Below are 140,896 nucleotides of genomic sequence, written 5' to 3'. Positions count from 1 at the left end.
CCCCTTTCCCAGCATCCCTCCCTAACCCTTCCTCCCATCAGCCCACTCTGACCCCCCCTCCTCCCTTCCTTACAGTGTCAGTAATGTTATTAGCCTGTTTCTACACCCATTACCCTGATCTAACCAAACCCCTGGCCTGCAGCTGCATAGGGAGCAGGGTACTGGGTGTACTGATAAAGTGGTTTTGGTGGAAAAGACGGGTAGAGAAAGAGCGAGAGAGAGAGGCTCCCTGGCAATCAATAAATGTAAACAATGAACTGTCTATCTCTCCATCCCCCCCAACCGATTCCTAGCTATCTAAACACAAACAGCCAGTGTAACACCAGAGCACGCATCAAACATCACACAAAGGCTCTTAGAGGCAGCAGCATGCGTACCGCATCACAGTACACAGCATCAGCACAAGTACATACGGATCTGCTGTTGTTGCTGCACAGTCATGTTGTAACAGACTGCAATGGACCACTGGCCAATTACGAGAGCGATAAAAGGCAGGGCAGGGGGGAATGAAGAGCCATAGTGAGTGAAGAGGATGTTGAGACAAGCCAGACGCACCGACGGACAGAGACCAAATCCAATTGCATGGGCTGGTTCCAAGAAGTGGGAACAGAGAGTGGAATTGAAACTGCGAAGCGAGGAAGAGGAGGAGCAGGGAAGGATAGTTTTGTGTAGCAGGCGGAGCTACAGTCAAGAGCCCAGCAGCCCTTAGAGACAGTGTCACTGTTCTGTCCCACACCACCCTGGAGGGCATGATGCTGCACTCACTTCACCCCACTCACTGTCTGTGTGATAGAAACACAACAGTTTTACAGTTAACATATTGACCCACCCATGGATGAGAATGAGCAGTAGCTGGAAGTAATGTGTGGATTCATCCTCCTCACATTTCCCCAGTGTCTCTGGAAGTTGGCTTAAAGGCTTGAGTCACTCTCAGCCAGTGAGGCACTCTGCTGTCCCTACCTCCCACTCCTCCATCTCTCCCTCCTCTATCCCAGCCAGCGCCGCTGACACCCAACCCCACAACAGACGCCCTGCTGATCTATACCATGACATCATCAGCGTGAGCCACCATCAGAGCCTGTGGGAGAGACGGTGACCTGAGGGAATGAGATGCCTCTCTCTGCCTGCTGTTAATCTAACTGATGGCAGGATCGGGACCTCATCACTTACACACACACACACACACACACACACACACACACACACACACACACACACACACACACACACACACACACACACACACACACACACACACACACACACAGAGAGAAAGACAGAGGGAGAGGGAGAGGGAGAACACAGTATGGGCTCGTTGCCCATGAGCACATGCTGTCAGAGGAATCTTCTTGGTGTGATTAGTTATGTCCTAAAACTGAACATGCATCCACTAAGGACTAGAGATTGTTAAGGTGAAAGCCCACTACATTGGTACTATCAATACAATACTCTTACAGAACAGGAAAGAGAAAAGGGTACAGGGTACTGCCTTAGTCTTATGTATTTGGTGAAAAGCAAAAGTGTTTGATGGGATGACAGGTGGGAACAAAGGTGCTCTTGTGACTCTGCACACTGACGACAAACAGTGTCTGTTGTCTGAACTCTGAATGCAGGAGGAAACATCGGAAGCATCAACCAACCAACCACAGACCCAGCTGGGGCTCTGCATAGGAACGTCCCTTGTCAGGCTACCAGCCAGTCAGGAAGTGAACTCAGGACAGAGGCCTGAGTTCCTTCCCTCCCTTTCTCTCTTCCTTGAAGTCATCTCGGATCCAATGCAGTTGGACCGGTGTAAACATGGATTGGTTGATATTTCCATGTCAAGAGACAGCAGGTAAATTGCAATGTGAGTCCATACCTCATGCAGTACCTCTAGCCGATCACGGACCAGACAGACTGTCAGGGTCTCTGCGGGATCCACTTCCCATCTAGAGTCTGGGCATCTGGAACCAAGTAGTGGTGCTGGAAGCCTGGCCTACAGTGGGCGCGGAGTGGGTCTGTCTCCCCAGGGGCTGGAGCTCAAGTCTGGCTGGGAGTAGTGGGGAGGCTCCTGTGGGAAGAAGGCTCCACAGTTGTAGGCAGAGCCAATGAGTGGAAGAGAGGAGGAGGTGAGCAGCAGCAAGCATCACACCTCATTCTCAACTGAACATTACACGTCTTTGCCCCTGTGTGTGTGCATGTCTTTCAATACAATTTCCTCTGTCATTTCAGCTGGGGGTAAATGTCAAGAAATACTCCAAGTAAGATGTTCCTGTAGGGGCCCTCTGAAGACATTTCAGGGGAATGGTAGACAGCCAATAGGCTGCCTTATCCCTCTTCAATCTAACCATCCTACATTTGACTATGTGATAGAGCAAACTGAAGTGTTGCTTTGAGTTCAGTCCTCTCTGCTGATTGTGTTCAGAGTGAATGGGCTTGACTTTGAGTTCCCCCCAGAGCAGGTGGCGCCACTGGCAATGAGGCAAAAGGGGCTTTGATTTCTAAGCCAGTGGCTCAGTGCATATTCAAACTAGCCCTTTTGTTTGTGTTGCTCCCAGCCCTGAGTCAGACAGACATGCAAGGAATACAAATCAGACCTTTGTCAGGAGCAGTTAACCTGGCTCTAAATATAGCTGCCCTGGCCGGTTCTGGGAGAGACAGAGCACAGGGAAGAGAGGAGGAGAGGAGTGGAGAGGAGGAGACAGAGAGCAGCGTGGAGCTCTCTGTGGGGCTGCTGCTCGTTGCTCTCTTTCTCTTTCTCTATATCTCTCTTTCTCTCTCTTCTCTCCCTGAACTAGAATATGGAGGAAAGTGTAAGAGCAGAAACTACATGGAGCAATGACTGATGTGCTGTACTGATGTATCCAGCTCTGTGTGTGTGAAGGGACGTGCGCGTGCGTGAGTGAAAGAGAAAAATAGAGTGAAGGAGAGAGGAGGGAATGGAAAGCAGATTGACAAATGAAAGATAGGGAGAGTCTGTTTAATAAAGTAGCAATCTGGAGGGAGCGAGGGAGCGGGAGAGAAGGATAGAAGGAATGAGAAATGTGCTCATTCCAACAGGGATCTGAGGAGACTGCAAAAGAGGAAAGAGAGGGGAGAGGGGGAGAGTCAGACAGAACAGAACACAACAGGACGGGCGGGCGGTTAGAGGCATACAGGACTCCTGTTCAGTACTCAGCTGTCCTCGCCCGGCCATTTGGAACTGCACACACCACAATGCCATTGCCTATGCATATTTAGTCTCTTGGGTAGCAGATAAGAAAAGTGGAAATTCTCTTCACAAAAAAGGTAAAATATATGTTTTTAGGCATAGATTTGAAATAAAACGTTTACTTTTTGCCTTCCATTGTGTAGTCAGATTTATTTGAGCCTCTGACAGTTTCACTTCAGAAATATTCATTTGTATCTCTAATAAATTGTGACAAAATACACAATATCAACTGATTGACAGACAAAATCCATTGCTATATTTTTTAATGGCAGATCTACAGGCCAATGGGGAGCTGTGTAATAGCCAGATGCATAGAGAGCAGGCTATCCATGGTGCAGGCCTGTGTTATCCCCCAGAGGATGAGGATGGTTTGGGGAGATTTGGTAAGCAGAGATCATAGAATTGAAGCTGTCTGTGTATAAATGCCACACCTGGAAATCCCGTGAGATTAAATTAGAGTGGATACAACCCATCTCTGAGATGTCACTGTCACTCACCACATAGCCTACTGTGTTCCTCAGGCAACATGGAGTGACCACTGCATAGGACTCTGCATGCACTAGCAAGACATATGCACTCATTGCAATGATATATCCATCATAGCCTCATATGTTCTGTATGTTATCCTTTATTTAAAAGTGATTGGGAGTCCCATAGGGCAGTGCACAATTGGCCCAGCGTCTTCTGGGTTTGGCCGGGGTAGGCTGTCATTGTAAATGAGAATTTGTTCCTAACGGGCTTGCCTAGTTAAATAAAGGTTAAATACACATTTAAAAAATTAGGTCTTTATTAAGATATATTTAAATATTCTTTATTAGTCCTATAATTTATGTATATGTTTTAAAGTATAGTATACCCAGCATCTAGGTAACAATTTTCTGGCAGCCTTCATTTTATTTGGCCCCCATCTTTTCTCAGCAAAAAGACAATCTTTATTTAAATTTTTTACATAGACTGTAAAATCACCAGGAAATCAGATCAAAGTGATTTTAATTTAGGAAGTCTGTTCCCAAGTACTCCCACGTATCCCACGCATTTGTGATCGTATCCCACCCAAGGTAATCAAGTTTTGAAATAAATAAAAAATTGGTCAAATACTGTTTTATCTGTTTTGGGTTCTTGCGGTCAATTTCCAGTGTATAAATGATGTATAACTATGTTCAGGCACCCCGACCATACGCTCAAGGAAAAATTGATGATCCCTGTTTTATAACCATGTTGTAGCGCAAGGGCGAGGTGGTGCATGAAATTATAACAGAAATCTCGATCAGTCTGCCCTGAGTCTAAATTCAGGACCAGCTGTAATTTTAAGTTACAGGTAATTAACGCATACCACGGTCATGTTTAGGGCAAAACGGCTCAAAGAGGGAGGTCTCTTAGCAACATGGCACTGGTGTAATTAGTGTCCCTGATGTGCAGTTTTATAATTCGACCACTTTTCTGAAGGTTACATTTGAATAATTGTCCTGCATTTTTAGCACCATTGTTTAATGTGGTTATTAATACAATGAAGGCAGTTGATTGATTACAATAAAATGGTAGGCATTAGACTTCACTGGATTATTATTATTATTAGGCTATTATGACACAATCACAGTCATCACCAGCTCTTTTTGGCACTTATAACTCTCATTATCTTGATCCGTACGCTATGCATCATGATGATGTGTGAGCATGAATGTATTTCTCTCCCTCCGCCTCGCCCCTTTGACCACGTTTGAATCTCAACAATGGGAGGTTAGAAGCGAGATAGAATCAGAGAGAGAGCGAGACAGGCATAGAGAGGGAGAGACAGGGATAGAGAAAGAGAGACAGGCATAGAGAAAGAGAGACAGAGTGAGCGAGAGAGAAATACAAGAGATAACGAAGGAAAAAGGGTGTAAGCGTGTGGCTTCTGCCTTTCGGATCTTTCTTCTTTTTTTTCTAAAAGGGAGAGGCATTGGGATGGAGTATCTAGAGAGCGGGAGAGAGAGAGTTGGAGGGGGCGTTTCTCCTGGCTATGATTATCAGATATTTCCAATACATTGTCAACATCGTGTCGTCTACTTGAGTGGGGGAAACTGACAGGACTAAAAACAATTGGTGAGTATATGACATCTGAATGTAATATTTGGTAATGCTTTATATTTTCTCCTCTTGCCGACAAAATACCCCAGTGGTTTACAATTACGAAACCCACGAGTATTTAGATTGGTTGAAATTATCATATTTTTAACCAAACATTTGTGATAAATTGATCTTCATTGATACAGTAAGGAATGGTACTCTTAACTGGTTGCTATGTAGGCTACACGTGATGGCAAATAGTTGTTTGGCCATGGTAAAGGATAGCCCTCCATCATCAAGTGGAAAAAGCGCTGAGTGTTTGAAACGCATCACAAAGCCAACAGTGATAGCACTGACTTCTCAAGCTATGTTATTCCATTTTACTTATCTGAAATGTAATTGTTTGATCTCAAATTCTCTTATGACAGGACCGACTGTTTTTGTAAAGGCTAGTCTATGCATTCAGAGATAGACCACGTGACTTGGTAGACTACCTTGTACTAAATTCGTATTCCTCAATAGACAGCTCGAGCTGTCACGAGCGACTTTATGAATGCATGTTGAGAGTGAGGCCTAGTGTATTGCCAATGATTTACTTTTACCATGTCTGTTTGTTTTTACAGTAGATTCAAGTTATTGTTTGTGAATAGATAGATATAGATACAACACTCAATAACCTAAACCTTTGGAAAAGTTAGCCAACTAAAATTAGATATGAAACTATTTTGATCAATAGGCCTACAGTTTAAAGTGTTGCTTGTTTGTGATTTTTGGGCTCTATTGGGCCCTTTGTTTTTTAAAGGCTTGTCATTTGGTTTAAAATAATGCCACAAATGAAACAGGACTATCCATATTGAATATGTGTAGCAGGTGGCAATCCAATGCACAATGCAATACACAGTTGAATGATATTCATTCACCTAAAACTTAACACTATATTTAGTCTTAAAGCTAGAATCCTTAATTGCTACATCATTTGTTTTTATTTTAAATTAATGATATATACCCATTGCACAGGAGGTTGCTGAGGGGAGGATGGCTCATAATAATGGCCGGAACAGAGCGAATGGAATGGCATCAGACACATGGAAAACACTTATTCTGCTTCAGCCATTACCAAAAGTCTGTGCTCCCCAATTAAGGTGCCACCAACCTCCTGTGACCCATTGATTCTCTAAGAATGTAACTCATAAATGCCTCATGAGCTTCAACTGTAGTAGTGCCTACCCCATCAGAAACCAAAATATAAGCTTGTTTTACTCCATGTAAACAAACACCGTATAGCAACAAAAACACAAAACATGGTTAAAACTATCATTTTGATATCATGGCTGGTCAGCCCTTGCATCCATAGCTCTGACTATGAATTTGAGAGTGGTAACATTTCCCAAAGCCCATCCCTCAACTTTTTACCAAAACTGAGGTGGGGTGACTGCTTTGTTATTGTTTCAATTAGGTATTCAAGCTTTTAAAGAAATACTTTTTTTTTTGTCGCTACACGGTTAACGAAATTTCTTTAAAAAGAAAGGGATTGATGTGTCAGTTGTATTCTTCCACAATCTTATTTAGAGTTGAATGATCATCTTTATAAACACTGTAACTATTTGCATTTGTCCTGCATACATTTTTTGGGTTGTGAATTGTCTATATCGCTTGATCACTATTTGTAAGTATCTCAGTCTCTATGTTGTATATTTAAATGAACTTCTTTGAGGCAGGCAAGGTATTTTGTTTCTGTCAATCAATCAATTTTAGCCCATCAATAAAACGTCCAAGGTTTATCCTATAGGTTTACCCGCTAGTGAGATACATAATTCAATAATGTGTGAATTATTACTCGAATGTCAGTCATATGAGCTTGGGACACATACTGCCTATAGACTAAATTGGATTGAATTAGTAGCATTTGCAGGGAACATTGTGAGTGTGTGTGTGTTTGCGCATGTGTGTATATGCATATGCATGTGGACTGTGTGAGCGTGAGTGTGTGTGTCAGTCTCAGTGTGCAGTCAGTTTGCCCATAGGCACACCGGCCAGCATGAACTCCCTGAACTCAACCCTTGTCCATTAAATTCATATTGATCAAGGAGCAGAGAGAGACATAGAGTTCCGTCACATCTGTTTTTGGACTGGGCTTGAAACTGTGAGTGTACCTCCTCTAAGGAAGGAGATGAGAACAGAGAGGAATAAAAGAAACCAAGGGAAAATAGAAAAGGAGAGGGAAATTGACAAGTGTGTGTGTTTCTCTAAAAGCCAAACAAGCGGGACATCCATTTAGTAAACCAGCACAGATCTCTCCACTGGGAGCTGTCCTTGGTTCTGATCTGTGCTCCATCCTTCCTCCATCCCTTCCACCTTCCCCAACCTCCCCCAACAGCTCCCATTCCCCCTCCCCCACCCTGCTAATTGACAATCTCAGCCTCTCCATTTGGCAAGCAGTGCGTGTGGGGTGGAGGGGGGGGGGGGGGGGGGGGGGGGCTAGGGATATCCTCAGAGGGCCCTGAACATACCATGTTGGGAAAAGGCGAGAGAGGGGAGGATCAAAGCAAAATCATATCAAATTTTATTGGTTGCATACACAGATTTGCAGATGTTATTGCAGGTGCAGCGAAATGCTTGTGTTTCTAGCTCCAACAATGCAGTAATACCTAGCAATAAATAAATAAAAACAATAATCCAGAAAAAATTATTAAGAAATATCAGAACGAGCAATGTCAGAGACATGAATATATGCATATTGTGTGTGTATGTATGTATGTATATATATATAACTGAACAAAAATGTAACGTAACATTTAACAATTTCAAAGGTTTTACTGAGTTAGAGTTCATATAAGGAAATCAGTCAATTGAAATACATTCATTAGGCCCTAATCTATGGATTTCACATGACTGGGCAGGGGTGCAGCCATGGGTGGACCTGGGAGGGCATAGTCTCACCCACTTGGGAGTTAGGCCCACCCACAGGGGAGTCAGGCCCAGCCAATCAGAATGGGGTTTTCCCCACAAAAGGGCTTTATTACAGACAGAAATACTCCTCAGTTCCATCAGCTGTCCGGGTGGCAGGTCTCAGATGATCCCACAGGGGAAGAAGCCGGATGTGGAGGTCGTGGGCTGGCGTGGTTATACGTGGTCTGCGGTTTTGAGGCCGGTTGGACGTACTGCCAAATTCTCAAAAAGGACGTTGGAAGCGGTTTAGGGTAGAGGAATTAACATTACATTCTCTGGCAACAGCTCTGTTGGACATTCCTGCAGTAAACATTATTAAAGTCAGATATACAGATACCACTAGCATCGAATAGTCCCCGCGATATGCAACTTTTCAGGGAAGTCAGGAACCAATACGCACAGTCAGTTAGGAAAGCAAAGGCTAGCTATTTCAAACAAAAATTTGCATTCTGTAGCTCTAACTCCAAAAAGTTCTGGGACACTGTAAAATCCATGGAGAATAAGAGCACTTCCTCCCAGCTGCCCACTGCACTGAGGCTAGGAAACACTGTCACCACCGATAAATCCACGATAATCGAGAATTTCAATAAGCATTTCTCTACGGTTGGCCATGCTTTCCTTCTGGCTACCCCAACCCCGGCCAACAGCTCCGCACCCCCCGCAGCTACTTGCCCAAGCCTCTCCAGCTTCTCCTTCACCCAAATCCAGATAGCAGATGTTCTGAAAGAGCTGCAAAACCTGGACCCGTACAAATCAGCTGGGTTAGACAATCTGGACCCTCTCTTTCTAAAATTATTCGCCACCATTGTTGCATCCCCTATTACCGGTCTGTTCAACCTCTCTTTCGTATCGTCCGAGATCCCTAAAGATTGGAAATCTGCCGCGGTCATCCCCCTCTTCAAAGGGGGTGACACTCTAGACCCAAACTGTTATAGACCTATATCCATCCTGCCCTGCCTTTCTAAAGTCTTCGAAAGCCAAGTTAACAAACAGATCACGACCATTTCGAATCCCACCGTACCTTCTCCGCTGTGCAATCCGATTTCCCGAGCTGGTCACGGGTGCACCTCAGCCACGCTCAAGGTACTAAATGATATCATATAACCGCCATCGATAAAAGACAGTACTGTGCAGCCGTCTTCATCAACCTGGCCAAGGCTTTCGACTCTGTCAATCACCTTATTCTTATCGGCAGACTCAACAGCCTTGGCTTCTCAAATGACTACCTCGCCTGGTTCACCAACTACTTCTCAGATAGAGTTCAGTGTGTCAAATCAAAGGCCCTGTTGTCCGGACCTCTGGCAGTCTCTATGGGCAGCTCTTGCTGCTGGTGATTCCTTGATCCACCTCTATGCAGACGACACCATTCTGTATACATCTGGCCCTTCTTTGGACACTGTGTTAACAAACCTCCAAACGAGCTTCAATGCCATACAACACTCCTTCCATGGCCTCCAACTGCTCTTAAACGCTAGTAAAACTAAATGCATGCTCTTCAACAGATCGTTGCCCGCACCCGCCCGCCCGACTAGCATCACTACTCTGGACGGTTCTGACTTAGAATATGTGGACAACTACAAATACCTAGCTGTCTGGCTAGACTGTAAACTCTCCTTCCAGACTCATATTAAGCATCTCCACTCCAAAATTAAATCTAGAATCGGCTTCCTATTTCGCAACAAAGCTTCCTTCACTCACGCTGCCAAACATACCCTCGTAAAACTGACTATCCTGCCGATCCTTGACTTCGGTGATGTCATTTACAAAATAGCCTCCAACACTCTACTCAGTAAACTGGATGCAGTCTATCACAGTGCCATCCGTTTTGTCACCGAAGCCCCATATACCACCCACCACTGCGACATGTATGCTCTCGTCGGCTGGCCCTCGCTACATATTCGTCGCCAGACCCATTTGTCTCCAGCTCATCTATAAGTATTTGCTAGGTAAAGCTCCACCTTATCTCAGCTCACTGGTCACCATAACAACACCCACCCGTAGCACGCGCTCCAGCAGGTATATCTCACTGGTCATCCCCAAAGCTAACACCTCCTTTGGCCGCCTTTCCTTCCAGTTCTCTGCTGCCAATGACTGGAACAAATTGCAAAAATTGCTGAAGTTGGAGACTTTTATCTCCCTCACTAACTTTAAGCATCAGCAATCTGAGCAGCTTACCGATCGCTGCAGCTGAACATAGCCCATCTATAAATAGCCTATCCAAGTACCTACCTCATCCCCATATTGTTTAGATTTTCTTTTTTGCTCTTTTGCACACCAGTATTTCTACTTGCACATCATCATCTGCACATCTATCACGCCAGTGTTAATTTGCTAAATTGTAATTACTTCGCTACTATGGCCTATTTATTGCTCCTTACTCCATTTGCACACACTGTACATAGATTTTTCTATTGCGTTATTGACTGTACTTTTGTTTATCCCATGTGTAACTCTGTGTTGTTGTTTTTTGTCACACTGCTTTGCTTTATCTTGGCCAGGTCGCAGTTGTAAATGAGAACTTGTTCTTAGCTGGCCTACCTGGTTAAATAAAGGTGAAATAAAAAAAGTGACCAGTGTTCAACGATTATGTAAAACAGTATGTAAACATTATTAAAGTGACCAGTGTTCAATGACTATGAACATAGGGCAGAAGTCTCTAAGGTGCAATGTAGAACAGTGACTAAGGTTAGTGGTGACTATTTAACAGTCTGATGGCCTGGAGATAGAAACAGTTTTTCTGTCTCTTGGTCACAGGATCGAACCCGGATCTGTAGTGATGTCTCTCGCACTGTGATGCAGTGCCTTAGACCGCTGCGCCACTTCGGAGGCCATCTTGGTCCCAGCTTTGATGCACCTGTACTGTCTCAGTCTTCCAGATAGTAGCGGGGTAAACAAGCCGTGGCTCGGGTGGCTGAGGTCCTTGATGATCTTCTTGGCCTTACTGTGACACCGGGTGCTGTAGATGTCCTGGAGGGCAGGCAGCGTGCCCCCGGTGATGCATTGCGCTGACTGCACCACCCTCTGGAGAGCCTGTGGTTACGGACGGTGCAATTGCCATACCAGGCAGTGATATAGCCCGACAGGATGCTCTCAATGGTGCATCTGTAGAAGTTTGTGAGGGTCTTAGGGGCCGAATTTCTTCAGCCTCCTGAGGTTCAAGAGGCGCTGTTGCGCCTTCTTCACCACGCTGTCTGTGTGAAGGGAACAATTCAGGTTGTCTGATTTGCACGCAGATGAACTTGAAGCTTTTAACCCTCTCAACTGTGGCCCTTTCGATGTGGATGGGGGTGTGCTCTGTGCTGTCTCCTGTAGTCCATGATCAGCTCCTTCGTTTTGTTGAAGTTGAGGGAGAGATTATTTTCCTGGCACTACTCCGCCAGGGCTCTCACCTTCTCCCTGTAGGCTGTCTCATCGTTTTGGCCACTCAGTCATGGTTGAACAGGGAGCATAGGAGGGAGCTGAGCACGCAACCTTGTTGGACCCCCGTGTTGAGTGTCAGTGTGGTGGGGGTGTTGTTGCCTACCTTCACCACTTCGCGTAGGCCCGTCGGGAAGTCCAGGACCCAGTGCCCTCCAAGCTTAGTGATGAGCTTGGAGGGCACTATGGTGTTGAAGGCTGAGCTGTAGTCGATGAACAGCATTCTTGCATAGGTATTTATCTTGTCCAGTTGGGATAGGGCAGTGTGCAGTGCAATGGCGGTTGGATCTGTTGGAGCGATATGCTAATTGTAGTGGGTCTAGGGTGTCAGGTAAGGTAGAGGTGATTCTTACCTTAACTAGCCTCTCAAAGCACATCATGATGACAGAACTGAGTGCTACAGGGTGATAGTCATTTAGTTCAGTTACCTTCACTTTCAAGGGTACAGAAACAATGGTGGACATCTTGAAGAGAGTGGGGACAACAGACTGGGATATGGAGAGATTTAATGTCCGTAAACACTTCAGCCACTTCTGCACATGCTCTGAGGATGCGGCTTGGGATGTCGTCTGAGCTGGCAGCCTTGCGATGGTTAACATGCTTAAATTGCTTACGTTGTCAACTGAGAACGAGAGCACACAGTCCTCGCAAGCGCCAGGGGCCCGTGTCGGCGACTCTATTTTGTTTGCCTTGAAGTGGGCAAAGAATTTGTCTGCGATGTGGCTGGGTTTCCCTTTATAATCTGTGATTGTCTGGAGTCATTGCCACGAGCCATTGAATTGCGACTCCACATTGTCCCTGTACTGCCATTTTGCCTCTTTGATTGCCTTACGGAGGTCGTAGCTGGTCTGCGTTCCCAGTCAGCTTGCCATGGTTAAATGCAGTGGTTTGCGCTTTAAGTTTTGCGTAAATGCTGCCATCTATCCACGGTTTTTGGTCAGGATAAGTTCTAATCGTCAGTGGGAATAACATCCTCTATGCACTTCCTGAAGAACCCCGTCAGCGAGTCAGTGTACACGTCGATACTGTTCTCAGAGGCGACCCGGAACATTTCCCAGTCCACGTGATAAAACAGCATAGAATCCGATCGGTCTGACCAACGTTGAACAGTCCTTACCACAGGAGCTTCCTGTTTAAGTTTCTGCCTATAGGTGGGGAGGAGCAGAATGGAGGCGTGATCTGATTTGCCGAAGCGAGGGCGGGGGAAGGGCCTTGCTGCCGTCCTGAAAGGGATAATAACAATGATCCAGGGTCTGTGTGTGTAATCTAAATGCGCCCTCAGGATATATGGTTTGCACATTCCAGTGTAGTTCGTTGAGAGCCGTCTCTGTGTTGGCTTGGGGGGGTATACACGGCAGTGACGATGACCAAAACATTTCGGGAGGTAATGCGGTCCTCATTTGATGGTTAGGTATTCCAGATCAGGAGAACGAATCCCTGATGTCTCTCTGGAAGGAGATCCTCGCCCTGAGCTTGTCTACCTTTTATTGTCCAGTTTATTGTCCAACAAGTAATATACTCGGAAGCAGTGGATGGTATGCACGCCGTCTGAGTCCGACTAGGGCCCCACTCCTGACTAGAGCCCCATTCTTCTTTGGCCTCAACATTTTGGTGCAGCCCCCAGGATGAATTGCGCCTGTCTCGGGAAGTTCAAACAAAGGATCCAGGTTTCTGCTCAAATTTCTGGTGAGTGACTGCCGATCTAATATCCAAAAGTTATTTCCGGCTGTAGGTAATAATAAAATAAACGGTCTGAGCAAATAATCTAAGAAAAAATTGCAAAGTTGGCTAGGAGCTAGAAACAGGGCTACTGTATCTGTCGACACCATCTTGTCATGTGAAAATAAAACATCTGTGTGGTATTTGGGCTCCCCTTAGTATTGTAAAACATACATTGACATCTGTTTGATAATTGGCTTCCCTGGCTCCTCGGCTTGGGTCATGCTAAATGCCGGTTTGGTGGAGAGGAAAACAAAGGTGTGTTATTGTGCGTTTAAACTGATGGGGGAAGGGGCGCTATGTGGACAAATCATTTTTGTGTTGGTAAAGGCTCCACAGGTTTCATATTTGCATACATACAGCACTACACTATTCATTGGTCGCATTGGTCAACAGTTATTCCACTTCTTTACAAAGAAAAATCACTGTTGGTAGTCATATAAGAGACTACCCACTGGGCACACACTGGTTGAATCAATGTTGTTTCCACATCATTTCAATGTAATTATGTTGAACCGACGTGGAATAGATGTTAAATTGACGTCTGTGCCCAATGGGTATTGAATACTATCATACTGCCAAGCTAGTTTGTTACAGCCTTTCCACCATAGCCTCTGAGCATTCTGTATGTTGTGTGGTGATTTGAGACAGAGACCCAGAAGCCATATTAGCAGCTTCCGCAATTTGTTAGGCGCTTTAGAGGGGAGCGGCCGTTAAATTGCATAGATAAATATGGTGAATAATTGATGTGATGCGTAGTGGGGAGCTGATTTGGAGTGGCACTGATGCTCCTAGAATCCCACAGACTGTCAGTGGTAGATAGGTGTATAGCTGTAGGTATGTATCCCCTCTTCTACTTTAGGTGTCCATACCCAGGATGTAGTCCTGTTAGACAGCTCTGACCAGCTAGACAGCCCTGTCATGTTCACAGTATAGACATTATATTGTGTATATACCTCTGTACAGTATAGATATATAGGCATCAATAGAAATCATATAAACAGTAGCCTAGACTATATGTCATAAAGGCCCATATGTATACCTCATGCAGTATGTGCCATGATCATGTACATTTTATAGATGACATCTTTGGTTCAGGGCTACAGTACTAGCTAGATCCCATTGGGGTTTGGGATATGGGAGACTGCATCTCTCCATCCTTCCCTTTAATTCACTCTCCTTTGTGAGAGCTTAAGGCAATGTTAAAGAGGGAGTGGAGCTAAAAAGACAGCTTTGAATTTCAGGCCTTGAACCACAAGGATGCTATCAGACTCCTACCAAAATCCTCCCATTTAAACCATTTCAGGGCTTTCTGTCTTCCTTCTTTCACTCCTCCTCCAAACGTGTGGTATGTCACATGCAGAGGTGTTTAGAATAATAGAGCTGGATTCATTCCTTTCATGTGCTCGCCTTTTAGCAGAGACGTGCAGAGCAGTGTTTTCTGGGTTTGATTCCAACCCCTTGAGGAAGCAAGGGCATGAGGATGTGAAGTCTCCTTATCTCCACTGACAGCCAATCACAGCTCATAATGCCAGTCCAAAGCCAGGCGATAGCAGGTCCTTTAAGTTTACAGTCTGCCTGTCCCAATAAACATATCTCTCACTCACTCCCTGCTCCCTACTTTACGCTCTTTCTCTCTCTCCGTTTCTCTCATGTGTTCAGCGTGGGGGCCTGGGCTCCCGGCGCTGCGGGGGAAGCACACTCCTTCAGAAGTGTGTGTGACTGTGGCTCTCACTGATAAACGCAGGGACAGGGATTGCAAGCCTCACAGTTTACACTCAGTCAGGGGCCGGGAATTCGAAAACTGCCAACTTTATTGTACACTGGTGTGGTGTGACAAGGTGACAGCACACGTGAGCTTGCAGTTACATCACGTTCAGCTGGCCTTTCAGTCACCCCACACTGTGGGATATGGACTAGATGTCAGATATGGACTAGATATGGGAGACTTACTGTATTTTAATACTATTACAGGCATAGATACAGGAGATATAGACATATAGAAGACATAGATACAGGTGATATAGACATATAGAAGACATAGATACAGGTGATATAGACATATAGAAGACATAGATACAGGTGATATAGACATATAGAAGACATAGATACAGGTGATATAGACATATAGAAGACATAGATACAGGTGATATAGACATATAGAAGATGTAGATACAGGAGATATAGACATATAGAAGACATAGATACAGGTGATATAGACATATAGAAGACATAGATACAGGTGATTTAGACATATAGAAGACATAGATACAGGTGATATAGACATATAGAAGACATAGATACAGGTGATATAGACACATAGAAGACATAGATACAGGTGATATAGACATAGAAGACGTAGATACAGGAGATATAGACATATAGAAGACATAGATACAGGTGATATAGACATATAGAAGACGTAGATACAGGTGATATAGACATATAGAAGATGTAGATACAGGTGATATAGACATATAGAAGACATAGATACAGGTGATATAGACATATAGAAGATGTAGATACAGGAGATATAGACATATAGAAGATGTAGATACAGGTGATATAGACATATAGAAGACATAGATACAGGTGATATAGACATATAGAAGACATAGATACAGGTGATATAGACATATAGAAGATGTAGATACAGGAGATATAGACATATAGAAGATGTAGATACAGGTGATATAGACATATAGAAGACATAGATACAGGTGATATAGACATATAGAAGACATAGATACAGGTGATATAGACATATAGAAGACATAGATACAGGTGATATAGACATATAGAAGACGTAGATACAGGAGATATAGACATATAGAAGACATAGATACAGGTGGTATAGACATATAGAAGACATAGATACAGGAGACGTATTCATTCATTGACTGTTAATTCCATATTACTACTCCAAACTGAAAGACGATTCTTCCTTTGCAAGTTGTTTTTCTTTTTTTCTCTAGGACCTGGACAATGTTAGCGGTAAATGAACCCCCGCCCACCCTCCATCTCTCTTCCACTGTAATGAAGCATGGATGGGGAGAGGAAAGAGAGGAGAGAAGATGGAGGAGAGGAAGTGGCCGGAACGTTTGCTCCTGTCTCGACCACGGGTATTCTTGGGTTGATAATACAGATGTCGATGTTATTGCTTGAGAATACGCGTAGCTGAGTGGAAGCCATTTTCCTCAACCAACCTTTCCTTCTGGAGTCATATAGACATACAGGAGCAACATCCTCCTCCAAAGATCAATCTTCACTTTTGTACTATCATTTGTTTAAATGTTCTACATTATATGGACCCTCTGTGTTGATCCAAGCAGGCTCAACGCTGCCCAACACTCTCTCTCTCTGAGCTGTGTTGTGACCGGTACCTTGAGCCCCAACCAGATATCCTCTTCAGAAGGTAAGCGCCTCCCAGCCATATATCACATCCCTTTTTTGCTCTGATTATTCCTCCGCTTGACAGATGCCCTTATCAGAGGCAGTGCGTGGTGGATGGGGAATCCAATAAGAGTTTGTGAGGAAGTGGGCCTGGGCGACACCACACCACACATCAGAGGTCCAGCAGCAGCTCCTGTGACTCATGGCGAATAAGGTCACAGCCAAAGAGCAAATTCAATATCCAGACTGGCAGCTAGGAGCATGGACTGAATGCATTAGAGCACAAAGATAAATCTCAGCCTGGATGCTGTTTTCCAGGCTGGCTGGAGGTGGTACAGGGACAGTCAGACGGGCAGGTTGAGGCAGGGCAACAGGGAAGGACAGTCTAGGCTGAATGGTGTGGGAGATTTAACAAGCATTCCAACCAAAGATGTTTGTGTGAACTGGTCTATTTGTGATACAGTGATCTTGGTTAAACTACCTTTTTGTAACGCACATCCAAATGTAGACATTTGACAAAACAGTATCATTGCCTTGCAAAAGTATTTGATTTTTTCACATTTGATTGTGTTGCAAAGTGGGATTAAATGGACTAAATTGTCATTTTTTTGTCAACAATCTACACAAAGTATTCTGTCATGTCAAAGTGGAAGAACATTTATTTTTTATACAAAAAATTATAACTAAAGTGTAGTCGTTGCATAAGTTTTCAGCCCATTTGTTTAGGAAAGGCTTAGTTAAATCACATAAAAAGTTACATGGACTCACTCTGTGTGAAATAATAGGGGTTGACATGATTTTTAAATGACTGACCTTTCCTCTGTCCCCCATACTGTACATACAACATCTGTAAGGTCAAGTATTGAATTTCAAGCACTTATTGAACTACAAAGACCAGGGAGCTTTTCACATTTTTATAAAAAACAAATTAGACATTGAATGTCTTTTAAGTATGGTCAAGTTAATAATCATGCTCTGGATGATGTATTAAACCACCCAGACACCTCAAAGAACCAGTCATCCTTCTGAACTGAGCTGCAGGATGTTGCTCAGGGATGTTACCATGAGGCCATTGGTGATTTTAAAACAGCTACAGAGTTCAATGGCTGTAATGGGAGAGAACTGAGGATGGATCAACAACATTGTAGTGACTCCACAATAATGGCCTAAATGACAGAATAAAAAGTTAAACACAAATATACAATATATTCCAAAATGTGCATCTTTTATGAAACAAGGCACAAAAGTAATACTGCAACAAAAAAACATAGCAAAGAAATACACTTTTTGGCCTTAATGCAAAGCCCTATGTTTGGGGCAAATCCAACACAACACCTCACTAAGTAACTGCCTCCTTATTTTCAAGCATCGTACTGGGGAGTTTTTAAGGATAAAAGGAAATGGGATAGGGCTAAGCACAGGCAAAATCCTAGAGCATAACCCGCTTCAGGAATTCACTTTTCAGCAGGGCAATAACCTAGAACATAAGTCCAAATCTACACTGGAGTTGCTTGTCAAGAAGACAGTGAATGTTTTTAAGTGGCCAAGATACAGTTTTGACTTAAATCTGCTTGAAATACTATTGCAAGACTTGAAAATTGTTGTCAAGCTATGATCCCCAACATCTCAACAGCTTGAATAATTTTCAATAGAATAATAGGGAAATATTGCACAATCCAGGTATACAGAACTCTTAGACTTACCCAAGAAGACTCACAGCTGTTATTGCTGCCAAAGGTGTTTCTAACATGTATGGGCTCAGGGAGCTGAATACTTATGTAACGACTATATTTAATTTATAACATTTGTATTCATCTTACATTTTTATATATTTTTTCAATCTTCCACTTTGACAGTATTTTGTGTAGATTGTTGACACACAAAAAAAGACAATTAAATCAATTTTAATCCCACTTTGTAACACAATAAAATGTGAAGATATCGAAGGGGTTTGGACACTTTTGCAAGGCACTGTACATGTACATTCATTTTCTGTTCCATTTTTTTATTAATACTTCCACTTGTTTTAACTGCACATCTACGTGGAAAAGCAGAAGAAAACTAGTGGGGTTGTGTAGGGTGGTCAAATTAATAACTTCCCACCGTGGTGATTTTTATTTGAGTGTTTTTTAATAGGGTCTAATAAGATTATGTAAATACCTTGATTTCACAGTGGGAGGAGTCTGGGTCTCATCCATTTAAAGGGTCTTTGACAGCGTCTCTGTACTAAACACTGGAGACACTCAGCCAAGAGGATTCTCCACAGCAGCCCCTAGAGACAGCACTGACATGAGCTCCTCTCTCTCAGGGAGGTGTGTGTGTGTGGGGGGGGGGGGGGGGGGGGAGGGGGGGGGTTCACATGCACGTGTGATAGACAGCTGGCCTAAGGTTAGCACAAGCCTCCAGACTCTTTATTCCAGTCTCTTCCCCATTCTTTAATTAATGATAGAACTTGATCTCTAAGCCCCCGCTCATTATTCATTTTAATAACTTAATTTGTCCCTAATAAACCAAATTCCATGTTGACCCCATGTAATGGAAAGCTAGAAAGTAAACTACGGACTTGGTGGGTAAGATGCCCAAGATTTGGGTTTGTTTACTTAATTACATAGAGTACTGTATGTATTCAGGTTATAAATAAATGCTAAAGAGATTTCTCACACTGTTATTCCCTCCACTCCTATGGTCTTGCACTCAACAATGTTACATTAATGTCATATTTACAATTTTTTATATTTTGGCTATATCAACTGACCATGTTAATTTTTGTGCATCTTGCATGCTCTTGACACTAGCATATCACTAATGAGATCTACTGTGTCTACATCTGTGATGAAGCTGGTATGCTACTGTATATTGTTCACAATGAGCAACTAAAACAACACCGGACAAGTCTCACTGCAGGTTGTCTCTCTGTACACTTCTACTAATAACCATCCCAGTGAGCAAACAGAACAGAGACTTCAGACTGGGAATAAATAAGGAGGTCTTGGATTTGCTGGGTGGGGATAGCTGTAATTTTCCCTGGATGGGTCACTCCATTACAATTACTCTGTAATATTTATCTAGACAAACAAAAGGCTGTGCGGGAGCAGCCGGCCGCAGGGAGGAAATCACTGTGCAATAAGAGCCCTCTCATTAGGACCCTGTCTTTATCATGGAGGAGCTCTTATGAGATGCGGCAGATTAGAGGAGGGAACAGAAGGCCAGGAGAGAGCCATGGAGATGATGACCGCTATTGCAATGATCATCACTATTTGTCATCCAACGACACGCACGTTTGCACCTGTGGTAAATGTAAACTAACCGTGAGAGAGTGTGTGTGTGTGTGTGTGTGTGTGTGTGTGTGTGTGTGTGTGTGTGTGTGTGTGTGTGTGTGTGTGTGTATGAGAGAAAGAGTGGAAGAGAAAAGAGTTTGCATCCTTTCATGTATGTGTGTGAGAGTGATTGGATGCATTTAGAATTAACAAATAGATAAAGATAGAATTAAATAAATAAGATGCAAGCACATGCATTGCACTTGGTGCCTGGCAACCGGATCTCTTGGTTGCCGTGGCAACAGTTGCTACCGAATGTGAGGTGATTGGCAACCATGCCAACGAGGAGGGAATAACATTTGACCCCTCCTGCTGACGAGGAGAGGTGGGGGGCAGAGGGGAGCTGAGCGAGAGAGAGAGGAAAAGAGTAGGCCAAATAAAAATTTAGATATTCATCTTCTGAAACCTCTTCTTTCACACTCCTCCTTCTCAACCTCTCCCCTCTAGCACCAGCACACTACACTACCACAGATACTAACACACACACACGCTCCTGCTGCTCGCTTGCACACACACACACACACACTCACACAAGCCCAAACTCACACTCTCTCACTCAGTCACTCTATCACACCCCCACCTACAGACACACAAACACGTACAGTATCTACTCAACACAATCTCTCACACATGCAAAAAACACACACACTCATACTCAGCACACCTGTATTCATCAGCAAGGCATTGTTTTGCTCCTGAAGCTATGTGAAACAGAAGGCATTGTGAAATCATTATGTGAGCTGCTCTGCCAAGAGGAGGGTGTCTCTCTTCCCTCTCCATCTCTATCTCTATCCTTGTTCTTCACTCTATCTCTCTTTCTCTTTATCTCTCCCCTCTTTCCTCTGTCTGCATGGATAAACTAATAAGTGAGTGATTAATGGTCTGCTAATTGCTGTGTAATCTCCGTTAATTAGCGTTGAGATTTTGTAGTGGCTGAGTGCAGTGAGAGAGAGACAGATCTAGAGTTACTGACAGTTGGACCCACAGACAGACACACAGAAACACAGAGAGAGAGAGAGAGAGAGAGAGAGAGACAGCGCGCAGGGGGAGGCAGACCAGGGGACAGATGAGTGAGTCATTTGATAAAGAGGTGAACATTACTATACATGTATACAGTATTTGCTTGTTGGTCAGGAACCCTCATGAATATGTTCTTTATTCCTGGATAGAGTTTCCTCTTTGTTCACTGGTTATTCAACCAAGAAGGGCAGAATATAGCACAGCAGTGTGTCAGTCAGGTCAAACCTGCACATTCACCAGATACAGATAAAACAAATTAAAGTGCATAAACAGTACACAATGTCTGTTCACGATTCTCATTTAGAATGTAAACCAAACACTGGCAGTGCTTTTGAACTCTACACCTGACCCACATGCACCACAGTGTCTGGACTGGAGTATCTGCAGGTGTTTTGCACCAGTGTTTAGACTAGTAGATGTAGCTAGAGCCCCAGGGATGTAAAGTAGCCTCTGGGAGTTGGGCTCCAGGTAAGCAAGGTGACAGGTGTGTGGGTGTCTTCAGGATGGAGAGCAGCCATCTCAGGCCAGATGTGCTGCTCCACAGATGTGTCAGTGAGAGTCATAACAGACCAGAGCCCAGCTGCTTAGAGAACACATTGCACCTCGTCTGATGGCTGCCCTTAAACTGGGCATGGCAGGCCTTGTGATAGACGGTAAACAGGGTTAAGTTCTGCTTGACATTCATCAGGGCAAATGTATGGGCTGATTTGTGGTCATTGTGTATGTGTCTGTGTCTATGTGACTTGTGTGCAATATTTGTGCTTTATGCTTTATATGAATGTGTGCTCTGCTTGGTTGTGTGTATGTGCATGTTTCTGTTAGTTAGTTGTGTGTGTGTGTGTGTAGGTGTGTAGGTGTCGTATGGAATAGATTGTGCATGGCACAGTACAATTTATGGCACCTTCTACTGCCCTCCCTTTCAGACGCCTCCACACACGCCCCCACACACAGAGACCTGGCAAAATCTGTACTGCTACACATCTCATTCCAACTGTTTTACATTAATAGCAGAATATTACATAATGTTGCATAAACTAAATATACACACAGAATGTATTCCTTTGGGATGAGGGCAAAGAGAGCAAAGGAGTTTGGTAAACATGGTTTATAATTTGTTTCTTTGCAATATTCACTTTTTACATCCTGAAGTATTGGTGCTCATAATGCCGAATTTCACAACCACAGGAGTCATTGACGACAACAGACACCAAACACCTCGACTCCCTTCAGAGCTGCTGCCTGTTACTATAAGATAGCAATAATGCCATCTTGTGTTCCTCACCGGTACGACAAGGCCTTCACATATTTTGAAGGCTTTGTCTCATTTTGGCCTTTGACCTTTCTTTTTTAATATAAATTACAATAATAATACAGTAATTTAGCATACAATTAGCATACATGTTCCTTATATACAGGTTTTGTGGACATTTTACTCACAATCTTGGGCTTGTCAGCACTAAGCCCCAGGTCCAAACAACTGGGCCACTTTACTAAAACTGCTAATCTAATGTCATTATGGATGAAGTCAGCATGTTCCAGGTTAGTTTGTCCTCATTAAAATTCTATAATTGTTTCCATTTTTCTTTTACAAGTTAATTGGAACTTGCAATAAACTAAGGCTACTGATTAGTACCCCGATGAGCTAATTAAACATACATAAGCTACTAACAGAACCTTTTTATATTCAGACAGTAGGCTAACGCAATTGAACATGGAGTTTGGTGTTGCATTGCTCACAAGTGACCCTTCCATTGTCTTTTCTGAACCACACACAAATCAGCTTCTTGACAAAAATGGCCATAAGAGAAAGCAGTGTTTACCCATCATTCTCTTATTTTGTCACGGTTGTTTCGTAAGTCCGTTTTTTCAGAGCTATTATTATTAATATGTATTGTTATCTGAGTTTGTTGGAAATGGGCATGTAATAATGTGTGCATGCGTGTGTGTTTGAACTCTCCCGCTTCCTTCACACCTGCATAACCTGCATTTATTGTCACACATCCAGACACAATTGACACAGTTGCCTTCCAAAGGCATCATTATGCACTAACAAAGCTTTTCAAAATTCCCTCATGTTACCTAATTATGCCCATTAAGTGACCACTGACATTATGTGATTATTTTCCATCAGCCACTATACCGACTTATTTTACTCCTTTCATCCCATCTCCTTTCATTCAGCCACATTGAATACCCACTTACTTTCTCTGACATAATTGAGTACTGTCTTCTCGCAAGATTGTGTCTATTGCAGAGGGATCTCATGGATCATCAATTCTGTCCCTACTGGGCAAAATAACCTGTCTCTTAGTCTCTACAGTACATGTGATGCTCGTTGCACTATAATTTAATGATATAAAGTACTCTAGCTGGGAGGGGCCTTTTCTTTCTCAGCTGCTGACCTCCTCCTCTAGATGATCTTCCGAAAATCCAATCAAGTCCCAAACAGCTGTTTCCTCAGGCCACGGCCAAGACTATGTATGTCTGTGTTTCTGTCATAGTTTGACTCTTATCTCCTTTCTTCTTTTTCCTCAGAAAAATGTTCTCCTCAGCCTGCCGATCGACGACCTCCTCCTGGGCTGGATGACAACTATCCAGGTCCTCTTTGCCAGTGACATCACACAATCCACTATCTATTCCCTATTCTTCCCCTGAACTTGACAGTGGTTCACTGTTCCTGTTGGCACACGCCCAAAGATTCAGATAGTATCTTGAAATCTACTCTGCCCTCCAGCTAGTAGTGCTTAAGATTCATTGCTTATCATTACTGAGGAGGACACCCACAATTGGCACAGCAGTAAGGTGACACATTCACTGGAGAATTTTGCTAGCATGAGCCTAGAATAGCTTCCTTAAAATAGCTACTCTCATACACATATCATTATCATGATCTAATGGATTTAATTACGTTAAAGAAATATATGTTGCGAAAATAAGAGTGACAATGTGTGTAAAGAATGTGTTACTGACAATTTGAGTATGATTTTGTCAGAAATTACATCTGTTTGACAGCCTTGATTGTGGTAGACACAGCAACCTCCCATCATGCACCAGAAGAAAATGATGAGAATGGTTTTGACTAGATGATATACAGCTACGAAAGATGGTGACTTTTTTGTAGTAGGTTAGTAGAATTTAAGCTGCAGGTTAAGATAACTTAGAAGGTTAGGATAATTAGATTATGAAAAAGGTTAGGGTTAGCTAAAATACCCTCCTAAACTGTTACGAAAAGTCACTTACGTCCATAACTGTAGCCTATCTAGTCACAACTGATAAGAATCGACCTGTTAATACCACTGCTTAGTGCTGATAGAAACATGTTAAGACAACCAGGCAGCACTTTGGTGTCAATTATCTGCCAGTTATTCTACAGGCTATGTGCACAGAGCAGGAATTCTGCATTTTAAATATAATTATAAAAACACATTCCCAGTAGAGACATCTGTGGTATGACCAAAGGTCAATGCGGCAATCTGAGGAATTCACATAGTTTAGCAGAAAGCAGATGTTATGGAATAAGCAATGCACTTTACCACTCTACTGTACCATAATGGACTGTATAGCATACTGTTTTCCTCATTTAGCTAAAAGCAGCCTTTATGGAATAAGTGGCTACATGTTAGAGGCCTGCCATAAGGATTTCCTTTATCTTTCTCTAGGCATACCAATAACAGTGGGCATGGCGAAGCACTACCCTCACACAGTTTTTGTAGGGCAAGTTTTGAATGTTGCCTGCACTCATGACCATGAAACCTCAGGAAGGGAAACAGTATTTCCCTTAAATTTTAAACTGAATGTCAATAAAACACGTGCTACTGTGTGCAATATTTCACGATCAATAAAGTGTTATATACTTTTTACAAATGCTATTTTTGTTATCTAACTGTTTTTACAATCCTGAAGTAGTTTTCATTTCATATTTCCATTGCATGTGATTGCATTATGTCTCCCAAAGATGTGATTGTTTGGAAGAATGAGTGGTGTTTAATCTGCTCTGATTAGCAGTTCATGTTTGGTTAATCTTTGAAGCCCTTGATTGTTAGCGATAGGATTACTTTCACCGGTGTCATCTGTCTCCATCCACTCTTTCAGCACTTCACTCTCTTTGTCACTGGATCTCTAGCCCAGGGCCTTCTATTTACAAGAAGGCTCTGATCTACAATCAATGCCAAATACCTACGTGTCAACATGGGAAGTGCAAGGAACACAGGATGTTGGTGGCACCTTAATTGGGGAGGACGAGCTCATGGTAATGGCTGGAGAGGAATGATTGGAATGATATCAAATACATCAATCACATGGTTCCCAGGTGTTTGATATCATTCCATTTGCGACATTCCTGGCATTATTATGAGCCGTCCTCCCCTTAGTAGCCTCCTGTGCTGGGGAAACCAGACAGACAACCTTGACTCAGGAGGATGACTCAGTAGGTGACAGCACAGAGCCATACAATGACAGAAATAACCACTCCTTTCAAAATACATTGGATTCATAATATCTCTGTCTGTAAAACCCTTTCAGTTTCCAATTATAAGTAAAATACACATATGGAAATGTGCTCATATAAAAAATTTAGCCTTGATTTAATTGGCCTATTGCGAGTGTAAAAATATGACCTGACTATTTGCGGTGTTATTCAATAGCTTGTCAAGCTGCCTGCAGTTCTTCGTGTTTTAGTTGTGGACATCATACAAATGCAGGTTTCGTCATAGCAACACTGCTAACTAAGCCTTTGCATGTTATTGGTAGTGGTATCAGCTGTTCCATGTCTTTGTCATTTAAGAATATAACGCTGTAATGAATGTGGCCTTTGTTTATTGTGGGTGTGGCCAAACCGAGGGGTGTGAGCTAGAGGGTGGGTGGTATCTGCGTGTTCGCGTCACAGGTTAGTGCTAGCTGTCAATTGCATAACAAAACGTCTACAACTTTATATTTTAGGCAAAACTTGGAACGCATGGTGGCAGGGAAATTAGCAATTATCTAGCTACTGTAATAGTTATGCATGAATGCCGCTGCTTTCGTCATATAGCCTTTTTCACGAGGACTTACACTAGAGAGCTAGCTAGTGGGCTACTGCTAGCTAGCTGACTTGCTAAGTTAGCTACCTAAGAAAGTGAAAGAAGACGGCAGCTGAACAGAAGCTATACCAACTTACTCAGACCTATGCGACTGATATCAGGTAGTTATTTATCTAGCTAGCCTTTCACTTATTATTTTGTTCACAACACAGCGATACATTGAGCTAATGCACTGCAATTGGTATGTATTAAACATCTAGCTAGTGACCGCAATACGACCAATGAATACGACCCTGGTTGTGGCAATATAGCACTGCTTTCTAGTCAGTAGCTGTGCTCTCATAATTCGTGTAGCTAGCTTGGTTAGTCTCTACTTGTGGCTAAACTGGAAAGTGTGCTACTGGCGACAATGTTGCCGAAAATCTAAGGATTGTACACGTTTCTTGTCGTGCACACGTTTGCTGTGTCACGCGCCGCAGAGAACAAGGGACTGTGCTGACAAGTTATGCATGAGCTATCTGCCTCCGCAAGAAAGCACTACACCAGACGGGAGAAGCTGTCCATTTACCAGTTATGTTTTAATATCCTCATTATTTTTAACTCTAGGCCAGGGCAAGTAATTGTACTCATTAGCACAAGCGTTGGGGTTGGGGGGGGGGGGGGGGGGGGGGGGTGTTTGTCTGCATCCCAAGATTTGCGTTATTAAAGTGTAAGGAAATCTCATCACTTGTCAGTTGGCCTAGAATGCCAGTCGTAATTTTACGGTCATGTGAGCTGCATTTAGACTAAAACATATTACATTCATTGTATTTTTGCACATTCTGTCTTCTAAAAACCTCAATGGCATATGCATTGCATGAGAGAGGACGTTTTATATTCCCACTGGAACATGGGAAATTGAACCGCTATTTGTGTTGGTCGATATACCAAAGGGTCATCGTGCTGACAACAGCATATAGTGCAGGAGAACAAGGTCAAAAGTGGATGGTGGTTGTCGGATATATGCGCCTTTGCCCTCCTAGGCAGTCAGAACCAGCTTGCCAGGTGAAGAATGCTAATGAATAATTGAAGCATATGATCAGCATGTTCTGGAACAATGAGGCTTCTCTCAAACACTTATTTTATTGGTCAATGCTATCTGGATAATACTTGCTTACAGAGTTAGGCCTATTCCAGGGAGAGCTGGGGTTATTGTATGGGCCACTGCAGTAGCTAAACTACGGGTTTCCTGTGATGGTGTTGATCAGCTTGTCCCAATGGCCTGTCCTCACATCCATAGATCTGGAGATTGAAAAATGATTTTGCTCAGAGCACATGGAACTGTGGTTTGTAGTAGCCTATGTTAAACAGTACATGTGTTTGTATCAGACTGAAGTGGCATTAGGCTGTACTGTACCAATACTTGTACTGGAAACATGTGTTGATTTTGACACTGTAGACCCTGAGTGAACATGAGGTGTTCCCTATTGACCGGCTGTCGCTCTGTGGGTCCAGTCCTATTTTCTGTTAATTTAGGCCAGGGGTACTAACGTACCCTATGAGGTCCGGAGCCTGCTGGTTTTCTGTGCTACCTGATGATTAATTGTACACACCTGGTGTAACAGGTCTAAATTAGTCCCTGACTAGAGGGGAACAATTAAAAAATGCGGTGGAACTGTCTTCGAGGTCCAGAGTTGAGTTTGAGGGATGTAAGCCTATAGGGAGAGAGAACAGTTTGTAGTCATGCCATGGTATCATGACATTGGATTTTTTGAGTATTAGAACCTACTGTACAAGTTTAAAGTGCCAGTTGGGGCAGAGGTTAAAGCCTATTGGGCTTAGGTCTAGTGATATTGGAGAAAGGATACTTTCTCCAGTATCAATAGAATCTCCCTGTTGGTCAGTCATCTAATCAGTTGCCTTACCCAATTGTAATCGGCAGCACATTGTTTGTACTTGGATAAGCAGTTAGAACCTTAGAGACTATTGTTGTTGCTTCATCCAAATAGCCATTTTCTCTGGATTTCAGATTCTTGTGGATTTAATGGTCCCAGATGCAGGTTTTTTGGAATGTTAGTATTGTAGTTCCTTGAGTACTCTGAGGGCTGAGGTGAGGACACATGACCAGTCATGGACTTCAGTCAAAGAGCCAGTAGCTCTGAGGACCTTTTTGAGTTTACTGAAAATCCAATTCTTCATGAAACGTAATCCCTCTTCTGGGAAATGAGGTCAAGGGAATGAGTGGCTGTTTCTTAGTACAGTGTAAACAGGGAGCATGGACCCCAAGCTTTGTTGATACTATGTAATAGTGCTGCAGTTGATCCATGCCTGTCCTCAAGCTACTCAACTATAGTCTCCAACGCTGGACACTGCAGGGCGATGACCCCTACATACAGATGCACATACACTGCTAGTTTCTAGACTTAGTCAGCCTTTCTACTTGTGTTTTTGCATCTCTCATCACAAATGTTCTTCCTCCTCTCAATAGCGTGCGTTCACCAACAGGAACCTCTAGCTCCATCTTTACAATTCTCTTTTCTTTCAATTCTTAGCCACAATTGCACATTTAATCCCCGCGCAAAATATTTGTCCAATAATGAATTATTTATTTTCTCTCGTTTCTGCTCTTTTACCACCATCTCCTTTTCAATGGCTCTCTCCCTTGCCCTCCTGTCCCTCCTGTGCCCGCCTGTTTTCCTCCCTTCCATCCTCCACTTCTTCTCTTATTCCTTCCGGCCCCCCTCTACATTCCCCCCTGCCAGTCTAGGGGTATTGTGTCTTCTGTACAGTAACAGTACATGCCTCTCACCTCGTCTCTCTCCTGGTGTGGTATACTGTAGGTGAGTGATGGAGACGAGAGAGTTGACCGTGGTGGCTGGCAGCTTCGTGGGGTTTCAGCTGCTCTTCTCCGTGGCCAGCCCGCTGTTCTCCTCAACCTTCACCCCTGGCTACGGCCGCCTGCCCTCCAACAAGCTCACTGAGTGGAACTCCAGGTACAATACCCTTCCAACAAGCCTCTTAACAGGTTTCACATTATAGACTAGTACTGTACTGACTCTGCTGTAACACACCTCTATCAGACATTAACCAAGGCACACTGATCTGAGGTCAGAAATGATAACTAGTTGAAAGGTAGGCTACCAAGTTAATGATTATGTAGATATTTATTCTCTACGTTGCTCTTGGACTGGCTTTGCATTCAAATAGTTTTATTGTGCTGATACTTCAGCTCTAATCAGACAAATCTTAATTATCTATTTACAATATCGTCATTTAGGTTGTCATGGGTCATCTTATCAACTTTCCATAGTACACGTCAGGGGCTGGGCTTTGAGTTCAAAGACCAGAAATGTGTAATTAGTTTGGGGTTAAGTTCAAAATGTGCCAATTGGTGTTTGGAATGAGTTACTCCATGTACTGAATGGTATCTCTTCTCTGGTATCAGTTTGTCTTGAGCTGGTGGGCTGTACTCACTATTACCACTGTTCCCTCCAAAAAATGTTGGCACTGAGCAAATTTCAGGTCTGCTGAGTGGTAACTTGAACATTGTGAAAATTCTGTGCAACCTCCAGCGCGTTTCTGTGAACACTGAGGCTGTACCCACTTTAAGTTAAAGTTTTAACAATGGCCAAGTAGTCTACTGTGGCTATTTGATTGTAATGTAGAGCTACCAGAGTGGCCACCATCAAAAACAATGGAGAAAATGCATCCCATAACATTTTAACATGGAAATGGCTGTTCTATCATTCAGCCTACATTAGCAGCCAATGTGTGGTGTTCAATGTAGGCCCACATTCCATGATACTTTTGAAAAAAAACTTGCAGGGCTTGACATTAACCTGTTTATCCACTTGTCCTTTGGACAAGGAGATTACTGAAAATGTTGTGGTGTTTGATGCAAGAAACCATTTTACAAAATAAAATGCTTTTCCATATCATTATGACAGAAAATCTGACAAATTATGCTACTCTCTGTCTATTGGCTAATTAACTTATTCAAGCCTGTCTCAAAATACAACACTGTCCCTTTTAAGACAAAAAAGCTCTTTACCTGACTCGCTTTTCAAAGATGTCTAGAAATGTACACGTTTTGTGCTCTTGTAGGAAGCAATCACTTCCCCCATTACTGACTACAAATTCTCTATAACTGGGCTAATAACTAATTAACTAGCAAAGGATATGAACAAAATGTGCACACGTGGCTAGATGCTGCTCTCGCTTTGATCTCAAAACAAGCGCATCTACTCACGAACGCTCATGCTGTAAACACAGTCCAGTTCAAAGTAAATACATGGCAATGGTCTATTTGCATATAGGCCTACTGCAGCTCTGATTGTTTATGCCGCACCGGTATTTGTAGAGTACGGGCTGAGTAATGCGTGTCAATGTAATAAAATCCTACTCCGATGTGTTCTGCCTACAACAAAATCTCTTACGTAGTTTGTTTTGTTTCGGTATGTTGCATTGACAGTGGCTAATGTTGATTTGATTACAATTGCACAGTAAAGGGAAACTTTGATCATGTTAACAGGGAAAACTAGAACAGTGGTCACCAACATTTTCTGAGTTAAGATCACATTCTGAGTCAAAATGCAAGCCGAGATCTACTGCTCAGGTTTTTTTTTAAACATTACAAAAAAACGTCCGTCCCATGCAACATTGACCAATTAAAAACAGTACTGTAGCACTGAGGTTTGTGCAGTAACCTATAGGCACAATACATTATCACCTCATATTGGCTTTGCTTGAATTGCCCATGCGTTGTTTGGGCCATTTAAAAAATATATATATTTCAAAATTTGAGGAAGGCTATATGATCACACCGGTAATAGATCCATTGTTGCATTACTTGTGAGGCACAGCTGAGTGAGCATACATTTAAATCATTTGTCTTTTATTTTTATTTTACTGGGCTGATGGTGCCCGCATCTAATGGTCAGTCTCAGCGGAGGGAGAGAACAGCAGACTGAGGGTCCACCTCTCAACATCCCTCCGCTCTCCCTTTCCTCCACTGACACTGACCAAAAAGGGACACCATCTTCCAGCTGATGGCAACTCGGGTCGCACCGTTATTTCTGCCTCATGCACAAATTCATGTTGTTACTCCTATGAACAGAGAAAGTGAAATATTAGAAAGACCCAAGCTGCTAATAATAACAACAATGCAAGCCTATAGATACACTTTCCTACTCATTCATTACTGCTGCAGTGCTTGTTGTAGCGCTGGGTGGAAATGGGAAGAACACACGTTTTATGGCTTATAAAAGTGTTGAATACGAAGTGTTGACAGTGCTGAGTAAGAACTTTAACGTGATCTCACTCATAAAACAGCAGCTCTTTGACGTATTTGTTGACAGTCTTTCTAGTCATGGTTTTAAACATTTTGAAATCTCACAGTATCAATTTTGCTGTAGCTTTCTTTTATGCCTACTACATTACTGTCAACACAGTAATCTGAGCCATCCGATTGGCCAGCGGTAGGCCTATAGTGCACTTGATTTGATCTCCGGCCCCGCCGGGAAGGCAGTTTGTACTTTCAGACACATGAAATGGTTCAAAATGGCAACAGTTCACCTACTTGGCACACAGGCAGCTGAATCGGGTGCACCTACCACCAACAGCCCGAGACAAATAAAATAGGAACACAAGGCTTTATCGTTGTTTTTGTTTTTTACAGAAAGGTTTGTTGATCGACTAGGAATGCCTTGGAGATCGACCAGTGGATCGCAATTCACCTGTTGGTAACCACTGCTCTAGAAAGTTGAAAGAAGTTCAATCTCGTGCCTCCCCCTGTGGGCTGATATTTCTTCTGCGCGGCAGTCCTGGGGGGAGCTGCGCGGCAGTCCTGGGGGGAGCTGCGCGGCAGTCCTGGGCCTCTGTTCATACAGGGGTCATGCACACTGAACACTGCTACAGGATGTGTGTAGTGTACCATGGCATAACAAGCCAAAGGTGACGCACTGATCATGGTTGAAGTTTGATTCAAAGTTACCCTTCATTGCATAACAGCTCCCAGTGTGTCAGTGTGTTATTATTTATTCAAGCTTTGCTTGTAAAGAGACGCAGAGAATATCTACAGAAAGATGCACAGCATAGATGTAAGCCTGAGGCGTAGGCTAAGGAACGTGTCACTAGCTAGATGGAGGGGCTAGAGGGAAAGCAAATGCACTTGCCCCTTCTGCTTCATAAAAGACTGTCTCAAATTCCACTCTCCTCCTTGGTCATGGCAGTTATACGCTCTCAGATAGTCATGTTATAATGGTGACACTAAAAATAACAATGTTCATTGTACAGTGGCTGGTCTATGGAGCCAGCATTGCTAGGCCTGTGGTGCTGCTGGTGTGCCCAGGGTCTGAGGACTGTGTGTGCGGATGAGGGGAGATAAGAGGCGTGGTAGCACTGGAGTTCTCTTCACTAGCCCAGATAAAGAGTCCCAGAGGTCAACGAAACCTGAGTAGTTTTACACACACACGATTCTCCTTCAAATTAGTTCCATTGCCAAGGTTCCACACGGCCCAAATGAGGTTTCTTCATCGTGTTCTCAGTGCTATAAAGGATGTTATTGTTATGTTACTTGAACTGTTTATTAGTTTTACTGCTGCCGTGGTGCTAGTCTTGCATCATTCTCTGCCATGGCGCTAACTGTCCCTGTTTCTGTGTGCTTGCCCAGATTGGTGTCCACTGTCCATGCTCTGATCGTGGGCCTCTTCTGTCTCTACATCCTGTGGTTTGATGATGCTGTCAACACAGACCCCGTCTGGTAAGATGAACTGCATTACTGTCTGCTGTCTGTCATTCTAGCAGCCATGGCTACTAGCCTACCCCAAGAGGGTGGGAAGGATGACGCTGCCATTCCCCACTGTCTCCAGAGAGGTGTAGATTCAGTGGATTTGTTCTTTCATTGTCTTTTCTATGTTCTCTCTCCTACTGCTGACTGTGTGATTACATCATTGTATCCTGAAAGAGAGGAATGGTAATTTCCCCCTCTCCCTTCTGTTTCTGTCTTCTACTCTCTCTCCTCTTTCTCTGTCTTCTACTCTCGTGTTTCTCTCCTTCTGTTTCTCTTCCTCTCTTGTTCTGATCAGACAGACCAGAGTCCTGCCAACAAGGCTCCTTTTCATAGCAAACAGCAGCCCAGTCTTCAGCCCCCCCTCTTCCTCCTCCCTCCCCTTCTGGTGACCCTCTCCCCTGAGTCCCCCCCCACCACCAGCACCCTGCATCTCTGGCTGTCTGATCAATACAGCACTTCCCTCGCTCTCTTTGTCTGTCTGTCGCTGATGTAGCGGAGAAAAGGGGTTGTGAAGGGCCAATGGGGAGGAGTCCTGCCACCCCCTTCATCTGCTCTGTGTCCAAATGTCTCACATTTAGACTACTCTCTTTTTCCTTCTTTCTTTGTTGTTCCTTTACTCTCATAGGGTTTGTTTAATAGGGGTGTAATTGTTGTACCCTCCCAGCCCAAGCCATGTTGTCTTGTTTTTTTCCTTTGTTTTGGTCTTTGTCTGTGTAGTATTGGCACTGTCCTTTTGTCTCTTATGTATTTGCTTTCCTGCCCATCTCTTTTAGTTTCTTACTTTTCCTCTATTTAGACTGGTAGCCATGTTATTTTGCTAGAGCAGTAGCTAGTTCCTCTTATTGCAACACTGAATGGCGTAAGCATTAAATCCTCAGACAATCTGATTGCATTACAGCATCAGTTAGACATGCCACAGACTGGCATTGTGCTGGGCTTCACAGAACTAACCACCCACAAAACCTGCATTGTGACAGATTCAGCTTCTCACAACGTCTCTCTGGCGGTTCTGCCTGGGTTTTGTCATTGTAATCCAATCAATCCAAAGCGTTTTCCAAATCCGCCTACCTCACATCGCCTGATTGGTTTATCTGAGCTTTAAAAGTGCGATGTAACCAGTGTGAGCAGAATAGACTCAATTGGTTTAAAACAATAGTGCTCAGTTGGTTGATCAGAGTTCAGTGATGTAACCCCAGGTGTGGCTTACTGTAACATTAAGATCCCTTTATTGGTCAAATACACACAAGGTCCAACTGAACTGTGACTTCTGCTTTTTAACCCAACACCTCCAAAAGACTCATACATACACATGAATATAGAGGTTTTGGAGAGGTGCAGGGGACTACCACACTGGGCGCCCGGGGAGCTGTTGCTGGGGGGGGTTAAGTGCCTCACTTACGGACACAACGGCAGGCAATGGAATCTAGGATTTGATACCAGCAACCCTCCGGTTGCCAGCTCACTTCCCGACAGATTTTTCCCGGCAGACCCGGGATTCAAACTGGCAACCGTCCGGTTGCTGGCTCGCCTCTAACCACTAGGCTACCTGCTGCCCTGCCATACCTGGATCAGTGATGGAATCTGAGAACCTTTGGATCGATCTCATCCTGACCCCTCCAGTTGATCTATCTGAAGTTCATCTCTTAGCTTTAACAGATTCACAAGTTTATCTACGAATGGCTTTGATTCTCTATATGGGTTAATAGATTATTAGGCTTATGGGTGGGCTCCAGGATGTACAGTAAACATGAGGAAGTGAAGAAACGATTGGCTGCATATGACGTTGATCGTGGCTACATGAGTGGGGTTCAGAGAGGATGTTGCACTCAGACATACCCTGAACGGGTACGTTGGGGTGGGGGTCGGTAGATCCAGAGAGCACGTCGTGGTGTGCTGTCACAGAGAGCCATGACCCCGCACTCAGCAACAGGATACCTGTGATGGAGAGAGGCCAAAATCAGATCCAGTGTCACTTTACTGAGACGGACACACATTATTATGACCACAGTCACTTAGCAGATGCTCTTGTCAAGAGCCTCTTGCACTACAGTCCACTCACAGGCCTAGGCAGTAAATGTGGCCCATGTGATACAGTGATCTGATAACCATGGCGTTGCCAAAACCTTGTCCGAGCAACTGAGTCGTACAATCCACTCCTACAGTCGAGAACAGTGCTACTCATTCTTTCAGTATGTACTATATGCAGGCTACTGCTAACATGTACACACATCCTGACACGTATTTGAGCACACAATCACATAAGGATACAGCAGGCAAACAGAAACACAACGCATTTGTCAACACAGTGCTGTTTAAACTGGACCTTCCCTGGACACGGGTATCTCAGTAGTAGCAAGACTATGACTCATGACATGGCCATGAGAAGAATGTGCCTATTTGAATGCTAGAAAAAAGATTGTAGTTAAAGTTTCATTTTTTTGAAACTCATCTCTCATTGGAGACCCCTGCAGTAGACTTCACTAATATAGTATGTAGAATGTTTTGTGGACTTTTGTTTCTGTTTTACAGTAGTTTTAGCATTAATCTGTAATGTGGCAACTGTTATTCTGAAAGAACACTTTGTTTTGTTTTTGTTGTACAGGGGGGAGCCTGGACTAGTGAAACTTAATGTGGCCATAACATGTGGTTATTTGCTCTATGGTGAGTGTCTCTCTCTCTCTCTCCTCATGTTTATCCTCTTGTATAACAATAAGCCATCCACATTTCTCTGTGAACAGTAGATGAAAATAATAAACTGTGTGCTAACTACCCACTTGTTGTTCTGTGTAGACCTTGTGCTTCTGGCCACTAACTGGAGCACAATGGGGGACAGCTTTTTTGTCTGTCACCACTTGGCGGCGCTCTATGCATATGGATATGTCTTGGTGAGTCTGGGGGGGAAACCATGAGCACAATGGCTAATATTAGATGGTTATTTGGTGCCTTTGGGTTTTGGTATTGAAATACTCAAGTCTTCTTTCTAAAGATGTGTTGCACATTTAGTCTGTTTTTAGTTTATTTCTGCCCATGTCTATTTGTGGTAATACGTCTTTACACTCTCTGCAGTCTCGTGGCGTGCTTCCCTATTTCGCCAACTTCCGTCTCATTTCAGAGTTATCCACACCTTTTGTGAACCAAAGGTAAGCTAGCTCCACTTTTACTATATATTAATGAATACTCCTGTTTATCAGCCCCTACCTCTGTCAGTGTTGACATTATTCCGTTCTCCTCCACGTATAGATGGTTCTACGAGGTGCTGAAGTACCCTCGCTCGGACCGCTTGGTTGTGGCCAACGGCATGGCCATGGCAGTGGTCTTCTTCATGGTGCGCATCTTCGTCATGCCACCCTACTGGGCCCGGGTGTTTGCCACCTTCGGAACGGAGGCCTTCGAGCGCTTGGGCATCGGTGCTCAGGTGGCCTGGATCACATCCTGTATCGCCCTGGACATCCTCAACACCATCTGGATGTACAAGATCGCCCGCGGCTGCTACAAGGTCATGAAGGGCGCCAGTGGCAGGAAGGCCAAAGAGGTATCCCCGCTCAAGCAGAACCATGTGAATAACCACACAGACTAAGAGATACTGGCCTGAGGGGGGGAGATAGACAGACTCTGTGGAAGGGAGACAGGAAGGACTTCAAGGGCTCTTATAGCCCCTGCTAGCTCCAGCCTTGCTATTATCTCCATACCTGGAAATCATGCAGCCGAATGGGGTCAGGTCCTCATCCGATTCAGCCTCACAGAATGAGACTGGTCCCACACTAGCTTCTGTACCTCAGTGTTTCACCAATGGTATGGTACCCTGGCTGGGTTTGGTTGGAGATGACAGAGTAGCTCTTAAGGACACTCATTCTTGTTCACTTTCAACTTCAACCCAAGCTCAGTCATCTGAAGTACCTGTGATGGACAGGTAGAAAGCAATAAAAGAAGAAACCGTGCTCTGTCAAACTCCCTCGGCCATCATCCTTTACCCTTTTCAGTTCCCTGACCCGTCCAACCAGAGGAGAGCCTCCTTCTTTGCCCTCAGAATAAGGACCTCTTAGTGTGCTAGTTTGACAGACCGAGACACCACAATGCCTCTTACTGCATTTGCTGATGGCCTCCTTTTTATGAACACCACCTACATCTCCAGCAGACTGGTCCCCCGCTCACAGCAACAGTTCAGATTGAATCACCACTGGATTTCCCATCCACAGCCTGGATGCACATCCAGGGGAAATGGAGACAGGGATGTGGGGATTGGATCCTACCGCTGCCGCCAACTCTCCGGAATCATGTTTTTCATTGGATGCTTTTGCCTCATCTCGTCCAGGGTCTGGCTGTGCTGTGTTTGGGTCTCAGTTATCCCATTTGTTCCTCCTGTTACTCAACATCAAAACCAGGAATTGACATCAATGCGTCTTAACTTCACTACACTATCATAACCCTCTGTCACAGCGGAGCGGTTAAATCCATCCAGTTTGATGCTTCTGTTCTACCTCTCCCCTGCCTCCCCTGCCTTTATAAAGACTTGTCAGTCATATGAGAATAATCACAGAGTTGTTTTCTCCTTCTGTCAACATGTTTTAGCCTTTGAAAAGATCTCATCCATTATCTCTAGTTCAGTTGACTGGAAAGGATGTTTTCTCTGGAGATTCTCCCAGCCACTGCAGTGTAACACTACTGTTAAACACAACACTTGTTCTAGTGTCTATTTAAGGTACCTCTGGGGATTTTAACTTCCATTTTTCTCCTCTATTTTCTGTGTTATTGTGAGAACTGAATTTGGAACAATAGCGGGTCCCTTTTGGGGGGAAGCATTCTCCTGTCTTAGGTGCTGTTCCGCCTACAGAGTGGCAGCCATAGGAATGCTGGAAATGTGATGTTCAAAATTGTTTCTTTAGATATTCATGTAAGATCAATTATGAATTACCTATCTGACAAGAACAGGCATACGCTGGCAATGTTGTACTATATGTGTAGCCATGTAAAGTCCTACTGTATTACTCAGTTGGAAATCTTCCTTTCAAATCAATTTGATTTGATTGATTCAAATCACTGAGAGCTTGTTAAGAAAACGTTGGATTATGATGATTTATACTCTAGTTTGGATCACTAAACAGGATAAATATGAATTGCATTAATCTATGGGTTCCTCTGCACTTAATTTTAATCAGTGCATTTTATGTTTTTCACCCAGCTGTATTGAGTGCATGTTAAGTGTTTTTGTTTTCTGTCCTCCTCCTGTCCCTAAAGCGTTGACGTCGTTTGGGACGGGGGGTCTGAAATGTTTGACTGTTCACTGTGGAATGAAAGCACACTCCCCATGATAGAGCAATAACCTTTTGAGCCCCTCCATGTACCATCGAGGAGGGTTGTTTTGTCGTGCCTTTACGCAACAGGAAATCTAATGCGGTCCGGTAGAGATTAGCATGACATTTTAATGTGAAACTGCTGTTTGTTTTCCTTTTTTCTCACTATTGTAATCTCTTCTCTCTATGGATACTGTTATGTATATATTTTTGTACCCTGCACAATAATGAATCCAGACAAGTATTCTCCAAAGTTGACCCCTCTGTAGGGCCTGCTTGGTTTTCTTCTGAATACGGGAGCGGGCCTCGATATAAATGTTGTGGTGGTTCTAGTGGCATTAGGAGGAGTGGTTATGACCAGAATGAAGATGAGATTGGAAATGTAATTATTGTCATGTAGTTATTCAGCTACATCAGCTCGGTTGAGAAGCTAGTGCGATTCAGCTCACTCTTCTCACCCAGTCCTCCAATACTTCAAGCTGTGAATAGAGCAACATGTTTGTATCATTCATCAGTCAAGAAAACAATATTTTCAACTGAGTACATGTGTAGCCTGATGAGGAGATTTCTGGTTCACCAGTAGGCTGTGGTGCGCATTTAAGTCTGCTTCGGATGCCTGTGAGAGAGGTTGTACTTCTGCACAATGTCCGTACAAACTATTCATTGGATGTGTAGTGTTTGTCACTGACTTCAGTGTGTCTGTGGTGTGTTGAATTGCAATGTAGACCTCTGGGTGATTTTTAAAATAGTTAACGTTTTGGTTTTTGGAAATGAGGAAGTGACACGGCGGTTTCTGTAACATCATGCCCGAGTGCACTTGTATCTGCAAGAAATAACCGTGTGACCTTTTATCCCTTTGAAAGGCTAACATTGTGTATTAAGAGAAGGTACAGATGGTCTCAGGCCCTGGTGAGAAACGAGGACATGTTGTAGCTCCTGGAAGAACTGGTAGAACTGTTGCATGCATTTCATCTCTTTTGTAAGGTTGAACTTAGCAGTGTCACAAGACTTTTAGCCATTTGATACTAAATGTCATGGATTAGCCAGAAAATAACCTTTGACTGAATCAATGAATTCTTGCCCCAGCTTTTTGTGGCCTCTCTCGGATAGTCCTGCTTCACCTGTGGAGCATATCTGTAGACCGCAGCAGTCGCATCCTTTAAGTCACAAAGAGGTGCGGAGATCGAACAAATGAAGTCAAGAAAATAACTAATATTCATGATGGTGATGAAACAAGTGAACATGAACTAATGAGGAAAAAAAGCATAGATCAAATGTTGCCAGTGGGTTTTTGGTTGTTTTTAAAATTTATTTTAATGCAATGACATTTATTGTTTCATTATTATTTTCTGAATATTTTAATGTGAAAATAACAATACACGGGCCTTAGGGTCCCTGTCTCAACACCATGTGATTTAGATTGTCTACAATGACCACTACTAATGATGTCATTGTAGCACTGAAAGTTGAGACTTACTTGAAAGTTTTGCTCTTCAATAAATTTGAAGACAGAAAAAAGATTTGTCTCAATCATTGCTTTTTGGCTTCAGAGTATCAATTCAAACACCACTGACTTTCATGTATTTTGTTTACACTGGTGCACACAAACTGTGACAATTTTATGAAAATACTGCATGTTGGATGCATTGTAGTCAGAATGCGTACAGCAGTGTTGGATGGTTCTAAGCCTTCTAAGGTTTGTCTGGTGCAGTCCAGTCTAGCTAGTCCATCACATTTTAATTGTCACATGCTTCATAAACAACATGTGTAGACTAACAGTGAAACGCTTACTTACGGCCCCTTCCCAACGATGCAGAATAAAAGTAACACAAGAAATAAATACACAATGACCAATGATAGTTTGGCTGTATACAGGGGGTAGCAGTACAGTCGATGTGTGAGGAAATTTAAGTAGATATGTACATATAGGTAGGGCTCCTGAGTGGCGCAGCGGTCTAAGGCACTGCATCTCAGTACTAGAGGCGTCACTACAGACACCCTGGTTTGAATCCAGGCTGTATCACAACCGGCCATGATTGGGAGTCCCATAGGGCGGTGCACAATTGGCCCAGCATCGTACGGGTTTGGCTGTCATTGTAAATAAGAATTTGTTCTTAACTGACTTGCCTAGTTAAATAAATGTTACATTAAAAAAAGGGATAGTGACTAGGCAACAGGATAGATAACAGTTACCTGTGTGAGAGGGTGCCAGCTACCGCTCCTCTTCTGCCCATTCTACAGGAGTTAGAGAGAAAGAAGCATCTGAACCACTGTTTGGCTCTGATTGAATCCAGCTCTGCCGTGTGCGCCGGTCAAGGGGCTGGGTCACAGACTGGGCCTGAAGAGCGTTACCAAACATGGTCACATGAGAGTCAATGAAAATCTCTTCTGCTACACACTCAAACACACACACACACTATGTCACCTACACTAGTACACAACATAAATGCACAGACGTCAGTGCTTGTAATGTTTTTGTAGTCTGGCTGAATCTGCAAATCTGTTGGTGCTCCTTGGATCACAAATCTGTCTGTTTATTATAAGTGGATAGTGTATTTGAAAACACGGATTCAAGTATTAGTGAAATCTCCTTTTCCATTTTTACATAGCATCTTTACAGCTTTCAGCAGTTCCATTCAGCAATCAAGCTCCCCATGTCTTTAACCAGCACCATTGAGCAGCATAGTGTTACATTAAAGTAACAAATGCAGTATTGGGATGTTTGAGGAGGTATTTGTGCAGTAAGCTTTCCCAGACTTAAAAAAACTACTCTGAAATCAACATTCCAGACTTCTGAGAGGCTATAAAGATAACAGATTTTTTACAAGGTACTTGAAACCCTTGACAATTCAGTGGGGATTTAACATGACTTTTAACCAGTTTATCAAATAGCACTTTGCTATCAGCTACTATACACAAACACTTTATAAATGCACACAGACACTTGGGTATTAATTCACCAGAAAATGTATTAGTCAAGCCCAGATTTTGTTTCAACTTTCAGTCCTACTGTACATAGACAGCCCAAATTATGATGCTAAGAACCCAGCCTCCTGAATTCTTCTCAGCCTAGGTTGAGGAGGCCTTCTACCATAAATAGCCAGACAGAGTTGATGAGGGTGTGGAGAGGGGGGAGCTGGAACTTTGGAAATGCCCCTCTAGCATCCAGAACAGCAGTTTTCTGTCTCTCGCTGCTTCTCCATGTTTCTCAACAGTTCCAGCTACACACGTGCACATTATTTCTTTGCTTTGTCAAATATTATGACTTGCACAATTTGTTTGCCTCTTGGATCTCGTAGCTCTCCCAAACCTCAGTCTTCTCATCTCCCTTTGCCTGAGCTCTGTTTGTATCCTAGGTGTCCTTCCTACCAAGGTGTACCCTCTCTAATGCCTATTTTCTTGTGTTTCTAATTCAGTTTGAATTTAAAGTTGTAAAGTTATCCAAACCTTGTCATGTCCTCAAGACTCCATGCAACACAGTATTTCCAGTATGTTAGCGTTCAAATAAACAGACCATCATAAGAGGTTTCCAATCTGGAGGTGTGGTATGTTCCCTATGCTTCCTCTCACTGTAAATGACCCACAACAGACCCACTGCACAGCGAACATGTAACAGTAGTTCGTTATCAGTTTGAGGGATTCCACTTTCACATCACATTACATCTGGGCTGCTCCAGCCAGTTATGGCCCTTCCTTCTCCCATCATGCCCAAATAAAGTGTCCAAATTCCTCCTGTGTGCCTCTTCTCTCCTTGAGATGTTTATAAGACCCTTGCTTGGTCCCACACTCAGCTACTCTCTCTCTGTGCTTGTGCGCTTCTGTATTTAACTGACAGTCTGTTTATGGCCATGTTACATAAGGCTCCACTATAATTTTAGTTTGTCATCACAGTCGCAGCCTCATACCTAAAGTAAGACTTTAAGATGAGCTTTAAAGGGGCAATCAGCAGTTATTACATCCATTTTTAGACATAAATTAATGTTTCCATTGATTCTTGAAGAATGTAACTTAAATGCTTCATGAGCTTAGTTTTAATGTCTTACCCCCATCAGAACCCAAAATATAAGCCTGTTTTACTCCAATGTTTGTAAACACATTCAATGTTAACAAACACTGTATAGCCTCAAAACATGGTTAAAACTATAATGTTGATATCATGGATGGTCAGTCCTTGCATCCATAGGTCTGTCTATGAATTTGAGAGTGATTACATTTCTCCAGCCCCATCCCTCAGCTTTTTACCAAAACAGTGGTTATTGTTTTAACTGCTGATTGGCCCTTTATGGTTTATAAGTCCTATCTTCACAAACCAGCTCTATCTAAGCTTGCTTAGTGTACCTTTTTCTGGTCATTGTTTGTTAAAGTGTGCACTCTCAGATTCACAGTGTTCCTCAAACTCTTCATGACTATGTCCTGATATTAAACGTCAACTATTGGGTTATAACATAGTTGTTAACATTGTTAATGGTGCTCAGTAGTTAGATCAGTAGCTCAGTAAGAGTCTAAGCTTCATAACCTCTTGGTTTATACACTATAGACTATTGTGTGTAAAGATGTCTGCCAAACTCAAACTTCTACTACCACTACAGCTAGCCTATCAGGCTGAAACTCATTTATTGTCAAACATGTGTGACCTTTTCCACACAAGTGCAATTGCAATCGTCTGAGCTGAGGCATTATGACTCTTCTCAACCCAAATAATTTACTTTTATAATGTTGGCAGGTCTGTGATCTTCTAGAAACCATTATAAAACAGGTATTTCTCCACTGGTGTACTGGTGGAAATAGTTAATTTGTCTTTGTCGCAGGCAGAGAAAGTCCACCTGACTTCCACTCTTCTTCATTTGAGAAGCCCTGCAAAAAAACACATTGGTGTCCCAACGATATGCTCCAACGTGTAATTACACTGTAACTGGAATTAGTCATTAATTGTCCATCATTATCTAGGAACCTCCATATTAAAAACCACTTGGAATCATGTGAGCTTTGCAGACAGTTTCACTGTTGCTCTACCATACTACTCTTGGCATGTTATCATCAACTTAATTGATTTACAGTAATCCTGCATGTATTGTTACTGGGTCAGGGTGTTTGAACTCCACTATTCCAGCACTCCCACAGCCCTCCACCATAACCCTTTTCCCCATCCTCCATCCCCTCATAGTGCTCTTTCCAGAACCTTCTCTTCATGCCCTGTCTGGTAACGCATTACCACCATATGTGTGCGAGAGTGAAAGTGGGACAGGACAAACAGCAGTAGGGTGAATCAGCACTGCTCCCCAGAGAGCAGCATGATGCCTGTTCCCCTTTGACACTCCACAGCCCGCTGGCTTTGCATTCCATTCCCTTGTCATCTGCCTGTGGACGAGCAGAGCAGTGGAGTGAAACACTGGGGTATAAGAGGAAAACCAGCTCATTGTTCCAAGTGACATCAGGCCCCCAAGCCATATAGGTCAGAGCAACGATCTCAAATGAAACTCTATGGAACACACTATACTATATGTGTGGGTATAGGGGGTGTATGGGGGTGTTGTATAGGTATGACAAGATGGTAGAAAAACACTTGCCAACAAGGGTGTTTAGCACTTTTCTTGGCTTCTTTTCAAAGAGATATCAATGTATTTTTTAAAAGTAGATTGTAGTATTTAGTTCCAAGTTTGTTATGGAAAAACCAATACAGGAATTGTAAAGCATCAGGGTTGAAAATGGTAAAGGAAGAATACATATAAAATGTGAATCACTACGTAAATACATTTGGGATACATTTAATGTATTATTATCAGGATGAATCATATTGCTATTCATACTGAAATCATTTTACATAAGAAAGTGATCAATTAAATATGATCAAGTGAGAAAGTATCCATTTAGCATTTTCAATATCTGCTTTCTTAACCATCCTTGACTATGACCGTAATTAGGGTTACACTGGTCTTGAACCTCTTTGCCAAACAATATAAACCAAGCTTCTTCAGGTTTATGATGGAGGGTGAATACTTTCAGGCCTGACAAATAATTATGTCATATAGGATCTACATCCACAGTAATGAAACACCTTGCAGCATGTATAAATATTACTTTATAATACTTTGTATAAATATAAAGTTAAATGTGTAATTCAAAACTCTAAAGGTCTGCCTTGACCTGTGATTGTGAGGTAGACCCTCAACTATTTAATAATAGCTATAGGTCTATGAATTTGTGATGTGCTTGATATTTATTTCATTTGGTAATGAAAGTGAAATTGGATGCAGTAAAATTAGGCAATTGAAAAGGATCATCCATCCAACATCCAATTCCCCTTAAGGTGGAAAAAGTGACACTGAGTGAGTCTAATGCCATACTGGTGACATCACCCAGAGGAAGAGGCAACGTCGGGATTGGATGGTGGCCCTAGCCAATCGCGCCGTACTCCAGAAATCCACAGATGGGAAGAGTTTAAAAAAGATTGAGAAAAGTGTTGCAAAGTGGTCCACAGCCTCACCAGAGTGAGCAAGAACGTTACAGAATCTGAATCCGCGGGTCTGTCATATCCATTGGAGTCCAGGGAGAAAGAGGACTTCGCTGTGGGTTTTCTCGTGCCAGGATAGAGGGGTGTATTTCACCATTTTAAAATCTCCTCTGTGAATAATCAAAGATAACTATGTCAAAGAATTTCAAAGGTGGACCATCCTTCGGACTTTCTGCTGAGGTCAAAAGTAAGGTATGTATCTCGCATGTCATGTAGCTTTCCTTTTAATTGAAATGAAAATAATGGGGTCTTTGCGTAATTGACATCAGTGGGCCAAGAGAATGCTCGCGCTCAGGAAGGTGCGCACTTGACGCTCGCATATCTTGTCACTACGTGCATCTTCTCAGATGTATTAGTTGTAGGGGAACCAATGGTATATCGAGGGCCAATAATATATTTTTGCTTTCTGTTAGGAGATTTTGTCGAATAGGCTTTTTGGACTGTCAAATTGGACTGTCAATGGTGATCATGGATTAATCATTAGGTCTAGGGCCTAGGCCTATACTGATAAATGGCAGCCTACCATTCTGACAGTTTACTTTATCGTTTAATATGTGAGGGCATCCAAACCAATTGTCTCTGATTCATAACTTCGAACTGGGTCGTTTAGATTACAGGTGATATCACCTAATCTGTCTGTCACAGAACACAATGACATAATTACTCCCAGATGAGCCCACAAGGCCTGATTTCAAGGTGTCTCTAGAAGGCTACCAGTATGTATATATTTTTTAAAGGGTCAATCTGTGATCGCTACATTCATTTTGGACTTTTAAATTCATGATACCCATTGATTCTTGAAGAATATGACTTATAAATCCTTCATTAGCTTAGTTCCTTGTTCTTACCCCATCATCAGAACCAATCAGTGGTTACATTTCTACAGACCCATCCCTAAGCTATTTTACCAAATCAGTGGCGGTTTGTCTGCTTTGTTATTGTTTGAACTGCAGATTGCCCCTTTAAAGTCTAAGCGAGAACTAAATGAGTCATCAACACCAACCAAGAGTCTATGGACCAGCTACTGTAGGCCTACCATGTAGGCGACTGTGCTATCAACATCCACTAATGTTTGGGAGAGATTGTATTTTCAGTGACAGTGCAATAACAGTGATGCACAATATGTGTGTGTGTGTGTGTCAAAACTGCTGATAACCCATGTTCAGCTTGGACACAGCATGACTCTGCCAATGGGGTCAATAACTATCCCAGGATATTCTAGAACTCCCAACTCCATGTCTGTCAATGACAACTGAATTTGCTATCCCTATCATCAACCTTATCGTGTTGGAAGAGCCCTGGTTCCTGCATACATAGTGGTTTCCTGTCCATACTTTCATAGGGGCACTCTTCAAACAAACATTTCCTTATACTTGGCCACCATGGTCATTAGTGCTGTAGTATAGAAATAGGTCATATTCAATAGTGTATCAGTCAGTATATATATATATATGGTATGACATCCGATGACAGTGGATATGCTCCAGAGACTGATAGACAAGTACGTCAGCAACCTAAACCTCCTTTTAAGGTGTCCCTGAGCTCTGTCTTACAACCTGAGCAGGTGTCTCTCTGTAAACAATTTACACTCCAGTGGGGAATGACAAAACCCTGTTGAGGCAGAGGAGAGGCAGACAGAACAAAGCCTTGTGGATTCACTGGAATGTCAACCTTCAACATGATTGTTTGTATCCAGGGGTGAAAGTAAATGTAATGTATTCCCGGTACAGGGACCTCCTGGGTGTGTACACACTTAAAGAAAATCATAGAATTACATATAGAATCCCTATTAATTTAATAGAATCTCTACAGGCCTAATAGTAAAGATTTGTCCTTTAACTTTTAAAATGTATTAGCCTATTTTTTAATGTGGTATAAACATGACCTGTCATGTGTTTTCATCTGAGTGTCAATCAATTACTTCAAAACGCTAATGTAGGCTACCTGCGCAAGTTACTCATGGACGTCTGAACAACAGGGGGTGCGGGAATAGTTTTTAAGATATATTTAGATATTTTTCTGCTTTTTATTTTGTTACATTTGTTAGTCAACTTGTCTATAATTAGATCCTTACAGCTCCTCTTCTGTCATTACTTGATGCTCATCTAGAATACTAGATAAAGCCTTGCTAATGATGGCATAAATCGATAGAATTATCAGTGCATCAACTACAATCTATACTGAACAAAAATATAAACGCGACATGTAAAGTGTTGGTCCCATTTTCCATGAGCTGAAATAAAAGATCCCAGAAATGTTCCATATCCACTAAAAGCTTATTTCTCTAAAATGTTGTGCACAAATCTGTTTGCATCCCTGTTCGTGAGCATTTCCCCTTTGCCAGATGTGGCATATCAAGAAGCTGATTAAACCACATAATCATTACACAGGTGCACCTTGTGCTGGGGACAATAAAATGCCACTAGCAGTTTTGTCATACAACACAATGTCACAGATGTCTTGAGGGAGCATGCAATTGGCATGCCGACTGCAGGAATGTCTAACAGAGCAGTTGCCAGACAATTTAATGTACATTTCTTGACTATAAGCCGCCTACAACGTTGTTTTAGAGAATTTGGCAGTATGTCCAACTGGCCTCACAACCGCAGACCACATGTAACCATGCCAGCCCAGGACCTCCACATCCACCTTCTTCACCTGCATGATCGTCTGAGGAGGGGGAGTGGGAGTGCTGAGGAGTATTTCTGTCTGTAATAAAGCCCTTTTGCGGGGAAAAACTCATTCTGATTGGCTGGGCCTGACTCACCAGTGGGTGGACCTGGCTCCCGAGTTGGTGGGCCTATGCCATCCCCAGCGCCCCTACCTAGTCAGGTGAATGAATTTATTTCAATTGACTGATTTCTTTCTATGAACTGTAACTCAGTAAAATCTTTGATATTGTTGCATGTTGCGTTTAAATCTTTGTTCTGTATAGGTGACATAGTTAAAGTTACTCTTTCATTTCTGCTTCTCTCACGGAGCGAGGACGTTTAGGGACCAGGGAGAATGCATCTGTTTGACCGGTTTAAAGGAAATGAAAAGCTGTGAAAACGATCCAACATGTTTCTGATAGTATTTCAGTTCGTCTTGGATGCATATTTAATGTGGCTGAAAATGAAATACTGTCAGCTTTTATGTAGCTGAAGAAAATTGCACTTTAAGGCTACACAACAGGTCCCTAAAAGCCTCAATCTCATTCTCTCAAAATGCTGAAATAAATCAATCGTATTTCTCCACTCCTGTTCCGGAGACAAAATTAGCATTTGGTCTATCATTTTACTGAGAGGAACACTTAATTCTGCAGGAGTTAACATTATAATAGGTGACATGTGAGGCCTACAGTCAGTGTCCAGACTTTAGTTACTATTCCAACTATTACGCTATTCCACACTAAAGTAATTCCGGAATCCATACAGCAGTGCCTTTTGATAAATGCAAAGATACATCACTTACAAAACACCAAAAAGTGATCCGAATGACATTCGGTGGTTGTCCTTCATTAGGCCTACACAAGTCTTGTAACCTGAATTGATGTGTATACTGCTGTCCGCGTGCATCTCGGTCTTGGCCACTCATCTCTGCCTTATCAGAATGTCAGTGTTGTTGTTGAATCACACTGCATTTTGGAGCGTATTGCACAAGTTTTCAAAAATTCACAAATTTTTCATGCGAATGACATGCGGTATGATAAATAGTGTGATAGCCAACAGTTTTCTTGAAATCTGTTTTAATTATTGTGATAGGTTCATGTTTTACCGGTATGACGTAAACCCACTCTTTATTTTGCCAGTACTCCATACTGGACCGTTCCGTCCTACTTTCACCCCAGTTTGTATCAACTTAAACCATTTTATTCCTTATGCCATGGCCTACGCTGATTTAATTTATATTTTCTCCACTGAGTTCATACATGAAAAACACTGATAGAATCAATGGATAGGTGCCAATTTTGGCATCAAAGACGTATACATTTTTAAATAAATGAACCAGTTCTGATTACATTCCTGACCTCCTGACACAGTTAAATGAAACTCTGACCCAAATACCTTGGCTGGATGCAAGTGCTGTCTGCAGGTCTTGGCATCTCATTATCAGATGTGGTTTGCCTGAGTAGATCGCCTCACTGTAAAAGGACAGATTCCGGAAAACCCAGAGGGAGAGAAGGAGCACAGGGAGGAGTAATAGGGAGAGCTGTTTCTCCCAAGTTTGGTGTGATGGACTGGAAGCTACGCAAACCCTGCTGCTTTGAAATACCTGTTTGTGTTGGCTCCTGGTCTCACAAGCCCTCTCCCAGACTGTGAGTGAGCAGAACATTCAGAAAAGGAGAGAGCGCAGAGCGAGAGGGGGGCTACAGACCCACCATAGAATTTCTGGTATTAGGGGGATGCGTTTGTGCCAATAGGGAAATACAAGGAAGCGGAGAATCAGTGTTTCTCCATGCAGGAATGTCCCATGGCCATTTTTCATTTTCTTCCTGTTGTTTTTGAACTCTAATCTTCATCTTTAGGTTTTATTACAATGGGTAGGCTTTCAAAGGAAAGTGGAGAGGAATGTTATCCCTCTGTTACAAGATGAGAAAGGAAAAGGGAGGAGGGATAATAGCTCTGATGAATATCATACTTCAATGGCTCTTTTACTATAGTTACAGTTTGTTGTAAGATCATTTGTATTTTTCAGGTAGCCAAGCACCTGTCACAAGATCATTCATCAGCATTCGTCAGCAGAACTGACAGTTACAAGACATTAACCTGAGTGTTTGCAGATGTTAGGATGCAGTCAAATCCAACACATTTACAATGCATTTGGGAAGTATTAAGACCCCTTCACTGCGTTGTTTTCGCTTTGTCATTATGGGGTATTGTGTGTAGAGGAAAAATAATAACTTCATCCATTTTAGAATAAGGCTGAAATGTAACAAAATGTGGGAAAAGTGAAGGGGTCTGAAAACTTTCCGAATGCCTCTTCAGTTGGCCCAGAAGTATGACCCCCAGAAGGAGGAGGAGCTGAGGCTGTGGATCCAGGACGTAACAGGCAAGAAGATCGCTGATCCTTTCATGGAGAACCTAAAGGATGGGGTCATCTTGTGCGAGTGAGTGAGCGATACTCTCCTCAGTACTGTGGCCGTACAGAATGTCATGTAGAATGGCAGAGCATATTGTGTGTCATATCACCATATGACTTTCTTTTGCTTCCAATATCGTTCAGTCTCATTCATTTCCCCACTGTTAATGATGACTGGGCCACTCAAAGTCAGAACAGTATTTTGACTGTTGTTCTGTGCTTTCTCTTTCCTTGTGTGTAGACTTATCAACACACTTCAGCCAGGATCTGTGAGAAAGATTAACACTTCCCCTCAAAACTGGCATCAGGTAAGCTTGTTCTGAGACAGAATAATTGTTTTTGTATTATTATATAACATCATGTCCATCATGTCCATCATGACGTGCAGTAGGCTATAGTTATTATAGATACTTTGCATAGTATTGAGCAGCATAAGCATGCCAAGAGTCAGTAGTTTTTTCCACTCCATACCTTTCATCACTGAACTCGCTAAAATATGTAACCAGATAGGTAGTCTTTTGCTTGGCATAGTGTTTATTTATTTACATTCCAAGCTGCAGCTACGTCGTTTAATGAGGCACATCTCAGCGTGCGTCTTCAGATCTCTTTATATGAGACTCAAAAAGAAAACAGCACTTTTAAGTGTTTGTTGAGGCACTTCCAAAGAATCATCCATGACATACAATGTTACTAAGAATCAATGCACTCACATGTGGTGGTCCCTTTGTCAGGAATAAAAGAGAAAAAGGTTATCCAACTGGTGAGTAGGGCTTTGAAGAAAACCCCAGAAAGCTGATCATTTTGAAGTCCTGAGTCTCAAATAGAATGACTATTTAAAGAAACATGACAATATCAAAATAACAAATAACTCAGTAACTGGTGTCCTCTTTGTTTGTACTCTTGCTTTTACCCCAGTGGACCATTTGCTCTTGGCTAATTCTTCTTCCTTTTCATTGCCCAGCTGGAAAACATTGGCAATTTTGTCCGAGCCATCACAGTTTATGGTATGAAGCCATACGATTTGTTTGAGGCCAACGACCTGTTTGAGAATACCAACTACACCCAGGTCCAGAGCACACTCATCACCCTGGCTGGAATTGTGAGTGGAAACCCATAGAGGAATCTCAGTACATTGTACAGTACTGTATGTAGAAAGTATTGTCAGTGGCTTGTAAGAAACCTACTTCACGTGAGGATCCATAATCTGTTTTTCTAACCTTCCCCTCTTTCACCAGGCCCAGTCCAAAGGTTTCCACTCCAAGCATGACATGGGAGTGAAGTATGCAACAGCACACCAGCGCCGTTTTGCCCCAGACATGCTGAAGGAAGGGCGCAATGTCATTGGCCTGCAGGTCAGAACAGTCTTTGTATCATATACACCTTATACACGAAGATATCACTGTTATTACATGTGTAATATAAGTAGTAGTAGCAGCATGTTATAACATACCTTCATTTGTTTTTAGTTTGGCCGATAGGATTGTTTTAATGGTATTATAGTTCAGGCATAACCAGTGCACTACCTTTGCCTGCCTGTCCAGATGGGTACCAACAAACTTGCCAGCCAGAAGGGCATGACATCTTATGGCACGCGGCGTCACCTGTACGACCCGAGGGGGGGAATGGAGAACCCTCTGGACCAATCCACCATCAGCCTCCAGATGGGCACCAATAAGGGTGCCAACCAGGTGGGGCGCCATTTGATGTTACAAATAGATATTCTCTGGTAGAGATAGAATTGACTAACATTCTGTACATCTTGGGAGTTTTCCCCCTCTCTGCCTATCATGAAAGCAATTAATATGATATAAAATATTACACTTTGTAGCCTATATCTAATCCTCCCCTGCTTTTCTTCCTCTCTCAGTCTGGCATGACGGCCCCTGGCACCAGGAGACACATCTATGACAAGAGTCTGGGCTTGGAGGAATGCGACACCTCCACCGTCTCACTGCAGATGGGCACCAACAAGATGGCGTCCCAACAGGGCATGACCACATATGGCCTCCCTCGGCAGGTCTACGACAACAAGTACTGCTCCAACCCTGATGAATTCATCAACAACGGGGAGAGGGCTGAGTTTGACGGTACTATGTACTATGACTAAAGAGAACAGGATAACCCCAGTCCCCTCCTCTCAATAACCCCTCTCCACCAGCAAGACCACCCAAACTGTTATTTACTGTTTTCATTATCCTCATCCCTTGCTGTTTTTTTTTTGTGATCAACCATTCAAATCATTTTTGTCCTTTGAGGGGATTTATGCCTGGTTCAATCTCTTTGATATTGTTTTTTAAAATCAATTTAATGTAGTTGCCCACACACCTCTCTCCCTTTGCAATGGAGATTTTTCTATTCAAATACGATGAAAATAAATACTAAAAATACTAATGTCAAGAGACCCAATTCCTTAATTAATCATTTTTTATCTATAGATCTTTTATAGTTTATACAATTTTTGATTTTCAGTTGTAGAGCCCCCATCAAGCTTAAACATTGAGAATACAGGAAAAAGTTAATTGAATGGAAAGAAGTGACCGACATGTTGCTGTTAACCTTTAACCCCTGAGGAACAGGAGTCAGCTCTGGGATTCAATCCCTCTGGATGACTCGGGGCCCACAGAATCAGACTGAGTCTTCCAGGACACAGGGACATGGACTAGAAGCTTTGATCAGATGTATTCCTTATGACTTTGCCTGTGTATGCACCTCTGCGCTGTGCTAAAATCCCTGCTCTAGCTCACAGGACTGCCAACCAGACATTTTATACCACAGATGGAATTTTTTTTCTAGTATTCTTTAAATCATTAGAAGATCAGTAGTAGGGTTCTCAAACCTGATACTTGAATTAATGTGAGCCCCTGTAGGCATCGTGAAAAGCCAATAGATTTGAATATTTTTAGTATTATTAGCAGTATTCAACACGTCTCGCATACTTCATTAGTGGTAAACAATGCAGATTAAATGTTTGCCATTGTGTCAGCTATGTTAATGTGGATGTCATATAGGCCAGTTTGCATGAGACAAGTTATAATCCCCCTATAGTCTCCATGGCACACAGCTTTAATATATTGCTGCGCTATTTGCACTTTGCATCACCTTGTTGAATATGCACATGGATAGAATAGTTTATGACTAGAAGAAAGGCGGATAAATCAGGTCATTGAGAGCCATAACATCTGCACGCTGTTATACACGAGCTAACGGTCTAATTAACGTCCACTTAGTCATAGCTCAATACAGCAGACCCTGTATCACTAACTACTACATGATATGGTGTACCCACCGCAGATCTTGAATGTAATGTGATTTTGAGCACTGCAAGATGTGACAGTCATTCTGTGGATTCATTAAGTAATCACCTTGTACCAGCAGTCGCAAATGAATAGCATAAGTCTGCAACATATTTATGCTCGGGATAATGTAGCCTAACACAGCTGCTAATGGTTTAAACATTAAACTGTGCATGCTTGACCAAACCTTTGAAAAGCAGGCTAGTTTGCTTGCTAAGAGGTTTGTTCAAGATCAGACACTTCCTTTGTTGCACCTGCAACATTCCACAGAACACATCTCTATGCCTTGCATGCTCATGTACAAAGCATGGATTGGTTATACCTTGTCCATAGATTGCTTACAGGAAGGAAAACAACATTCTTTTTTAATTTGGGTGAACTATCCCTTTAAGATAAAATTGAACGGTCTTGATATCGGTTACTGGGTGGTATTGTGATGTTTTTAAATAGGAAGTATTGGAGATAAAGCTACATAAAATAGAGTCCCTCCTGAGGTTCTGACCTCTGGAATTTATAGTGATGATTTGTCAAACTTTTGAAGGCTTAATACTTTAAAGGGAACGTTGTTTGATGCTGAGCTCATAATCTGAATGCCATGTGTCATTTTCCCCCCTACATTAGTGTGCCATCTAGTGTTTTGAAATCCCTTTAACATTTGAAAAAAATAAACTACATTCCACAGATTTAAGGTAAAAGTAATTTGCGCCACAAGAGGTGTCTTTTATTAAAGCACCTAACTTATTCTGTATTGTCACATGTCCAATAGATATATATGAAGTCAGTTGTGCATTAAGAAAATATTTTTAGTTTAGAATGAGAGCCAACAGTGCCTAGCCAAAATACAATTGGCAATATTACCCTCTGGTCTAAAATGTGTGTCAATGTTGTTCAGACTATCAATTGTTCAGTATTCTGAAAATCTTGTATTTATTTGGCTTTCACTTACAATGAAATTAGCTGCAATACAATAAATCACATCAGAATTACAATAATTTAATTTGGGTTGTGAGTGCAAAACTTGCCACCAGGCCATATCGGATTATTTTTCATTCATATTTGTTCCTAGATATTTTAACCATTTCAGCGGTATGTGACAGATGCAGTTAGGTGTGAATTACATTGATGTGTTTATTGTTCAAGTCATTCCCATACAAAAAAAACATTGAAATAAAAATCATGACATCAAACAAAAAAACTACAGAATCACCCCTTTTAAATTTTTACTAATGAAATCTACTTGCTCCATTAAAAGGGGGACATGGCAGCTTGGGAAAGTCTAAAGACATATCCACCAACAGGCTTGCCTGTAAAACATAACAAATGATGAGGTGGTTTGAAACTTAGTGGTATTCTCAAAGATCAGGACCATTGGGACATTTCATTGCCCTACCCCCATCCCACCCTGCCACAGAGGGAGAACAGGAAGTATATCTTTCTTCATATCAAATCCATTAGTGTGTAGACACTGAAGATTTCACAGATGTGTTATCTGTCTTTGTTTGTTCTCCACATTCACTACTTGACAAAGCCCTGGCCCAGCCAGAGATATGTGACCCATCGTAGGGAATGAGGGGTGAGGTCAGACAGGAATAGAGTCAGGGGGACCACTGCTACTGATTGGCTGCTTCGCAAGCATCTATCCAATCACTGTAAACGTCCACTGGTTCTGAAAGATCTGGGGACAAATGTCAAGGAAAAGTTCATTTGGGAGGTACAGTTGTAAAGACTTGGCTTTTAAATTGTATTTATTTACAAATGCACAAGCCAATCTGGGAGCTATATGGTGTGTAGATATGTGAATATAGTGATCCAATCAAAGAATCGAAAGGATACAAGTAATGGGGGTCTGGAATTCTTCCAAGCAGACGGTGCACGATATTATTCCTGTGTTTCGAGTGCGTTCCCTGAAAAGAGAAAAGAAAATGTGCATTTGGATAGGGTGTTAGGATATGTATCAACATGTAATCAGTGATCATATTTTACAGCCAGACCATATGCTGTTCAACACAACCAAGCGAACTTACATTTTGACATCACAGGACTTCTCGTGGTTACAAAAGGGACAGGTGAATTGGGTGTCCAAGTTACCCGTCAGTTTCTTTTTGGGAGGTGGCTTCCTCTTTGACTTTCGGCGTCCCATTCTCGATGTATAATCTGTAAAATACAATAGCTACATTTTTCTGAGTTTACAAAACAAGTTCTGTTGACAGTCAAATTCAATAAATAATTAGGTCAATCGTGTTAGCTAGCATATATTATATCTAGTGTATGGTGATGATATTCATTTGATTTTGGGCAAAGTCATATGCTGCGTTCATCGCGTAATTTCGGAAAATACTACTTGTAAACTGGGAACAACGAATGTGCGGGTTCATGTGCTTTGAACTCGTTGAGAATGCCGATTGCTGGTTAATGGCAAACAAGCTGTGTCAACCATGAACGAAAAAGTACAGCTTTCATGCTCAGACATATTAGTGTTAAAATAACACTTTTATAAATCATGTTTTGTTGTTGAATTTAACTGCTGAAATTGCTGTTATCGAGGTATTGGCCTTAGTAGTTGATGTCAGACAGAGTTCATCATATGGGCAGTAGAGCAAATTGGAGCACAGGGATGACAGACAAGTTTCCCATTAGTAATTACGAGTTGGAGGTGCGTTAATTTATTTTCCCCAGTCCTATGCCCCTATTTGCAAATTTACGAGATGTTATAAATGCATCAATATTCTGCCGCTATAGACCATCTGCTAGTACGCATGTGCGAGCTAATACATCACGATTGTGTAAACAAACACATTTTTAACCGTATTTTCCACATAAATTCAAATGATATTTTATTTTCGATCATTTAAAAAAGTCAGATGTCGATGATTAACGTTACTATTCTCTTGTTGGAGCCATGTTCACACTACACAAGTGTGTAGTAGATAAATTCCCCGCCATCGCGCATGGACTTTTCTATAAAATAGGAGCTCAACAATAATGCCTTTTATACAAAACGTCCTGCAAATTCTATAAGTCCATTTCCAACAATATTGTTAATTGCATGAACCGTTTATTTTTGGGATGATTTCTGAAGAGGCAGCTAGATAGTATTAGCTAGTAACGTTAGAGCGCGAGGAAAACAAAGTTAGCTTGTGTTAGCTAACTAACGCTGGATTTGTAATATGCTAGCTATGCACAAAAAAAATAAATAGGAGAATCACACATGTAATTTAAAATCGAGCTGGATATATAATTTAGTTGTTTGCATGTTAGCCATATAGTAAAGCACGCTGGATTAAGCATTTTCTTACCAGATAAATGACCCAAGTAATGACGCTAACAAATAGAAATTGTATCCGGAAATTATTCTGAACTCTTTCATCTGATTGGAAGATTAAGGCGCATTTTAGGGTTGTCATTGGTCAAACAAATTATCAACCCGCCTCTCAGAATTTATATACCTCTTTGATACAATCCCTAAATAATTCAAATATATACATTGATTATGTAGTCTACCACAGGAGGCTGCTGAGGGGAGGACGGCTCATAATAATGGCTGGAATGGAATAAATTCAATGGTATCAAACACATGGAAATAATGTATTAATGAGTTTGATTACCATTTCATTTATTCTGTTCCAGCCATTACTATGAGCCTGTCCTCCCCAATGAAGGTGCCACCAACCTCCTGTGTTTAATAGTCTACAGTACATAATTATTGATTAAAAAAAACAGCCTTTTACCTGAATTATTGATAAAGAAATGTGTTGAATGTACAAAGCTCAAACAGAAAATTATTGTCAGTGTAGACCAAATGTTATTTTATTTGGCTGTCATAAAGAAGACAGTGTGAGACAAGGTAGGGCAAAAGGTAGATTGAGGATTCCAGCTATGAACTTTATAACCTTCTGCAACAGAGACAAAATGAAGAATTCACTTCTAATGTGTTTACCCTTATAACATATACATCAATTTAAGTGTGCTTATTAATTAGATGATAACATGAATTACTGTTGTCAGTAATAGATGAGAAACAGCAAAGAATGTTATTTGTGTGCTTTCATTTACCTGGCAGACACATTGATTTCCACTTTAATCTTTGGTGTCATTCCTTTGGCACATGTTCCACTTTGCCTGAATCTGAATCTGAAGTGGCTGGCATAACCCTCTGTCCTATTCGTTCAGTTCGGCCTAGTGTGCGATGCAAGAGACCATGCACACAGCAATAAAAACTGATCTATCAATAAAAACTGATCTCAGCAAACAGAAAAATACACTTTGTATTTCAATGCAAATGCTGTATCTTTTGTGGATCAACAGAAAGTTAATTACCAGATATCTTACCCGTTTTATTGGGAGCCTTGCCTTTCGATATTGTTATAGTCTGAATCTTAGTCTGTAACTCAGAAACATCTGACCTAGGGGAGAACACTTGTTATAAGGATGCATCATCATAATTCCTTTAGTAATAGCAGTCTGTCAGATTGCTTGCCATGCTCGTCTACTCTAACCTCACCCCAGAGCTTTCAACTTAAATTTGACCTGAGCATGTCCTGAGGCCTCTGCAGTTTGAGTGTGTCGTCCTTCATCTGATAGCTGTCAATCCTGCTCTCCAAGCACTGAAAATGGAGACAGATAGATACATATTCCAGAACATTACATTTTTACATTTTAGTCATTTAGCAGACGCTCTTATCCAGAGCGACTTACAGTAGAGTGCATACATTTTATTACAGAACATGTCACATGACATGAGATAAGCTTCAGCAGTCCAAATCATTTTAGCTCAAGTATAGTTCAGAAGATTGTTTCAATTGTAAAGTTTGTATAATTTGTTTGATGAGTGAAATCATTCAGGTCAAAGTGATTTGGGGGAGAGAAATGTTGAGCTCTGAAATACCATATCTTTGCAGTATTTCTCTGTCAATCTGCGCATTGTTTCATCTCTTAGTTTTTCTAAAAAGGAAAGGAAAACTTGAGCAAGGTTTATAAAAAGCCTCCATTAGAACAACATCATGGAAGGGGGTCTTGTTCTGAAAAACATAAAATCAAACTTGCTAAGCAGGCCATGAAAGTTGTGGACTTCCTCCCTTAGCTCAGCAATCTGCTCCCACAGGACTCTTCGACTGAAGAAACAGACAACATACACAGAAAAATATGGAGAGGGAATTACATGTTATTACTGCATTATCCCACTGAGCTAAAGTCTACTTATCATCATGCAAGTGTAGTTCGCCAAAGTATCCCCACCACACCACACTTGAGACTGCCTTATCCAGATCAACCTGTGGTAGAGTTCCTGAGAGATGTGGTTGATGGCAGCCTGCCTCTGGATGTCTGAGGGGTGAGTGCTGGAGCAGGAGGCTTGGAGAGTAGGACAGGAGCAGGGAGAGTGGGACATGAGACTGCGCAGGTAGTGGAGCTCAGTGGAGACCTCACAGCCTAGGCCCTCAAAACGCTCCTCAAAGTGCTGGGCGGCAACATGTGCAGCCAAATGGCGCACCTCGGCTGGAGGAACAAGGACAGGAGGACAGTTTATGTAATCTTTAAGTCATTGTTATGACAGTGCTATTTAGCCCTTATGACAGAGGGTTCAACTCAAGTAAAGAGTAACCCATGCATTCAAAAAATAATAATAATCAGGGAATCAAGAGTCAGGTGTGTTTCAGGCGTGATTGTGTTGTGTCCTTCCTTACATTGAAGGACTGCCATGGTATTGAGATTCTGGGTTCTCTCTGCCTCGTGCATGAATAGAGTTTTGCACAGGGAATCAATAGTCTACAAAACAACAAATATTAATTGAAACAATATCCCCTGAATAAAACAGTAACCAATACAAGCCATCAAATAAAACAGTAGACAATCGTGAATATGGGAAAAATACTACATTCTACAGGAAGCAGTTAGTCACATTGGCTTGTGTTTTAACCTCTGACCTAATTCTTTCCACATCTCGGAGAGACTCCTGAGATTCACCTCCTGCTACTAGAAGACAACTCAAGAAAGTCGGTGAACAATGACCATGGAGTATTACACCAGGCATTGTCAAGTTATGTTACTTTCTGATGATCACATTGACACAATAACACTTACACACCTTCAGCAAGAAGGGGCGGTGGTTCACACTGAAACAACAATCGACATTGTATTGAAAATCCTTCTAACAAACTATTTTGGTACTGTATGACATTGAGTGCCAACTCACCAAGGCCCTCTTGTCGTCCATGCCAACTGTAAATTGTAAGTGGGTGGATAAAAACGGTGTCACAATGACAAGGCGGGGATACATTCTATCTCATTGATGATTGGTTTGTGGGTAATAATTGAACGTAATATTCATTTTGTGATAATGTGATTTGTAGATATTGCTTGGGGGGCGTGGTTAATGGAAATTGACGTTTGAGAGAGGAAGTGTTGTTCTAGTGTTCGATCAACGGGAGTTGCGAAAAGAGAGTTTCCCTTCAGTCAACATACCACATCCAGGTAGTTATTTTTCAGTTGAGTATTTTTTTAAGGAAAAAAGAAAGACAAACAAGTAAGAAGCTACTTTCTTCTCTTTGGAATGCACTGCAACACTACTTCCGCGCAGTTGTGTAACTCACCTAGCTAGCGAGTTACTATGGGTTGTGCTAGCGACATTTGTAGTTTCTGACAAATGCCATTCCACTCATGGTTTCCAATTCCCAAAATGTGATATTGAATTAAGTATTTAATCCTCAACAGTATCGTTTTTAGATTTTTTGTTAGCTAGATAGCTAGCTATCCAACTTAAGTATTAGTCTTAGTAAACAGGTCAGAACTCTTATCTCTCGAAGCCACTATCACTTGCATGCTAATCAAGCTTGCACGTGTAGACGGACCACTTTCCAGTCATCAAATTATGCTGTTTTAAGGGGTTTCAAAAGGTCTTTGTTGAATTAGTGATTTTGGGTGGGCATGTGTTTTTTGGTTTTATGTCCCCAATGTTGTAAATTAATACGTTTCATTATCTGGTTTGCTTGCTAACATTTATCTGGGACTTTTCCTATTTTTGTCCCCCAGATTAATACCATGGTCACAGAAGGGGAGCCTACAGATTTGGTGAAAGTGCTGCACCTGCTGGTGCTGTCCTTCGCATGGGGAATGCAGTTGTGGGTCTCCTTTATAGCAGGTGATGATAGGGGATGAGCAGAGGAAATATGTTAGATTGTAGGGTTTTGCTAACACTTGAAGTGGCATATCAAAAGAAGCCAAGATTAAGAATGAGGCACAGTATTTGTCTCCCCATTTCTCTCACTTACATTATCTCTTTTCCCACCCACAGGTTTTGCACTGGTGAAGCAGGTAACACTGCACACCTTTGGGCTGGTGCAAAGCAAGCTGTTCCCTGTCTATTTCTATTGCCTACTGGGCAGCAACTTTGTCAGCCTTGCTGTGTATGCAGTCTACCACCCCAGAGAGCTGCTGGATTGGCACGAAAGCCTGCAGGTCATATCACATTCTATTTTGTAATTTAGGGCAGGATTCAATCTGTACCGGTGAAGCGTTACAGATTGCGCAATCAAAATGTTAAGATTATTTCCGATTTAGATAATGGTCGTATCTACATGTCATCGACAATTCTGAATAAAAATTGTTCTTCCCCTATAGTTGGCCCTGTACTTTTTGGCAGTCATCATGGCAGGTCTAAACGCACAGTGGTTCGGCCCGTCTGCCACAGAGGTCATGTTCAAGCTGCGGGAGGTGGAGCAGGAGCATGGCCTGGGGAACCAAATAGGGATAGGGAGCCAGAGGGAAGCCTACGCCAAACTCAGGGAGCAGGACCCCAAGTACAAGGCCTACAAGAGCACCTTTGGCCACTATCATGGCCTGTCCAACCTATGCAACCTGATTGGGTTTATCTGCACAACCACCAACATAGTGTACACAGCTCTCAATTTACACACCATTTAGAGATTGTGTATATGTGGTGTTTGGTGACAAGTTTTCATATTGTCTGGCAATGAGGGGATGTATGTATCAAGTGTCTCAGAGTAGGAGTGCTAATGTAGGATTTTTGCCTTTAAATCACAGTAAATAATATTACATAGCTCTGGAAAAAAATTGAAAAGATGTGATTGGTCAAAAGACTAATTAGTGGGGGGAAAATATCAGAATTGGCTTCCTGTGTAAATGCAGCTTTAGGCATATTACATATGGATCTTAGTTCAGCACTCCTAATGAGACGCTTGATGCATACGGCCCCCAAACATAATGCTTAACCATATTTTTTTTAAATGTGCCTTTTTAATATAATTGTTTCACCTGTCAATAGAATACATAGCACACAATGTCAAAGGACTTCTGGTCTTTCCCTTGTCAAACCGGGAAAGGATGAATGTAATAAAGATCGATTTATATTTTTCAAAGTACATGATAAAAAAAAAAAGTGTTAATGTTAGTGATCCTGTTTTTGATTTCCCTACAGTTATTGTTCATTTTACATTGCTGTTGAAACAAGAAAAAATAAAGTTCAGTTTGAGTTGTTACACTTGATGGAATCAGGAAAAGCACTCTCCTACAGTTTGAGCATTTTCTTTGGAAAATCAGGTGCAATACAGTGTCAATAACATGCAACATATTGAGACCAGACCACACAGTTAGTGCCCACCTCTTGGAACAGACTGGTTCTAACTTCATTATTGTGATGGACATCACGTTAAAAAAAACACAGCTTTGAATAAATGGACCGACCAGTGCTTTGCTGGCAAGCCTGGGAGGAGAGGGATGTATTAATAAAGTTAAAATATCACTAATGGATAACTGGACAGAAGCCAAAACTGTAATGGTGTTTCAGAGTGAGTGAAAAGGCTTCTACAATCTACATATTGTGATGTATTAGTCTGGTTGTTTTAGCTGTATGCATGTATGTATCTTTATTAATGTTAATGTCAAACTACAATGTTGAGATTTTGACTCAGAATAGTTAGTTTACAGTGGTAGATCATCATGATGAAACTGTTTGGTATGGAAAGTACAGAGAGTGACAGTGTCATAGGAAATCTTGTTTAGATTCCTTATCATGCCTATACTGTATGTCTCTCAGCAGTCTGGGCCACTCCTCTTGGATCAGAAGGAAAGACTTCCTCTTGAGATGAGCCTTGTCAGTGGCACCAGGAAATAGCATTCTTTGAACTCCAGCAGCACAAATTCACCTACTCTCTGATTAGGTGAGATTTCAAGAGAAATCTCTCCCTATGTAATTAGAGGTAAACCAGGCCACCAATTCTGGAGTTTCTCTTGGAGTGAACTAACACTTTGTTTACTTTTCAAAAAAAGGAAAACACCAAATTATCTACAGATATACAGTTACACCACAACCAAACTCATTCACTCCCCATGTTACATTACCCAGATACCACAGCAGGTCAATGAGCCACAAAGTGGTGGTGTTGGTATGGTGGATATGGTGCTGCTGGAAGTAAGCCGTGTGAACTAGAAAACAAAGTACCCTTCATGTGCAGTAGTAGAAAAAACATTTCTCACACTGCTGATTTCTGGAATTCCCAAGTAGTGACTATGTGCAAGTGTCAAACAGGATTTCCAAAACTCAGTGCACGTTTTATTTTTTGCCCTAGCACTAACCACAGGAGGTTGGTGGCTTTGATTATTTGAATCAGCCCTGTAGTGCTTGGGCAAAAACCAAAACGTGCACCCAAAGGGGGCCCTAGGACCGAGTTTGGGAAACCCTGGTCTAAAACACCAGGAAGTGTCAAGGATGTGCACTTATTCACTCATGGAAATAATTCTGATTTATTAACTGGTGGATGCTTTTCCAAAGTTGGCTTACCATATCTGCACGAAAATATTAATTTACAACATTTTAGAATCTAAGCCCAGTGATCTCATTAGTGTATTTCTAATGATCTGCAACTCTGCATTATTAAATGTTGAGTTATACTTAATACATTATGAGGTTGGCAGACTGCAGAGCATCTCCGAAGTTCAGATCAGAAGACTGACCCACCTGAGAATATTCCCTATTTTATTCAACAATTTAATACACATTAACATCAGTCAAACACAAACATACTGTATATGCTGCCTTGATTTGTGAAAGCTCTTATTTCGAAACAGGCTAGAGCTGAGTGAGGGATCATAAAGTACAGGAAATTTGCTCTCTGGAAGTGTGTGAGAGATTATAGCTGTGTGAATACTGTCGTGTGAGGTGGCCACTACACTGACTGCTGCGCTCTGGAAGGGTGCTCCTTTGTACACAAACGAGATCCGGGAGCTGCCTGTTCTATTCCGCAAACGCTCAGAGGAAAACGGTGAGGCAGAAAGCCGTGGGCGGAAAGATAATTCAGGTTGTTGAAGACCCTAGGGAACTTTCACTCTTCACTTGAAAGGAAATAACATTGAAAGTTAAAGTCAAAGAATTTCCTTTTCCATAGATTAGGTAAGTGGTTGGGAAAAGTTTGGTCAATATTTTCTGCGCCTTTGTCCAGCTTCCTTCATGTACAATGAAAATAATTTGCTGGGCATTGTATTCTCGTTTACTTAACTCAATTTAATGTACACTGGACTTAGTTTTACATGTTTCTATAATGTGACAACAGGTTTTCGAGCCATCGCCAATTAATCCTCGAGTCTCGAGCACCTGGTGCGATTTGAAGTACCGATGGATTTTCTTCACCCCCATTCTCTGTATAGGGTCTACTTTGGCAGTTCTATATCATATAGAGATATAGCTGTCACACTCTAGGCGGCATGTGCCTTCTCCCTACAGTTTTCAGTCATTAGCTTCATCAACGACTACCTCATGTGAACTAAAATCCCGACGCTGTGTTTCAATGTTTTGAAACGTCAAATCATCGCTTGCTATGTGGCCTTTACATTAGCGAGAAAGAATCCTTCAAATAAAAAAAATGCACAGATCTATACAGCTATGGGTGCCTCCATCTGACAAAACTATACCTCCCGAGTTACGCTTACACACAGGTGTTCAGAACACGCTCCATAGCTAATTAGCACAGGTCTCTCCCTAGCACAGGCCGCTTATCTTCAGTAAACAAGCTCTGTAACGTGGAGATATGGCCTTGTGGGAACACTAACCACATGAGGTTGGTGGCACCTTAATTGGGGAGGACAGGCTCGTGCTAATGGCTGGAGTGGAATGGTTCAAATACATCAAACACATAGGTTCCATGTGTTTGATGCCATTCACTCCTTTCCAGCCATTATTATGAGTCGTCCTCCACTGACACTAACCCTATCAAGGGGTATCAATTCAACCTTTTTAAATGATTTCTCACTGATATGAAAGATAAGGTCCTTATGCTTCCAAAACAGACGCTTGTTAATGTTCAGATTAAGCATCGGGGCTCTTAACAAAACTCCCCCATACAGAAGATGCCTTTGTCCAATAACTTATGTGTAATGTAATGAAACTGAGAGTCATGATCAAGGGCTTATAGAGATGGAGAATGGACACTTGACAACTTTCAATATGATGGGTAGAGTGAGTGAGTGGACACAAAAGTATAGGCCTACTTATTGTGCTATTCATTTGAGTTTGTCCAGGTATACTGAAACCACTACATTTTACTAACCCACTTCCTTCACCTGTGTTTACGACCATTCTTTTATAGGGAACAGACAGCTGTCAACCAAGAGTTAATTTCCTATAACAGCCAGGGACCTTACTCGGCAAACAGTGCCAGCTGAGAGACCACACTAGGCCTATTCACCATAATGGCCTCTATTTGTTTTACAGAACTAATGCTTCTCCAATGCATAAAAAATGACTCCCATTTCAACTCTACTAAGTGGAGGCCTGTTCTGTGATGACAGTGATGTAAAATCTGTCCCGTCAGAGATGTACCCGATTATTGTGGCAGATGGTGTGGCATGCCAGTATTAAATTCATCACCCACTGGTCAAAGTAATCTAATGCTACTTGTCCACAAAGAGTTTTGGCCATGTGTTTCTCAACACTTCATCATTCAGTAACTTTGGTCTCTAATATCTTAGAATAATTTGGACGGTATGACTGCAGCATTGGGATGGATTATATAATATTGTATTGAGTGATATTGGATATTGTAGGCTACTCATTGCGTCAGCAGTACAACAGTTGTCACAGATTTAGGGTAGAAAAACAGTTTCCCCAAATATTATTTTGCCTTAAAGACTGTGTCTTGAGCCACAGTGTAAATGTGCATGATGTGACCAGAATTTAGCAGGCTTACATTCTGAGAGGAAAACAACACTTGATCCAATGGGTTTCCTGCATATTCTTTGTACACAGTGTGGGACCTATGATCCAATGACTTCAGACCCACAAAGCAATGGTCAGATGAAAGTTTGATTGGTGCCATGTGATAGGGGATTATAGTACAGACCTGCCTTTTGCACAGAATCTTTACAAAATTGTTTTGGCCCGTAAATCATGCATTTGCCTTATTTAACACATTTACCGCACAGCTCATCCCCCATGTTAAAAGTAAGGGGCAGTGACTCACTCACACCCCTATAATCTCTGTGGGCACAAACATGGAATCATAGCGATACAGCTTCAACAACAGATTTTCTTTGCCCCACAATAGTGTCTGTGGACCATCCTCTACATTCCCCTTTGTTGTTAAATATCACTACATCTTAAGATGGACATGCTGAGCTAGCTGGCCTGGCCCATTAATGGGCCTGGCGGTTATGTTCTGGACCGGTCTCCAAGGAGACAGTCCTCATCAGAGGGAAGCTGTGGTGTGCAGCCCTGATTGATCAGCTGAGGGCGAGGGGGGAGACCATGGACTCTCCTTTCACGCCCATTCCTTGCAGTCATTACACCCACTTTTAGGAACGAGTGACAGACACTAAAAGGTCTTTATGGTGTGCAACTTGATACCCAGTGGCAGATGCTGCAGCCTGCAAGTGACTGACATAATAGCTATGACGAGCAGGTTTTGAAAACTCCCCGCAACCTTTCATTACTGGATCATAACAATTTAGGGGACTGGACCTGGCCTGTTGCTTTTACCTACCAACTGTTGGTATGAAATTCAAAGACTCTCATCAAATGTTATGTCACATGCGCCGACTACAACAGGTGTAGACCTTACAGTGAAATGCTTACTTACGAGCCTCTAACCTGATGATTTGGTGTTTAATTCACCCTGAGCTATAGTATCACCTCTCACACCTCTGCCTTCCCCTCTAGATGGCGTCAGTGAATGACTCTCGCCTTCAGCAGCAGCCTGCCCAGAAGGATGCGGCTGACCAGAACTTTGACTACATGTTCAAGCTGCTGATCATTGGCAACAGCAGTGTGGGGAAGACCAGCTTCCTGTTCCGCTATGCTGATGACTCCTTCACCTCAGCCTTTGTCTCCACCGTGGGCATAGACTTCAAGGTCAAGACCGTCTTCCGCAATGAGAAAAGGATAAAGCTACAGATATGGGTGAGTTAGCCTTATGCATTTTGTCCCACATGCCAGCTATGGTCTCTAAAACATGATTGCCACCTTTGACACATTTTTGCCATCATAGTGGACTCGCATACACATCCCATCAAGAGGAAAGTTGTCTTCTGTATTAAACCAGAATATAAATCCATAGGCCAAATCCTTTGCTATTGAATTGAGTTTTTCAGACAGATGGCTGATAATTCTATAGTGGGTCAATGACCAACTTTCATTTGCAAGGCCCTTGCATTTTACACAGTGGTGTAAAAATACTTTGAAGTACTACTTAAGTCGTTGTTTGGGGGTACCTTACTTTACAATTAATATTTGACAAATTTTACTCAATTTTATTCCTAAAGAAAACATGTACTTTTTACTCCCATACACTTTCCTTGACACCAAAAAGTATACATTACATTTCAAATGCTCAGTCAGGACAACAATATGGTCCAATTCACAAGCCTGTCAATATAACGCCTCTGGTGGACTCACTAAACACAAATACTATATTTTTAAAAGATGTCTGAGTGTTGGAGTGTGCCCCTGGCTTTCCGTAAATCATGCCATCGGGTTTGCTTAATATAAGGAATTAGATTTATAGCATGTCATTTTTTACCTTTACTAAGCATGACAATTTAGTAATTTTTCCACCACTGTAATTAAGTACATTTAAAACCAGACGCTTTAAGACTTAAGTAGTATTTTACTGGGTGACTTTCAGTTCAGTCATTTTCTATTAAGGTATCTTTGCTTTTACTCAAGTATGACAATTGAGTATTTTTTCCACCAATGATTTTACCCTCCGTCTCTCTTGTATGTTTTGCTGAAAACTTGGTTTCTCATCTCAAGCTACTGCAATGTGTTGCTGCTGCTTGCACCACATGCTCTAGAGACTTATGCTGTGTTTGGACAGGCAGACCAATTCTGATCCATTTTCTACTTATTGGTCTTTTGACCAACCATATCAGATCTTTTCACATCAGATCTTTTTTAGAGCTGAACTGATTGGTCAAAAGACCAATTAGTGGAAAAAAATATCAGGTTCTGTGGAAATACTTGAATTACAGGGCTACCAGATTTTCACAATGTATTTCTATGTAACCTAGTCCCCTGATGTCTGAAAGTGTTTCAAAGCAAACTATTTCCACGTAGTGAATGCTGTTTAAACAAGACAAACATCCTATATGGTATTGTATTCAATCAAGATGAATCAGCAGCAACCGTGTCCACACCAATGTACACACCGAAACCAAGCTGACTGACGCACTGACCCTGTTTCCACCTAGGACACGTGATTTGGCTTAATGTCGTCAGTGGTGGCTGGGATCACTGAATGCCATCCGATGAGCATCCAGTGGGTTTCAAATCAGAGAAGAATAAAACCCTCCTCAGTTTGCCTCATACATTGGAGGTGTGGAAGTAGCAACCATGTCCAATAAATGAGTCCTGGCTTCGAGAGCAAGTGTACAGTTAATGAACAACCCTATGTGGATGGCCAGGGGCGTTTAATCCACAGTGTCCTGTTTTCACTCAAACCCTCTGAGCCTCGCCACTCTATGAAGAGTGTACAGGTGGTGCCCTGTCCACACTGCTGCAAGCCTTCCTCCACGTGTGTGGCATGAAAGGCTTGAAAATATATTTTTTTATCATGGTTTTAAAAGTGAGTTTAATTTGAAGCCTTCTATATTACCATTATGGTTCTACTTTCTCAACCTGAACCATACTGCTTATTCTAGGAGGATACACCACATGGCAATATGTTAACTGCACAATGACACACCTGGTGTCGGAACCACAAAGCCCAGGGCTTAGAGTGTGTCCCTGCTTTGTGTGGGCGGCAGGACCAGGTGACGCATGCTGAGAAGGGTCCTAGTGACATCAATGGCTCTGACCCCCAACCATTTTACACTCATTGTCATCATGCATATGCTTTTGGACAGTATTTTCTTTACTTGGTGTATAGATAGTTGTGGAGACAGTGTGAGCCATGGGGACAGTATTTGGTTAGTGCTACTGTAAGATCCATTACCCTGTCAAATATTTGATCATGTCTGCACATATCAGATAAGATATGCATCTGGTATCTTTCATTCATAAATGAAACAAAAATGACCCTGAGATGACACACTCTCCTTCTGGGTAAGGTCATTTAACAGAAGTACACCGCTGCGGATACACCGACTCACACACTTACAGAGCACTTGTCTCTCTAGCCCGGCACCTGTTCTAAGATAAGAACAGCTCTATTTCTTGCAATCTCTAAATCGGTGGCAGTTTGTTCGGGCTGACTACCCTGCACACTATTAGCCCTAATGAAACATTCATAAAACACCCACCCCACTATTCAGTGATGTAAAGTCCTCCAATGCAAATGAGGGACCCAGGCCAGGTTACCAAGCGACGGCCAAGGATCGTTGCCGTGACAATTTAATCCCCTCACCTGCTTGACTATTTTTTTCACGTTAACCTTTTCTAGGGAAGCAACTCTGACATCACACTCAACCTCTACTTAATTGAAAGATGTTTCTGATAAACAGGTCTCTACAGCTCTGTGGCACCAGAGAGCTGTTATCGACATCTGACGCTCTCCGTGTTCTTTTTGTTCTTACTGGGTTTTTGTTAGTGGGCCAGGGTTTGTTGTTTGACAAGAAGTTATGTTGATGGACATGACAAATGTAGATGTTACATGATTAAACAAAGAGTATCTGACACTTTAATTTCTAATAGTCTGAAGTTGACAGTGGCTTTGGGTGGAAAGGTTTAGGCTGATAGGACAATTTAAAGGACAAGGCACTATCACAGAAGTATGTGTATTTATGTCAAATATCAATTTTGTATGTTAAAAAAAAAAGAAGAAGATTAATTGTAGTCTTTTCTAGAGCTGCTGAATATTTACAAGCGTATACACACACACATTCACCTCTAGCATCTCAAGTCTGTAGTTCTTAATCAATATTGCCCCCTTCTGGTCTCAAAATACCACACAATTTAACATGTTCCCAAACCCAACCTGTAAAGAATGACCAGCCATCATGTTCCCCACAGGACACAGCGGGGCAGGAGCGCTACCGTACCATCACCACAGCCTACTACAGAGGAGCCATGGGCTTCCTGCTCATGTATGACATCACCAACCAGGACTCCTTCAACGCAGTTCAGGACTGGTGAGTGAAAGGTGGAAGGTTCCATAATTTCCATATTGACCCTGCTGCCTTCTCAGACTGTGCATTCGTCTACTCTCACCTCGGTCATACAGGGCAACTCAGATTAAGACATACTCTTGGGACAACGCACAGGTGATCCTGGTGGGAAACAAGTGTGAACTGGAGGATGAGAGGCTAGTCCCCACAGAGGAAGGCCAGAGACTGGCCGAAGATCTTGGTGAGTACTGTCCACGACATGGCCGAAGATCTTGGTGAGTACTGTCCACGACAGCATGCAGTCTTTGCAAAAACTATACACTAAGAGGTCACACTACCACAGCATATTGGCCTCATGAGAACACACTTACACACAGATATAACAGGGGACACTGAACACTTAAGCCTAAATATCTCATCTGCTTTTCTTGAAATCTCTCCACAGTAAGTAATTACTCTACTCAATTTCCCCGTCTCTGTCTGACAGGGTTCCAGTTCTTCGAGGCCAGTGCCAAGGACAACATCAACGTGAAGCAGGTGTTTGAGCGGCTGGTAGACGTCATCTGTGAGAAGATGAACGAGAGCATGGGTGGAGATGCCAACCTGTTGTCCAATCACAGGAGCACCAGTCTACAGGACTCACCTCCAGAGAACCATGGGGGCTGTGGCTGCTAAATCCTGCCTCACAGCCCCACAACAAACCCCATCACAGTGCGTGAAGTATAGAGGGTACACCTCTCAAACTACACCCCAATCTCACACCCCCTAACACAGCCACTACAGTGAAAACCATAAAGCAGCCAGCTGAGAACCATCGATCCCCTCCCCTCGGTCCATCCAGCGTTATCCCACATATCCCCTGCTCTAGTTTCTGTATTCCATGAAAAGGCCCCATCTCTCTTGTGTATTGTGGCCTTCACCCCTGGTCATTATTTTAGGTCATTGTTGTGTTCAGAGTTTAATTAATGAAAATATAATAGTTTAAGACTCAAACAGAGCAGAAGGTGCTTTTGTTTTGGATGCCCCCTGGCTGGTGCTCTGCTTCGAATATATTCATTGGACTAGACTTCTCAGAATCCAAAACCGGACAGAAAACAGCACAGCAAAACCTGAAAAAAAATCCACATTTTTGCATATCCTTGATCAAAATCTAGATGTAACTGTTATTAATGAAATCAAATGACATCATCCAGACAATCACAAAACTGAGTTATTCTGCTGCTTTGGCCTTTTGCTTCCTTATTTACCTGACCTCCATGCTTTACTCTGTGACACTGAAGATGCCATTTTGCCATGTCCTCAGAATAATTGTGCACTACTATTCTTGAGACTTTCTTAACCACTACTGCTTATGGGAAAGAGAAGGTGAAAAGTATGAGATTCTGTTCCAAACAATGTTAGCGCAATGTTGTGCTCTAGGATGTTTGTCTGGGAGGAAGTCGTATAACACTAGTGACACTGATGCGCATCACGTGACCTGCTCTGGCATATCCCCGCTCACCCCTCCGTGCCTCCCTTCCTACTCATTGTTTTTACACTTTCCAACCCGATTGCACAAGGCTTCAACAGTGTCCTGTAATCTGGATGTGCCAGTGTAAACTGCCTGCATTACTTGCATGATGTTACTGTACTGTTCTTACATCTAAGCTACTGTCTATGAAGTAGCCTAATTAAAGCGTGGTGATTGGCCAAGCATGACACCCATGCTAATTCATTTTCCAAATCATATGCTTAAACAGAAAGACAAATGGTGCACCTAAAGCATGTACAGTGCATTCCATTGTACTGCTTGGATGGCTTCAGTAGAAAAAAATATGCATTTCTCCAACTGGACTGGAGAGACATGCATCTCCCCGTTCTCCGGCCCTCTGTTACTCACAGACACTGCAATTTACCTATCACTAGCCCCACACTGTTCACTGGCCATCAGTTAGGGTCAGGCACGGCAAAGCACTGCTAAAGCTGAGGGGTTGGGTCAAAGCCCGCCAAAAGTATTCATGAGCGCCTACTCTCTCCCATTGCTTATCACAAAGACACTTATCCACCTGGATGCACAGCTGATGCTGACTCGCTGTTTGATATTAGCTGGCTGATTTGTATCAAGTGATTTCCCCTGTTCATCTCCTACCACGAGCAAGTTGTCTTGTTGTGGTGTGAAACACTTTACTGGAGACTTAACCGTTAACCTTTTATAGCTGTGTAAAAACACTATACCCCACATTACATCTGCATTATGCCCAAGTTGTAAAGCTTTCTCCTGGGTGGTGTTTGTCAGTGTATTTAAATAGTGTTTTTCTTTCTGCTGCTGAAGGTAACTGGATTGAAAGTGGTGAGGTTTTACTGAAAGTCCTGAGGAGGACTTCTCTAAATGCACTGATACCCAAGTTTATTTAAATACTTCAATGTCAGTTGATTAAAAGGACCCATAACATATTTTTTGATAATTATGTTCATCTGAAGTTGTAAGTGAAAGTCATTTTATCCTTTTATTTTTTTTCGGTGGAATTGGTTAGTTTTTGTGTAGTCTGGCATTCCATAGGTTATATAGGTTTGTTATACTATTAAGGGGAAACTATACTGTTGTCTTAATGTATATTTGTTTTGTTCCTATTTAAGGCGCTGTTTGATGGAAAATCTTATTAGAAAAGGCATATACATTGAATGTGTTTATGAAAATAAAACTTCATTACAAAATATAAATGCTGAGTTGTCGTTTTATTGTGCAATCCTGATGCTAAATCGTTTAGATGATTAGAACTTGTGAAAGCACAACATCTATGCATTCAAGCGGACAAAGGCTTGAGACCCATGTTCTATGTGGTTAGGTTAGTCTTCATGGTGATACCATCTATAATTTATGGCCTTACGTCCTACCTCCCTTCCCATTTGGATGGGGGGGGTTGTGGTGTTTTTTAAAAATCTAACGACACAGAAAACCACACTGCCGTGGTCCTCCTCAACAATAAGCCGTTTCCTGGTGCCCTTTCCTGTCACCCACAGGCTTTCTGTGTCCTTTGTAGTTAATCTTCTTGCAATGTTTTGTAACCTTTTTATATTTTTACATCATACTGTAGTCTTACATCATATACTGGTGCCTATCAGTGATCTTTCTTAGTGCCAAATGAGAAATCCTCAGCCTGAGCCCACTAAAGTCAAGTGATGTAAGGCCAGGCTAAATTACATTCACATTATGTAGGGTTGGGATGAGCCTAAACGCCCCCATGCTTATCACGGGACACTACCCCATGCAATACAGAACGCAGGTCGAGCTCAAAAACATGGGTGTAGGTCATAAGAGACCGTTTATGCTGAGTTGTGAGTTCACTGGCTCCATGTGGGTTTTCAGTTATTAGGCCTACCTTATTACCTGAGTATGTCTGCCACGTGCCTCCTTTGTTCCTCACAATAAGGAACCTCAATTATGCATGTCAAAAAAATAGCCCACTACAACTAAATGCAGTTGTCACTTAGAGTTGTGTTGTGGCCCTCAGCTTTCTCCAAGGGTCCCTGTGGTTTGGTGGGACATATTGTCCCAATGGAAGCATGTTGTAACCTTACTCTAGTCCCGCCCACAGACATGAGTGAAAATATTTTGTATGCTCCACCTCTACAGTTGGGTTTGAGTAAAAAGTAAACAGCTTGGCTTGGACACTCGCTCACACCTTATCTCCTGTGATGCACGCACAACTGTGTTGCACTATCCATAGTATCTCAGAGACAGACTGTCACGAAGCGAGATGGAGAAAACAGACGTTTGGAGCTGGTTGCCTACCAGTTATGCAGTACAACAGAACGCGTAGCCCGCTTTGTTCTCAGAGGAGACAAAAAGATGACAAACAATAACCTGAATAAGCTGTTGGCTTTTTGTGTATTATTTTGCGCTCAGAAAACATCCATTGTGCATGCTTTGGAAACTAAAGGTAGGACACATTTTTCCAAATAGCCTACTTGTTTTCTTCACCTTCTGTAACACAAGTGTTTACAATTACAACGCTTATTTTCAATCATGTTATATTTTGTATTTCAACATAATGTTTGATGTTTTAGATTTGGGTTAAGATAGAGACAGGTTATCAATTGTCAAATGTTTTGTGTTTCCTTGCACAATTTGGTGAATTTAATAGCTGTTAAAAATAGTTAGAATAATCACTAATCATCAATAGTCATTCCTCTGGAGCTGTTTGGAGACTTACTTTAAGTCTTCACCTGTGTTTACTAAATTGTCAAAACCAATAATGCCCCAACACACATTTTCCTTGTGGACTAAGACTTCCCTCCCTTGTCCACACAGTGGCTCTGCTGCTCCACGCTGAGCCAGAGATTCCAAAGTGCTTTGCTGAAGGGTTGTCGGACCTCACCTGCTTCTGGGAGGAGGATGAGGAAAGGGCTGGCTCTGCTGACCAATACTCATTCAGATACACATACCAGTAAGTCATGATCAGGCAAAGCGTTCAGTTAATAATTGCTGCTACGTGTACCATATCCTCTCACCCTGTCTTGGTAGAGGGTAGCTACCTGCTATGAATGTGTTTTGAAGAATGATCACCTCAATTTTCCATTTAGCCTAGAAACTTGATACAAAGTGTAAACCAAAACCTGCGGGCTCTCCTTCACTGCAGCCGAGGTGAGTAAAACATTTAAACGTGTTAACCCTCGCAAGGCTGCAGGCCCAGACGGCATTCCCAGCCGCGTCCTCAGAGCATGCGCAGACCAGCTGGCTGGTGTGTTTAAGGACATATTCAATCAATCCTTATCCCAGTCTGCTGTTCCCACATGCTTCAAGAGGGCCACCATTGTTCCTGTTCCCAAGAAAGCTAAGGTAACTGAGCTAAACGACTACCGCCCCATAGCACTCACTTCCGTCATCATGAAGTGCTTTGAGAGACTAGTCAAGGACCATATCACCTCCACCCTACCTGACACCCTAGACCCACTCCAATTTGCTTAGCGACCCAATAGGTCCAGACGACGCAATCGCAACCACACTGCCCTAACCCATCTGGACAAGAGGAATACCTATGTGAGAATGCTGTTCATCGACTACAGCTCAGCATTTAACACCATAGTACCCTCCAAACTCGTCATCAAGCTCGAGACCCTGGGTCTCGACCCCGCCCTGTGCAACTGGGTCCTGGACTTCCTGACGGGCCGCCCCCAGGTGGTGAGGATCACCCCGCTGATCCTCAACACTGGGGCCCCACAAGGGTGCGTTCTGAGCCCTGTCCTGTACTCCCTGTTCACCCACGACTGCGTGGCCATGCACGCCTCCAACTCAATCATCAAGTTTGCGGACGACACTACAGTGGTAGGCTTGATTACCAACAACGACGAGACGGCCTACAGGGAGGAGGTGAGGGCCCTCGGAGTGTGGTGTCAGGAAAATAACCTCACACTCAACGTCAACAAAACAAAGGAGATGATTGTGGACTTCAGGAAACAGCAGAGGGAGCACCCCCCTATCCACATCGACGGGACAGTAGTGGAGAAGGTGGAAAGTTAAGTTCCTCGGTGTACACATCACGGACAAACTGAATTGGTCCACCCACACAGACAGCGTTGTGAAGAAGGCGCAGCAGCGCCTCTTCAACCTCAGGAGGCTGAAGAAATTCGGCTTGTCACCAAAAGCACTCACAAACTTCTACAGATGCACAATCGAGAGCATCCTGTCGGGCTGTATCACCGACTGGTACGGCAACTGCTCCGCCCACAACCGTAAGGCTCTCCAGAGGGTAGTGAGGTCTGCACAACGCATCACCGGGGGCAAACTACCTGCCCTCCAGGACACCTACACCACCCGATGTCACAGGAAGGCCATAAAGATCATCAAGGACAACAACCACCCGAGCAACTGCCTGTTCACCCCGCTATCATCCAGAAGGCGAGGTCAGTACAGGTGCATCAAAGCAGGGACCGAGAGACTGAAAAACAGCTTCTATCTCAAGGCCATCAGACTGTTAAACAGCCACCACTAACATTTAGTGGCCGCTGCCAACATACTGACTCATCTCTAGCCACTTTAATAATGGGAATTGATGGAAATTATGTAAAAATGTATCACTAGCCACTTTAAACAATGCCACTTAATATAATGTTTACATACCCTTCATTACTCATCTCATATGTATATGTATATACTGTACTGTATATCATCCACTGCATCTTGCCATCTTTATGTAATACATGTATCACTAGCCACTTTAAACTATGCCACTTTATGTTTACATACCCTACATTACTCATCTCATATGTATAGACTGTACACTATACCATCTACTGCATCTTGCCTATGCCGTTCTGTACCATCACTCATTCATATATCTTTATGTACATATTCCTTATCCCTTTACACTTGTGTGTATAAGGTAGTAGTTGTGGAATTGTTAGGTTAGATTACTTGTTGGTTATTACTGCATTGTCGGAACTAGAAACACAAGCATTTCGCTACACTCGCATTAACATCTGCTAACCATGTGTATGTGACAAATAAAATTTGATTTGATACAATCCAAATGTCTCTCCTCGTCTGCAGGAATGAGAACAGTAGTGAGTGTGCCGTAACTGCCCTACCAGCAGCAGGCGGCAAGAGGCTGTATTTTTGCAGGTTGTCCCAGACTCCATGTTTTGTGCCCCTTGACATCCGGGTGTTTCGGGACGACCTGCTGATCCACAACCGCAGTCTCTTCATTGAACTTGTCTGTGAGTTATAGAGTTGTGGTTGTCTTTTGGGAACTATTCCATTAGTTTTTTCTCAGGATTTAGGAATTACATTTTCTTCTTATGTCTGTGTGTCAGTCCTGTTAGACCCGCCTGCCAATCTGACATTGACGAGTACAGGGACGCAGGGGCAGCTGAAGGCCAGCTGGCTGCCTCCCTCTCTCAAGTACATGGGCGACAGCATGATGTACGAGGTCAGCTACGCCATGGCAGGGAGCCACATTGGAAAGGTATGAACAACACACACTCATATCAGAGGTAGAAGTTTGTTACCAGACAAGAGAAACGTTTGAAGTCCTTGTGAATAATGGTGCCGTTCCTTTCTTGGCCTTCGGCAGAGATGTGTCAATGACAACGCATTATCATCTCTTGTCTTCAGGTGGAGGAGGTGCAAGCCAGCTCTGAGCTCATCTTGCGTGGTCTGCAGTCAGGCACTAAGTACAAGGTGCGCATTCGTATCAAACTGGACGGCATCAGCTACAGTGGCTACTGGAGCGCCTGGACTGACCCGGTACTGATGGAAACAATGCCTGGTGGTAAGCTTCTTTCTCCTGCAGCAACATTCACACGGTCACCAAAATAATGTGCTTGTCTCGTGAGCTAAACATCTTCGTTCTATTTGTGAGGGATCCCTCCCTTGGATTTCATCCCTGGTGTAACCTTGTTGCTGTTTTATCTTATTTGCAGACTTGGACCCTCTCATCGTGTCCCTGAGTCTCATCATCTCTCTCGTCCTCACCCTGCTGTCTCTCATTGTGCTCATGTCTCATCGCAGGTCAGTTACCATCAACAACAACTTTCCAAAGTTTTTAGTCTACCACTGTAACTACACTCTTTAGTGATCTCCTTTGTAGAGACATCCTCAGTGGTGTATTTATGGAATAAGGCTGTACAATATTGTCCTCAGGTTCCTGTTGAAGAAGATCTGGCCAATCATTCCCACCCCTGAAAGCAAGTTCCAAGGCCTCTTTAAGGTTTATGGTGGTGACTTTCAGGTGAGACAAGTAAATCCAGTATTAGTCTTCGTATCCTTGGAATATGAAACTCGGTATGAAGTACCTTGTGCAGTGTTTATCTATATCCTTTGTGTGTATCGTAGTCTGTTCATCTTGACTCAATATTAGTGCAGACTCCTGAACCTCTCTCATTTGGTTTGTCAATAGGAGTGGTTGGGCCACAGCACTGGAGGCTTATGGTTGAGGCCAGCCTACTTCTACTCCGAGGAATTCCCTGCACCACTAGAGGTGCTCTCCGAGGTTAGCCTTGGTCCCGCCTTACCCAGCTCCGCTTTGCCGCCCAAGGCCTCAGAGGCACTTGGTGAGGAGGAGGATGAAGACAAGAAGCTAAAGAGGGTGGATTCTGCATTGATGGAGGGGTGGAGAGAAACCCCCCAGGAGCACTGGCCGATGGACCAGCTCCGGGCTATTCATCAGCACCCTGCACCCTGGACCCAGTCTTCTCTACTGGAGTCTCATGATGCCTATGTCACCCTCAATGCTCAGAACCACAGTGGGGAGGAGCCGCTGGACGACATATTGGAGGAAACCTTGCCCCTGCAGGTTCTCTTTGCCTCTGGAAGGACATCCTCTGAATCTCGATCAGACTTGGGCTCCTTCCAACAGAGCTCAGGATCGGGCTGCCTCTCGTCCCAGTCCAGTTTTGAGTACCCAAACCACACCTGGCCGCCCAAGGGCCCCGGGTACACCTACATGGCAGTGGCCGACTCAGGCGTCTCCATGGATTACAGTCCGATAAGCTCGAATAAGATCGATGACATTGGGAAGGGAGTTATCTATACCAATGAGTACAAGAACGAGATCCCTGCACACAGAAGACCCATAGGTACGCCCATCCACTTTGCATTCTGAATTAAGGCTAAGCTATGTTACAGGCTATGAACTGAGGCTTAAAGGTCCAATGAAGCTGAAAAACAGTTGGGATGTTTGGCCAAGGCTTCTACATTGACTCCATCTTCTTGTCAGTGGAATGTAAAAAGCCAGGATGTAGGCTACTCTCATAACTATGCGATAACAGACAAACCAAAATTTAAGCTCAAAGGTTTGTGAGGAAAAGTCAAAAGTATCCCTGATAAGAATTTCATATTTCTTTGGATGTCACAAGCTCATTCTCACAATATCCTGTCAATCGGAAGGCAGCTGTTTGAAAAATACATGAACAACTAAAACACTCTAAAGCTGATATTATAAAACACATGTAATGTGTATATTCTTAAATCACTGGATCTTGTAGGTCAATTTATAAGGTTATTTTCTATATTTTTATTGGAATAACTAGATAAAGTTGACACTTAAATTGTAAATATTGTGGTTGTCTATTGTGTATTGTACAAGAGTATCACTAAGATGTAGCCATGGTCTTAACATGAAGCTCCTTCTAGAATGAAGAGGTACTGTAGGATGTGCAGGAATGTGTCACATTTCAGTACGATGCTATTGTACACCTCTTGCTTGCAATGCTTAGATCAACAAAGGTTGTAAAAGTCATGATGGTTCCAATGTATGAATGTTTGTATATCTGTCTATCTAATTGTCACCTCATTGAATCTTACATATTATCATACATTTTGAGAGGCCATAATTGTTGAAACTGTAAATAATACAAATTTAATTTTTGTGGTTTAAATAAACACCAGTTTGTTGAAAATGTAGGTAATTCCTCCCACCCAACAAACAAAAATTGTGATTTGGCTAAATGCATGGGTAGATTGAAAAAACGTTGTCGCATTTTAAGTTGTCCCATTGGTAAAAAATACAGTTGTATACATAGGCACATGTGAATATGACAATTTAATGTGGTAGGGCAGGCATACTCAACTCTAACCCTACAAGGTCCGGAGCCTGCTGGTTTTCTGTTCTACCTGATAATTAATTGCACACACCTGGAGTCACAAGTCTAAATCAGTCTCTGACTAGAGGGGAACAATGAAAACATGCAGTTGAACTGGCTTCGAGGTCCAGAGTTTAGTTTGAGGGTGGTAGAGTATCGCAATATTTTTTCCATGGCAAAAATGAAAACAAAGCAGATTAAAACTCTTTGGTCCTTTAAAAACCTGCTGTATGTAAAATTTGCCAAGATAGTGGTATCGTCCTGTTCCTTAGAATGTGGACAGTAGTTGAGTAGCCTAGGCATTGGGGAAAAGGGTATTTGACGTCATAACAAGTGAAGTTCACAACTTTCCTTATATGACTGACCTAGATCTTAGCATAATGAGATGAGGTTCTGATCTGTTCAGAGAAGATAAGGAGCACAATCCCCTCACAGAACACAGGTATAGAACATATTTACTAGGCTAAGGGAAAATCTTTTAAAAACAACCAATGTGAAAATTTGTTTAGAATAAAGGCCCCAATCAAACATGTTTTGTTTATTTTTAGTTTACTAACATTTAGAATATGAATTAGTTCCTAATTTGTCTATCTTTAAACTCTTTGCTTTTCAGTTATTTTTAGTGTTCATTTCTAAACAAACTGGTGAATGTTTCCTGACTTTTTCATTACATGTTATGATAATACTGTGATGATTACCTATACGAAACTTCTGACAACCTATAATTTCTGTAACTCAGGATCTCTTTATGGTCAACAAAAATGTCAATATAATGCCTGAAATATAACATAAATGTTAATCAATTCTGATGCGCTTCCATATTTGATATCGTCACAATGTTTTTTTTTTGTACTAATATGATTTAAAAATGTATGGCATTAAAGCAAATTAAATGTTATTGGTCACATACACATATTTAGCAAATGTTATTGCGAGTGTAGCGAAATGCTTGTAAACTGTGCACCATTTGATGTTCTTGTTGTCCTTTAGTTGAGAAAAACGTGGGGAGACATTCTAATTGTCCCTGACAGCTAATAGCTATAGATGGGTTGGTTGTTTAGCAATAAAACCGACGGGTGCACAACTATGTGGCAAAATCGACAGGGTTGGCTTAGATTGTTGACAACATGTACACTATATTTTGTCTCCAATGTTTATTGAAAACATAAAGTTGTACAATGAGCACTTGTTGTCTCAAATACATAGTTACAGTTGGTGGTTAGCTAGCTAGCAAATTTTTGCCATATTAGCATAGACGTGACATCAGTCAAAACAAGACATGGTAAGATAAAACTAGCTGAAACGAGCCACTTAAGATTCCCCACATGGCAGTTTGTCATTGTTACTAGCTATCTGGCCATCCAGAATGACAACAACACACGGCCTTCTGCCCCATTGACGCGTGCGCATCGTTTTCGTGACGTTCTCTGCTATCCCGTCTATAGCATCAGCCTAATCTTCCCTCTACAAATGATCTTAGAAAGCACCACAGGCACAACGGTTAGACAGAAAAGTAATGTAAAGGGGAGTTGAATGGTTGAATGTGAAGTCACATTGTGTAGGAGAGAAGACAACAGGGCAAGGGAGAACAGACTAAAATTATATTGTGCCAAAGCAGTCAGGAAATGTACGGTTCAGTCGGAGGAGTGGTTTAATTCACACAAAAACTTTGCTGAATTTTTTTTGTAAACACTAGTGAAAACCATTTTGTGCATTGGAAAAAAACTGTTCCCCTTGCATCTCAGTCTTTGGGAATGCAATTGTTTGATATAAGTATATACGTTTTTTTGCATGTCTTTTATTTCTTCCTCGTCCACTGGTAAGTCATTTAATAGATTTCAAACCATTGTAAACTCTATTGAGCGATTGGGGCAAATGATCAGTCGCCATTCTCGTGCCAGACTTGAGTCCTCCTCATCCTTAGCAATAGAGTCTTCTGTGATCCCAGCACCAGAGAGGTAAACATGCCACGTGTCCTGTGATCCTGCTACAGCAGGGGCAGAGTTCCAGTCCTGGTCCAAGGTACACCGAACCTGAAAGTAGCGGTCTAACACTGAGAGGACAGGGTCTGAGGAGTCCCCACCAGCATGCCCTTCACACTCAGACTGGAACGAGGCTATGACCCGACAGGGGGCCAGACTAGCGGCTCTCTCTTCCAAGGTCTGTGTGACAAATGCAGCCGTGTCATACAGCAGAGCAGAGATGTGTGCAGCAGAGGACTGCTCCGCCAGCTGAAGGCCACCACTCACCCCAGGCCCGCGCAGGTAGCCCTCCAGTCCGTCCACGATGATCAGCGACGGGGGGGCAGCAGATCCAGAGGCTGATTCATGCAAAGAGGCCACGTCCTGAAGCAAATCTTCCAAGGACCTGGGGTATGAAAACTTGATTTTCTGCAATAAAGTAATCCCAATAATCAGAACTGTTTGCTTAGGACTTTTCAGGAAAACATTTCTCCCTCTGATTTTTAGGGAGAACTTGGCAGTGGGCCCATCAGGCATGTTTTGTACTGATAAGTGATGCACATCTCTGTGACTGATTATGGGTACTTAGAGTGAGCTCTCTTATCTGCTTAGGAGGCAGGATAGTGAGAAGAGATAAGTATCCATCATTAGGCCTACCTCACAAACAAAGGACATACAAATGTATAATTAACTTGCTACATCTTCCAATTGAACATGACACAAAATAAAAGTGCTTGATGTCATAAGACATTGTTAGGTCAGTGAGCTGACCAATGATTTCGATAGGGAGTGTGGTGCTGTGTGTTATGTTATGTCATGTTTATCAAGGTAGTGGCAAAAAACACAGCTGCTGGACCAAGCTAGATAGGTAGTTTTTATTAAGGCCTAGTAGTATGTGAATAGCTAATTACCTTCAAATTGTCGGGGCTCAGGTTGGACAGGGATTCTTGTAATGATCCTGGAAGGCTCTGAATTTGAACCTGAGTGAAAAATGAGACTTTGAGCCCCAATTCAGAGGCAGCCGTCACCGCCGCAAGTATCAGCAACGAACGGTTAATGCTACTGTCTCCGACTACCAAGGTACTGCATTTTGATGGTGCGATGCTTTTGAAATCCTTCGTTTTTCCATTGTGTTGGTTAAATATCCTAAAGACAAGCGTCAAAATATCGGCCATATCTTTCTTTAGCTATCTATCTACATGTATGAACTTGGTTTATCGTTAATAAAACGTTCTGCTCAATGCATGACGTGCAAAGAACATTTTCGTTTCCCGCCAAGTGGTGTCATTTCCTGTAAGACAACTTCCGCTAGGAATGACAACAACAGACAGCTGTTGTCAAGATGGCGGATGGCTATGGAGGAGAGGAGGGTCCCCTGGACGCTGAAGAAGCCGGGGATCAAATAAAATCAATTTCGAGGCGTTGTAGAGGCCGTCCCAGGCTCACGGATTCTGATCGAGCACAAAGACGCCTCGAGTCCCGTAAGAAGTATGATGTTAGGCGAGTTTATCTTGGAGAATCTCACAAGGTTTGGAGTGAGCTTCGCCGGCGAACGAGTTTGAGTGACGCTGGACTTGCCGAGTACCTAATCCTGCTCAACTCCACGTACGGGGAGAGATACCAGCAAAAATACGGAGGGTAAGTTTACGAATAATACATATAATCAGAATATCAAACTAGCTAGTAACTAATATTGTTTAGCTAGTTTATCCCCTCTCTTGTCATCTGTTAAATGTGAGTCCTTTCCCCAGGCCACCTCCTTCAATCAATTGGGTTAGCTAGCTCAGGCTATCAACTCAATAGTGTTTAACGTTAACACAGTATCCTCATGCAAAAACGTCACTGTCATATTTATATTCCTGGCCGCTAGGAAGACAACCCCAGAAGTATGTACAAAACTGAAAATAGGTAAGGAAGAACACCACATTTGATCCATTTACCCATAAAGAAAAGTATCCCTACATGAGAGATTGATACATTTATGTCACTGGTGATACTTATTTTCTTACAGGGAAAAATGAGAGAGTGTCCAGCCTTTGTAGCATGGTGACCTGGTACCAGGATCACTCCCAGACCTGCCCACATGAACCGCAGCTCAGAGCTCTGGAACCCCAACCTGGATTCTCCACCTCTGCTATCTGGCAGTGTGATGCTGACCATTCATTTGTGCAGCACCTCTCCTCGCCACCAAGAGGGGCTAGTGAGCCTGAGATGGAGACAGAGACGGAGGAGGAAGTTGACAGGGACACAAGGACACTGGAAACTGGAGGAATCATGACCAGGAGGAGAAGGAGAGAAACAGATGCCCACAGACAGCTCACTGGTAAGAGATACAGTACATTCAGATACTAATTAGGCTTTTAATTGTTCTGGGTCACATGTAATTGTATGGGAATCACTGATTTGACAAACCAGGTTACCTGTATTTAAATGCATCTGTATTCTGTACCCTTGTCTTTCCTAGATGCAGGAGGGGATTTGGAAGTGGCCGGAGCCCCGGTGACTATGGATCAGGTGGAGCAGGCCACGGCTCTCAGCCAGCTCCCAGGGATGGAGGCCCCATCCAGGGACACTCCACTAATGGAGCATCTCTCTGAGAATCAGTCTGTCTGGGAGATGGAGGTGGTGATGGAGGCAGGCAGACAGCAAGCCCAGGAGTCTGACGATGAGGAGACAGGTTACAATGCTGTAGGGGAGGACATCAACCCAGAGGAGGAGGCGGAGGACCTGAGAAGAGACAGAGGAGATGAAGGAGTGGGTACATCACAAGATGGCTACGAGTGTGTTGTAGTGACTGCATCCTTAACTGACAGACTGAACAAAGCTGATGAGGAGGACACCACACAGACAATGGGTGACACAGTTGGTGTAGACACTCAGACCAACCTCCATCCAGTCCCAGCCTCTATGCAGGTGCCTGGGCAAGGGGAGCTATTTGATTCTCAGACACTACAGACTGTGGGGACCACCTGTGAGATACCAGACCAGCGAGGAACTCTGGACGGTTCTCAGGTTTAAAAAAAAATACTCAATAGTAATTTGTCTTGGAATTTTATCACAATCAAGTAGCTGTCGTTTCTGAAAGCACTGCCTTTATATAGTAATATTAACATGTAGCCTATCCTATGTCCCTCTGCCTGTCATTCGTAGCTGATCATCATCACTGGCCCCAGCTACGAGGCTTTGGCATCCGAGGGCATCCAGCTCAACATGGGGGGCGGAGACGTGGAGGAGGTCACCTGCACTGTTATAGAGGGTGTGGCTTACAACCAAATGTGCCAGTCAGTGGCAGATTTTAGGACAACAGAGGAAGACTCCATCACAGGTACTGCTGGCACAGTATTTTAGCCTTTGCTTACACCAACAGACAATGCATCAGAATATGCTGTAATTGTTGTATATGCTGATTTAAAGGATACTGACATTGACAAAAAATCAATGATGAATAGCTTGCTATTCCAATGGTTTGAGATATTTTCCTCTCAGGCCTGAGTGACAAGGAGCTGCTACAGCCCAGTATTGAGTCTCATGGCTTGGAGCCCACCTGTGAGAGGGAGCTACAGAGGGGCCTAAGCAGGTGAGTGGCCAGCATGGAGAATTATGGGGATCACATCTGTAGAGACAAACTTATATGGACATGCCATTTTCATTCCCATCTTGACTTCCTCAGAGCACTTCTGTAGACGAACCACGGGCATCACTCCCTTTTCTATTTCAGATGTAGGAGGAGCAGACGAGGTCCTGTCATCGAGGCAGACGGAATGCTCAAGATGTTCCACTGTCCGTATGAAGGCTGTAGTCAAGTCTATGTAGCCATCAGCAGCTTTCAGGTAAATAGGCTCTTTTAGGCACTCTCCACTTTGATTTGGAACACCTTGACCTTGTAGTACCATCAAGTTACGAATAAAGAAAATAGAAATGCACACATGTTGCTGTAACTACCATTTCATGCTGTGATTCATAATGTTTTTTATGTTCCCTGCAGAACCATGTGAATCTGGTTCACAGGAAGGGGAGGACCAAGGTGTGCCCCCACCCTGGCTGTGGCAAGAAGTTCTATCTGTCAAACCACCTGCATCGCCACATGATCATCCACTCAGGTGGGCACAAACAATTCTAAATCTGCGCTATACTGATATACTGTACATTGGCGCATGAGCTAGTAGTAATGTATTCATATGTATCCTGCCATGACATCTACTGTATAATGCAGCTTTGAATGTCAACCCGCCTCTAAAGCAAATGGTTTTGACCGCATGAAACTTTACTGGGTGATGCTACACAATCGCCTCGCATCTAACCGTGCTGCACGTGAAATGATTGCTGACCTGGTTGTAAAATAACCCAACTTTACACTGGTCTGTAGAATGGCCATGTAGAATTACCAAATACAATGGCTGTTAAATACACGGACTGCTTTCAGCAATATTGTCTAATGGGGATTCTGAATCACTTCCAAATAAAATCTAATTGTTGAGAGCCCCAATCAGCAGAGAGGCTATGTGAGTTGTCCTGGCGACTCAACATTACAAGCATCTGAATTCTGCGCCTCCAGACCGTGCCCAACCCCAACTAACTTTGTCCCCTCATTTTTCAACTAAGTTTGTCACAGATGCCGTACCCCCGCATATTGACTCGGTACCGGTACCACCTTTTTATAGTCTCGTTATTGTTTATTTAGTAAATATTTTCTTAACTCAATTTCTTGAACTGCATTGTTGGTTAAGGGCTTGTAAGTAAGTATTTCACGGTAAGGTCTACACCTGTTGTATTCTGCTCATGTGACAAATAAAATTCGATATACATTTTTCATCAAACTTTGTGTAGGAGTCCGAGACTTCATCTGTGAAACGTGTGGGAAATCGTTCAAAAGGAAGAATCACTTGGAGGTTCACCGGCGCACGCACACAGGAGAGACGCCCCTTCAGTGAGTGAAACACTATGATCACTCAAGTTTTTACTCCCAGACGGTTTATTTCATTTACTCTACACATTTTATATGTTGGTTTTGTACAATATATGCAATTTTGTCTCACAAACAGAAATGACTACATTGCACTCCTAAAAACACTTTCTGCAGATTTGAATCATCTTACATTTTTCCCCTTCATCTCTTGTCTCCCTCCTCTCCTCTACCTCTTCTGCAGGTGTGAGATCTGTGGGTACCAGTGTCGCCAGAGAGCATCTCTCAACTGGCACATGAAGAAACACACCCCCGAGGCCCACTACAACTTCACCTGCGAACACTGTGGCAAGAGGTTTGAAAAGCTTGACAGTGTTAAGTTCCACAAGTTAAAAAGCCACCCAGACAAACAGGCAACATAAGGCGCAGTGCTGCTGGAATGTGCACTAAATATCAACTGGTCAGGGTCAGACCAGAAAGAGACTGAATCTGTCGACACAAAGAACAAGAGTGCCCATAGAGACGGGTATGCCCTTCTGGGGAAAGAGCAGCTCTTTTGAATGAACACTCTGAGGACATTGCTTAGTCTCGCTCACTATAATGGACTTTAGACCCTGCTCTCAAAGCTGTGCTGGACACAGCCTTTTTAGAGCTCACAGAGGCAGCCTAGCTGTTGATATTGTACATTTCAACACAGTTGTTTACATAATGTGCTGTATGCCTCTAAACCATACTGTCTATACCATATTATTAACATATCCATAGATTCTCTCTTTTTTATTCACTTTTGTACACTTGTCATCCACAGTTGTAATGTACTTGTTGGAAAAAAGTATGTTATTTTTGTTAATGCTTGTGTTCTCACGTCAATACATGTACATGAACTGATGCCTGCTGGTAAAATGCCAAAACTAACATAACTTACATATTCATGGGGAAATGATAATTACATCTTGAGTAGTAATTGTAACAATGTGTATGGATGTAAAGGACATGTCAATGGATTCAGAAAGAAGAGTTGTGTTGTCACACAAGTGTGCTGCCTACATTGAAATAGAGAATTGGTCATTTTTGTCACTGACCTGACCAAGGAGTAGTCTTTTTGTGTGAAAGTCTTGCATCATCTTTCAGGTCTGTCTGTTGTGCTGTGTGTCTATGAACAGAGTGATGTTGTCTTGTGGTTCTAAAATGGCAAATGTCGTTTTTGAAAACCTTTTTTTCTAAAGATCCAAAGCAGAATCGCTAATTTATAGTTATGTTCTTTTCCTGTTTTCTGTATCACTGAAATTATCAATGTAAAATATGTGAATATGACCTAAATAGATTCTGTACATATTTCTGGAAGAGACATTTGTTTGAGACAAATGTAAAATAAAAAAATGAGTACTGTATTGGAGTTTGGGATTGTCTGATGTGGCAAGGAAAGGCATAATGTGAGCGTTGTCACACTGACACACACAAGGAACTGCCAAACACATTTTCAGTGCATGGTGGGATGAATGTAAGACAAATCAGGTATATCACCAATGGCTGGTATGACACATGTTCTAAATAATTTCATTGATGTTGAGTAAGTCAAGGTACTTGAATGCTAATGCTCTAACCTGATATAAATGGTCATTAGACTTGAGCTGAAGTCATATACTCACCACAATACTCTATTGAAGTAACTGTCCAGTGTTTCTAAATTTCTATTAAATATGACCTATAGGGAAATTAATTACAATATAAGTGAAATAGTTTTACTTCCAATGTATTTTAAGTATGTTAAAAAGCAGCTTTTCTGTTGGAATGACATCATCCTCTGAGGAAATACAAGCATTTTTGAAGCGGTCCATTTGAGATACAAGTTTAAGGTGGGTTTTATTTAAGTGTTTTTTTCCCCCTCCAATTTATGCCTTGGCCACACGAGTATAGGATGAGTCAACAATGTAATTTGGGTATGAGTTAACAGAATATTAACTTTTACAAGTTAGATTTTCAATGGACAGTTAGTTACTTTATGGTTAATGTTGAAAAATAGATAGGCAGTGAAATGGTCAATTCACAGAAGCTTCCGACTCCATAAGGTTCTGTTTCAACCGGCCACTGTTTCAACTGGTAGGATACTGTTTGATTGCTTATCATCGAAGGCGGTGAATTGAAAAATACAAGTTAATCTGGTTATTATGCATTTATTACAATTTACCTCCTCCAAATTCCTCCATCACTGTCACTCTGGGTATTTTTAAAGCTCAACTCAGATTCTTGCATGATTGTGAAAGTCTACTTTTCATTAGAGGCTGTCATGGGAAGACTAGGGTCAAAGTCTGAGCAAATTTCTAAGCAAGAGAAACATTTCGACTGATGAATTATCCTATGTCTACAAAACAATACTTTCAATGGAACTCACATAGTCAGGTCTTATAGTATGTTAATTAAATAACATTTTCTTAAAAATCCATAGATATATTCTTTCTCTGCTTCCATACCATTCATGTCTCCAAAAGCCCACTTTGATATACAGTGATGCCACAGGTAAAAAGGGTGATAGAATGTGCTTATGCCTGTGTGTATGTAGCTGTAACATTGCTGTGACACTACCTCAGGTGGGACTTCTACTCCACAGGGAAGTGAGCTCCTTGCCTCTGAAACCTGAATCACTCCCACCTGTTTGCCTCAGCACGCCCCCTCCTTCACTGTTTATAACTAACCTGCAGCCACCGAGAAGCACAGGAAGAGAACGAGAGAGTTTGTGTGTAGGAGAGAAAAACGCAGTACAGGTCACTCTCCGAGAACACAGGTAAATCAGCCAGTTTACTGACGCCCACATTCGTTCTCCCAGCAACAGCCTCCATCACCCCAGTGAAGGTAAGGCCCAGACTCCCTCTCTTTCTCTCTGAGTCTCAACGAAACCTGTTGTACCACTCCACTGTAGGGTAAACAATTATAAGTGAGAATAACAAGGGTTGACTCATCTGTTTGTTGAAAATGCTCCATAGAATATGCATTTGATGTTGTGTTTTATATTCTCCTGTAGTCAGGTGCAGTGACAACATGGATTCCAACAATTCATTATTTGTTCCTCTCATGAGACCTTGACTCAAGCCTGTAATTATTCCTCTCTACAACCAGGTTTCCATCCAACCGTTTTAGGCGAGTAATGGCAACAGAACATTTTTCGGTAAACTTTCAAAATGTCGACAAAACAAAATACGCTAGACAAGATGAGACCTTTTTGTGTCGGTAAAATAAATTATGCGAGAAATGTAGGTGGAAACGCTTTTATGCGCAAATATTGATATAATAACCATCATGTCGAAGTAAACTTGGGAGTCACGCGATGACTTGTAGTCCCCCACTACGATTTGTCGGGAAAGCATGAACTGTAATTTATTAGGTTACAGATCAAATAAATCATGATGAATTTAACACGGTGGTGATAGTGAAAGGTTCTGAGCTTGATGCGCCTTCCCAATAAATATCGAGGGTTTTATTATGGTGACATGATAATCGATGCTTTGCTGCCATTTTAAAAAAATCTCACACTTTTGTCCATGATAATCTCATACGTACGCTTTAGCACGTGCCAATACCAGTGGACACACTATAGAGCCCCACAATGGAGGCGTCATAATACCCATAAAAGCTAGCGGTCAAACAGGAAAATGGTTCCAATTGTTTTTCCACCATTCATTTTTCCCCATAGGGGATTTTTAGAAACACTTGTTTCATGCTGTGGTACTTTATGTAGCCTAAGGCACTTTTTTTGTGAGAAACACCTCAGTAGAGTTGAAAATGGGATGGAAACCCATTTTAACTGCAAAATATATCTTTATGTGCACAATGTTGCACGCATAGCCTTTTATCTGCAGCAAGCCAATTTGATGGAAACACATCTCTGCTGGGAAAATGCGCATAGTTTATATACACATTTTAGAATATTCGAATGAAAATCTGTCGCCAGTTGGACGGAACAAAGCTCATGACATCCTTTTAGATTTGTCCAGTGTTTAGAGTTTTAGCACGCTCAGCTCAGACAGAGTCTGACACGGTTGTCTCTGTGAGTGAATTACTGTGTATACTCTTCCTGACAATTATTTAGATTTTTCCTGATGGAATATTTTCATGTATTACCATTAAGCCAAAACCCCATAACTCAAAGCACTACCCTAGGGCTCATGAGGAAACCTACCTTCAAAAATGTAATCCTTCATACATTTAAAACTTTCCCATTTTGGAGTAGACTAAATGTTAGGAATTGTCATTGAACCATATTAGGTAAACTGTTACACGGGATGACAGCTGACGGAGATGAAGCTTTGATAAATATGATGTCTATACTTTCTTTCCTCTAGACGTTAATTGGCATGTTCGTCAACAGACATTTGTTATCTTGATCATCATTCTGGGAAATATTTGTCACCAGGTGTGTCCCCACAGGCTTCCTTGTGGATGAATTCATTATCCTAGCCTTCATGACTGAATACCACATTACTCCTAACATGATATCAACAAAGCAATGCCACTCACTGTGTCATATTATTCAGCAGCTTAAAGAATACTTTCCTGAAATTCACCTGATCATTGTAGCTATTGATTTCGTTTTTACGTTACTCTTGTCTAAATTATGTTCTTATTTAGCTGCTTTGTGTTTATTGCATTTCAATTTTCAAAGCATGTAAAGTCCTAAGGGCCATAGCTACTGTATATTATACTCACCTTTGTCTTTGTACCGTGTGTTGATGGCTCCTGGCTGGGATGTTTTCTTAGTCATTCGCATGTGACTGTGGCTGTTAATACATCACCAGGCTAATTATGCCCACCACTGTTGCCTATGGCTTTGTGAAGGCAGAAGATGAGTGGCCACTTGCAGGAAAAACTCTGCGAATGAAAGGGGGAAACCCAATTCAGGATATGTTGCTATGCGCCCTCTGGCCCATTCATATGATTAACCTGATGCTCATGGCTAAACATTGACACATTGATAAACATCCTGATGTTTAGCATCCATCTCTCAGTACTTGTACTGTATGCCGATGCCATTTCACTCTCTAAGTACACTATCTGGGACCGTATAAGATAAACACACTTATGGATACTTTAATCAGAAAATCAGAAAGAAAATGACACGCATGTCAATCAGAAACTCCTTGATAGAGTTCACTGTCACACTACTGGTGCTACTGCCGCAGAGTGCTATTTGTTTGTTATTGCTGTTATTAAGAGTACAGTACAAACCAGCTGTCGTTTAGTCACTCAATCCCTGTTCCCATCCTATGGGTCATATGCAGACAGACAGTCCTAAACACACATAGTGGTAAAGGGCACCACATGGGGTCATAGAACAGAGCAGGATGAGATGATCCACAGATGGTTTAACTAGCAAAACGGGACAGGACATAAACCTGCTGTGTGTGTGTGTGTGTGTGTGGTGTGTGTGTGTGTGTGTGTGTGTGTGTGTGTGTGTGTGTGTGTGTGTGTGTGTGTGTGTGTGTGTGTGTGTGTAATGGGCTCCTGTGTTTTAATAGGCCTCTGATTGACACTGAGGGCGAGGAAGATAAAGTTCCTTACAATTTCCTTGTGCAGTCTGGACAGGTGATGGACACTGTTCTCATCTGAATAGCAGACCATGTTGAACATTTTGATAGCTTTCTTGTAATTAGATGTATTTTACATTGTACATTTTGTGGCCCCAGGTGGAAGAAGTGTTTTCAGACATCGAGTAAATTACTGTGAAGCCTAATTGTCAGAGAGTATATGGGACTGGTCTGCTTCTTGTATAATTTTAATCTGTTTAGGGGCCCATTTTAAATGAAAATTCAGTGGAACATGCTGCCTTGTCATTGCCTTTGGACTTTCCTTAATTCTAAAGCAACGGCTCACTTAACTCTCGTTGGTGTTGGGAAAGCGGACTGTACAGTAAATTACATTAGTACAAAAAAAAGCAAGGGGGCTCTTGACTGTTCAAGGACGATACGGTGATAGGGAGGATAAGGTAAGTGGCTGGTGTTTTTCCGCACTCCTTCCTTCCCGCGTCTTACTGTAGATGACAAAGGGCTGGTTTCCTGGTAACAAGTCAGAGACAGCAAACAGCATCAAGGAGTGTGTAGAACTGTTAATCCGTCACCTAATTAGACATAACAACTCATTGCAAATGACACGGAACAACTCTGTGCTAGAGTAGTAGAGAAACGCTTTGTCTCTGTTGTTTGACAGAATATATATTTGCTTCCTTAGTGACTGATTGTGTCTACAAAACCATAACTGTCACTTTCCAATATCATTCAATATGAGTCAAATGTTTATTCAGGTGTAGAAGGGTTCCTGGTGTAAGTTTGCAAGATAAGATTGTGACCAAAACCCTCAACATACAATTTCCAAAATGTCATTGATATATAACATCATAAGAAGTACATAATTTAGGTGTTTTGTTAAGATGGTACTTCCCCATTGAATTAAAGAGAACCTTTGGTCATGCTTCCTCCTCTAAACAGGCCTATAGACAGTAGGCTACAGACATAGGCAGTAGATTTAGTTCAGACTTTTGACCTCTGATCTCATCTTAATGATTCAGAAGTCTCATAGAATTTCTAAACATTCTCATCATTACCATAGGTGATTATTCATAAATGTTCCCTTTCTCACCTTTTCCTCTTCTTTTCTTCCAGGCAGAAGAATTCATCAAGAATGGGTTGCTTCGGATTTCTCAAAGTCATGATGTTTGCTTTTAATGGCATCATCTTTGTAAGTTGGAGATGTTTTCATCTTTTTGAGTAAATTACTGATGATAATAGCGGAGTTCAGTTATGCTTCACAATAATGAATATGCAGGCAATCAGAACACTCCTTATCACTTACTACTTCTGATCTTTATTCTCTGTCCCAGAAAAACAGTATCTAAATTGCAAGGTGAAAAAGTTATGAGAACATGAAACAAAAGGACAGACATTTGTTATGGTTTTACTACTTTTTATGACACAGACATGTCATTTTGGACCAGATAAAAAGATTAGGCACAGAGTTGAATAGTGTGATGTGCTGCAAGCCAAATGAAGGAGCTATTAATTTTTGTATTTTTTTTTACTGGAAAATACCTATGTAGGCATGAAAAAATAAAGATGAAAAGAGAAATGTAGAACGTATTCATACCTCTTGACTTTTTCCACATTTTGTTGTTACAGCCCGAATTCAAAATGGATTAAATCAATAAAAAATCTGAACCATCTACATACAATACCCCATAATAACAAACTGAAAACATGTTTTTAGAATACACTACCGTTCAGAAGTTTGGGGTCACTTAAAAATGTCCTTGTTTTTGAAAGAAAAGCAAAAACAAATTGTCCATTTAAAATACTTTCTGGCGCAGTACGGCGCGCTGAAGATGGACATGGGCGGTGCCCCATGTCTCCTCCGCGCGCCGGAACCAGTCGTCCACCGCAGGAGCCTCGGTCTGACTCTGAAGCCAAGTAGCCAGAACCGGCTGATACCCCAATACGCACTGGTAGGGAGAAAGGTTAGTGGAGGAGTGGCGGAGTGAGTTCTGGGCCATCTCTGCCCAGGGCACGAACGCTGCCCACTCCCCCGGCCGGTCCTGGCAATAAGACCTCAGAAACGTACCCACATCCTGGTTAACTCTCTCCACCTGCCCATTACTCTCAGGGTGAAAACCTGAGGTAAGGCTGACCGAGACCCCCAGACGTTCCATGAACGCCCTCCAGACCCTCGACGTGAACTGGGGACCCTGATCAGACACTATATCCTCAGGCACCCCGTAATGCCGGAAGACATGTGTAAATAGAGCCTCCGCAGTCTGTAGGGCCGTAGGGAGACCGGGCAAAGGGAGGAGATGACAGAAGTTAGAAAAACGATCCACAACGACCAGGATCGTGGTGTTACCCTGTGAAGGAGGAAGATCAGTCAGGAAATCCACCGACAGGTGCGACCATGGCCGTTGTGGAACGGGTAAGGGTTTTAACTTACCTCTGGGCAGGTGTCGAGGAGCCTTGCACTGAGTGCACACTGAGCAGGAGGTAACATAAACCCTCACGTCCTTAGCTGAAGTGGGCCACCAGTACTTCCCACTAAGACAGCGCACCGTCCGACTGATACCAGGATGACCAGAGGAGGGTGACGTATGGGCCCAATAGATTAGCCGGTCGCGGACAGCAGACGGAACGTACAGACGCCCAGCCGGACACTGAAGGGGAGCGGGCTCTGTATGCAACGCCTGCTCAATGTCCACGTCCAGCTCCCACACTACCAGTGCCACCAGGCAAGAGGCCGGGAGTATAGGAGTGGGATCCATGGGCCGCTCCTCTGTGTCATACAGCCGGGACAATGCGTCTGCCTTAACGTTCTGAGAGCCTGGTCTGTAGGAAAGGGTGAAGACAAAACGGGTGAAAAACATGGCCCATCTTGCCTGGCGAGGGTTCAGTCTCCTCGCCGCCCGGATGTACTCCAGATTGCGGTGGTCAGTCCAGATGAGAAAAGGGTGTTTATCCCCCTAAAGCCAATGTCTCCACGCCTTCAAGGCCTTGACGACAGAAGGCCAGCATCCCGGAGTCGCCTCCTCACTGTTGACGTTGAGACTGGTGTTTTGCGGGTACTATTTAATGAAGCTGCCATTTGAGGACTTGTGAGGCGTTTGTTTCTCAAACTAGACACTAATGTACTTGTCCTCTTGCTCAGTTGTGCACCGGGGCCTCCTACTCCTCTTTCTATTCTGGTTAGAGCCAGTTTGAGCTGTTCTGTGAAGGGAGTAGTAAACAGCGTTGTACGAGATCTTCAGTTTCTTGGCAATTTCTCGCATGGAATAGCCTTCATTTCTCAGAACAAGAATAAACTGATAAGCTTCAGAAGAAAGTGCTTTGTTTCTGGCCATTTTGAGCCTGTAATCGGACCCACAAATGCTGATGCTCCAGATACTCAACTAGTCTAAAGAAGGCCAGTTGTATTGCTTCTTTAATCAGAACAACAGTTTTCAGCTGTGCTAACAATTGCAAAAGGGTTTTCTAATGATCAATTACAGGCAGACTAGACCGAGCGTTGCAAAATACATTTAGAAATATATATTATTCAATTACTGCACCCACACTGCTCGCGTCTGCATTGCCAAGCGCTAAAATAGAAGTCAGTTCTATTTGTGACGCAGATCGCGCTGCAAGTCCTGCCTCTCCCATCTCCTCATTGGTTTATAGAAGCAGGTACCCACGTGCCATCTCCTCATTGGCTATACCCACGTGGGTGACTGACAGACGAACGAGGTCAGTGGCAGCAATGCACCTAATTTATGAAAGTTGCCAATCGCAATATAAAGTCAAGAGAAGAAAAAGCCTAGATTGAGGAGAGATGACTAGAAACTATTCGTTTGACCGGTTTATGTGTGGATTAATTGTCGGAGTAGAGGACCTTGTGCATTTCAGGTAAAATAACAACTCAATGTTTATATCCCAGGACAAATTAGCTAGCAAGTGCAAGCTAGTTAAATTGCCATAAATGTTTAATGCTTTTCGACCTGTCCCCAAATTAATGTAATTGGTTCAGAGTTTGTTTTGATATTGTAACCTGCATTTGGTGTGGTGGGACAAAATAAATGTATGCACGATGGTGCACGTGCACAGCCGGTTTGGGTTCCGTGTTAGCTAAGTCAAGTTTATCATTTTAAAAGGCTAACACAACATGCCATTGGAACACAGGAGTGATGGTTGCTGATAATGGACCTCTGTACGCCTATGTAGCATATATTTGGGGAAGGGTATAAAACAATTTCTATAGTGTTGAAATTTTTCAAGAGCACAGTGGACTCCATAAATATAGAACTACTCAGACTCTGCCTAGAGCTGGCCGTCCGACCAAAATGAACAACCTGGAAAGGACCTTAGTCAGGGAGGTGACCATGAACCCAATGACCACTCTGACAGAACTACCTTGGAACCTTGGCTGAGAACCTGCCAGAAGGACAAGTCTCCACAGCACTTCACCAATCTGGGCTTTATGGGTGATTGGCAAAACAGAAGGTACTCCTGAGAAAAAGACACATGACAGCATGCCTGGAGTGAAAGACTCTGAGATCATAAGGCAAAATATTCTGTGGTCTGATGAGACAAAAATGTAATTATTTGTCCGGAATGCAAAGTGCTATGTCTGGAGAAAGCCAGGCACAGCTCATCACCCATCTAACACCATCCCTACCGTGAAGCATGGTGGTGGCAGCATTAGGCTATGGGGATGCTTTTCAGCAGCAGGGACTGATAAGGATAGAGGGAACAAGGAATGGAGCCTAATACAGGAAAATCCTTAATGAGAACCTGCTTCAGAGTGCAAATGACCTTAGACTGGGGTGTGATTTACGTTCCAACAGGACCATGACCCCAATCATACACCCGAAGCAACGCTGGAATGCTTCTGAACAAGAATATGAAAGTCCTTGAGTGGCCCAGCCAAAGTGACTCAAGGGTGTGAATACTTATATACAGTAAATGGGATTTCTGTATGTAGATGAGGGGAACAGGAACAGTGGGTTAACTGCCTTGTTCAGGGGCAGAACGACAGATTTGTACCTTGTCAGCTCGGGGATTCAATCTCGCAACCTTTTCGGTTACTAGTCCAACGCTCTAACCACTAGGCTACCTGCTGCCCCTTAATCAATTTTGAATTCAGGCTGTAACAACTAAATGCGGAATAAGTCAAGGGGGAGGAATACTTTCAGAAAGCACTGTATGTGCATGTTAGGTAAGACACAAAGGGCAGCAGTTGACGTGGTCTTCATTGAATTAATGGAAACCACCAAACAATGCTATGCTCTTTTCCCCCAGTTGGCGGGCGCTGCCATCCTGGGTGTGGGGATCTGGGTGAAGGTGGACAGCGGCTCGATCCTGGGGTTCCTCAAGGGGATAAAAGACGCTCCGGCGGAGATGAACCAGATCCTAAACGTGGGCTACCTGTTGATTGCTGTGGGGGCAGTGCTGCTGATCATAGGTTTCCTGGGTTGCTGTGGCGCCATGAAGGAGAACAGGTGTATGCTGCTCCTGGTAGGTCACCTCAAACATGAGCTATTCAGTATATATGTGCTATGTTGTCACCAATGTGATTGACACTAACTCAGTCAACAAGCTTGATTGTCAAACTCCTCATCTCTCCTTTCAGAATGTTCTACAGTAGAGTAGGTAGCAACACGGATAAATGCAACAATTTCAAAGATTTTACTGACTTACAGTTCATATAAGGAAATCAGTCAATTGAAATAAATTCATTAGGCCCTAATCTATGGATTTCACATGACTGGGAATACAGGTATGCATCTGTTGGTCACAGATACCTTAAAGGCGTGTTTCAGAAAACCAGTTAGTATCTGGTGTGACCACCATTTGCTCATGCAGGGCAACAACTCCTTTGCATATTATTTTTTATTATTATGCAAAAATACAACAACATTTTTTTCTCCCCAATTTGTAGTTAGTCTTGTCCCATCGCTGCAACTCCCGTACGGACTCAGGAGAGGCAAAGGTCGAGAGTCATGAGTCCTCCGAAACACGACCCGTCTCGACACATTGCTCGCTTAACCCGGAGGCCAGCCAAACCAATGTGTCAGAGGAAACACCGTACAACTGGCGACTGAAGTCAGCGTTCATGCACCCGGCCGTCACAAGGAGTTGCTAGGGCGAGATGGGACAAGGACATCCTAGCCGGCCAAACCCTCCCCTAATCCGGACGACACTGGGCCAATTGTGCACCACTTCATGGGCCTCCCAGTCGTGGCCGGCTGCAACACAGCCAGGGATCGAACCCGGATCTGTAGTGACGCCTTTAGCACTGCGATGCAGTGCCTTAGACTGCTGCCCCCTCGAGAGGCCCTTCCTTCGCATAGAGTTGATCAGGCTGTTGAATGTGGCCTGTGGAATGATGTCCCACTCCTCTTAAATGGCTGTGCGAAGTTGCTGGATATTGGCGGGAACTGGAAAAAGCTGTCGTACACGTCAATCCAGAGCATCCCAAACGTGCTTAATGGGTGACATGTCTGGTGAGTATGCAGGCCATGGAAGAACTGGGACATTTTCAGCTTCCAGGAATTTTGTACAGATCCTTGCGACATGGGGCCGTGCATTATCACGCTAAAACATTAGGTGATGACGGCAGATGAATGGCACAACAATGGGCCTCAGAATCTCATCATGGTATCTCTATGCATTCAAATTTCCAGAGATAAAAGGCAATTGTGTTTGTTGTCTGTAGCTTATGCCCGCCCATACCATAACCCCACCGCCACCATGGGGCACTCTGTTCACAACGTTGACATCAGCAAACCGCTCGCCCACATGACGCCATTTGCCCGGTACAGTTGAAACTGGGATTCATCTGTGAAGAGCACACTTCTCCACCATGCCAGTGGCCATTAAAGAGGAGCATTTGCCCACTGAAGTTGGTTATGACGCCAAACTGCAGTCAGGTCAAGACCCCGGTGAGGACAACGAGCGTGCAGATGTGATTCCCTGAGACAGTTTGTGCAGAAATTCTTTGGTTGTGCAAACCCACAGTTTCATCAGCTGTCCGGGTGGCTGGTCTTAGACAATCCCGCAGGTGAAGAAGTCAGATGTGGAGGTCCTGGGCTGGCGTGGTTACACGTGGTCTGCGGTTGTGAGGCCGTTTGGACGTACTGCCAAATCCTCTAAAACGACGTTGGAGGCGGCTTATGGTAGAGAAATTAACATTACATTCTCTGGCAACAGTTCTGGTGGACATTCCTGCAGTCAGCATGCCAATTGCACGTTCCCTCAACTTGAGACATCTGTGGCATTGTGTTGTGTGACAGCAGCACATTTTAGAGTGGCTTTTTATTGTACACAGCACAAGGTGCACTTGTGTAATGATCATGTTGTTTAATCAGCTTCTTGATATGCCACATCTGTCAGGTGGAAAGAATATCTTGGCAAAGGAGAAATGCTTACTAACAGGGATGTAAATGAATTTTTGCACAAAATGTGAGAGCAATAAGCTTTTTGTGCATATGGAACATTTCTGGGATCTTTTTATTTCAGCTCATGAAACATAGGACCAACACTTTACATGTTGTGTTTATATTTTTGTTCAGTATATATGAAATGTGTGTAAATGCACTGTAAACAGTTTTCTCAGTCCAGCCACTCAATCTCTCTTTCTTATGGTCTCCTTTTCCTCTTTTTCTAGTTCTTTGTTATTGTGTTGGTGGTGTTCATTGCAGAGGTGGCTGGAGCAGTGGTTATCCTGGTGTTTAAACCCTTGGTAAGCGTACATAGAGCCCATTCACTCTCCTCATATTGCTAAAGGGGGTTAAAGACTGTATGTGGAGCATTTGATGAAAAGACTACACTCTTAGAAAAAAATGTGCTATCTAGAATCTAAAAGGGTTCTTCGGCTGTCCCCATAGGCGAACCCTTTGAAGAACCCCTTTTTGTTCGAGGTAGAACCCTTTTGGTTCCAGGTAGAACTATTTTGGGTTCCATAAGAACCCTTTCCACAGAGGGTTCTACATAGAACCCAAAAGGGTTCTACCTGGAATGCTACCTGGAACCAAAAAGAGTTCTCCTATGGGGACAGCCGAAGAACCCTTTTGGAACCCTTTTTTCTAAGAGTGTGTGTGATTTGTGTTATGTCTTTCAGGCAGGTGAGTTGATTGAGAAACTGGGCACCAAAGTGGTTCAGAACATTAAGAAGGACTATGGAGAAAATTCAGACGTCACCGCTCTCTGGAATGCTACTATGGATACGGTACTTTACAATATCCTGCCGGCCTGTTTTAATACCTTGGAAATAACATATTAGGCCTACAAATAATGTCTCAAATTACATTATTATGTCATTTTTATGTGCTTGTGTATTAGAAATCTTATTCAGTTTAGTCAACAGAATTGTTCTAATAAGATCTCTCTGTGTCCACTCTAGCTAAAGTGCTGTGGATTCTACAACTATACAGACTTCACTGACTCTCCATTTGAAAAATCCACCCATCTCTATCCTCAACAGTGCTGCCACAGTGCTGTTTTCAGCTCTTGTAATGATACAATTGCTGTATGTTAAGTTCATGTTTTAAGTATCCCTACATTTCTGTTATTACGGTGATATCACTCTGTTATTAGTACGCCTGCGCAGTAGTCTCACTGTTGATGGAACTGGCCTGAGTATAAGGGTGACGATGTACGGTGAAGTAAACGTTGTTAAACTGGAACCTAGTCGTTGTGTAATTTTGAGTTAACACTGTAGTCAGTGCGGGTACAAACTTGGTACGAGTTCTGAACTCATCACCTCAAGTTAATCACACTACATCCATACTCGAACTCATCAATGGAAGGCTCATTTGAGAATGTAACACACTTTACAGTTGAACACCCAGTGGCCTCACCTGTCTAAATAACTGTATTACATTTGTGTGTCCCCACAGACAGTCACTGGCTGCTTCCCAAAGTTTAAGCAACTGATTGATGAAAACACTATTGTCATTGTGGCAGTGGCATTGGGAATCGCTGCTCTTGAGGTAATGTTGACTCCTTCCCTCTGTCTATTTCAAGGTCACAATCTCATTGTTTTGAAATACCACAAATGTAGATGCAAATTATATGCCAATTCAACAAAAGTGATGTTCAGTTTCGTACAGCGGGCTTTGTTTAAAAGTTTTGCATAACCAAAGCATTTATTTACTGTTCCTGTTTCCCTAGATATTGGCGATGGTTGTCTCCATGACTTTGTACTGCATAATAGGCTCAAAGAGTGGCTGAAAACCAGTGGAGGAGGGAGGGCCATAGAGTCATCTGCCTGGATGGCATCTCTGGACACTCCTTAGGACAACTACCAGGATGGATGCATAAGAATCTCTGAAATCACCAAGGCTGAAGAGAAATCTAAGGAAGCTTTGTGAAAAGGAGAGGCGCCCCACCACTGAGCCAGTTTAAATTAAATCCTGTACAAGATTATTGGATATGGGAAATGTCTATTTGTATTAATCTTTTATTGTATACATATTTCACTTGAAAATGATGCTGTCTTACATTTAGATTGAAGCAATACATTGCGTCCTAACTCCATTCCACTCTGCACAGTATCATCAAGATTTATATTATAATAACATTATCAATTCAATGTCAGGACATATATATATGTGCCACTTTTTATAATTTTATTAATTGATTTTCTACAGATGCTACATGCTCTGGAGAATGAATAAAAAGGTTGCAACTTGCAACGCTCTGAAAATAGGTTTAACTGATTTATTGCATTGTAACTATTGTATAACGGCAATGTTTTTAAAGTAAGTTTGTTTAACTCACGTTTTGGTATCAAAGGCACACATATCTTTCCTAGTCCAAGTTCTCTCTAAAATAGTTAAATCTGTGTGGTGTCCATCTGCTGTTTGAATTTCTTTCTTTAGTGTCTGTCTGTTCAGAAAGGATGCAAAACGGAGATTCACCACAGAATAACGTGTTAGAATTTTTGTTTTCTTGACAATATTTTCATTCTTTTTCATGGCAGACAAAAGTCAAGTGTGCTCAGTATGGGTGGGATTGGAAACAGGGATATTAAAAGGAGTGAGCCTATCCAAAAAACAGGCTTTCAACTTCTGTGAGATGAGCTGCCTGAGCTTGGACCAGGAAGTGTGTGTCCTAGGCTGGGGAGATCAACATGAGACTGAGGTACTGGTGGGGTCTGTGAATGGCACAGTGAAGACATTTAGCACAGAGAAGTGCATCTTCGCTGAGACCAGACAGTGTGGGGAGAGCACCCAGGGCAGGTTCACAGGACTTGCCGTCACAGACAGTGCTCTGATCACGTGTGTGGAGACAGGACTGCTGAGGGTCTGGAAGGAGGTCAGCACAGACACAGTTGAGATAAATGCTGGGACGAATATTTGTCGGATGCGACAGAATCCCACGCAGCTCAACCAAGTGGCCACAGGAGGGAAGGAGAATGGCCTAAAGGTCTGGGATCTGGAGAGTCCTGAAACACCAATTCTCACCTCCAAGAATGTACGTAATGACTGGCTGGACTTGCGAATGCCAGAGTGGGTTAGAGACATGGCCTTCATCCCAGACTCCGACAAGATCGTCACCTGCACAGGTCACCACCAGGTGTGAGTGTATGAGCCAGCCTCTCCCCAGAGGCGTCCGGTTCTGGAGGCTCATTTTGGGGAGTACACCCTCACAGCCCTCTCCCTCCCTGCCAACCAAGACAGTGTTGTAGTGGGCAACACACATGGAGAACTCGCCATCTTAGATTTGCGGAAAGGTCTGGTGCGTGGGTGTTTGCAGGGGCTGGCAGGAGGAGTGCGGGGGCTGCAGTGCCACCCCTCTCCCTCTGGTGGCTTCCTGTGGTTTGGATTGCTTTCTGAGAGTACACAGGCTGGAGGACCGCTCCCTACAGCACAAGGTGTATCTAAAGTCACGACTCAACTGTGTGCTTTGTCCAGCAAAGATCTAGAGCTGAGCAGTTCAGCAGTAACCGGAGATGTGGAGGAAGTGAAAGAAGAGGAAGGGGAAGTGGATGAGGTGTGGGACACTATGGAGATGATAAAAGACCAGGCTAAGAAGAGAGCAACAGAAGAGGAGGCCGTAGTTACAGGTGTAGAGAAGACTACGAAGAAAAGAAAAGTGGTCAAATGACCCACAGTGGAGAGCTTAAGGAAAGGGCTGTGCTCTCTATGAGAAACGCAGAAGCTCTAGAGGTCTGCCAAAAGTCTGTGTTGCGGATGTACAGACTGTTTTCCTGTTGAGTCTGTACTGCAATAGCTGTAGTTTTCCTATTAAAACTAAACTCACTCTGGAGTTGTTTGCATGCCCTTCTATACCAACTTCCTTGAAATGTAGCTAACATAAATAATATATATATTTATTATTATTATTACTATTTTTGGCAACAAAAAAGTGTATTGAATGTACAATATCCCCAGGGCTATTACAATATTTCATAGAACTCTGAACATGATTGGTTCTTGTAAGTGTGTGTGTGTGACAGTGAGAGTGCAACGCCCCTAATAAAACGACCGATGACGTCTGATTAAAAAATAAAAACACAGCACAGAGTTGTTAAACCCAGAGGCGCAACATCGCGAGACTTCCGGGAACGCTTGCGAAACAGGCAATCGATCAGGCAGGGGTTTGTGGTTTAAAAAGTCAATAAGAGAAGTGAAATCTAAAGGCACAATGTAGATTCGAGGCGATGTCTTAAGTAGTTGAACATGTTATTACTCCAACCTTGTGAAAGTGACAAACTGACACGTTTTCATTTTCGTCATAAAACAACTTTAAGGAGTGCATTTGATTTTGACGACCTGCACATGCGCACAGGCGCGAGACGACCGTTAGACTATATGGCGTTTTCTACGCATGAGTTTAGCTAGCAAAGTCGCCATGACATCGCCTACGAGTGTGATCGGGGATTTCTATTGGAGAAGCAGTTTTAGCCTTTCTTCATACTGTACTGGTTTTGACCGCAGTGTGTTGTGACTGGACCGAGAATATGACACCTGTTGGCCAGGCAGACACAGACAGTTGGCAGCAAGTAGGCCTTAATAGCAGTAGGCCTAAATCGTCTGTACCTATTAAAAGTAAGGACATACGCTAACGTTAGCTCGCTAGCTTAAATGGCGCTAGCTAGATAGCTAATTTAACTATAACGTCTCAACATAGAGGGTTGACTAGCTAAGTTAGCTAACTACCAGTAGCAAGCGATCCATGGTCAGGTCACTCTAGCTAGGCTAATAGTTAGCTAGCCACGTTAGTTAGCTAACACTAGCCAGCTCGAACTGATCGTTAATGTTAGTTATTAAAGGGAGAATCTGGGATTGTTACATCCATTTTTGTATCCATATTTTTAATTAGTGATAGTATTAGATAGCTATTTACTCTTGAAGAATATAACTCATACATTTATCATGAGCTTAACATTAGTTAAACTGCTTTACCACATTCAAACCCAAAATTGTATAAGCATATATATTCTATTGTTTGTAAACAATGTAAATTTAAACAAACTGTATAGCTGCAAAACATGGTTAACATTTGTATCTAATGGATGGTCAGTCCTGGCATCCATAGCTCCATCTTTGAATTTGAGAGTAGTTACATTTCTTCAGTCCCATCTCTCAGCTGTTTATCAAAAATGTGTCCCGTTAACTAGTATTATTATAAGCCTATCCTGTTCTGTATAATTTTGTCATATATTTTCTCCTTTCATTATAGAAGGTCGAACTTGCAAAATGGCTAGACATGACAAACTGTACACATGGATGCGGTATTTGATGTTGCTGCTTTGTGTGATACTTGTTGTAAGTAGCTAAATGTTGCCTAGCTAGCAAACAGCCCAGTTGAACTGTGTCTGTGTTTGAAATGCAAATAATGAACATTCTTCTATAATCGATAATGTAAACTGTTCTTAGCTAGCTATAGAAATATAGTTGCCCTCTCATAAAACCGAGGTTTGTGAATGCATTGCAAAAGTCAAACACACAGAAGAAGACAGCAACTGCTGTTGTTGTCATTGTAATATTACCTAGCCTGAGAAATCCATCTGGCAAAACATAGAAGAAAAAAAACAGGTCCATAACAACTCAAATGCAATTTATTAACAGATGATAAAAAAAAAAAAATGAAAGAACACCATCATCTTTCTCTCCCCTCCAGATAAGTGGCTTTGTGCTGCTGGGGCTTGGCGCATGGATTAGATATGGAGCAGCTACGTTTGTGGATGTCCTGGGCTCCTACTCGTCTCAGCTCATCTACATCAGCTACATCTGTATTGGTATGGGCTCAGTGCTGTCTTTCACGGGTCTCATCGGCTGCTGTGGGGCTTGGAAAGAGAACCGCTTCTTTATCATGCTGGTGAGAGACAACAGTTGTGCAGTCAATTTCAAGGCACCAGACAATAATTGTCTTACTGTGTTATACTACTGCAGAGTTGTAAATGTCCCACTCTTTTCCCCCTGCAAGCTTCAATAAGAGGCAACATTTTCACTATCTCTGCATTTTTTGTACCCTGAACAGTTTTTCTTCATCGTGACAATGCTATTTGTTGCTGAAATCATTGGGACTATTTTTGTCTTGACGTACCGGAATCTGGTAAGAATAAATGAACATGCTGGCATCTGTATCATCAAGTAGGCGAACCTATATCATAATTTAGAGCCCTGTAAATTAATGAATTATTTGTATGATATAGCCTAGCCAGGCTATGCCTTTCAATAAGCTGTGATGTCTATATGTGACAGGTTAGCTTAGTGGTACGTGATGCAAGCAAGAATTCCCTTATGACTGCCTATATGGGCCCAGCGGCAACAGACCCAATCTCAACAGCATGGAACACAGTCATGGTCAAGGTGAGAGGCTCTAATGGGGAAAGGTCCAAATAGGCTTGGCTTTACTATTTGGTTCCTTTGACCACCAGAGCATCCCAGACAGTAGTTATTACAGCTAATGTCTTTAATGTCTTTATTGGTTTTTCATCTCTTAGTTCAAATGCTGTGGTTTTGAGAACTCGACTGTAGATTTCAAGGGCTCTGTGTTCAGTACTACCACGGGTTTGAACTACCCTAAGACTTGCTGTGTGAACAAGACCCTTGCAGACTGTGACGGTATCACCATCACTCCAAGTCTGATCCAACCACAGGTAACCTAACCCAGTGCCTCACTGCACTATGTTGTATCAGTCTGTGCTCTAATGCTGTAAAGCCTTAAGCCAAATGCCCCCTGTGTGTTTCCCCCAGAGCTGCTTTGGTAAGGTCATCACAGTGATCAGAGAGCAGAGTGTCATCCTGGGATCAGCAGCTGGCTGCATATGTATGATGGAGGTATGGTATGGGAGAATCTCAATCGGTTTTGCTTGACTCCTCGCGTCGTCTCCTCTGTCCTCTCCTCACCTGATGAAAAGATGGTGCCGAAGAACATGGCTGACGTTTTACATTCATTCATTCAACCAATTGTGTTATTTTGTTAGTTGTTTTGTGTAACTTATTTTTTTACTTATTGTGTACTTGTTGCTGCTACCGTCTCTTATGACCGAAAATAACTTCTGGACATCAGAACAGCGATTACTCATCGCGGACTGGAAGAAACTTTTTCCTTTAACGAGTCCAACAAGAAGGAAATCCTGCTTTCACTGGAACAGACCCAGACCTCCGCTTTTTGGGTGAAGAAAAGACGAAGGAAAAGGGGCCGCAGATCGGGCAGCCTTCTGAGAATCTGTAGGCGAGCGAGTAAACTCCCACTGCCATCCGTTCTTCTTGCTTACGTGCAATCATTGGAAAATAAAATTGATGACCTACGATTAAGATGATCCCACCAACGGGACATTAAAAACTGTAACATCTTATATTTCATCAAGACGTGGCTGAACGACGTTACAGACAATATAGAGCTAGCGGGATTTTCCATGCACCGGCAGAACAGAGACGCTACCTCTGGTAAGAGAAGGGGTGGGGGTGTGTGTCTTTGTCAATAACAGCTGGTGCGCGATGTCTAATATTAAAGAAGTCTTGAGGTATTGCTCGCCTGAGGTAGAGCACCTTACCTTATGATAAGCTGTAGACCACACTATCTACCAAGAAAGTTCTCATCTATATTATTCGTAGCCGTCTATTTACCACCACAGAACGAAGCTGGCACTAAGACCACGCTCAACCAACTCTATAAGGCCATAAGCAAAGAAGAAAATGCTCACCCAGAAGCGGCGCTCCTAGTGGCCGGGGACTTTAATGCAGGCAAACTTAAATCAGTTTTACCACATTTTTACCAGCATGTCACATGTGCAACCAGAAAAAAAAAATCCAAGACCACCTTTATTCCACACACAGAGATGCATACAAAGCTCTCCCTCACCCTCCATTTGACAAATATGACCATAATTCTATCCTCCTGATTCCTGCTTACAAGCAAAAACTAAAGCAGGAAGTACCAGTGACTCGCTCAATACGGAAGTGGTAAGATGGCACGGATGCTAAACTACAGGACTGTTTTGCTAGCACAGACTGGAATATGTTCCGGGATTCATCCAATGGCATTGAGGAGTACACCACTGTCGTGACGTTGTATTGATTAATGTGACGACTGCTGCTCGTCAAATGATTAAAAGTTTATAATTACGTGATTAAATGAATCGGGCAATTATTAACTCATTAACCTGGCGCACCATGTTAAAGTTTGGATATATTTCCCAAATTAACTCAAAGAATATCAGAATATCGATTTTACAACAGTCGCTAATCAATCAATTTCCTCTACAGTCTCATTCTGAACGTCGCATAATCCGGGAATCTGCACAAACCCGAGTCTCACCAAATAAGTCCGTACCACACCAATTGAGTTGATTATTTATTTGCTAACAAGCTAAAATTATAATATAAGATACACATACACAAACACACAGTCTAGGCTATTGATTAGAACTTAGTACGATAAAACAGGTCCCTAGCGGGCCAACACAATATGACGCGGGTTACACAAAATGGGTATTTCAAAAGAGAGAGAGAGTGCACGAGAGAAAAAGACACTTGGGTGCATTTGTCAGCTATGCTTATTTTAACCCTAACCTTGCCTCGAACTGCCGCTCTTATGGGTCAGAATATAATGATGTAATTACGTGTTGAAGGTCTCAGATGGGTGTCTCTGCGTGGACCGGATTCCGACTTCTCTGATGACGGTCCATCTTCGGTTACCGGGTGTAACTCTCTGTTTCTCCTCACGATGTCAGTGTCATTTCTCTTGGTGGTCTGTTTCCTCACCCTTGCTCTGAAAAGTGGTTTTCGGAGGAGGGCTAATCAGCCGTGTGGATGGTTCCAGCATGTGAAGGAAAACAGTGTAGACACAGAATTCCTTGGAGAGTGGTGACCGGGTGGTCCTGCTTGAATTTACCCCGTTTAGATACAGCTACTCGTCCGTAACATAGGTTGTTAAAAGGTTCCTTTGTCTTCTTCAACCTTGTGTTGCGTTTTGGGTTTGCTGACCACTCAGACCTTGGCTGCAGCTCAGGGTCCCTTAGTCTAATATGTTAATTCTTAACTCATGTTTTATACCCTGGGGTCAGAAATGGGCGTTTCCGCCTTTAGGGCAATTCTCTGGGCATACCAAGTTACGAGGCAAGGTCTGGATTTTACTCAGATCCAATTTAGACAACTCACATTTCATCTTTACAAAAACATTCTCTTTGATCAGGACATTTTCCACACAACATACAATATGCAAACAGTAGGCACACATAAGGAAAACTCTTAAAGTTACAATGTTTTCGTTATACCGTCGTCCTTTAACTTTTAATAACATTAAAAAATATATATATATTTTCATATTCCATCTATCGTCATTACCACCATTGTGGCTGACGAAACCTATTGTCCCAAAGTCCATTTATTGCATGTTCTGAGGCCGGTTCTCCATAGTGACAGGACAAAGGAATTTTGTCTACTGCCTTAAGATTTACAATGGGCGTGAGGTGTCATAAAATCCCCCCATCTCCATACCTCTCGATCTCTTCCCCTCTGGTGGGTGTGAGAGATCTCTCTGTAGGATTGTGGTCCACGGTAACCTGACCCGAGCAGGCCAGTCATGACACCACCTCAGTCAATGGCTTCATCAATAAGTGCATCGACGACATTGTCCCCACAGTGACTGTACGTACATATCCCAACCAGAAGCCATGGATTACAGGCAACATCTGCATTGAGCTAAAGGCTAGAGCTGCCGCTTTCAAGGAGCAGGAGACTAATCCGGACACTTATAAGAAATCACGCTATGCCCTCAGACGAACCATCAAACAAGCAAAGCGTCAATATAGGATTAAGATTGAATCCTACTACACCGGCTCTGACGCTTGTCAGTTGTGGCAGGGCTTGAAAACTATTACGGACTACAAAGGGAAACCCAGACGCGAGTTGCCCTGTGACGCGAGCCTAGCAGACGAGCTTAATGCCTTTTATGTTCGCTTCGAGGCAAGCAACACTGAAGCATGTACGAGAGCACCAGCTGTTCTGGATGACTGTGTGATAACGCTCTCGGTAGCCGATGTGAACAAAACCTTTGAACAGGTCAACATTCACATAGCCGCTGGGCCAGACAGATTACCAGGGCGTGTACTCAAAGCATGCGCGGACCAACTGTCAAGTGTCTTCACTGACATTTTCAACCTCTCCCTGACCGAGTCTGTAATACCTACATGTTTTGAGCAGACCACCATAGTCCATGTGCCCAAGGAAGCAAAGGTAACCTGCCTAAATGATTACGGCCCCGTGGCACTCACGCCGGTAGCCATGAAATGCTTTGAAAGGCTGGCTGGTCACAGCATCCTCCCGGACACCCTAGACCCACTCCAATTCACATACCGCCCTAACAGATCCACAGATGACCCTAACGCTAAACCTTTTCCCCCTCAGGAGACTGAAAAGATTTGGCATGGGTCCCCAGATCCTCAAAAGGTTCTACAACTGCACCATCGAGAGCATCCTGACCGGTTACATCACCGCCTGGTATGGCAACTGCTCGGCATCTGACCGTAAGGCGCTACAGAGGGTAGTGCGAACGGCCCAGTACATCACTGGGGCCAAGCTTCCTGCCATCCAGGACCTATATAATAGGCGGTGTCAGAGGAAAGCCCATAAAATTGTCAGAGACTCCAGTCACCCAGTCACTCTGCTACCGCTTGGCAAGCAGTACTGGAGCGCCAAGTCTAGGACCAAAAGGCTCCTCAACAGCTTCTACCACCAAGCCATAAGACTGCTGAACAATTAATAAAATAGCCACCGCACAATTTACATTGACCCCCCGTCCCTTTTGTACACTGCTGCTACTCGCTGTTTATTATCTATGCATAGTCACTTCACCCCTACCTACATGTACAATTTACCTCAACTAACCTGTACCCCCGCACAATGACTAGGTACCGGTGCCCCCTGTATATAGCCTCGTTATTCTTATTGTGTTACTTTTTATTATTACTTTTTATTTTAGTCTACTTGGTAAATATTTTCTTAACTCTTCTTGAACTGCACTGTTGGTTAAGGGCTTGTAAGTAAGCATTTCACGGTAAATTTCTACACTTGTTGTATTCGGCGCATGTGACAAATAAAGATTGATTTGATTTTGATTTGACCTCTTTTTAAAAAATGTCAAAAGTAATCGAGGATAGAAGTCGAGGAGAGGAAACGTGTAAAAAAAAAAAAAAAAAAAAAAAAAGTGCTTGAATGAAGTGACTCTTTCTCCACTAGCTCGTCATCAGGCAGATGACGTTTACAGAGAAGGAATCGCAAAATACATGTGTAAAGTGGTAAAAATACAAAAAGATTAGTAATGTAGAATTTTTAAATCTGTGCATGCTTTTCCCATCTGAGTAAACAGCTGATTCAAAGGGGGCGTGGCAGATTTCAAAACACTTCGCAGAGGATGCACTTCAGTATTCTTTGCCAAACAAAGTAATTGAGGAAGGGCGCAAACTCCTCTGTTCGCTTACTAACGAATTTCAACTGTCCTTAATAACCACTTATCGGTTTCCGGGTCACGGAGGAAAGGAGGAAGAGGAGTTGAGGAGTGGACTTTTGCCCAATTGAGAATCTCCCTATGAGTTACACTGCTCTCTCAAGTTCTTCTGGAGAACTTTAACCTCTCTCAGACCCAAGGACTATTGCTGAAAAGAACTGCACTTTTTAAAGCATAGTAATGCTTTTTCTACAGTAGCTCACCATTAGGACCTAAAGAGTATTCTTAGTTTGATAGCTATCTATTCTATAGCAATTGGTTGCTGAATAGAGAATGTTGCTTGGCTTCAAGTCATTGTTTTCCTGTCCTCTCCTCTTTGCAGTTATCCTCCATGATCCTTGCCATGGTTTTGTTTGTGAAGTTGGGGCTCATGAGGCATCCATGGTGAAGCCAAAGGGTCCATCCACACCTGGAGGACACCAACAACCCACACAGGCAACAATAAAGTTCTGCTAAATTATAAAAGTTTGTGTGTTTTCCTTAGTTGAAATTGTATCTGTTATTTTGGTTATATTAAAAGTTGAATATATTATTTTTAAAGCTATGTACTTTGTTTTCACTGGGAATGGGAAACCTAGTCAGTTGCACAACTGAATTCATTCAACCGAAATGTGTCTTCCTCGTTTAACTCAACACCTCTGAATCAGAGAGGTGCAGGGGGCTGCCTTAATTGATGTCATCGGCACCCAGGGAGCAGAGTGTTGGGGGTTAACTGCCTTGCTCAAGGGCAAAAATGAAGATTTTTACACTTTGCCAGCTCAGGGATTCAAACCAGTTTCCTTTCAGTTACTGGCCCAATGCTCTTAACTGCTAGGCTACCTGCCGCCCCGATGTTATGTTAAATTCCAACAGAATGTGTAATCTGCAATCGTCTCAGTTTAATTTTAGTGCTCACAAATATGACAACAGCACCCTCATGTGAAATGATTAGTTAGTGAAGTGTAGAGAGAAGACATTTTTAAGGTGACTTGATATGCAATAGCTGCTTCTATTTAAACAAAATAGCTGATTGATGTAGATCTATTTTTTGCTTTGATTATGTTTTATTTATTTTTACATCTATACATCTATTGTCACTATTGTTCATAAGGTGTAGAATATGTCTTATTCAAAAAGTGACACTTGAAGGCCACATCTAAAATCCCTGTGTTTACAGGACTCTGTCCACATCACAAGGGATTTTGTGTATGACTTTGGCTTCCTCATGCTTGATCAATCTTTATTGGAAGGAGATCAACAACATGTACTAAACAGGCAAACATCAGAGTTAGACATTACAGTTATAGTGTTCACCATAAAGTTGAATAATACTGTAACCTTGCTGGTTGAGCTTTAGATTAATTCCTAACTGAATTAAAAGGGTGATCAGTCCACATATTGTACAATAATTTCAGTGATCAAATGGAAAGAAATGGGGGTGTTTACTGCAGCTGGTTATAAGGTACCACAGTGTTGAGTCATAATACCATAAAACGGGGAAATGTTTACAATTGTTTTTCCACATTTCATTTTCCCCATAGGGGATTTTAGAAACACTTCAAATAAGGGTTGTGTTTCGTGAAGGTTTACCCTGGCGTGACGTTTTGATAAATGTGTAAATCTCTCTAGGACAAGGTCACTTTTATCAATAACCTCGCATGTATTTACCTCGCAAAAATGAAACGCTAATAAGCTGCTAATGTGGCTGTCATAAAGAACTACAAATGCCATGATGATCTGGACGAGAAGGTAAGAATCTCTGGATTAACTATCTAATGTTAGTTAAATGTAGTAATTCATAAATTGGCTATATTTCTTTTAATAGACAATTCAGTGAACTGTTGTGCAAGTTTTAAATTGACACAATAACTGTTAGTAAAGGTGTCAGCTACAGATGAAGTGCAGGAGCGTGCGTAGATTTGTAGTTTTGCAAGATATCTACTTTGATGATAATTAGCATTTTCGGATCTGAGTGTAAATAGAGCCGAATATATTGATAAAATTCACCTTGTGGTTTTATGGTATTATGACACCTCCACTGTGGGGCTCTATATAACTTCAGTGAGAATGGAATTCATTTGAACTGGTGTTTACTTTCAGGGTTTTCCATCTCCAGTGAGTTATACAGTTTACAGAACAGTGTTAATATGTAAAGGGTCACATAAGAGAGGCTTGGCATGTGACATTTTCCTTTATTTTCTGAGTCAAACAACACAAATAATATATTCCCGAATTAATTACTTAATATAAAATGTAGGCTGTTAGAAAGCTGCAGTTTCTTATCCTATTATTTTCCCAAGATATGCATAAAATGGGCCATGGCCATATTATAGACCAATGACTAATAAACGAAGAAATAGCCATGTTGACGTTGAGCCATTATGTATGTTCTTTAATTAAAGGTTATGGCAGGTTTGCAAAGTGTTCGTGGCATTGAGCCGGTTTTGTCTGGAAGGGATACAACTTTTGTCCAAACATTTTCGTAGCAGTTTTAGGAGAACTTACGCAGCAGGTTAGGATAATTGATGTAGCAGGTTAGGATAATTAGGTTAAGGTTCCGAAAATGTTTAGGGTTAGCTAAAATGCAACAAACAAAAAAATATAGATACTTTTGACGTCAATTTGACAAAAGCAATATCCCTTCTAGACATGACCCATTGAGCCTGCGGATGTTGAAGGAGGAGTCGATTCAGTTCTCGTTTCTTTTCCCACACCGCTTTCGAGCACTTGACGCTTCTCTGCTACTCTTCTTCTCAAGTTACAATCCCAACACGATTCCACAGCTCAATGCAACTTCTGTTCTTAAAGCGGAATCAATCAACCCTCCACCCAGCTTGTTATTAAGACAATTTGCTAGTTAATGTTTTTCTCAAACCCTTCTGAGTAGGCTACTTTTTGACAGGTGTTTTGGGCAGAGTGCCCGGAAGAAAAAATGTCCAATGGGAAAGATGCACCTGTGGCAGCGAAGTAAGTTTCAACGTCGTGACAGCTTGGCCTACTGCACTGAACTTTTTTTTAAATATATCTTGGTTGTTCGGTTTATATAGTTATTCAACATCAATTTAATTAATGTAAATACGCAACTTTGTTTTATATATTGTCAATACAAGTATTTACTGATCAAGTAACTCGGTTACATGACTTTATTCAGAAGTTATTTTCCTCTCTACATTGGTGTTGTGTTGACATTGAGATGGACAGGGTCAGGATGGTAGTTTAACAATTCATATTTTGTGAGGGTTTATTTGAGAAATGTATTTTGTATTGAGTACATCTGATTCATGACTAATCAAATAATTCAACAAAAGACCAGTCAATGCATGAATAGCTGAAGATATTTATTTTAGAATGACTCTCTCCTTTCTAACTTATTCCTGTGAAGTGTAGTTTTAGTTTAGTGCTTGTTTATTTCATGTTTCCACGAATATCACATGTTTTATGTTGAACATATGTTTTATGTTGACGAGCTCTTTGTGGAGGGGGAAATCCACTGTAGTGTTATCTTGAAGTCGTACAAGAAGGCAGGTTGTCTTAGATCATCTTGCAGCTGATTTCTAAGAGTTCTGACTCTAAATAAATGCGTACATTTGAGAATTTCACAGGACTAGCTTGGCCGAAAGGATTTTCTTAAATTTTCTTCATTTTACTGTGCGTCAGAGAGCTTCAGATCCATCCGTGCCAGGTTTTAATGTTATGTGCACAAGTACAAGGAAATGCCTTTCTTGCATGCTCTGAACCCAACAATGCAGTAATGAAGGTAAGCGACACTATGAGCGGTGTGTGCAGACTGCTGTGAACAGGTGGGTGCTTGTGCATGTGTATTGACACGGTTGCAGGCAACTTACCTTACCTATGGGCCTTAGAGCCCTTCCATTACCTATTTTCTTTCTCTCAGGAAGAGAGACTATACTAAAGCTGATACTTACTGTCATGTAACCATTGTAGTGTGTGTGTGTGCGCGCAGCTCCTCACAGATGACCCTGCAGGTGTGCCTTGAGGAGTGTATGGAGGCCCTGGACCTCTTCCTCAACAACCACTTCAGTGAGAGCCTGGACAAACTGCGGCCACGGTAACAGTGCCTCTCTCTGGACTAAAGTGGGCTTCAAACTCTCCATTGGCCAATTAGTGTGTAGAGGGTGTATTGAGGTATATTTGTGCAGCCATTTGTCGTTGAGTGGTGTGTAACTTAGTGCAGCATCAGCGCTGTTGAGGTGTGATGTACAGTGGTATTGTGGTGTAGTACAGTGAAGTGTCACACTTCCTGCTACCCATGGCATCAGGCCTCGTCACTTCTCCAGGATATGGAGTGTTTACTGAAGCTGACGCCCAGGGCTCAACGGGCAGAACAGAGGCCCTGGAAAATAAACACCATACTGCTGGAGTGAAATAGGAAAATAATTAGGTGTCTGTTGTTGGCTACTCTGTCTTTCCTCATTACCAATATGTAAAGCCAGTCTATATTGGAATAATTAGGTGTTTATTATTGGCTACTCTGTCTTTCCTCATTACCAATATGTAAAGCCAGTCTATATTGGAATAATTAGGTGTTTATTATTGGCTACTCTGTCTTTCCTCATTACCAATAGGGTAAAGCCAGTTTCTATATTGGAATAATTAGGTGTTTATTATTGGCTACTCTGTCTTTCCTCATTACCAATAGGGTAAAGCCAGTTTCTATATTGGAAGAAAGACACATTTTTTTCGAAAGGAAATTAAAATGTTCGCTGGATGATAAATACTTGCTGTTTTCTGATTGTTGTCAGTGAGGTGTATGATGATGATGATGTTGCGTTGAAGGGCGAAGGAGAGCATGTACCATGCTCTGATCTACGCCACTGTGCTGGAGATGCAGGCTATGATGACCTTCCAGCAGGATGACATCGTCAATGCAGGCAACACCATGAAGAGTGCCCAGGAGGTCTGCCAGAGGTGAGGATGCTACTATACATGGACACTCATCTGTTTCATGTCCTCTTTAACACATTAGTTCATATTATAGACAAGCAACATCCAGAAAAGGTAAATAGAGGGAAATCCTGGAATATTCTGACAGTTGGTCTGGCATCTAACAGTGAGGCCTAATATACCACTAGAGCTATTAGTCTCCTGTCCATCAGCCATAACCTGCAGGCAAATGAGAGTATTTACATGGCAACCAGGTCTCTTTGCACCCCGGCTATAATTTGCCTGTGTTTGCATGGCCAGAGCAGCTCTATTGATGGCCTACAGCAGTGGTATTCAGCTTTTACCCTACGAGGTCAGAAGCCTGCTGGTTTTCTGTTTTACCTGATAATTGCCAAGTATAAATCAGTCCCTGATTTTAGATGGGAACAATGAAAACAAGCACTGGAATTGGCTTCGAAGTCCAGAGGTGATTTTGAGGGGCCTACAGCACAGGTGTCAAACTCATTCCACGAAGAGTAGAGTGGCTGCTGGTTTTTGCTCCTCCCTTGTACTTGATTGATGAATTAAGGTCACTAATTAGTAAGGAACTCCCCACACCTGGTTGTCTAGGGCTTAATTGAAAGCAAAAACCTACAGACACTAGGCCCTTCGTGGAATGAATGACACCCCTGGCCTACAGCAAGCAAGGAACACTTGAGATTGCTGGAGGTGGCCGAAAGGCTGTCATGTGTTATTATAATGTTCCACATTAATGCCCATGTGATTAACATGAGAAACATGCATTGCTCAATGAGATGTAATCTTTTTTTAGTCTTACACTCATAGTTGGTCTCATTTCTTCTTAGGTTTCGACGAAAGTCCCCTAGTAATATCAGTAAATCACCTGGAGAGCGTCTAACTGAAGGTAAGAGCGCTTTTATAATTGGTCATCTCAGCCTATTATTATGGCAGATTTCAAATAGCCACTGACCGGGTGTGTGTGGGTTTGCAGAGCAGCTCCAAGCTCTCCATGCTGATGCGTGTTATGCTGAATGCTTGCTCCAAAGGGCTGCTCTCACCTTCCTACAGGTAAGATGGGTCCTCCTGTCCTCAACTCTAAATCTTACTGATCCTGGTTAATGACACCGCTGATGTTTCGTTTAGCATTAATGCACAGGTAACTGCCAAAATAAAGGAAACGCTTGAGTAAATGAGGGATACAAAGTATATTGAAAGCGGGTGCTTCCACACAGGTGTGGTTTTCTGAGTCAATTAAGCAATTAACATCCCATCATGCTTAGGATAATGTATAAAAAGGCCTAGTTGCCCATTAGAAGAAGAGATCAGTTACTTTGAAAGAGGGGTCTCAGGGGAGCATAAGGGCTTTAAAGTGGGTGCATGTGTATGTCTGTCTCTCGGTCATCAGATCTCAACCCAATGTAACACTTTTTGGAGATTCTGGAGCGGCGCTTGAGATAGCGTTTTCCACCACCATCAACAAAACACCAAATTATGTGATTTCTCGTGGAAGAATGGTGTTTCATCCCTCCAATAGAGTTCCAGACACTTGTAGAATCTATGCCAACGCTCATTAAAGCTGTTCTGGTGGCCCTATTAAGACACTTTATGCTGGTGTTTCCTTTATTTTGACCGTTACCTGTATGTATGATAACTGTATCCAACTGATTAGACATCGGTCGATGGAACACATTGTAGTTTGCCTTCCTGCTTCTTGGTGTTTTGAGTCTGTGTGCATAGTTTTTAAAGAGCGATCGAACAGGTTTCCCTTGTCCTCTCATTCATTTGTGAATACAGTACATTACTGTCTCACCAGTTGACACCTTTTGTTAAAATGTTTTATTTTCCCTCTTAAGGATGAGAACATGGTGAGTTTTATCAAAGGAGGAATCAAAGTACGCAACAGTTACCTGATTTACAAGTAAGTTTGCAGGAGAAAGGGCAGAAATGGTTCTCACATTAAACAGGCTCACAGTGTGATTGTCAATCAACAGGTGGAGTCAATAGTTCTGTTTACCAAATGATGCACTGCTATTACAATAAGACTCTGCTCAGTTGTTAAAACAATAATGGCAATTTTCTCTGGTAAGTGTGTCGTTAGTCATTTAGATGTGTTTTTATTGTGTAATCAGGCATTATTTCAGCCTATAATATCATTATGTATAATCATGTTAGACTATGAATGACATAATTGCCTTTTTATGACACAGGGAGCTGCACACCTTCATACAGTCAAACAGCTCTCTCCAAGGACCTAACCACATTCACTTAGAGGGAGGGGTGTCTTTTGGAATCGGCGCATTCAACTTGGTTTGTCCCACAAGCATCCCCGTATTCCATTAATGGTCCATTTGTTAGATCATTGCGTGTTTTAGCACACATGTCAGTCAGACATTATGCCGTATCACAGGATTCTGTACTGTCTTCCACAGACTCTTTCCATGTTTCCACCTCGGTTACTCAAAGTTTTAGAGTTTGCTGGCTTCTCTGGAGACAAGGTATAGTTGCTCATTCTAACTTGTCTAGAAAGTGATTGGTTTACAGCAGGGCTGCCCAGAGCTAGCCTGCTGTAGTTAATTAACATGATTCACCTTAACAAGCAGGTCATTATTATAGTCCGGTTTGCCTCAGTCTCCCCCCTCTCACTATATATTGTATGTTTTTGTGTGCAGGAGTATGGTCTGTCCCAGCTGAATGATGGTGCCACTACAAACAACCTGCGCTCAATGCTGTGTGCCTTGCTGTTGCTCTGTTACTACACCTTCCTCACCTTCATACTCGGTACTCTACTCTTCACAACCAGGAAGTGAATGGAGATCACAAATTACTTGGCTGTTTGGAAATGACAGAGCGAGAGATAAAGAGAGGGTAGACTGTGTTTGTGAGTTTCTGGTTTTGTCCATACACAGCATCTTATTGAGTTCTTTATCACTCTGCAGGGACCGGCGAGGGGGACGTGGCTGATGCTGAGAAGCTGCTGAAGCCTTTCCGGCTCCGCTACCCACAGGTGAGTGACACTCCTCCTCCCCAGGCTCTCACCCAGCCCAAAGCAAACTCAACTCTGTATGGAACACAATGTGTACCGATACCAGCAGACTTCTGGGCAAACACAATCTAAAGTAATAGGTTTACAATGTGGGCGTAATGTGGGTAAGTAATGCACTGACCATGCGATAGGCCATTTTGTCAGAGGAGGTGCTTATGCTTGAGCTACCATTGTTTAAGTATGTCATTTTACAAGTGCTAGCCACCGACAAATTATTATATGGTGTTATCAGAGAATATTTACATTTCTCTCCACTTCCCTTCAGGGGGCCATATTTCTCTTCTTTGCAGGCAGGGCTGAGGCAATCAAGGGGAACATTGATGAGGTGAGCCTCTAACTACATGTCTATGTTATGCTATTCTTGTTATCTGTCTGTTTTTCCAGTCATATTTAGCCGTGGTGTTTGTATTGATAGGCCTAGAATGAGATCAGTGTGTGCCTGTGGTTTGCTGGTGGGGGTTACTGTAATGATATGTCACCAGGCGGTGGTGCTGTTTGAGGATGGCTGCAAAGCTCAGCAGCAGTGGAAGCAGTTCCACCACATGTGCTACTGGGAGCTGATGTGGTGCTTCACCTACAAGTGCGTGTGGAGGATGGCCTACTTCTACGCTGACCTACTGAGCAATGAGAGCCGCTGGTCCAAGGCAAGAGAGTGTGTTGAGTATGGCCTAGGACCCAATTTAAGATGACACAAAACCACTTGAGCAGACACTCTTAATTGAACCCAGTCAATGGTTTTGACCTGCCCACTAACTGTATGGCTTTTAAAGGCAATGCAGTATTTTTATCCCCACAACAGACTTGACATTATTAAACTCTACTTACTGTATGGCTGGGTCCTGACTGAATAAGGCTCATATTTCCTTCAGGCCATGTATGTGTACATGAAGGCTGCTTACCTGAGCATGCTTGCTCTGGGGGAGGCTAGGCCTTTTGGGGAAGATGAGGTGGAGCTCTTCAGGTAAACACATGTTCATCACAACAAAAATATATAACTTGAAATTCCCCAGTCCCATTTCATTGTGACCACCCCTCTTTCCTGGCCCCTTCTCTTTTTCTGTCTTTGCCCGCTCTCTTAGACAGGTGTCCACCTTCAAGCAAAAGATAGCAGGGAAGTCTCCACCCACAGAGAAGTTTGCCATTCGCAAGGCTAGACGTTACAAAGCTAGCTGCCCAGTGAGGCTCCCAGTACCTGTGCTGGTGAGACCCCACAAACACACATGCGCACAGCTGCATAAAGACATGCACAAATCTGTTGCTAAAATGGTGAGGGGCACTTGTATTTGTGTGGTTCTGACAGTATTCTCTCTTGCTACACTGTGCTGTAGGAGATGATGTACATGTGGAACGGCTTTTCCATGATCAGCAAGCGGCCAGAGCTGACCGAGGGCATGCTGCAGACACTGGTGGAGGCAGAGCGCACCCTGCTGGAATCTCCCGGTACTGCAACATGTCGGGGCTAACCAGTTTCAGGCAGTCAGACTGAACTGGGCCAAACCAGCCTGCTTGCCTCAGCGGGTCATGAAGCAATAACCACTCTTATAATATCACCAAAAGTGACTGGATAAAGACTGATTCTACACACATTCTGCTTGAGCCTGTGTTGAATAATTTTGAATGCATGGTTTTATAATCTGTGTTTTGTTTTGGAAGCGAATGAGTATTCAGTGGATGACCGCTGTGTGATCCACCTACTGAAGGGGCTGTGTCTGAAGAACCAGGGACACATTCAGGCTGCAGAGGAATGCTTCAACAAGGTGTACAACAGGTGACGTTGGGAGTCTTTTATTCCGTGTATCTTTCATTTATACACACCTGGAATCTGTGTGTTATATAACAAAATGGTAAATACATGCCGACGCATACGTATCATGTTTGCTGAGAGGTTATAAAATTAGTTTATTGGTTTATTCGGATCCCCATTAGCCGTTGCTGAAACAGCAGCTTTTCTTCCTTAGGTCTAGTGTCACTTTTTTTAACAAGCTCATCCATGCCAAAGGGAAATATTTTCATGGTATTTAATCAAACAATGTGTTCTTTGTTTTGATTAAACCACACCAATGTTTAGCGATGCAGTGTTATGGAGGGTAGGACCTCAGCAGTGAAATGCACTCTGAATAATGTCGAGATGTTTTTTTAGAATAGTCAGTGATATTTGAACATGCTCTTTGTAAACGACTAAGAGGTTGTTAATATGGCCGTCTGTTCTCTAACCTCCAGTGAGAAGAAGATCAAGTTTGACCATTACCTGGTGCCCAACGCTCTGCTGGAGCTCAGTGTGGTCTACATAGACACGGGCCGCAAGGAGGAGGCCATCAAACTACTGGTGAAAGCCAAGTGAGTCATCTCTTACTGGTTGTTCCAGTACAGCCTGCAAGCTGTAGTAGGATGTAGCAGGCTTAAATTCCAGCTTGACATGAAAACACCTTATTAAACTAATGAAGATTCTGTTGATTGGTTAGTTGAAAAGAATGGCACCGGAGGAGATGGCTGCTGTTTTACGGGCTCCTAACCAATTATTTGTAACTTATTTTGACCTGAAAAGAGCTTCTGGATATCAGAACAGCGATTACTCACCTCGAATTGGACAAAGATTTTTTTCTTTAACGAGTATTCCAGGTACCCAACCAGGCCCAAATCCCTGTCATTCACGTGAAGAGAAGATGCAGATACAGGGGACGCCTCTACCATCCGTCCTATTGGCCAACGTGCAATCATTGGAGAATAAACTGGATAAACTCCGTTCAAGACTATCCTACCAAAGGGCCATAAAAAAAACGAATATCTTGTGTTTCAGTCGTGGCTGAACGACAACATGGATAATATACAGTTGGCTGGTTTTTCCGTGCACCAGCAAGACGGAACAGCTGCCTCCGGTAAGACGAGGGGTGCCAGTCTGTGTCTATTTGTCAATAACCACTAGTGCACGAAATCAAATAAAGGAAGTCTCTATAAAATGCTCGCCTGAGGTAGAGTATCATGATAAGCAGTAGACCACACTATTTACCAAGAGTTTATCTGTATTTTTCGTAGCTGTCTATTTACCGCCACAAACCGATGCTGGTACTACGATCTCACTCAACGAGCTGTATACCGCCATAAGCAAACAAGAAAATGCTCATCCAGAGGCGGCGCTCCTAGTGGCCGGGGACTTTAATGTAGGGAAACTTAAATCCGCTTTACCTAATATTTCTACCAGCATGTTACATGTGCCACGAGAAAAAAAATTATTCTAGGCCATCTTTACTGCACACACAGAGATGTGTACAAAGCTCTCCCTTGGCCTCAATTTGGCAAATCTGACCATAAATCTATCCTCCTGATTACAAGCAAAAACTAAAGCAGGAAGTACCAGTGACTCGCTCAATACGGAAGTGGTCAGATGCTGCAGATGCTAAGCTATAGGACTGGAATATGTTCTGGGATTCTTTCGATGGCATGGAGTACATCACATCAGTCATTGGCTTCATCAATAAGGGCATCGATGAAGTCGTCTCCACAGTGACTGTACGTACATACCACAACCAGAAGCCATGGATTGCAGGCAACATCCGCACTGAGCTAAAGGGTAGAGCTGCCGCTTTCAAGGAGTGTGACTCTAACGCGGACGCTTATAATAAATCCCGCTAGCTTTGAAAGGCTGGTCATGGCTCGCATCAACACTATCATCCCAGAAACCCTAGACTGACTCCAATTTGCATGCCGTCCCAATAGATCCACAGATGACACAATCTCTATTGCACTCAACACTGCCCTTTCCCACCTGGACAAAAGGAACGCCTACTTGAGAATGCTGTTCATTGACTACAGCTCAGTGTTCAACACCATAGTGCCCTCAAAGCTCATCACTAAGCTAAGGACCCTGGGACTAAACACTTCCCTCTGCAACTGGATCCTGGACTTCCTGACAGCCCTCCCTCAGGTCGTAAGGGTAGTTAATAACACATCTGCCATGCTGATCCTCAACACGGTGGCCCCTCAGGGGTGTGTGCTCAGTCCCCTCCTATACTCCCTGTTCACCCACGACTGCGTGGCCAAGCATGACTCCAACACCATTAAGTTTCCACACAACGGTGATCACCCACAATGAGACTGACCTCCTTCCTATAGGCTGAGACCTGGAGGTGTGGTGCCAGGAAAACCTCAACGTGATCAAGACAAAGGAGATGATCGTGGACTACAGGAAAAGGGCCGAGCACACCCCCATTCTCATTGACGGGGCTGTAGTGGAGGAGGTTGTGCATCAAGTGCCTTGGTGTCCACTTCCAACAAACTATCATGGTCCAAACACACCAAGACAGTTGTGACGAGGGCACGACAACGCCTATTCCCTCTCAGGAGACTCTCAGGAGAAAAGATTTGGCATGTGTCCTCAGATCGTCAAAGTTCTACAGCTGCACCATCGAGAGCATCCTGACTGGTTGCAACACCGCCTGGTATGGCAACTGCCCTGCTTCCGACCGCAAGGCACTAGACTAGAGAGTAGTGCGTACGGCCCAATACATCACTGGGGCCAACTTCCTGCCATCCAGGACCTCTATACTAGGCGGTGTCAGAGGAAGGCCCTAAAAATGGTCAAATACTCCAGCCACCCTAGTCATAAACTGTTCCCTCTGCTACTGCACGGCAAGTGGTACCGGAGCGCCAAGTCTAGGTCCAAAAGTGTTCTGGACAGGTTCTACCCCCAAGCCATAAGACTGCTGAACAGCTAATAAAATGGCTACCCAGACTATTTGCATGGACTATTTGATACTCACTTATCTATGCATAGTCACTTTACCCCTACCTACAGTTGAAGTCGGAAGTTTACATACACCTTTGCCAAATACATTTAAACTCAGTTCTTCACAATTCCTGACATGTAATCCTAGTAAAAATTCCCTGTTTTAGGTCAGTTAGGATCACCACTTTATTTTAAGAATGTGAAATGTCAGAATAATAGTAGAGTGATTTATTTAAGCTTGTATTTCTTCACATTCCCAGTGGGTCAGAAGTTTACATACACTCAATTAGTATTTGGTAGCATTGCCTTAAACAATTTAAACTTGGGTCAAATGTTTCGGGTAGTCTTCCACAAGCTTTCCACAATAAGTTTGGGTGGATTTTGGCCCATTCCTCCTGACAGAGCTGGTGTAACTGAGTCAGGTTTGTAGGCCTCCTTGCTTGCACATGCTTTTTCAGTTCCGCCCACAAATTTTCTATAGGATTGAGGTCAGGGCTTTGTGATGGTCACTCCAATAACTTGACGTTATTGTCCTTAAGCCATTTTGCCACAACTTTGTAAGTGTGCTTGGGGTCATTGTCCATTTGGAAGACCCATTTGCGACCAAGCTTTAACTTCCTGACTGATGTCTTGATGTTGCTTTAATATATCTACATAATTTTCCCTGCCTCATGATGCCATCTATTTTGTGAAGTGCACCAGTCCCTCCTGCAGCAAAGCACCCCCACAACATGATGCTGCCACCCCTGTGCTTCACACTTAGGAGGAAAAATGGGGAGGCTTGCAAGTCGAAGACCACCATCCCAACATAACGATGGTCATTATGGCCAAACAGTTCTATTTTTGTTTTGTCAGACCAGAGGACATTTCTCCAAAAAGTACGATCTTTGTCCCCATGTGCAGTTGCAAACCGTAGTCTGGCTTTTTAATGGCGGTTTTGGAGCAGTGGCTTCTTCCTTGCTGAGTGGCCTTTCAGGTATGTTGATATAGAACTCGTTTTACTGTGGATATAGATACTTTTGTACCTGTTTCCTCCAGCATCTTCACAAGATCCTTTGCTGTTCTGGGATTGATTTGCACTTTTCGCACCAAAGTATGTTCATCTCTAGGAGACAGAACGTGTCTCCTTCCTGAGCGGTATGATGGCTGCGTGGTCCCATGGTGTTTATACTTGCGTACTATTGTTGTACAGATGAACTTGGTACCTTCAGGCGTTTGGAAATTGCTCCCAAGGGTGAACCAGACTTGGAGGTCTACCATTTTTTTTCTGAGGTCTTGGCTGATTTCTTTTGATTTTCCCATGATGTCAAGCAAAGAGGCACAGAGTTTGAAGGTAGGTCTTGAAATGCATCCACAGGTACACCTCAAATGGTGTCAATTAGCCTATCAGAAGCGTCTAAATCCATGACATAACTTCTGGAATTTTCCAAGCTGTTTAAAGGCACAGTCAACTTAGTGTATGTAAACTTCTGACCCACTGGAATTGTGATAGTGAAATAATCTGTAAACAATTGTTGGAAAAATTACTTGTCATGCACAAAGTCGATGTCCTAACTGACTTGCCAAAACTATAGTTTGTTAACAAGAGATTTGTGGAGTGGTTGAAACACTTAGGTTGGAGTCATTAAAACTAGTTTATGTAAACGTTCAACTGTACATATTACCTTAACTAACTTGTACCCCCGCACATAGCCTCATTATTTTATTGTTGCTCTTATTTTTTACTTTCGTTTATTTAGTAAATATTTTCTTAACCAACAATGAAGTTAACAAATAGAGTTAAGTGCTTGTAAGTAAGCATTTCATGGTAAGGTACAACACCTGTTGTATTCGGCGCATGTGACAAATAAAATTGTACTTGAATTGTTTGTATTGAGGCTAAACTGGAACAAAATTCTGTTCTACAGGACCAGGATTTGTGACTGCTGCAAGATGGTTAGCTCCAAAAATAATGGGACAGACTTTCTGTTTTGGCTCTGTAATCCAGCACTTTGGATTTTACATTATACAATGACTATGAGGATTTGAAATGATACAGGTTAAAGTGCTGGAGTACTGAGCCAAAACATGTCACTGTCCCAATGCTTTTGGAGCTTTGAGTGTACACACACACACACATGTTACTGTCTTATTCATGATTCCTATCCACTTTGTTCTGTTCCCTCAGAACTAACTACAAGGAGTACTCCATGGAGTCACGCACCCAGTTCAGGATCCATGCTGCTCTCTCCAAACTCAAGGCTGACACTAGTGACCAAGATGAAATCACACCACTGTAGTATAACAGGTGTCATTGTGCTGAGCAAGCACTGGACTTGCTTCCCCTGCCATCTGTAGATGTTCCAGGAAGACTTGCTCTCTTTTTTTTTAATCCTCAGACACTTTGATCACTGCCTCAATGTTACTTGCTTTGTGGTGAAAGTCTCCTTCCTTCATGGATGGTGGTCTCTCCCTGATTAAAACACTTGAGTTTTGAATGGGAGTTGGTAGAAGTTGCCTCTACCTGCTGGTTCTAGATCAGAGGCATTTTATCCACCTACTGGGTGATGAACACCCATGGTTAGGTTCAGATTTTCTTTTGTGTTTGAATGTGTGGTACTTACATCACTGTACTGGTTACCCATAACAGTAGATGGGAGGCAGTTGATCAAAATAATTTGAATACAGTATATCCACTTTTTTGTGGGGAAAAACATGTTGAAATGAACTTAACAATGTAAGTAATGTTTGGATATGAGGTATAGTTTTGCTTTTAATTTCTCCAAAAGTGATTGAGTATTACTGTAAGCATTTTGACAAAAGCACCCCTTTGGTGATAACTGAATAAGACAGACATATGACTACATAACGTATGACATTGCTTTGATCCCAGAGTTATTTTAACAAATGTGTTAACATTTATGTAGAAGGACCTTAATAATCAATAGGTCATGCTACATTTGTTTTATGTATGTTATCCCTGCTGCAATGTACAGAGGAAAGTAGTCAGTTGAAATAAGTTTAACCTTAATAGTGTAAGCATTATTTGAAGTAATGAATGTCAATCAAGACCTTGTATAAAGAAAGGTGTGGTTAAACAATTTGAAAAACATGATTAAATATGTCCATTTGCTAGAAGCCCTCATTGTTTCATATTTTGCTGGAGCGTATTTCAAAGTAGAGTGTAACCCATCCTTGTCCAGATTGCACTATAAATAACAAACTGATTAAGAGGTGACTTTACAGATAAAGATGTATGACTGGTACCTACACGGAGTGTACAAAACATTATGAACACCTGCTCTTTGCATGACAGACTAACTGCACGATGAATGGGAGTAGACGGGTTGAAGGATTTTTAAGCCTTGAGACAATTGAGACATGGTTTGTGTATGTGTACCATTCAGGGTGAATGGACAAAACAAAATATTTAGTGTCTTTGAACAGGGTATGGTACTGGGTGCCAGTCACACTGGTTTGTCAAGAACTGCAACGCTGCTGGATTTGTAACATTTAACAGTTTCCTATGTGTATCAAGAATGGTCCACCACCCAAAAGACACCCAGCCAAATTGACACAACTGTGGGAAGCATTGGAGTTAACATGGGCCATCATCCCTGTGGAACGTGTTCGACACCTTGTAGAGTCCATGCCCTGATAAATTGAGGCTGTTCTGAGGGCTAAAGGAGGAGGTGTAACTCAGATATTAGGAAGGTGTTCTTAATGTTTTGTATACTGTGTATATACTAACCTGCTACTTCCTTGATGAACTTAATCAGTGGATCATGACATCACACCCAGTGTCAATCATGGGGCAGCAGGTAGCCTAGTGGTTAGAGCGTTGGACCAGTAACTGAAAGGTTGCTGGATTGAATCCCCAAGCTGACAAGGTAAAAATCTGTTGTTCTGCCCCTGAACAAGGCACTGTTCCCCGGTAGGCTGTCATTTTAAATAAGAATTAGTTCTTAACTGACTTGCCTAGTTAAATAAAGGTTACATACACGGTCTGCACAACAGTGTGCACTATGTAAGGCCAGGGTATAAATATTTTACATTCTTATATACTTTGTCCATTTACATGGAAATTCATTTTGTGAAATCAGCATACAAATACACAAAATCTATAATACATACATGATCTAATTGTAGGGTGTACACCTAAACTATTGGGACCAGTATCCCAGACACAGATGAAGCATAGTCCTGGACTAAAAATATATTTTCTAATGGAGATTCTCTATTGAACATGCTTAATCCAGGACTAGGCTTCATCTGTGTCCGGGAAACCGACACCTTAGGGTTGCAATGATATTCAGGTATTTTTAACATATTGAGTCAGACCGAGGGTCTTGAGACCATGACCAGACCAAGCTTGCATTTACTTGGTCTCAAGTAGTCTCAGACCAACCCTCAAGATCAAGACTCAATTTCTGGTGTATACTATATACAGCCTGCCGATTTCATATGGTTCTGGATGGTGGTTTGCTAACCCCATGCCTAGCCTCATCCCTCTGTAACCATAATCTAACTTTAACCAATTTCAATCCCCGTGTCTTTGGATCTGACTGTTTTATGTTAATCATATCTCATACACTGAACAAAAATATAAATGCATCATGTAAAGTGTTGGTCCCATGTTTCATGAGCCAAAATCAAAGATACACCTTTTCCATATGCACAAAAAGCTTATTTTTGTGCATTTTGTTTTTACATACCTGTTAGTGAGCCTTTCTCCTTTGCCAAGATAATCCATCCATCTGACAGGTGTGGCATATCAAGAAGCTGATTAAACAGCATGATCAATACACAGGTGCACCTCGTGCTGGGGACAATAAAAGGCCACTCTAAAATGTGCTGTTTTGTCACACAATGCAATGCCACTATGTCTCAAGTTTTGAGGGAAAGTGCAATTGGCATGCTGACTGCAGGAACATCCACCAGAGCTGTTGTCAGATAATTGAATGTTAATTTCTCTACCATAAGCTGCCTCCAACGTCGCTTTAGAGAATTTGGCAGTACGTCCAACCGGTCTCACAATCGTAGACCACATCTGTGAACTGCCCGAAACTGTATCCTCTTTGAGAAATCTAAGGAGTGGCACCATGCAGTTTCACTGCAACAACTTGCAAGGAACCCTGGCCTCTGCTCAGAACCCCACAGAGTATAGCTTTTTGCAGCAGTTAACAAGGCACAACCCCTCCCCCTCCTTGCTCAGGGCATTCTACCTCCAGGGTTAGTGGATGTGGACCAACCATGCAGCATACTTCTACAACTGGTACACACAGAACAATGTGGCCCGCCACCCCTGTATCTAGACGATCCAGATGACGGCTGGTCAAATGCGACATACAGCTTTCTCTTAATCTGTGTGAGGACAGACTGTTAGTCAAGATTATGATTCTTTGTTTTTCCTGCTGTGTCTCTGGATAAGAAAAGTCTGCCAAACAGCTAAATGTGGTGTGATGTGGATTTTGCCTGTTTTTAATATTGTGTAATTGTTTTCCAATAATAAACATGTTTATATCACATGAAAAATCATTATTCCTATACTAGCTACTAGTCTATAGCTCAGTAAAAAAAGACTGAGTGTCAGTAAAGTATGAGACATTAGACGTAGTGCGTTTTATTTATTACAGCAGCCAAACTCAAAACGCACAGTTGACAACGACAATACATTTACAAAGTTGACTAAATAGTCATATTTACAAAGTCAGTGCCTTATGACGAGGAAGCAGCCGAGGAAGCAGGAGGGACGTGGCTCTGTTCTTCTTTTAGTCTACGTTTCATCAGCTTCCTTTTCTTCTTCTCCTCCTTTTCAATTTCACTGACCATCTCCAGGAACTTGGGGCTTCGGGGGTCCATAGCGTAGCCAAAGCGTTCTCTGGCCTCAGCTAGCAGCCTTTCACGACGGGCCTTCTCATCTTTCAACTTCTGTTTCGCCTCCCGTTTTTCCTTCCTCCAGTCAGCCACCATCTTAGGCATCTTGGCCATATTGGCTGCAACCAGTTTCTCTCTGCAAAAGAAGATAGGAGGGGGGTGTTAGCCAAGTATCATGTCATCATAAAAACTACTATAAAAAGGTATGGTTAGACAGAGTTTTATCCACCTGTCAAGGAAATGCTGTACTTCCACAACACTATCAAAGAACAATATGAATTGGAACCAAAGCCTCTCAGACTGTTGAGCATATTTATTTATGTTATACATACATACATACATACATACATACATACATACATACATACATACATACAAGAGGCCTCTCATTGAGAGATGTCATGCCCATGTAACTAATTGCCTTGAGTCATATAGGCAAATGTCATGCAGTAACTACCATTCTCAATTTCTCTCAATGTTATCTAGTATGGCACATTGCGTAGAAACAAACATGTAACTTGACAGGTCCTAAAAAGATAGCTAGTATTAGCTTGATTAGCATGGATGTTTACCTCGCGAGACGTTTCGCATTGGCTTCCTTCGTTTTTGCCTCGACGTTCTTCAGCATCACCTGGAGCGGAGGGTTCCATTCCCTCTCCTCTGCTATCATCTCCTCGAGCTGGGCATGGCTGGGCCACAGCTTTGCAGGGTCGATTCCCGACGAAGAGCCATACCGGCCGAATAGCTTGCGGTCATACTTCGCTGTCTTCTGCCATTCCGGAGTTTTCTCGCTTTCCCTATCTGGTATGTATGGATCTTTCAAATTTAATTTCAGTGGTTTAGGGTTATAATTTGCTATCTGATGTAGAAGCCCGCAGTGTGAGCTGGCAGGATTATATGATTTTAAGGGTGAAACCCCTCGAATAGCCCAGCTAAATATTGCTGTCCTCCTGCACAACATGGAGGTCGCCATTTTTTTGTGGCAAATTTCGGAGGACCCTCGTTGCGTCAGATTTGATTTCTCATAGCTGACTACAACATCGCCTGTCCGTTATTCTTGTCATCATCATAAGCAAGAGGATCATAGAGGTATCGAAGGTGCTGTGACAAAAGACAGTCTTGCCAATTCTGATTTGAAACTCTTAGGCTATAGGCCTAGTCAGTGTTATAATTAAAACAAATATTATTGTGTTGCCAAATTATTATCCATAGCATATAATTGAAGTTTAGGTCAAAATTGCCTTCATTTTTGAAAAGTAGTACCGTATGCTACAGAATGTGGGCTGTATCCAATCAGTCTTATCAGTGGAAGTCATGCTGGAAAAGGTAACACTATTTTAAGAGCGCATGTGTATATGAAATAGGGCTATGCTCAATAACTGACTTATTTGTTGTGATGATCATATCAACATCTCTCATGAGTCCACCATCATACGCTCTTGCAAGCCACTTTTAGTTTGAAAACTATTTTTTCAATGGGTTTGAGTTTCAAATGTATAAATTAATCTGGGGGAAATGTTCTTTCAAGATCCAAGTGGGGCCTGGAACCAGCAGTGGGCAGGTGGGCAACAGAGCAAAAACCAGAGCCAGGGGAGAAGTATAGACTCTTTCACACCTTTTGAACATTAGGAATGCTGTATGGGGAATTATGCAGAAAACACACTTTGAAAGAAAGGTTCTTTGTTTCAACTTCTCCCCGCTTTCCTCTATTAGCAGCCCCCTCCCACAACTCCTCTTTTATTTTAGATTTATTTTCAAGAAGGGGAGATAGAACAAATGGGGGGGATCTTGAGTGCAGCACTTACTGAGACAGATGTCACCGCTTTTGTGTTGCGGGAGCTGCGCAAAACTCTCCATCGTCATTAAAGATGTAGGGTTCCCATGGCAGGAGGAGGAGAGGGGTGAAGGTGGGGGTGGGTATGATAGACGCTTAATTTGGCTTAGGAGCAATCCGGTGCCAAGCTCAGGGCTTTAGGGATCAAATCAACGTCAGTCACTGGCAAATAGGCTTGTTAGCAGTTAGAAGATATGGGATGGCATGGCAAGCACATTGCCTTGGTCTATTTCTGACTTATATCTGGGATATATAGATAAAGATTGAACAAAATTAAGTAGGACATCATAAAATAAACCAATCTAGTTATCACAAAAAGCTATCAAAATGATCTGAGGATCTGTAAATAGATAACAAAATATGAACTGACTAACATTAACCCAAACACATGTTCTATGCAGGGACCTTCACTTCTAGAGTTACTGTGTGGACAAGATGAGTTGAGTTGAAAAGGAGAGAAAATAACTGAACCACATTAGTGGACAAGCACCTCCTGCCTGCTGTCTGTAAAGACATTGAGGTAAGTGATGGTGTGGATGAGGATAATGTACATGGTATCTACTGGGGAGTGTTGGCAGAGGATGGGAAAAGCAGGAGGCCCTGGCACCAAACATAGCTTCCCATGGAGAGTAGAGATGGATGCATGAGGATTGATTCAGTGTTTGCCAACCCCAGTGAGTGCAGCTATAGAGGACATCCATATTGCCTTTTGATTAAATATTAAAATGTCTCCACTCTTTCATAAACACATGTAAAATGAATGTTTAAATTACATGAGTGTCACTGTACCCTTCCTCATTACTGTGACCCCTTCTACATTGCACTCATTTAATCTCATAATTATGTCTTGTGAGTTCTCACGTGGTGTACAGATGTACATTAAGTTTGGCCACTTCAGCAGGATGCCAGGATAAACGTTTACCTCCACACACACACACACACACACACACACACACACACACACACACACACACACACACACACACACACACACACACACACACACACACACACACACACACACACACACACACACACACACACACACACACACAATGTCCAGTGGCAGTCAGTGCCGTTTAAGAGGAAGGAGGACACTTTTTTTTCATGAGCATGGACTTATTTCTATTACAGCATATTGGATGACTGTCATTTATATTCCATTCACCCAATTCACCCAATGTAACAGTGATAGGTTTAGGCTACTACATGATACTCAAATTTCCCCTTTAACCATCAAGTGGTTGCTACAACCTAGCCTATGAATGAAAGTTTACAACGTAGGTGCGCACAGGTCAACATTTTTTTTTAGGTGACAGACAGTGACACATGGACAGACAGAGACACATTCAATGCCGCCTTGCACACTCTTGCCTGCATCTAGCTGATATAGGATGTAATCATTAGTCCCAACAGTAGAACATCAAAATGGCGCCGACGGATAGGGCTGCTGTGCTTCTGGCTCTTAGGAAACTTTGCAGTATTTTGTTTTTTAATGTGTTATTCCTTAAATTTTTAGGACAGAATTTTTTTTGTGTTATTACATACAGCCGGAAAGAACTTTTGGATATCAGAGCGGCGGTAACTCACCAGCATTACCAGCATTACGACTAGGAATACGACTTTCCCGAATCGGATCCTTAGTTCGTAATCCCCAGGGCAATTGAACTGATTCCAGAGGCTGACCCAAAACACCGCTGGCGGGGGAGAGGTAGTGAACTTATAGTCCGACTTAGGAGGCGCGCACATCACTCACCACTTCCGAGTATATTACTCGCTAATGTTCAGTCTCTGGATAATAATGTTGACGAGCTCATGGCGAGGATTTCCTTCCAGAGAGACATCAGGGATTGTAACATACTCTGTTTTACAGAAACATGGCTCTCTCGGGATATACTATCTGAGTCCGTACAGCCAGTTGGGTTCTCAGTTCATCGGGCAGACAGGAATAAATATCTCTCTAGGAAGAAGATGTATGTTTTATGATTAACTACTCATGGTGTGATTGTGATAACATACAGGAACTCAAGTCCTTTTGTTCATCCGACCTAGAATACCTCACAATCAAATGCAGACCGTATTACCTTCCAAGATAATTCTCTTCGATTATAGTCACAGCTGTGTATATTCCCCCTCAAGCCGATACCACGACTGCCCTGGACTTTATGCCAATTGGAAACCACATATCCTGAGGCCGCATTTATTGTATCTGGGGATTTTAACAAAGCAAATTTGAGAAAAACGCTCCCGAATTTCTATCAATACATTGACTGTAGTACTCACACTGCTAAAACACTCGACCACTGCTACTCCAACTTCCGGGATGCCTACAAGGCCCTCCCCTGCCCTCCCTTCGGTAAATCTGATCATGACTCCATTTTGCTCCTCCTTTCCTATAGGCAGAAACTCAAACAGGAAGTACCCGTGCTAAGGACTATTCAATGCTGGTCTGACCAATCAGAATACACGCTTCAAGATTGTTTTGATCACGCAGACTCGGATATGTTCCTGGGTAGCCGCTGAGAATAACATCAATGAATACACTGATACGGTGACTGAGTTGACAGGAAGTGTATAGGAGATGTTGTACCCACTGTGACTATTAAAACCTACCCTAACCAGAAACCGTGGATAGATGGCAGCATTCGCGCAAAACTGAAAGCGCGAACCATCGCATTTAACCATGGCGAGGTGACTGGGAATATGGCTGAATACGGACATATTCAATCTCTCCCTCTCCCAAAGGTAACTGAACTAAATGACAATTCCCCGTAGCACTCACTTCTGTCATCATGATGTGCTTTGAGAGACTAGTCAAGTATCATATCACCTCTACATTACCTGACATCCTAGACCCACTTCAATTTATTTACCGCCCCAATAAATCCACAGACGATGCAATCGCCATCTCACTGCACACTGCCCTATCCCATCTGGACAAGAGGAATACCTATGTAAGAATGCTGTTCATTGACTATAGCTCAGCATTCAACACCCTCCAAGCTCATCATTAAGCTCGAGGCCCTGGGTCTGAACCCCACCCTGTGCAACTGGGTCCTGGACTTCCTGACGGGCCGCCCCCCAAAGTGGTGAAGGTAGGAAACAACACCTCCACTTCGCTGATCTTCAACACTGGGGCCCCACAAGGATGCATGCTCAGCCCCCTCCTGTACTCCCTGTTCACCCATGACTGCGTGGCCACGCACGCCTCCAACTAAATCATCAAGTTTGCAGATGACACAACAGTAGTAGGTCTGATTACCAACAATGACAAGACAGCCTACAGCGAGGAGGTGAGGGCCCTGGGAGTGTGATGCCAGGAAAATAACCTCTCACCCAACGTCAACAAAACAAAGGAGGTGATCGTGGACTTCAGGAAACAGCAGAGGGAGCACCCCCTTATCTACATCGACGGGACTGCAGTGGAGAAGGTGGAAATCTTCAAATTCCTCAGCGTATACATCACTGACAAACTGAAATGGTCCACTCACACAGACAGTGTGGTGAAGAAGGTGCAACAGTGCCTCTTCAACCTCAGGAGGCTGAAGAAATTTGGCTTGGCTCCTAAAACCTTCACAAACCTTTACAGATGCACAATTGAAAGCATCCTGTCGGGCTGTATCACCGCCTGGTACGGCAACTGCACCGCCCGCAACCACAGGGCTCTCCAGGGGGTGGTGCGGTCTGCCCAACGTATCACCGGGGGCAAACTACCTGTCCTCCAGGACACCTACAGCACCTGATGTCACAGGAATGCCAAAAATATCATCAAGGACAACAACCACCGTTATTTGCAAACCAGAGTTTCTATTGGACAAATTCAAGTATGTTTATCCCCGTTTTGTTCCGTTTGCTTCCATTTAAGAAACGTTTTTCAACAAAATTGGCGGAATGAATACACCCCTGATCATGCGTTAACACAGTTCACTTTCATACCAGCCACGTTGTATTCCTTCTCGCATCTATGCGCTCTCTTCCTTTCACCTTATCCCTTCGCTTGTGGACTTCAATACACAACACATCAGCTGTATGTGACCAGGCAAAAAACCTTCCAAACCATATCATAACCGCTACACACAACCTACATCTTTGTCACCATATTAGCTAAAGTAAAGTCATAGTCAACATAGCTAATAGAACTAACGCGTTAGTAAGCCAGCTACAATCATGCAGTAACTTTACAGCGTACAGTCAGTAAGCAGTTTAGCTCTTACACCGGCAGGCCCCGGTGGCAATAAATGAGTAAAACCAAAAGTTTACCTTGACTTGGAAGAGTTCAAGTGTTGTTTTGGATAGTCATAGCCTGCTAGCTAACATAGCATCCCTCTATTTAAGCAGGGTGTTTGAGTAGGCTAAACTAGCTAGCTGCATTTGCTATCTAAGTAAGTGAAACAGAAAGTGAAAAAAATGACAATCTCTCTCTCTACTTCTCCCTTGCTTCTCCTTCATTTTGGAATAAATGCATTTGTTCAAAACTGTTCCAATATTGTCTTTCTCTCTCTTTGAGTCAGCTACTCACCACATTTTATGCACTGCAGTGCTAGCTACCTGTAGTTTATGCTTTCAGTACTAGATTAATTATCTAATACTTTAATTGGGTGGACAACATGTCAGTCAGTTCATGCTGCAAGAGCTCTGATAGGTTGGAGGACGTCCTCCGGAAGTTGTCATAATAACTTTGTAAGTCTATGGAAGGAGGTGAGAACCATGAGCCGCCTAGGTTTTATATTGATGTCAATGTACCCAGAGGAGGACGGAAGCTAGATGTCCTCCGGCTACATCATGGTGCTACCCTACAGAGTGCTGTTGAGTCTACTGCAGACCTTCATTGCAAAATAGTGTGTTTTAATCACTTATTTGGTGACGTGATTATGTTTAGTATGTTTTATCAAAAAAGGATACATTTTTAAATGTTTTACAATTTTATTTTTATGAAATTCACTGAGGAGGGTCCTCCCATTCCTCCGCTGAGGAGCCTCCCCTGACACACACACACACCATGTTTGGCTTTGATATAACATTTGCACAGTCAGTATTAATATTTGTTGACAAGAAGAAATAACAATCATATGGGCCCAAATATAGTCCTCTCTGTTGGAAATAAACAATGAAAAGTACTTCATCCAGAATTTGGCACCAAGAATCAGATTTGTCAGCATCTCGTCTTTAAAATGAGCTATGAAGACGAATTCCAAATAAAAAGCGCAGTGAATCTAAAAATATACCATTTACCAGCAGTGAAGTCCTACTGTTAATACTGTAAAAGACAAAAAGCAACAACAACTGATTGGATGAGAAGGCTGTGCTGCAACGTTTTGGGAGGATCTATGACACATTTGTTATATAAATTCAGATCTTGCTTTAGCTTTGAGTTTCCATTTGTCAATTGACCTTGATAAATCACTTGAGTGATCATTGTAAAGTTCAAAGGACAATGGGATATCACATCCAAATGAAAGAGAGGGGTATTTGACTGTGGTTTAGACTGTATTGTAAGTCAATGGTGTAACCAACATCTTCATGGTAGAGAGTTTACTGACTGCAGAGTATGGAATAATCCATGTGCAGATTCTATCACTGGAGCATAACTTGTGGCTGTGATTACTCTTACAGCTCCCACCCACTAATGTTAAACTTGGACACAGCCCAATTCAGAACTGTTGGCGTAAGCGGTTTTATGGAGGGAGGGGGGCTGGAGAAAATGCAATGGGGGTGAGTGTAGAGCGTTCAGCAGGGAGTGGCGGCGTATTTTACAGTAATGGATGTACCACATGGAGATCCGGTTAGTGATGTGTTTGGAGCGCTACGGGACTCGTGGGCTCAGTGCCCTGCTCCTCTGTGTCTGTGGAAAAAGAGAGAGATGCTTGTGGCTTTTAAAAAGATTAATCCACCTGGGCTGTGGGAGGGGAGGGGAGGGGGGGGGGGGGGTAATCCAGAGGGTTCCTTTATTTCTGTTCACTTTGCAGCAAAGAGTTCAGTTTTAATGTCAGGTTGGGACTCCCCGAGCCTCACTGCATTTCCTGTGTGCCGTCACATAATCGCTATTGCATTTTAACCAAATTAACTCACACGAATGGATCCTCTTCACGCATATGTAAACAAATGCAGAGATACATACATGGGTACATAAATACAGACAGATGATAGATTTAATTTCAAACAACAAAATATTTGGCATCCTGTTACATTGTAGACCTAACAGCAACAGTAGCAGCAACATATCTCTCAAATGGTAAAGGGGTAGTGGCCTGTGATCAAAATATTTTCCTCCAAAAGACGGCAACCGCATTTAACCAATTAGTGATTTTTTAAAATCATTATCCAATGTGACTGGACGTAGGCCTACCATAAACAACCATAACCTACCCCATACCGCTTGTCTTTGGAAGAGCTCAAAGTCTCCCACAATATTGGGAGTCCTCAACCCACCCCTGGCCCAAGCTCTTAATGAGATGATGAATGGTAGCATAAGGAGTGATGTAGGCCCTATCCACCGGTGGCTACTAATTTAAGGAGAGATTTATCAAACGTGGGGATGCACTCCGCTGGGGGCGCGTTTCCATAACAGGGTGCTGGGGTCCCATGAAGATGAATGGGGGTAATTACTGTCTCTCTCCTCCGTTCACAGCCCTTCTTCCCCTTCTCTGTTTCCTGTGGTTCAGGAGCTGGTCATTTGTCTCTTTACACATGGCACACCGTGCATTTTAATGGCACCCCTTTATGTTTCAACCCATCACTTCACTGTGTGGTCATGATGAAAAAGCCATGCTTGTTTTCAAAATTGCATTTCATTCTGTTTTAGAGTAATTGTTGACAACAAATGTGATCACTACTGTCTGTGCATCAGCTCAAGTTACAATATACTTTTGGTTACTAAGAACTCTTGATTTTCCATATCCCTTTATACCGGTATGGGAAAAACACATTTTATACTTCCACTTCAGTAAGACATTTTTGGCAGCTTATGGCATTTTATCACTACAAAAGAAAATATATATGCCTACATCTAGAGCCCAGCAAACTCTGAGATCTGAAGCTTGATGTGGCAGATGGATTTGACCTCATATGCTGTTGTATGTTCCATCTCCAGGGAAGTGGAAATGCTGAAGGACTTCCAGCCACCAGCTTGTCCTGCCTGTGTTACCTGACCCAACTAGAGATTCAGACACACCCACTGTCTGTAGCAGCGTGCCAATCCCTGGTACACTGTGATCCCACGGCGCTGAGTAATGTCACACACACACACACATACACACACACACACACACACACACACACACACAGTTTTGGGTTATGGGAATGGGGTGCAGAGAGGGAGTTTAAGAGGAGTGCAGGTGGCACAAGGCTGGTTCAGACATCTCCCCGTCGCTCCCTTAGCCACACCGGTACCATCTGTCATCAGCGTGAACATCTGCAAACCCAAGGTGCCCTTGTCAACCAATGTTACAGCAGCATGTTTGGTGTTTCCATTAGCAGAACCACAGTGCAGCACCAGAACCAAACATTAGATTTGAGTGCAGTGATTCAGCTGGATTGGACTTGTGCACACTGGGTAAATTCTCCTCAAGGCAAATCCGTCTGGCTCGCATGACATCCCATCCACTGACTGTCAATTTGGCCTTAGTCTTCTCTTTCTTTATGAGGTTTGACTCCTCCTGATTATACCGTAAAACAGATGGCCCCATCCCCTCCTTGTTTTCACTCTTCTTTTGTAAGAATTTGGGGTAACACTGAGTCTGTGTGCATGTTGTATTTTTGGGAAATGTGAATGCATGATGTTGCAGTGTTTATGACTGTCAGAAATATCAGGCTTTACCGGAGTTATTTTACCATCTGCTTCAATGGTAAATATCACTTGGTTGATAGTATCTCCCTAAATAAATATTATAACGTGTATTTTACATTCAGATATATTTTTCACTAATTGAACCGCATGTGGTACACAGTGCTGCAATAGTATTCAACACAGACCATGTCTATGCAGTAGTTCTGCTGACTGAGGCCTCCTCTAGCCTACTCCATATGGTGCTGAAGCACTGATCTGGATTACAGCAACAAGATCAAAACAATATGTCCATTGTCCACCATGCACGGATATAATCTCAAGGATTACTCTGGAATGAAACCAACGGCCGCCTCTAAAGATGATACAGAGAATGATATGAGGATTTTACGGAAGGCTTGGCAGAGAAGCTCTTTTTGAGATTCCCTGATCTTTGAGATTTCAAGGTTCTTTTCTTATTATTATCTGTGCTTGCACATGAAGCTGCTAGACTCAGAACATTGGGCAATGCTTACCTCCCACAGCTGCCTCTAAACCAATACACATGCACTTGCTCACAAATGTGGAGCTCCCAAACCATCTGCTGAGAGAGTGAGGATGACTCTGTCCAGTTAATTGTGAATTAGAGGCAGCAGCTGAGGATGCAAACTGTGCCCTGGCCACACAGAGTGGTACTGCTGCTCAGTACACTAACAAATCTGCTAACATATTCACATGCACATCAAGATTATGGGGGTCACGCTCTCACACACTCTCCCAAGAACAGAATGAAAGTAGTGGGCAATAATTCATCATTGTTGTTGGGGAACCTCACACAATCTCTATATTGAAAGATTATACATTCTTCAGGGCCACTGGCATGTCATGTCATTTAAAAGGCCTATAACTGTGTTGTAAGTAGGCGTAAGTATATTGCTTTTCAGCTGTTGTGATTATCAGAAGAAAAAAACAAATCTATTGCCAAATGACCTCTCCATCAACAGCAGGCCAACTTATGCATGGGCAGGTTGGGATATGGTCAGTCTGCACTCAGAGGTGTCATGCCCATTGGGGGCACAGGGGCACAAGCTGCGGTCATCTCCCTCTTCAAAGGGGGGGGGGACACTCTTGACCCAAACTGCTACAGACCTATATCTATCCTACCCGGCCTTTCTAAGGTCTTCGAAAGCCAAGTTAACAAACAGATCACCGACCATTTCGAATCCCACCGTACCTTCTCCGCTATGCAATCTGGTTTCAGAGCTGGTCATGGGTGCACCTCAGCCACGCTCAAGGTCCTAAATGATATCTTAACCGCCATCGATAAGAAACAATACTGTGCAGCCGTATTCATTGACCTGGCCAAGGCTTTCGACTCTGTCAATCACCACATCCTCATCGGCAGACTAAACAGCCTTGGTTTCTCAAATGATTGCCTGGTTCACCAACTACTTCTCCAACAGAGTTCAGTGTGTCAAATCTGAGGGCCTGTTGTCCGAGCCTCTGGCAGTCTCTACGGGGGTTCCACAGGGTTCAATTCTTGGGCCGACTCTCTTCTCTGTATATATCAATGATGTCGCTCTTGCTGCTGGTGAGTCTCTGATCCACCTCTACGCAGACAACACCATTCTGTATACCTCTGGCCCTTCTTTGGACACTGTGTTAACAACCCTCCAGACGAGCTTCAATGCCATACAACTCATCTTCCGTTGCCTCCAACTGCTCTTAAATACAAGTAAAACTAAATGCATGCTCTTCAAACGATCGCTGCCTGCACCTGCCCGCACGTCCAGCATCACTACTCTGGACGGTTCTGACTTAGAATATGTGGACAACTACAAATACCTAGGTGTCTGGTTAGACTGTAAACTCTCCTTCCAGACTCACATAAAACATCTCCAATCCAAAGTTAAATCTAGAATTGTCTTCCTATTTCGCAACAAAGCATCCTTCACTCATGCTGCCAAACATACCCTTGTAAAACTGACCATCTTAACGATCCTCGACTTCGGCGATGTCATTTACAAAATAGCCTCCAACACCCTACTCAACAAATTGGATGCAGTCTATCACAGTGCCATCCGTTTTGTCACCAAAGCCCCATATACTACCCACCACTGCGACCTGTACACTCTCATTGGCTGGCCCTCGCGTCATACTCGTCGCCAAACCCACTGGCTCCAGGTCATCTACAAGACCCTGCTAGGTAAAGTCCCGCCTTATCTCTGCTCGCTGGTCACCATAGCAGCACCCACCCGTAGCACGAGTTCCAGCAGGTATATCTCACTTGTCACCCCCAAAGCCAATTCCTCCTTTGGCCGCCTCTCCTTCCTCTCCTCTCCGCCTCCTCTCTGCTGCCAATGACT

The 140,896-nt window shown here is 42.7% G+C and overlaps 12 protein-coding genes and 1 pseudogene across 17 annotated transcripts; 10 read left to right on the top strand and 3 right to left on the bottom strand.

Moving 5' to 3' along the window:
- Window positions 1-25,894: 25,894 nt before the first annotated feature.
- LOC120038333 (TLC domain-containing protein 4-B-like) lies at window positions 25,895-39,665 on the top strand. Of its 2 annotated transcripts, none has more exons than XM_038984132.1 (7): window positions 25,895-25,936; window positions 28,889-29,041; window positions 32,719-32,808; window positions 35,441-35,499; window positions 35,629-35,723; window positions 35,905-35,978; window positions 36,079-39,665. In XM_038984132.1, the coding sequence occupies exons 2-7, from the start codon at window positions 28,896-28,898 to the stop codon at window positions 36,413-36,415; spliced, it is 801 nt and encodes a 266-aa protein (XP_038840060.1). In that variant the 5' UTR covers window positions 25,895-25,936; window positions 28,889-28,895; the 3' UTR covers window positions 36,416-39,665. The 2 variants fall into 2 exon arrangements, with proteins under 2 accessions (XP_038840060.1, XP_038840052.1); XM_038984124.1 differs by lacking the exon at window positions 25,895-25,936 and adding an exon at window positions 25,943-26,230.
- A 4,946-nt stretch (window positions 39,666-44,611) lies between these two features.
- Window positions 44,612-53,826, top strand: LOC120038309 (calponin-1-like). The gene is made up of 7 exons (XM_038984109.1): window positions 44,612-44,832; window positions 49,608-49,729; window positions 49,943-50,009; window positions 50,663-50,800; window positions 50,937-51,053; window positions 51,243-51,389; window positions 51,569-53,826. The coding sequence occupies exons 1-7, from the start codon at window positions 44,773-44,775 to the stop codon at window positions 51,806-51,808; spliced, it is 891 nt and encodes a 296-aa protein (XP_038840037.1). The 5' UTR covers window positions 44,612-44,772; the 3' UTR covers window positions 51,809-53,826.
- On the bottom strand, window positions 53,678-56,352 carry LOC120038323 (transcription elongation factor 1 homolog). The gene is made up of 4 exons (XM_038984116.1): window positions 56,291-56,352; window positions 55,019-55,148; window positions 54,828-54,898; window positions 53,678-54,669 (listed from the first exon to the last, which is right to left on the bottom strand). The coding sequence occupies exons 2-4, from the start codon at window positions 55,132-55,134 to the stop codon at window positions 54,605-54,607; spliced, it is 252 nt and encodes an 83-aa protein (XP_038840044.1). The 5' UTR covers window positions 55,135-55,148; window positions 56,291-56,352; the 3' UTR covers window positions 53,678-54,604.
- A 3,013-nt stretch (window positions 56,353-59,365) lies between these two features.
- Window positions 59,366-61,520, top strand: LOC120044594 (transmembrane protein 205-like). 2 transcript variants are annotated; one of them, XM_038989264.1, is made up of 4 exons: window positions 59,366-59,462; window positions 60,021-60,129; window positions 60,283-60,446; window positions 60,609-61,520. In XM_038989264.1, exons 2-4 carry the CDS (start codon window positions 60,030-60,032, stop codon window positions 60,909-60,911), a joined length of 567 nt encoding a protein of 188 aa, XP_038845192.1. In that variant the 5' UTR covers window positions 59,366-59,462; window positions 60,021-60,029; the 3' UTR covers window positions 60,912-61,520. The 2 variants fall into 2 exon arrangements, with proteins under 2 accessions (XP_038845192.1, XP_038845193.1); XM_038989265.1 differs by having other exon boundaries at window positions 59,393-59,514.
- A 1,747-nt stretch (window positions 61,521-63,267) lies between these two features.
- On the top strand, window positions 63,268-72,181 carry LOC120044593 (ras-related protein Rab-3D-like). Its single transcript, XM_038989263.1, has 5 exons — window positions 63,268-63,396; window positions 66,157-66,396; window positions 69,445-69,563; window positions 69,656-69,780; window positions 70,027-72,181. The coding sequence occupies exons 2-5, from the start codon at window positions 66,157-66,159 to the stop codon at window positions 70,212-70,214; spliced, it is 672 nt and encodes a 223-aa protein (XP_038845191.1). The 5' UTR covers window positions 63,268-63,396; the 3' UTR covers window positions 70,215-72,181.
- A 1,026-nt stretch (window positions 72,182-73,207) lies between these two features.
- Window positions 73,208-79,179, top strand: LOC120038293 (erythropoietin receptor-like). Its single transcript, XM_038984108.1, has 8 exons — window positions 73,208-73,459; window positions 73,831-73,966; window positions 76,069-76,235; window positions 76,332-76,483; window positions 76,633-76,789; window positions 76,941-77,028; window positions 77,161-77,248; window positions 77,417-79,179. Exons 1-8 carry the CDS (start codon window positions 73,369-73,371, stop codon window positions 78,119-78,121), a joined length of 1,584 nt encoding a protein of 527 aa, XP_038840036.1. The 5' UTR covers window positions 73,208-73,368; the 3' UTR covers window positions 78,122-79,179.
- Window positions 79,180-80,787: 1,608 nt separating this feature from the next.
- Window positions 80,788-82,704, bottom strand: LOC120038278 (ATPase SWSAP1-like). Its single transcript, XM_038984107.1, has 2 exons — window positions 81,973-82,704; window positions 80,788-81,490 (listed from the first exon to the last, which is right to left on the bottom strand). The coding sequence occupies exons 1-2, from the start codon at window positions 82,234-82,236 to the stop codon at window positions 80,939-80,941; spliced, it is 816 nt and encodes a 271-aa protein (XP_038840035.1). The 5' UTR covers window positions 82,237-82,704; the 3' UTR covers window positions 80,788-80,938.
- Window positions 81,892-87,355, top strand: LOC120038258 (zinc finger protein 653-like). Of its 3 annotated transcripts, none has more exons than XM_038984091.1 (10): window positions 81,892-82,699; window positions 82,932-82,969; window positions 83,073-83,384; window positions 83,526-84,073; window positions 84,212-84,386; window positions 84,548-84,638; window positions 84,780-84,891; window positions 85,047-85,161; window positions 85,889-85,988; window positions 86,209-87,355. In XM_038984091.1, the coding sequence occupies exons 1-10, from the start codon at window positions 82,404-82,406 to the stop codon at window positions 86,384-86,386; spliced, it is 1,965 nt and encodes a 654-aa protein (XP_038840019.1). In that variant the 5' UTR covers window positions 81,892-82,403; the 3' UTR covers window positions 86,387-87,355. The 3 variants fall into 3 exon arrangements, with proteins under 3 accessions (XP_038840019.1, XP_038840012.1, XP_038840028.1); XM_038984084.1 differs by having other exon boundaries at window positions 84,533-84,638; XM_038984100.1 differs by having other exon boundaries at window positions 82,607-82,699; window positions 82,813-82,969; window positions 84,533-84,638.
- Window positions 87,356-88,700: 1,345 nt separating this feature from the next.
- Window positions 88,701-101,009, top strand: LOC120044592 (tetraspanin-1-like). Its single transcript, XM_038989262.1, has 8 exons — window positions 88,701-88,814; window positions 92,615-92,690; window positions 96,764-96,979; window positions 99,132-99,206; window positions 99,585-99,692; window positions 99,867-99,992; window positions 100,363-100,455; window positions 100,637-101,009. Exons 2-8 carry the CDS (start codon window positions 92,634-92,636, stop codon window positions 100,694-100,696), a joined length of 735 nt encoding a protein of 244 aa, XP_038845190.1. The 5' UTR covers window positions 88,701-88,814; window positions 92,615-92,633; the 3' UTR covers window positions 100,697-101,009.
- A 431-nt stretch (window positions 101,010-101,440) lies between these two features.
- On the top strand, window positions 101,441-102,574 carry LOC120044591 (annotated as a pseudogene).
- A 475-nt stretch (window positions 102,575-103,049) lies between these two features.
- On the top strand, window positions 103,050-110,965 carry LOC120044589 (tetraspanin-16-like). 2 transcript variants are annotated; one of them, XM_038989260.1, is made up of 8 exons: window positions 103,050-103,518; window positions 104,153-104,238; window positions 104,594-104,791; window positions 104,954-105,028; window positions 105,178-105,285; window positions 105,420-105,575; window positions 105,673-105,756; window positions 110,751-110,965. In XM_038989260.1, the coding sequence occupies exons 1-8, from the start codon at window positions 103,431-103,433 to the stop codon at window positions 110,814-110,816; spliced, it is 861 nt and encodes a 286-aa protein (XP_038845188.1). In that variant the 5' UTR covers window positions 103,050-103,430; the 3' UTR covers window positions 110,817-110,965. The 2 variants fall into 2 exon arrangements, with proteins under 2 accessions (XP_038845188.1, XP_038845189.1); XM_038989261.1 differs by lacking the exon at window positions 105,178-105,285 and having other exon boundaries at window positions 110,751-110,878.
- A 2,374-nt stretch (window positions 110,966-113,339) lies between these two features.
- On the top strand, window positions 113,340-125,740 carry LOC120044588 (tetratricopeptide repeat protein 39A-like). Its single transcript, XM_038989259.1, has 18 exons — window positions 113,340-113,374; window positions 114,372-114,476; window positions 115,205-115,336; window positions 116,158-116,216; window positions 116,304-116,380; window positions 117,166-117,230; window positions 117,520-117,619; window positions 117,742-117,807; window positions 117,982-118,090; window positions 118,249-118,316; window positions 118,621-118,680; window positions 118,838-118,999; window positions 119,225-119,316; window positions 119,435-119,555; window positions 119,684-119,795; window positions 120,009-120,123; window positions 120,576-120,692; window positions 125,246-125,740. The coding sequence occupies exons 1-18, from the start codon at window positions 113,340-113,342 to the stop codon at window positions 125,355-125,357; spliced, it is 1,707 nt and encodes a 568-aa protein (XP_038845187.1). The 3' UTR covers window positions 125,358-125,740.
- Window positions 125,741-128,659: 2,919 nt separating this feature from the next.
- Window positions 128,660-129,908, bottom strand: LOC120044587 (growth arrest and DNA damage-inducible proteins-interacting protein 1-like). The gene is made up of 2 exons (XM_038989258.1): window positions 129,507-129,908; window positions 128,660-129,070 (listed from the first exon to the last, which is right to left on the bottom strand). The coding sequence occupies exons 1-2, from the start codon at window positions 129,905-129,907 to the stop codon at window positions 128,776-128,778; spliced, it is 696 nt and encodes a 231-aa protein (XP_038845186.1). The 5' UTR covers window position 129,908; the 3' UTR covers window positions 128,660-128,775.
- Between the last annotated feature and the right edge of the window lie 10,988 nt (window positions 129,909-140,896).

The sequence above is a fragment of the Salvelinus namaycush genome, chromosome 3 (genome assembly GCF_016432855.1).
Source record: "Salvelinus namaycush isolate Seneca chromosome 3, SaNama_1.0, whole genome shotgun sequence".
NCBI lineage: Eukaryota > Metazoa > Chordata > Actinopteri > Salmoniformes > Salmonidae > Salvelinus > Salvelinus namaycush.
This window is presented reverse-complemented; position numbering and strand designations above follow the sequence as displayed.

What these genes read in the sequence shown, in the direction of transcription:
- LOC120038333 (XM_038984132.1), top strand. Translation starts at nt 28,896, where the DNA reads ATGGAGACGAGAGAGTTGACCGTGGTGGCTGGCAGCTTCGTGGGGTTT. An exon ending in ATGTGGTTATTTGCTCTATG is followed by an intron (nt 35,500 to 35,628) that starts GTGAGTGTCTCT and finishes TGTTCTGTGTAG; the next exon opens with ACCTTGTGCTTCTGGCCACT. An exon ending in ATGCATATGGATATGTCTTG is followed by an intron (nt 35,724 to 35,904) that starts GTGAGTCTGGGG and finishes CACTCTCTGCAG; the next exon opens with TCTCGTGGCGTGCTTCCCTA.
- LOC120044588 (XM_038989259.1), top strand. Translation starts at nt 113,340, where the DNA reads ATGTCCAATGGGAAAGATGCACCTGTGGCAGCGAA. An exon ending in TCAAGGGGAACATTGATGAG is followed by an intron (nt 118,681 to 118,837) that starts GTGAGCCTCTAA and finishes ATATGTCACCAG; the next exon opens with GCGGTGGTGCTGTTTGAGGA. An exon ending in TTCAACAAGGTGTACAACAG is followed by an intron (nt 120,124 to 120,575) that starts GTGACGTTGGGA and finishes TCTAACCTCCAG; the next exon opens with TGAGAAGAAGATCAAGTTTG.
- LOC120038293 (XM_038984108.1), top strand. Translation starts at nt 73,369, where the DNA reads ATGACAAACAATAACCTGAATAAGCTGTTGGCTTTTTGTGTATTATTT. An exon ending in GCATGCTTTGGAAACTAAAG is followed by an intron (nt 73,460 to 73,830) that starts GTAGGACACATT and finishes TTGTCCACACAG; the next exon opens with TGGCTCTGCTGCTCCACGCT. An exon ending in GTGCTCATGTCTCATCGCAG is followed by an intron (nt 77,029 to 77,160) that starts GTCAGTTACCAT and finishes TATTGTCCTCAG; the next exon opens with GTTCCTGTTGAAGAAGATCT.
- LOC120044594 (XM_038989264.1), top strand. Translation starts at nt 60,030, where the DNA reads ATGGTCACAGAAGGGGAGCCTACAGATTTGGTGAAAGTGCTGCACCTG. An exon ending in GTGGGTCTCCTTTATAGCAG is followed by an intron (nt 60,130 to 60,282) that starts GTGATGATAGGG and finishes TCCCACCCACAG; the next exon opens with GTTTTGCACTGGTGAAGCAG. An exon ending in ATTGGCACGAAAGCCTGCAG is followed by an intron (nt 60,447 to 60,608) that starts GTCATATCACAT and finishes CTTCCCCTATAG; the next exon opens with TTGGCCCTGTACTTTTTGGC.
- LOC120044589 (XM_038989260.1), top strand. Translation starts at nt 103,431, where the DNA reads ATGACACCTGTTGGCCAGGCAGACACAGACAGTTGGCAGCAAGTAGGC. An exon ending in TGCTTTGTGTGATACTTGTT is followed by an intron (nt 104,239 to 104,593) that starts GTAAGTAGCTAA and finishes TCTCCCCTCCAG; the next exon opens with ATAAGTGGCTTTGTGCTGCT. An exon ending in GCTGCATATGTATGATGGAG is followed by an intron (nt 105,757 to 110,750) that starts GTATGGTATGGG and finishes TCCTCTTTGCAG; the next exon opens with TTATCCTCCATGATCCTTGC.
- LOC120038258 (XM_038984084.1), top strand. Translation starts at nt 82,404, where the DNA reads ATGGCGGATGGCTATGGAGGAGAGGAGGGTCCCCTGGACGCTGAAGAA. An exon ending in ATGTACAAAACTGAAAATAG is followed by an intron (nt 82,970 to 83,072) that starts GTAAGGAAGAAC and finishes ATTTTCTTACAG; the next exon opens with GGAAAAATGAGAGAGTGTCC. An exon ending in GAACTCTGGACGGTTCTCAG is followed by an intron (nt 84,074 to 84,211) that starts GTTTAAAAAAAA and finishes TGTCATTCGTAG; the next exon opens with CTGATCATCATCACTGGCCC.
- LOC120038309 (XM_038984109.1), top strand. Translation starts at nt 44,773, where the DNA reads ATGTCAAAGAATTTCAAAGGTGGACCATCCTTCGGACTTTCTGCTGAG. An exon ending in CTGCTGAGGTCAAAAGTAAG is followed by an intron (nt 44,833 to 49,607) that starts GTATGTATCTCG and finishes ATGCCTCTTCAG; the next exon opens with TTGGCCCAGAAGTATGACCC. An exon ending in GCAATGTCATTGGCCTGCAG is followed by an intron (nt 51,054 to 51,242) that starts GTCAGAACAGTC and finishes CTGCCTGTCCAG; the next exon opens with ATGGGTACCAACAAACTTGC.
- LOC120044593 (XM_038989263.1), top strand. Translation starts at nt 66,157, where the DNA reads ATGGCGTCAGTGAATGACTCTCGCCTTCAGCAGCAGCCTGCCCAGAAG. An exon ending in GGATAAAGCTACAGATATGG is followed by an intron (nt 66,397 to 69,444) that starts GTGAGTTAGCCT and finishes TGTTCCCCACAG; the next exon opens with GACACAGCGGGGCAGGAGCG. An exon ending in TTCAACGCAGTTCAGGACTG is followed by an intron (nt 69,564 to 69,655) that starts GTGAGTGAAAGG and finishes TCGGTCATACAG; the next exon opens with GGCAACTCAGATTAAGACAT.
- LOC120044592 (XM_038989262.1), top strand. Translation starts at nt 92,634, where the DNA reads ATGGGTTGCTTCGGATTTCTCAAAGTCATGATGTTTGCTTTTAATGGC. An exon ending in CTTTTAATGGCATCATCTTT is followed by an intron (nt 92,691 to 96,763) that starts GTAAGTTGGAGA and finishes CTTTTCCCCCAG; the next exon opens with TTGGCGGGCGCTGCCATCCT. An exon ending in CTTGTAATGATACAATTGCT is followed by an intron (nt 99,993 to 100,362) that starts GTATGTTAAGTT and finishes GTGTCCCCACAG; the next exon opens with ACAGTCACTGGCTGCTTCCC.
- LOC120038323 (XM_038984116.1), bottom strand. Translation starts at nt 55,134, where the DNA reads ATGGGACGCCGAAAGTCAAAGAGGAAGCCACCTCCCAAAAAGAAACTG. An exon ending in AAGTCCTGTGATGTCAAAAT is followed by an intron (nt 54,899 to 55,018) that starts GTAAGTTCGCTT and finishes TTCTCTTTTCAG; the next exon opens with GGAACGCACTCGAAACACAG. An exon ending in ATTCCAGACCCCCATTACTT is followed by an intron (nt 54,670 to 54,827) that starts GTATCCTTTCGA and finishes ATTTGTCCCCAG; the next exon opens with ATCTTTCAGAACCAGTGGAC.
- LOC120044587 (XM_038989258.1), bottom strand. Translation starts at nt 129,907, where the DNA reads ATGGCGACCTCCATGTTGTGCAGGAGGACAGCAATATTTAGCTGGGCT. An exon ending in AATGCGAAACGTCTCGCGAG is followed by an intron (nt 129,071 to 129,506) that starts GTAAACATCCAT and finishes CTTCTTTTGCAG; the next exon opens with AGAGAAACTGGTTGCAGCCA.
- LOC120038278 (XM_038984107.1), bottom strand. Translation starts at nt 82,236, where the DNA reads ATGGCCGATATTTTGACGCTTGTCTTTAGGATATTTAACCAACACAAT. An exon ending in TGAGCCCCGACAATTTGAAG is followed by an intron (nt 81,491 to 81,972) that starts GTAATTAGCTAT and finishes ACTTTATTGCAG; the next exon opens with AAAATCAAGTTTTCATACCC.